The sequence below is a fragment of the Vicia villosa genome, unplaced genomic scaffold, assembly GCF_029867415.1.
Source record: "Vicia villosa cultivar HV-30 ecotype Madison, WI unplaced genomic scaffold, Vvil1.0 ctg.000067F_1_1_3, whole genome shotgun sequence".
NCBI lineage: Eukaryota > Viridiplantae > Streptophyta > Magnoliopsida > Fabales > Fabaceae > Vicia > Vicia villosa.
This window is the reverse complement of record NW_026704994.1, coordinates 20352-164530: the sequence shown is the minus strand read 5'-3', so window position 1 is coordinate 164530 and position 144179 is coordinate 20352. Positions and strand designations below refer to the sequence as shown.

General features: G+C 34.4%; 11 protein-coding genes, 1 long non-coding RNA gene and 1 pseudogene across 47 annotated transcripts; 9 read left to right on the top strand and 4 right to left on the bottom strand.

Moving 5' to 3' along the window:
• Positions 1-1070: 1070 nt before the first annotated feature.
• On the bottom strand, positions 1071-2136 carry LOC131623454 (protein S40-6-like). The gene has a single exon (XM_058894460.1). It carries the CDS (start codon positions 1953-1955, stop codon positions 1368-1370), a length of 588 nt encoding a protein of 195 aa, XP_058750443.1. The 5' UTR covers positions 1956-2136; the 3' UTR covers positions 1071-1367.
• A 40315-nt stretch (positions 2137-42451) lies between these two features.
• Positions 42452-42889, top strand: LOC131623443 (uncharacterized). Its single transcript, XM_058894450.1, has one exon. The coding sequence runs from the start codon at positions 42452-42454 to the stop codon at positions 42887-42889; it is 438 nt and encodes a 145-aa protein (XP_058750433.1).
• A 14822-nt stretch (positions 42890-57711) lies between these two features.
• Positions 57712-59470, top strand: LOC131623442 (uncharacterized). The gene is made up of 3 exons (XM_058894449.1): positions 57712-58142; positions 59132-59250; positions 59338-59470. The coding sequence occupies exons 1-3, from the start codon at positions 57723-57725 to the stop codon at positions 59468-59470; spliced, it is 672 nt and encodes a 223-aa protein (XP_058750432.1). The 5' UTR covers positions 57712-57722.
• Positions 59471-67006: 7536 nt separating this feature from the next.
• LOC131623453 (uncharacterized) lies at positions 67007-67489 on the top strand. The gene is made up of 3 exons (XR_009290203.1): positions 67007-67073; positions 67167-67262; positions 67348-67489. It is a non-coding gene; the product is annotated as an uncharacterized LOC131623453 (long non-coding RNA).
• Positions 67490-73759: 6270 nt separating this feature from the next.
• On the top strand, positions 73760-73852 carry LOC131623459 (small nucleolar RNA R71; annotated as a pseudogene).
• An 8295-nt stretch (positions 73853-82147) lies between these two features.
• Positions 82148-82922, top strand: LOC131623452 (uncharacterized). Its single transcript, XM_058894459.1, has one exon. It carries the CDS (start codon positions 82257-82259, stop codon positions 82668-82670), a length of 414 nt encoding a protein of 137 aa, XP_058750442.1. The 5' UTR covers positions 82148-82256; the 3' UTR covers positions 82671-82922.
• A 1898-nt stretch (positions 82923-84820) lies between these two features.
• Positions 84821-89617, bottom strand: LOC131623458 (uncharacterized). 7 transcript variants are annotated; one of them, XM_058894465.1, is made up of 8 exons: positions 89212-89617; positions 89087-89108; positions 88419-89006; positions 87914-88024; positions 87677-87793; positions 86169-86502; positions 85984-86054; positions 84821-85096 (listed from the first exon to the last, which is right to left on the bottom strand). In XM_058894465.1, the coding sequence occupies exons 3-8, from the start codon at positions 88473-88475 to the stop codon at positions 84974-84976; spliced, it is 813 nt and encodes a 270-aa protein (XP_058750448.1). In that variant the 5' UTR covers positions 88476-89006; positions 89087-89108; positions 89212-89617; the 3' UTR covers positions 84821-84973. The 7 variants fall into 7 exon arrangements, 6 of the variants coding, with proteins under 6 accessions (XP_058750448.1, XP_058750446.1, XP_058750450.1 ...); XR_009290233.1 differs by lacking the exon at positions 89087-89108 and adding an exon at positions 85230-85451 and having other exon boundaries at positions 84966-85096; positions 89212-89615; XM_058894463.1 differs by having other exon boundaries at positions 89087-89617.
• LOC131623441 (uncharacterized) lies at positions 88761-90380 on the bottom strand. The gene is made up of 2 exons (XM_058894448.1): positions 89958-90380; positions 88761-89006 (listed from the first exon to the last, which is right to left on the bottom strand). Exons 1-2 carry the CDS (start codon positions 90378-90380, stop codon positions 88761-88763), a joined length of 669 nt encoding a protein of 222 aa, XP_058750431.1.
• Positions 90381-92797: 2417 nt separating this feature from the next.
• On the top strand, positions 92798-93444 carry LOC131623451 (uncharacterized). The gene has a single exon (XM_058894458.1). It carries the CDS (start codon positions 92917-92919, stop codon positions 93331-93333), a length of 417 nt encoding a protein of 138 aa, XP_058750441.1. The 5' UTR covers positions 92798-92916; the 3' UTR covers positions 93334-93444.
• Positions 93445-99972: 6528 nt separating this feature from the next.
• On the top strand, positions 99973-103335 carry LOC131623450 (uncharacterized). Its single transcript, XM_058894457.1, has 2 exons — positions 99973-101155; positions 102046-103335. Exons 1-2 carry the CDS (start codon positions 100014-100016, stop codon positions 103304-103306), a joined length of 2403 nt encoding a protein of 800 aa, XP_058750440.1. The 5' UTR covers positions 99973-100013; the 3' UTR covers positions 103307-103335.
• A 497-nt stretch (positions 103336-103832) lies between these two features.
• LOC131623456 (probable pre-mRNA-splicing factor ATP-dependent RNA helicase DEAH2) lies at positions 103833-111737 on the top strand. 30 transcript variants are annotated; one of them, XR_009290227.1, is made up of 18 exons: positions 103833-104037; positions 104254-104297; positions 104389-104610; positions 104742-104790; positions 104877-104955; positions 105461-105522; positions 105610-105810; positions 105899-106014; positions 106100-106225; positions 107193-107244; positions 107716-107837; positions 108005-108084; positions 108325-108425; positions 109212-109269; positions 109766-109866; positions 110231-110487; positions 110682-110869; positions 110999-111314. XR_009290227.1 is itself a non-coding variant. In XM_058894461.1 (5 exons), the coding sequence occupies exons 3-5, from the start codon at positions 110724-110726 to the stop codon at positions 111515-111517; spliced, it is 579 nt and encodes a 192-aa protein (XP_058750444.1). In that variant the 5' UTR covers positions 109246-109269; positions 110231-110487; positions 110682-110723; the 3' UTR covers positions 111518-111737. The 30 variants fall into 30 exon arrangements, 1 of the variants encoding a protein (XP_058750444.1); XR_009290222.1 differs by having other exon boundaries at positions 108499-109269; XR_009290223.1 differs by having other exon boundaries at positions 108005-108144.
• Positions 111738-132200: 20463 nt separating this feature from the next.
• Positions 132201-132611, bottom strand: LOC131623449 (uncharacterized). Its single transcript, XM_058894456.1, has one exon. It carries the CDS (start codon positions 132609-132611, stop codon positions 132201-132203), a length of 411 nt encoding a protein of 136 aa, XP_058750439.1.
• A 10791-nt stretch (positions 132612-143402) lies between these two features.
• Positions 143403-143789, top strand: LOC131623440 (uncharacterized). The gene has a single exon (XM_058894446.1). The coding sequence runs from the start codon at positions 143403-143405 to the stop codon at positions 143787-143789; it is 387 nt and encodes a 128-aa protein (XP_058750429.1).
• Positions 143790-144179: the final 390 nt, after the last annotated feature.

Below are 144179 nucleotides of genomic sequence, written 5' to 3'. Positions count from 1 at the left end.
AAGTTTCTTCATTAGAACTTCTTTAGACTTCAGCGTGACTTTCTTTATATTGTTCATTTCAGCATTGTATGTAGTCCAATTTCTGATGATACTTGTTTTGCTTGAACTTCAGCATATGTTTAAAACTTCTTCTGAAATAAGAGATATATAATTAGAGTATCATATTTACTTATACAAAATTTATTTAATTGTTATCATCAAAACACTACGATGAGATTAGAATCAAACTATGTTCTAACATAACTTACAACTGATCTGTTCATTCTAATATCATAGGATATAATGCATAAAAAGATATACTGAAAAAAATTATAAGAAGTTGTGAAAATATATTTAATTTTATAAATCAATTTGGTAAATTTGAGTTAAATTTAACATGAGATTTTAACTCAAATAAATTAAATACAAATATAAATATAAATTTATACAAAAATCTGACATTAAGAATCTACGAAGATATTGTTCATTTTGGATTTGAAATTCTCCTGATTTTGTTAATTAAAAAAGATATCTCGTTGAAAATGAAGGTGAGTATTATATATGAACCTCTAATAGAGACTAATGAGCTTAATGGTCTAAAATCTCGAATATGCTCGTGAATTTTAATCATAAAATAGAGGCCAACGTCTTAACCGACCTCATGTGTGATGAAAGCAACATATTAATTTATGATAAAAAGATCGTTATCAAACATATTTTTTATTGTCACAAGTTTATAAACTATAAACTATGAACTAAAAAAATTTCATGTCAAAGTGAACTTTATATTTTAAAATTATTATCATTCAATTTTTAATGGGATAAATTATAGGTATTTATTTATAGAGATTAAAAGTAGTACATTGTCAGTGTAAACTAGTTTTACACCATTATTTAATAGAATTATAATAATATGTCATGTCATATCATTTTTTTTAAATTAGAAATGTGACTTAGTTGAATACGCGCCCCTGATTGATAAACAGTATAAAAATATTTTATATTGTCAATGTATTTTTTTTCTCTTATTTATATTTTATTAAGAGAAATATAAATTACTTTTTGTTTCAATTTATTCCTGATTGAGTATATTTCTATAACAAAAAATCATATATTATATAGATTTGTCCAAAACGGGATTACATTGTTCATACTAAGACCAACTTAATCCAAATTCCATCTTCTAACTGCAAACATTTACTTGCTTAATTAACCTCACTGGACACGGCATTAGATTCTTATAAACCGGGTCCAAAAAAACCCACCCATCCAATCGAAACAAAACCAAATGAAACTAATTTTTCACCCAAATTTTTCAATTGACACAAGTTCATAGCAACAAACAAGAATTAATCCGGTTGAACTGAATCATATTAAACCGGTCCATCTCAACCATCGAACCCGGTTTGGTTCCAAACAGCATCCCGAACCCTTCTCAAGTCCCGCCCCTTTAAAGTCCGACCCACGCCTTCGAAAACCGAGTTTGCCGCCATTTTCCGGCCACGCGCCAAATACTCGTGCGGCGGAACCATCTCCGACTCGCTCTCCTCAAAACCATCATCCATATCATGCAACGACTCCACCGATTCAACTCGGAGTATCTTACTCCAGTCCGGCACGTTCACCGGCGCCGACGTAGCCACGTTACGTCCCATCGACGCACGGTACTGGTGGTGCACGATCCTCGACGAAGCCGCCGTCGCAACATTACTTCCTGAATTCTCAAACGCCTGCGACAAACCACCAAAGTTCCGGTTATTCTCCTCTCTCTCCCGACTCCACGAACTCGCGCGTGAATCCCACTCGCCGGGAGAGAAATTCAATTCACGGTCACGGTCACGATCATCCACCACGGACCACACGTCTTCTTCCCTGAAATCGGTTACTTCATGAGTAACAGTAACGGAGCTCTGGATATAGTTTGTTCCTAACAAACGCTCGTTTCGATTCGCGGTGAATTTGCGACCCTTCGCCATGATTTTTAGCGACGGTTGTGGCAAAGTGAAGCAAATTAAACAGAGTTAGAAATCCAAGAAGATTATAAGAGTAACGATAATATTAAGATGAGTAAGTGCAATTCCATTTCGTTTTCTGGTTACTCCTGAGAATAAAGAACCTGGTTTGGGTTTGGCATAAACTGTGTGTATGTTGCTTCATGGGTATTTATAGCCTTTAATTTCATTTTGAATTTCATTTGCATTTGAGTTTGAGTTTCATTTTGTCTTCATATTCTATGTTGTTAGTTATCCCAATAAATAAACACTCAAGTCTTAAGTGTCTTATTCAAAACAAATACTATAAAAAAAACCGCAGCCATTCTTTATCATATTATTCTTCAATCTCATATTTTTATATAACTTTAAATAATATATATTTTATTTTTGAAACAACTTTAAAAGATTAATTATTAATTAATTTAATAATCAAAATTATTTTTTTAGCCGGGTTAAACCAATATCAAGTTTTCTCTTTTAATCAACTCTAGTTTTTTTTATCCACTAAAGACTAGTGGTTTTATGGTTAATTTTTAATCCAAGCTCTACTTTTTAAATTATTTTTCATTTGAGTAAGTGATTTTGTTTTTCTTCTTTGTGCGCGTTTGTTCCATTCAAATTAACATATTAGTTTGAACTCAGTGTATATTAAATCAATGAGTTTAACGTCGTTAACACTGCAGACTCGAACATATGGGTATTCCAAACATTCAATTTTGTCATATTTGTAAACCTTATCAAATTGGTAGCCATTTTGCCGCTATATGCTATTACCATAAATAATTTGAGTTCGAATATGCAACATCCTATTTATCTATTTTTAAACTAAATTAAGAAAAGAAAATTTTGACTATTAAATAATTTAATATAAAAAAGATGTATTTTTAAAAAATAAATAAGTAAAGTGTCGCACAAACATATGGATTCTCTATTGTCTTTAATTTAATGGACTTAACAAATTTTTAATGAAGTATTTCAATCAATTAAATAACATTATCTCATTTTTTATATACTTATTTTTAATAAAAGATGTAATGATTTATTTTGTATGATTTATATTTGATGAAATATGTTAAATTGCACCTGATCGACATAATGACGTGTAGGGCCATTTTTGGCCAATTTCATTTGATGGACCATAATGGACAAGGAGATAGACTAGACGGGAACGCAATAATGTTAATCTCTAAGTTTTTTTCTTTTTTCTTTTCTAGTATTAAATTTCCATTTTCGTTGTTGTTGTTATTATCTCTAAGTAGCGTATCAGTAATTTTATTTTCTACTTTTGGCAAATGGGTTGCTTTACTTAATTTTATTTTTTACAACTAATTTTGGAGAGGTAATGATATGCTACTAATTTTATTTTTTGGTGAATAAAGGGAGATAAAAGCCAACCTAGAACTAGGGGAAAAAACGGAAGAAATGCTAGGTACACAATAGATAGAGAAATAAACACACGAGCTAGATAAAATATTTGTGTGTCTACAATAAACACACGACCTATGAAGGGAACTCTTTGATCTTTTTGATTGAGTATATCTATTTACTATTATATTTATTTCAATTTTATTATTATGTTTCATTAACAATTAAGTCAATATAAAAAAAAAGAAGAAATGAAATTTAAAATGGGAAATGAATCGTAGCTCGAGGACTCTGTCCTACTTCAAATATAATAGGTGGTTGATAATTGCATGAAGGGTGGAAAATCGGGTATGGTATACCGCACATGTCCGTTTTGCATGAATTTTTGCGGGGCACGTCAAGGTTTTAGACTCACAATCTATAATATGTTAGCTTTCCTCCGCACCATTTTTTGCAAGATTTTGCAGGTGCGCATACTGATTAACATAAAGTTTTGTAATTTTTAAAATTTAAGCATCTCCCGCTCCGCCTAAATTTTTTTTTTCGGGACGGTCCAAGGTTTTAAGGCTCATGTCCTCATTAATGCCCGTACGCACCTGCCTCATTTTTTGTGGGTTTTTGTGAGGCAGAACTTAACGGGGCGAACATGTATGAAGCCCCCTTAATTGTATGTGAGTAAGATATGGCTGGACGTTAGATCATTTATGAGAGATGGTGCATAATAATTTCGTGAGCAAAGCTCTATCTCTCTAGAGAAAGATGGGATAACACTCATCTCTTGCCACCTCGAAGATTCGGCTATTGAGCTTATTTATTAGGCCTCACGGTCGATCCAAAATAGTTTCCCCCAAGTCATTGTCCTTGATTGGTAAAGCGAGGGTTTGTCACTTAGATTTCCATTCGACTAGGAAGCTTGCGGGTGTGGATGCTCCATATAGGATACAACGATTCCGGGGGACGGGTAAGTGGAACGTTTCTCTAGGAATTTGTATTATATCGAAGAGAGTCCTTAGGTGTTAATGTTACTTCACCTTTAGAGTCCTTAGGTGTCTCTGGATGGCTTTTCGAGGACATTTCCACTGTCGAAAGAAAGTGGTTGAATGAATGACATTTAAGTACTTAGATAGATGGTAAGGGTTTCTATGAGCATCCCTTGTTTTATAGTGAGCTATTGCAAAGAAAGTTTTTCGTTGTACCATTGAATCAAATTCAGATGATCTTGTTAGCTGATACCCTTTCTGCACGTTGAATCGGTTTCTCTTCGGAGCCTTCTATATTTTTGTGTTCTTTCATTGAGGCATAAAGATAATTCAAATTGGTTCACTCCGCTACACCTGCATCAGTTCCATTCGAGGTATAATCTATACATGGAAACAATGTCAATTTTAGGTGGTTGGGTGGGTCCCATGTATTAGGTTTTGCTTCTTCCGTTGTTTATAAAAGCGTGTTTGGTCGAGCTTCGAGAGACTTAGGTTTTGAGGTGTGTTTACCCCAAGTGAAACTGATAAGATCTGCAGCCTATATAATGGGTGTGTCATTCCTTTCCGAGAAAGCTTGCTCTCCATCATAGGTTATTGTCTTCCTTCAATGATTTTAAAATAAGTTTCTTGAATCACCTATTGATTTCTCCTTTGAAGTTGCACCCTATGAGTTTGGGTTCATCAAAATCTTTTAGTATTGGTAAAAGTATAAAGGAGGTAAGTCAACCTTAACGTTATTCTTTCATCTTTTTAGGATCCATAATAGTCTTAATTACATGAACGATTCTGACTTGTTCTTCATAAGGAAATCCATCAGGTATTTTGAGGTATATTCTAAAATCATGAAGGATATTGATGATCACTTTTATCTAGTCGCTCCTTTGATTGATGGCGCTCATGCAAAGATGTTCCATTTTGAGTCTGGTTCGTCCTCCATTTGCTGGTATATTTTTTAAAAGTATTGAACGCATAATCACTACCTGACAGGAGTTGGTTCGTATCTTTACAAGGAAGAAAAATTGTCTCTGGAGGAGTTGTATCTCAAGAGTCAGTTGGTGGCCTTTTGCAAACAGTTGAACGGTGCGAACGACGCTTTTAGGCATTGATTAAAGAAGTGTATACATAACTAATGGTGGGTAGATACTAGAACGATGTGTGAGGAATATAATCTTCGGTGAGTGGATCCAAGGTATCCCTTTTTGTTCTCATTTCCTTAAACTATTCATAACATTTATTTCTCTTACCATGTAGATATGATGAAGAATGAAGACTTTGAGCGGAAATTTAGGAAGGAAATTCGAGCAACTACTACTTTGGTTGGAATCCAGAACACCTTTTTTGTTGGGGGATCTTTCGCCCCGGGTACGCCTAACAGAACACCTTCTATTAGTGTATCTGAAGGATAGAAAAACACTTAGAAAGGGGGGGATTGAATAAGTGTGACCTTAAATCTTGGACGATAAAAATAAATTGCACAATTATTTTTATCCTGGTTCGCTGTTAACGAAGCTACTCCAGTCCACCCCCGCAGAGATGATTTACCTCAACCTGAGGATTTAATCCACTAATCGCACGGATTACAATGGTTTTCCACTTAGTCCACGACTAAGTCTTCTAGAGTATTCTGATCACAACTTGATCACTCCAGGAACAACTGCTTAGACAACTTCTAAGACTTCTCTAGAGTCTACTGATCAACCTGATCACTCTAGTTAAAAACTGCTCAGCCAACTGCTAAGACTTCCTAGAGTATACAGATCACACGATCACTCTAGTTCCTTACAACTTAATGTAATCTATTCAAGAGTTTACAAATGCTTCTAAAAAGCTATAATCACAAACTGTGATATTTCTCTTAACGTTTAAGCTTAATCTCACTAAGATATTACAACAGCAATGTAGTGAGTTGATGAAGATTCTGAGCTTTGATTGAATAGCGTTTCAGCAAGTTTGATATAAGTTGTTTTGGTGCAGAATCGTTTTTTCTTGCTTCTCATCAGAACTTCATATTTATAGGCGTTGAGAAGATGACCGTTGAGTGCATTTAATGCTTTGCGTGTTCCGTACAGCATTGCATTTAATGTTATACGCTTTTGTCAACTACCTCGAGCCTTGTTCACGCTGAGTCTACTGACGTTGCCTTTAGTAGCTTTAACGTTCCTTTTGTCAGTCAGCGTAGTCTGCCACCTGTACTTCCTTCTGATCTGATGTTTGTGAATACGACGTTTGAATATCATCAGAGTCAAACAGCTTGGTGCATAGCATCTTCTGATCTTCTGACCTTGAAGTGCTTCTGTTGCGTGATACCATCTTCTGATCTTCAGTGCTTCTGATCTCATGTTCTTCTGATGCTTCCATAGACCCATGTTCTGATTCTGCTTCGACCATCTTCTGATGTCTTGCCAGACCATGTTCTGATGTTGCATGCTGAACCATTTGAGACACATCTTCTGAGCGCTGAATTATGCGTACTCTTTATATATTTCCTGAAAGGGAAATTGCATTGGATTAGAGTACCATATTATCTTAAGCAAAATTCATATTATTGTTATCATCAAAACTAAGATAATTGATAAGAACAAATCTTGTTCTAACAATCTCCCCCTTTTTGATGATGACAAAAACATATATAAATGATATGAATTTGCGATCAGAAAGAGTAGACGGCAAAAGACAAATTACACAGCTATAGCATAAGCATATGAATATGTCTCCCCCTGAGATTAACAATCTCCCCCTGAGATAAATAATCTCCCCCTGAAATAAATACTCGAAGAACTTTGATAAAAGACTTCCCTGATTATTTCGGTAGAGACGATCATATAAGCTTCTGCCTTTAGAGAATTCATAGCTTCTGACTTCTGCTTCCATTGGACAGCTTCAGAACTTTGAATTTCTTTAGATCCTTAGAACACTCACAGCTTCTGATTCCTGCTTCCATCGTGGACAGCTTCAGAATTTGAATTTCTTTGATCTTCAGAACATTCACAGCTTCTGACTTCTGCTTCCATTCAGGACAGCTTCAGAACTTGAATTTCTTCGATCTTCAGAACATTCACAGCTTCTGATTTCTGCTTCCATTCAGGACAGCTTCAGAACTTGAGTTTTCTGGATCTTTTAGAACATTCACATCTTCTGATTTCTGCTTCCCTCGGATAGCTTCAGAACTTTGAATGTCTACCAATCATCACTTCATGCTAGATTTGTATCAGAACATTGTTGAATGTACCAGAGCATCATCAGAGCATCTCTACATCCTGAAATGTTACAGAACAAAAACTAAACGACAAAAGTCAGCATGAATGAGTTAGAACATAAAATGTATGTTTGAACACATTATATGTATCAGAGCCATATAGGCTGAAATAATGTATCAGAGCAAATAATGTATCAGAGCCATAACATTATATGTATCAGAGCAAATAGAATTTTGTCAGAACAGGATAGACAATGATATTCAAATTCTATTATCAGTGCTTCTGATCGTGCTTCTGATTCCTGAAGCTTGACAGCACTCAGCTTGCTTCAGTTTCCAAGAGCTTATTCCTTTTACAGAATAACGCTTCTTATGGTTTTGCTTTTAGTGTTTGCTTCTGAAGATTCACTTCACTTCTCTGTACCTGCAAAACACTTAAACCATATAGAACTTGCAGTTCTTGTTAGTGAATGTGTGGGAGCCTCTTTACCCAGCAACTGATAGATTTAATCAAATCATTTATCATTTATCTTCTCCCCCTTTTTGTCATAACATCAAAAAGAATATTTAAAAAAATTCAGATGTATAAAACGACAAAAGAAAACATTTACTGGAATGTAAAACACAAAGAAACTTTTCATTGATAATCAAAAGATATTACAAAAGGTTCCTATGTTTAACAAGATGAAAAACATTCCTAGCAAATACAAAGTAGAATTTCCAAAGAGGAAATGACTACAAAAATTAAAAAATACAACATTCGGTCAAGAAACTCAACATAGAAGTTGAGCATATCTTCCTACAACTCAAGAAAGTCTTCTGTCTTTGGATGAAAGTTGATAACAACATCAAAGAAGGATCTCACTTGAGAGGTATTAGAAGAGCCATCCCGAGATGCACAGAGATCTGTCGCCTTTGAGTCATGGGGCTTCAACAGGCTTAGGGTGAACGCTAGGTTTTGAGAGAAGAAATGAAAAACGAGAGAGAGGAAAAAAAAACTTTGAGAGGAAAAACAAAGAGATAGGAAAACAAAAAAAAAACATTTTGAAGAGTATTTAAAAGAAAATAAAGTGAAGCAATTTGAGAAAAACATTTAATGTTGCGTGAAAAGAGGAGAGATAATAAAGACAAATGAGGTGACTAGCACAGTTACCTATGGTCGGCGTCCCTTCAACTGCACGCGCGCTTATCTAAAAACAGTAACAACAGGTTTACCATCCCGAGATAAAGCGTTACAGCTGTTTTTCTTTAACAGAGGTTCTGAATCAACTTAGACAATGAAACGTTAGTAATAACCGAATCATAATTTCTAAAAGATTTCAATCAGAACTTCTGATTTGAAAATCACATTCATTTCAGAAGATACTCATACATAAGAACTTCTCATCTTCTCATTCTGGGCATAGATCCATACTGATGTTCTTCAGAATGAATTTAAACCTATCTTCAGCCAGGGGTTTTGTAAAGATATCAGCCCATTGATGGTCTGTATCCACAAAGTTTAAAGAAATAACACCCTTCTGAACATAGTCCCTTATGAAATGATGTTTAATCTCAATATGTTTAGCTTTTGAATGAAGAATAGGATTCTTAGATAAACATATAGCAGAAGTATTATCACAGAATATAGGAATGTTACTCTCAAATATCTGATAATCTTCTAACTGACTCTTCATCCAGAGCATCTGTGTACTACAACCAGCAGCAGCGACATATTCTGCTTCTGTTGTTGATAGAGCAATAGTTGCTTGCTTCTTGCTATACCAAGAGATCAAATGACTTCCAAGAAATTGGCAACTTCCTGAAGTACTTTTTCTTTCAATTCTGTCTCCAGCATAATCAGCATCACAGAATCCTACTAAGTTGTATTCTTTAGATTTTCTGTAAACTAAGCCAACATTAGTAGTACCTTTCAGATACCTTAGAATTCTCTTAACAGCAGTTAAATGAGATTCTCTAGGATCTGATTGGAATCTAGCACACAAACAAACACTGAACAGAATGTCAGGTCTAGAAGCAGTCAAATATAGAAGAGATCCAATCATACCTCTGTATAACTTCTGATCTACCTTCTTACTTACCTCATCCTTACCTAGGATGCATGTTGGATGCATAGGAGTTTTGGCTTCTTTGCAGTCCAGAAGATTAAACTTCTTCAGAAGTTCCTTCACATACTTGGTTTGGTGAACATACGTTCCTTCTGATGTTTGATTTATTTGTATTCCAAGGAAATACTTGAGTTCTCCCATCATGCTCATTTCAAACTCAGCCTGCATAGACTTAGCAAACTCCTTTCCAAGTGTAGCATTAGATGTTCCAAAAATAATATCATCTACATATATTTGACAGATTAAAATATCCTTTTCAAAGGTTTTACAAAAGAGAGTAGTGTCCACTTTTCCTCTAGTGAAACCATTATCTAGAAGGAAAGAACTTAAGCGTTCATACCAAGCTCTGGGAGCTTGCTTCAATCCATATAATGATTTCTTTAGTTTAAACACATGATTCGGAGACATAGAGTCTTCAAAACCAGGAGGTTGATGGACATAAACTTCTTCATCTATATAACCATTTAAGAAGGCACTCTTAACATCCATCTGATAGAGAGTGATGTTATGTTGAGTGGCAAAAGAAATTAATAGACGAATAGACTCTAACCTGGCCACTGGTGCAAAGGTTTCTGTATAGTCAATCCCTTCTTGCTGACTATAACCCTGAGCCACCAGTCTGGCTTTATTCCTTACCACTTCACCTTTCTCACTGAGCTTGTTTCTGAAGACCCATTTTGTACCAATTATATTGAATCCATCTGGTCTAGGAACAAGATCCCAAACATCATTCCTTGTAAACTGATTCAGTTCTTCTTGCATAGCAATTATCCAGTCTGGATCTTCTAGAGCATGATCAACAGAAGTTGGCTCGATCAAAGATACAAGACCTAATTGACAGTCTGCATTGTTCCTAAGGAATGCTCTTGTTCTGATTGGATCATCCTTCTTTCCAAGAATGACATCTTCTGAATGACCAGAAGTGAGTCTGGATGATCTTCTGACAGATGGTTCTTCAGAAATACTTAGATCCTCCAGAGAAGCTGATACTTGATCTTCAGATTCTTTGCTTCTGAGAAGCTCTGCTTCTGATGCATTGCTTCTTGGCTCAACAACTTCTGATATATCAATATCACAATCTGCAAAATTATCAAACTGCTTTGGTTTTTCAGAACCAAGCTTATCATCAAACCTGATATTGATTGATTCTTCCACAATCAATGTTTCAGTATTGTATACTCTGTAGCCTTTTGAGCGTTCAGAATATCCAAGAAGGAAACATTTTTGAGCTTTTGAATCAAACTTACCAAGATGATCTTTAGTGTTCAGAATAAAGCATACACATCCAAAAGGATGGAAATATGAAATGTTGGGCTTTCTATTCTTCCACAATTCATAGGGAGTCTTATTTAGAATAGGTCTGATAGAGATTCTATTCTGAATATAGCATGCAGTGTTTATTGCTTCTGCCCAGAAATGCTTAGCCATATTGGTTTCATTGATCATGGTTCTGGCCATTTCTTGCAGAGTCCTATTCTTTCGTTCTACAACCCCATTTTGCTGTGGAGTTCTAGGACAAGAGAAATCATGGGCAATACCATTTTCTTTGAAGAACTCTTCAAAGGATCTGTTCTCAAATTCACCACCATGATCACTTCTGACCTTTATGATTTTACACTCCTTTTCAGATTGAATCTGAATGCAGAAATCAAAGAACACTGAATGAGTCTCATCCTTGTGTTTCAAGAATTTTACCCATGTCCAGCGACTATAATCATCTACGATGACTAATCCATATTTCTTTCCTCTGACAGATGCTGTTTTGACAGGGCCAAACAGATCAATGTGCAAGAGTTCTAATGGCCTTGAGGTAGAAACAACATTCTTAGACTTGAATGCAGGTTTGGAGAACTTGCCCTTCTGACATGCTTCACAAAGAGCATCTGATTTGAATTTCAGATTAGGGAGTCCTCTGACAAGATTCAGTTTGTTAATCTGAGAAATCTTTCTCAAACTAGCATGACCTAATCTTCTGTGCCAGACCCACTGCTCTTCAGAAACAGACATAAGACAAGTCACCTTCTGACTCATAAGATCTTGCAGATCTGTCTTATAAATGTTATTCTTCCTCTTGCCTGTAAATAGGATTGAGCCATCCTTCTGATTTACAGCCTTGCAAGACTTTTGATTGAAGATTATATCATAACCATTGTCACTTAATTGACTGATAGATAAGAGGTTATGAGTTAATCCTTCTACAAGAAGTACATTAGAAATGGAGGGAGAGTTACCAGACTTTATAGTTCCAGAGCCAATTATCTTGCCCTTCTGATCTCCTCCAAACTTGACTACTCCTCCAGACTTAAGCACCAGGTCTTGGAACATAGACCTTCTTCCTGTCATGTGTCGCGAGCATCCAGAGTCCAGGTACCATGACATGTTGTGCTTTGTCCTTCTTGCAGCCAAGGATATCTCTTCAGAATCTGATTCTGATGTAGATTCTGATCCGTCATCTTCTGTCGCCATCAGCGCACAGTTGGCCTGCTCATCTTCTGAATCATCTTCTGACTCATCCCAGGTTGCCATAAGACCTTTCTTCTTATGAAACTTCTTCTTGGGATTCTCCTTCTGAAGATTTGGACATTCATTCCTGAAGTGTCCTGGTTCATTGCATTCATAGCACATGACCTTCTTCTTGTCATATCTTCTGTCATCAGAAGATTCTCCATGTTCAAATCTCTTTGAACTTCTGAAGCCTCTGAACTTCCTTTGTTTGCTCTTCCAGAGTTGATTTACCCTTCTGGAAATCATGGACAGTTCATCTTCTTCTTCAGATTCTGATTCTTCAGGATCTTCTTCTTTGGCCTGAAAAGCGTTAGTGCATTTCTTGATATTAGATTTTAATGCAATAGACTTACCTTTCTTTTGAGGCTCATTTGCATCCAGCTCAATCTCATGGCTTCTCAAGGCACTGATCAGCTCTTCCAGAGAGACTTCATTCAGATTCTTTGCAATCTTGAATGCAGTCACCATAGGACCCCATCTTCTGGGTAAGCTTCTGATGATCTTCTTCACATGATCAGCCTTGGTGTATCCCTTGTCAAGAACTCTCAGTCCAGCAGTAAGAGTTTGAAATCTTGAAAACATCTTTTCAATGTCTTCATCATCCTCCATCTTGAAGGCTTCATACTTCTGGATTAAAGCTAGAGCTTTGGTCTCCTTGACTTGAGCGTTTCCTTCATGAGTCATTTTCAAGGACTCATATATGTCATAGGCCGTTTCCCTGTTAGATATCTTCTCATACTCAGCATGAGAGATAGCATTCAGCAAAATAGTTCTGCATTTATGATGATTCCTGAAAATATTCTTCTAATCATCATTCATTTCTTGCCTAGACAGCTTTACGCCACTAGCATTTACTGGATGTTTGTAACCATCCATCAGAAGATCCCATAGATCACCATCTAGACCCAGAAAGTAACTTTCCAGTTTATCTTTCCAGTATTCAAAGTTTTCACCATCAAATACCGGCGGTCTAGTATAACCATTGTTACCGTTGTATTGCTCAGCAGAGCCAGATGTAGATGCAGGTGTAGGTGTAGACTTTTCACTTTCATCAACCATCTTTTACTGAAGCGTTTTTCTCTTCCTGAATCTTTTCTAAACACGGTTAAGTGCTTGCACCTTAGAACCGGCGCTCTGATGCCAATTGAAGGATAGAAAAACACTTAGAAAGGGGGGGATTGAATAAGTGTGACCTTAAATCTTGGACGATAAAAATAAATTGCACAATTATTTTTATCCTGGTTCGCTGTTAACGAAGCTACTCCAGTCCACCCCCGCAGAGATGATTTACCTCAACCTGAGGATTTAATCCACTAATCGCACGGATTACAATGGTTTTCCACTTAGTCCACGACTAAGTCTTCTAGAGTATTCTGATCACAACTTGATCACTCCAGGAACAACTGCTTAGACAACTTCTAAGACTTCTCTAGAGTCTACTGATCAACCTGATCACTCTAGTTAAAAACTGCTCAGCCAACTGCTAAGACTTCCTAGAGTATACAGATCACACGATCACTCTAGTTCCTTACAACTTAATGTAATCTATTCAAGAGTTTACAAATGCTTCTAAAAAGCTATAATCACAAACTGTGATATTTCTCTTAACGTTTAAGCTTAATCTCACTAAGATATTACAACAGCAATGTAGTGAGTTGATGAAGATTCTGAGCTTTGATTGAATAGCGTTTCAGCAAGTTTGATATAAGTTGTTTTGGTGCAGAATCGTTTTTTCTTGCTTCTCATCAGAACTTCATATTTATAGGCGTTGAGAAGATGACCGTTGAGTGCATTTAATGCTTTGCGTGTTCCGTACAGCATTGCATTTAATGTTATACGCTTTTGTCAACTACCTCGAGCCTTGTTCACGCTGAGTCTACTGACGTTGCCTTTAGTAGCTTTAACGTTCCTTTTGTCAGTCAGCGTAGTCTGCCACCTGTACTTCCTTCTGATCTGATGTTTGTGAATACGACGTTTGAATATCATCAGAGTCAAACAGCTTGGTGCATAGCATCTTCTGATCTTCTGACCTTGAAGTGCTTCTGTTGCGTGATACCATCTTCTGATCTTCAGTGCTTCTGATCTCATGTTCTTCTGATGCTTCCATAGACCCATGTTCTGATTCTGCTTCGACCATCTTCTGATGTCTTGCCAGACCATGTTCTGATGTTGCATGCTGAACCATTTGAGACACATCTTCTGAGCGCTGAATTATGCGTACTCTTTATATATTTCCTGAAAGGGAAATTGCATTGGATTAGAGTACCATATTATCTTAAGCAAAATTCATATTATTGTTATCATCAAAACTAAGATAATTGATAAGAACAAATCTTGTTCTAACAGTATCTTCCCAAGTGGATGTTTGAGGTCTCCTTGTCCGAATGAATGTTGGAAGGTTGGTTTCTACTCTAGACGTGGTGGAGATCTAGGAGATATGACCTCTTCAAAAACGTTCCGAACTGGTCTCGTAGGTGGAAATAGTTCCCCTATAGCATGTGTAAACTTGCCTTGGTTTTCAAAAATGTCTCCGATCTACTCCAGATTACACCTTTTGGTTACTCGGTTACACTAGCATAAATTTGCCTTGATTTTAAAAAATTAGCATGTGTAACCGGTTACACCTTTTGGTTAACCGGTTTCACATTTAAAATTTTGAATTTTTCAAGCAATGCTTCAGCTATAACCAATTATGATAATGTGGTAACCGGTCGGTTACCACTAAAGTAGTGGTAGTTTTCATGAAAAATCCGATTCAAATGTATTTTATTTTCTCACCATCAAACATTGCATTGATACATCGTATTATACTCTTTCAAAATGGTTTAATGCACTTATATTTGATATTTCAAAAACTCACCTCTTTCAATACAATTCATACTCTTTCGAAAAAGTCATAACCCTTACTACTAGAGTCATAACCCGTACAAGGATATAAATCCTACTAGAGTCATAATCCCTACAAGGGTATAAATCCTACGTGTCCATCTTCAACCAATGACACTGAGTCATTTGTTTTATTTTAATTGGCTTGACATTTTAATTCGTTTTGTTGCGCATTGACCAAGATCTATGGTGGAATGCGTGCATCTGACCGTTCCTTTGGCCACGTCATTTAATAAAACACGCTGGATGGCCCGGATCAGTGAGCGCATTGGTTTTTGGTGTACTTGCTTGCACCTGATCATCATTTTCATTTTATTTTTATTTTATTTCCATTTTTTTCAAACATTAATAACTTCTTCATTTTAATTCCAAAAAATACCATTGTTTTTGCTAAACTTTTCTTTTCTTTTTCTCTTTCTGATGGATATTTTTCCATATTTTTAATTTTTAATTTTGCTATTTTTAATTATTTTGCTTTGTTTCCTTGATTTTAATTAGTTAAAAAAATAGTTTTGAGCTTCTAAAAATTGCAAGACCTTTTTTCCAAAAATCTTATGTAATTTTTCTGATTTTATTATGGTCTTATTTGAAACTTATTTGGTATTATGACACTCCTTAAGTATTTCATCATTAATTTTTTTATTATTTGACCATTTTAAAATTCCTTTCATTTTCTGTTTTGTTTTGTTTTCTCCCTCCATCTATTTTCTTTTGATTAGTGGGTGTAAGTCTTGAGGTATCCATTATGTAGAGGTTATGATTTTATCATTCTTCTGATGGATCATCAAGATGAAATCCCATAAATTTCAAAAGGAATTCATTTGAATTCTTTGATTCATTCCCCTCCCTCTTCATCTTAACTCCTTCTTATTTTTATTTGTTATTTTACATGTGTTGCAAGTTGTTGGAGAATAATCTTCTATATCATTTCTAACTTGTTCTTAAACACATAAATTGTTATTAACCGGACTCATTGTAGGGTGGCTTCTATATAAGTTACTTGGCAATTGCTTAACATAACGCTAAATTTGACCCATATCAGAAAATGATCACTCGTGGCCTAAATCTATGTTTATAAGCTCAAGAATGGTTGATTACAGTTGGTTCAAGACCTTGGAAAACTTATTTTGTAGAGGTTTTGAATTTATCAGTCCTCTGATCAGTTTTCCTTAACTTTGACCTAAGTTCATTATTCAACTATTATTGATCATTAACTTTGAGAATTGACTTTTAACTACTAATTACTAACTTCTAACTTGTTATTTTATTCCACTTTATCTCTTTTATACTTTATCTTCATTATGTCTCATTAATTATCATGTTTATGCTTATGCACTTTTTCCTTTGTCCATTTAGACCTCTTATATTGTTCTTAAAATATTAATAATCAACTTGAACCATAAAAAACTTAATGTGGACTTGGACTTTGGTTAATATACCTTAAGCTTAGAGGACGGCCTATTGGACTGAGACCTTGACTATGATTGTATTCTGTTTGTATTCTGGAAATCCTTGGAGTTTACTCTAAGGCATTAGGTCGTTTCTTCTTTGTGTATGTAGGTTATTCAGTATAAAGTCCTTGAGGTTTAATTCCAAAGTATTGTAATTGGGAATTCATCTGTACACAACTGTTACTTTGCCCAATTTTTGTCTCAGGTTCTTATGATGTATTTTCAAAGCTTTGTGCAAGTTATACATATGGTAATGTTCTTATCAGATATCTTGGTATTATGCTTGTTTGGTTGGTTAATCCAAAAGGATGTGGATTTTACATTGACTTCTTTATGTCAAGTGTTGGCTTCTTGTTTGGTTAGATTGTTCTTTTTCTTAACTTTTATTTATGCTTTGGGATAGTCCCTTCATATCCTCCCATCTTCTTAAATTATCAAAATCTTCTCCCTTTTTCAAAAACCTTCTTATGTTTGCAAATTATTTTAAAAACTCTTTTGATAAAACATTGTTCTAAAATCTTTTGCCCTTTGTGGATTTTCTTTTAAAATATCTTTTCAATGTTTGGGCATGATTAATCTTCATAGTGGAGTTGTAATCCCCCAAGAGTCTTGATATTGTTTGATATGATGGATTTTTTTCCAATTGAAAGAGTTAGTGGCATACTTGTTGATTTATCCAAGTTGGAGTCTTTCTTTCATTTGTAATGCAAGGGTTCCACCTGTTCTCATGTTCAAGAATGATTGGCCGAGTTTTCTCCTCTAAGATGATAAAGTGTCTATCCATTTTTAGAAAAATATTTTGTTTCTCTTTTGAGTGGAACTACATTTGCTCTGACTTCTCCATTGTACTGAGGAGCTATGTAGGCACAAGATGTTATGTCTTTACGAACATGTTTTAAAATCAAACAAACCCTTTATTTTGCACACAATTCTTTTTTCCATTTTACACATATTTACAAAAAGTTTCTTGTGGAGTACCACAAATGTGAGGGGTGCTAATGTCTTTCCCTTGCATAATCAACACTCATACCTAAGATTTACGCTTTTTATTAGTTCTGATTTAAAAACTTCTTTGGGTTTATTTATCTCTTTTCCCTTTTCCTTTGGAAACAATAAAGAGCGGTGGCAACTTTCACTAAAATACTGAGTCAAGTCAATCAACGACTTTGGTCTCAATTTTCCCCCGCTACACCATGATATTCAAGAAGGAATGTACAAGACACTTCTCAATCATGATCTCAAAGGGATAGCGAAACAAGCTTCTAAATTAGAAGAAGAATAAAAGATGGTTGAGAATTTGAATTGTCCATGATCATGGACTCAAATCTCTTTACCATATGAGAAGGATTAGGGGAAGAGAGAAAATATATGGAACCCTTATGAATTGCACAAAGTGCACTCCCCTAATTCCAAGCAAAAAGCTATATGAATAAGTAAATGGAAGATCAAGTAGGAGGAAAAAGTATAATTACCAAGTAAAGTCAATTAATTCTCATGTTCTTTAAATAACATCTCATTAAACATATCATCCTTTGGTCAAGATCATTGGACCTCACAAGTCCTCAATGACAAGCTATGAACATAAAATAAACCAAGAAAGACCAAATTTAACCAAATTAGAGGCATCAATCAAAGAATCCACAAACAAATATCATTGATCAAATAAATTGATCAAAGTTGGTGTGATTAGAGATCCCACACAAGATCACTACATGCCCAAGATTTAGTCTCAAAAGATGATTATAAGTTGTCTAATGAAAATTAAACAAAATCATCAAGATCCAAGGGACTAGTTCACTTCAAAAATACATCAAAAATAGGTAAGATACCTATAAATTCAAGCCAATTTAAAATAAACATCCTTGAAATATTATCATGTGCAACCAGTTACCCTAAAATATATAAAAGTGTTAGATTGTGTCAATTATAATCACAATGTAGTTGGTAAAGTTATCGTATCCACATGGGATGAGAAATATATATATATATATATATATATATATATATATATATATATATATATATATATATATATATATATATATATATATATATATATATATATATATATATATATATATATATATATATATATATATAACAATTAAGATTTTAAGTAAAAAATGGTGTTATTTGAAATGTGTTTTGAACATAAAAGAAAGTAAAAAAAATTCAAATGATAGATAATGTTGGGGGTTAGGTTTCAACTATTATGGTTACATGCATATCAATGATAATGATCAAGTATACACATTTTGTCGATCAATACATATTATCACTTGTTGATCATAAATGTTATCTATGTGTGAAATAACATTGTGATGTCAATCGTATTGTTTATTTGATGACCTATCAACCTAATAAATGATATGACACCATTAAGATTCAACAATCTATGTGAATACTACGTCTAAATCTATTTCTAGACTCTAGCTCAAGAAAGATGACTACGTAGGCATAAATCTAATAACACCTCTGAACATCAACTAGATCCACATATCATGTTATAAACTATCATGTCCTTTAAGTCATAAACACAATTTATCCTTGGTCTAAAACTATGAGATCGTCTCAACACATCATAGATTCACTAACGTGATATAGGTATAACATACATTATTAAAAAAATATGTCAAATATGTTTGATTGATTAACCTACACATAACACTATGATCATATCAATTACATAGAACACATAATGATGTACAAATTTAACCCAACAAGAGAGAATTTAGCTACATGTGACAATGTAAAAACCTATTTTTCATCATTTTCGACGTTTTTTTGGGTTAATACCTCTTTTGCCCCTGTCATGTTTGCCATATTTGAAAAATTCTCCTATATTTTTTTTTGAATTTTCCTCTGCCATATAAAGATTCCTCTGATTTGACCCCTAAAAAAATCAATCATAAGAAATAAAGACATGGTATAAGAGTTTTTCAAATATCGCCAATTTGGTAAGGGACAAAATATGTAGTAATCTTTATAAACTACATGATATTTAATAGTTTATTGATGGGTAATTCTCTTGAGGAGTTGAAACAAATGAATCTTCATATGGCAACGGGGAACTTAAATATTTTTTATAGGGAGATTTTTTAAAAACCCCTAATTTGGCAAGGGCAAAAGAGATATTAACCCCAATCTTTTCACCTCATGTTTTTTAAACCAACAATATAAATTATAGTTTCGATCCCTATCTATAATGTCGATCATAATAAAATTTTATGGGATATCATATCTTTCATGAAATAAATTATATAAATATTTATTCCATATATCATTTATATCATTTTCCTAGATCAAGACTTTTCCTTCTTCATCTTTTAAACACTTCACTTGATCCAAATCTCTTGTCTTTATTTCTCTTCCCTTAGCAAACCTATATATAGATTTTTTTTTTCTCTTTGGTTCCTAAATATTAGTATAATCCATCCAAAAATTGTTTTTTTTTTCTTCATTCACTATCTTTTTTATGGTCTTTTTCATAGTTTTCTCATATGTTCTCAAATTTTGACATTTTTACACATATACCATTTTTTAAAATATTCATTTTTAGGCTCTAACTGTAACCGAACATATCCTCATGCATTGCCTCAAAATTTATTGTTGCTACGCTCCCTTCATGTTCATTTAAAAATAAAGATTATAAATAGTCCGTCCAAAGTTTTTCTTTAACGTGTTATGTTAATCCAACATGAAATACATAATCACAAATAATATTAAAAATATTTAATTCTACTTCAAATTTTAAAACTATAATTCAATTTTTTTATTCTCGTTCCACTACAAATATCAGGGATATATTCCACTAATCTTTATATTGTAATATAAACGGTAATATTATACATAACTTATAACAATGTAATCCATCCCCAGTAAAAAAGAAAAACAATATAATCCTTATTTACTCAATCCATTAAATAAAGAGAAAAAAAAATTATATCAAGACTGATTCATAAATCTAATTGGATGACAGTGTAAAAAAAGAATTATTTTATACTATCAATATACTATCTTTAACATCAAAAACGTGACTGGAGTGTATTATCTTCCATTTCTTTTACTAATGGTTATTCTAACCAATCAAATTAACGTGAAATGAAAACTGTTATAAGACGACACAACTATTTTTTTTTAACAAGACGACACAACTATTGAATCCCGTCATAAGTTCATAACACGACACAACTACATTCCCTTATTACGCATGAAAACGAAATACACAAGCAAATGAAACAGCTGATAATTGCAAACCGAAATAAAACAATTAAATAAACAAGATATGCGTATATATGATAGTATATTTTTCTTACGAAGCATGCAATTATAATTGTCGTATACATGACTAGGCCAAATGCATGCATTATTATGTTAACACTCTTCTTCTGCAACCTTTTAATACCCACCACGTGTAAGATTCTTGTACAACGTAGGACCCTTGATGTTGTCTCTATCCAGTGCCACGTGAACACACAATGACAGGTTGTAATTTTTTGCGAAAATAAGGTTGTATTGTATTTATAGATAAATAGGAAAAGGTTGAATGATAATGATGATAATGACAACACTGAATTGAACCAACAATGTAGACATATAATTGATGGTTTAGAAAGGTTGCAGTGATGATTATAGCTAAATTAAATTAATTCCACTTCATTTGACGTGAATGGAAAATGGGTTTAGAAAAAAAGCATCTTTAGAATCTAAATCCTCACATTCTTCTTCACCACATTGAGCGGTTCATAATTATGTTTGGGTGTGTGGGATCCATGGGACTGAGTAGTGAGAACTGTCGTTTTCTGAAATGAAAGAAAATGAAAATATTAATATTATTGTGAAAATAAATTATGAGTCTTTCATAATGAAGACATTGAGTCACGGGACAAAGGTTCAAGCGCAGTATAAACTGCCCAGAATGACAACAAAAATGGGAGAATTCCGATATCCTACGTCTATATTTAACATCTTTATAAGTTTTGAATAAGTTACTCCCTTCGTTTTTTTGTTTTGTAGTTATTATTATTTCCCCTTTCTACACATAATAATTGTTGTTAATTATAAAAATAAATAAATCAATAATTATTGTTATTTTTTAAACAAGATTTTTTTATAATATCCCTAATTATTTATAGGGATTCACAAGGGCGACAATGTCGTATTGAAAAACTAAAGAGTCGTCACTGAACTTTATTCTAGAGTGAAGAGGAAATATCGAGAAAACCTCAAAAAATAAAGAAAATAGTCTCACAACTAAACTCGGGCTCAGAAGTCGGTTATAGAAGAAGAAGGTATTAGCCCCTCACATCTGTTGTACTACTCAACGAGATCCACTTTGTTTGTTTTTAAGAGTGTTGTTATCTAAAAGTTATTTGATAAGAAGGAGGTAAAAGAGGTTTTAAATTAGTAAATTCGTTAGGATTTTCTGAACCCTGTGCTACGTATCTCCATAGTGCAATGAAGAAGTCAGAGCTCCGTAGTTCTTTTAGAAAATGTTTGTTTGTTTGTTGTTTTTAGTGGACGGTGTTAACGTTCACGTTCTAGCATTAGGCGTTGTTGCTCGTTGTGTGGAGACTAATGTGTTGCATGTGTTGCAGTAGAACGGAAATAACACGCCCTTTTCGAAAAAAAATTTAAAGTGAAAAAGGCCTAAGGCAAGGTGTCACGTTTGATTGGTTGAAGGTTGATTGTTAGAGGTTGTATAGCTAAATAGTCCCCTATGCAGGAGCACGTAGTTATACAAAAAATCAAGAAGAATGCACCACCAGTTCTTCGTCCATCTTTATTTGTAAAATTCTTTGCGATTCGAAACGTACTAAAATCTATGAGTAAAGTGAATTCTTTGCACGACTGGGTCAAGTGTCCTGCACACAAAAGTATAAGGTTAGGAATGTACCTTCTCGTTCTTTTCTACCGCTTAAGTCTCGTGACATATGATTTTTCTCTCAATTTTAAATATTTTTGGATTTATTTTCAAAAAGATATTTTTGTTTTCATAGGTAAAAGATAAAAGGTAATGCAAAGATGCAAATGTGGGGGAAGTTAATTGTTTTCATGCAAAGTATTGTGTATAAATGTGAGTTGTTAGTCTCACATTGCTTGGAAAAGTGGAGGTTGGACACTTTATAAGTGAAAGGACCCATATACCTATCACCTTAAGGTTTTGGGTGAATATGTGGTGTCTCTTTCGCTTGTATGTTGCTCTTGACCCAATGTAGATGCTCCTCACAATGATCCAACAATGATATCAGAGCCGGTGGTTCAATTAAGGGGCCAAGTCCTTGTATCAAAAATCTTCCTAACAATGTGGTGGTTATGTGGCGTGTCCCGTTGTGGTGCCCGCAATAGTGGTACAAGTGTATGTGGATGAAAGAGCTTCCGCTTGAGGGAGAACATATTGGATGAAATCACACTTGAGGGGGATATTGTTGTGTACAAGTGTGAGTTGTTAGTCTCACATTGCTTGGAAAATTGGAGGTTGGGCACTTTATAATTGAAAGGACCCATACACCTATCACCTTAAGATTTTGGGTGAATCTGTGATGTCCATTTCACTTGTATGTTGCTTTTGGCTCAATGTAAATGCTCTTCATGATGACCCAACACAAAGATGACGTATCTAATTTTAGGAATTTGAGTGGAGGAAATCTTAAGGAAACATGTATTGTTTTTTGTTTATAAACAAAAACACTATTTTAATTTAATTAATCGAACAAAGCTTAATTAATTAAAGTAAAAAAAATCTTAAGGGAGTATACAAACTTATATGTCAATTTATTATGTATTTTTTAGCAAGAAAAATCAAGCAAAAGGAATTAAGCACAAGCTTCGATAATCCATAAAAATCTAGATGAACCATGTGTCAAAAGTGGAGTAAAAGTCCTAATTTCAACTCTAATTTTAACTCTAGTTAATCACAAATATTCTAAAAAACATCTAAGTCTAAAGAGTATTCTTAGTCCTAAAATTAGTTTAGATAAATGGCCTAAAATGATCAAAGAAACTAAAAAATTTAAGTGAAACAAATATTAAATGTGTATGTGTGTTAGTATGAATATGTGTGTAATTGGTAAGTAATGTTAACCTTCCAAAATTGTGAGAATTGTATGTTTATATAATTTTTGTAGGTGATTATTGATCATTGGATTATGATCCAAGTATGTACTTTATCAATAGTTAGGACTTGATTAGAGGCTTAGTTGTTGTTCACTAATCTTAACTGTTGGATCAAGAAATATCAATGGTAGAGGTTTATGAAAAATTGGTTTGATTTTCTGTTAGTTTGAAAATTTTAAGGAAGTTGAAGTTAGTTAGGAGGGTTAAGGGTAAATGTATAAATGTAGAGGTTTGCGAATAAATAGGTAGTTAAAGGTAAGATATATTGGAGTTTAGCATAAGTACTAAGTCTCAATGTAAGACTAATGGTCACTTGAAATAACTTGCATTTTGCTTTGTATTTACTTTGGATTTACCTTTAAATTCCCCACTTTTGCTTTGAATTTTGGTGAATTAAACCATGCCTTTGAATGCATTATTTGAAAAGTGATGTTATTAAGGATAATCACTTTTGGTTGATAGTTGAACTCTACCTTTTGCTTGAGCCAAAATTAGGGAATGTTGCAAAAACAAACCTAAACATGCCAATTTTTTAAGTGTAAATTGCAAAATTTTCCTTGACTTTCAAGCAACTTTCGGATGACTTTGGTTCATGATACTTGATGACTATGTGATGTGTCTTTCTCTTTGTAGCTGGTTGAACAGTATGGAAAAAGGATAAACTCGAACCGATGTCGAAAAGTGGAGACAGAGGCATGGGAAGAAGGCTTGATGGAAGTTGGTTTTTGTTGAAAAATTACATGTAACATAAACAAGACATGAGTCAATTTCTCATGGATGATGATGAATGCTTGATTGAATCATTGTGGGATAGGTCTTGAAAAAATTGGGATAAAAAATCGAGTCGTTGGTGGAAAGTTGACTGAAAGGAAAGACTGGAAGAGTGTAAGATCAACGAGAGCGGGGTAATCTATTGTGTAAGATCTACGACCCAAAAGAAAAGATTGAGGAGGGTAAGATCGACGAAAGTTGGGTGACATATCATGGAGTCTACGACCCAAAAGAAAAGACTGAAAGAGAGTAAGATCGACGACAGCGGGGTAATCTATCGTGTAAGATCTATAATAAAAAAGGAAGGACAAATGATAAGATCGATGACATCGGGGTAATTTATCATGTAGGGTCTACGACTCAAAAAGAAAAATTGAAAGAGGGTAAGATCGGAGATAGCAGGTTAATCTATCATGTAGGATCTACGACAAAAAAAGGCTGAAAGAGGGTAGATCGACGATAGTGGGGAAATCTATCGTGTAAGATCTACAACCAAAAAGGAAGAACAAAGGGTAAGATCGATGACAGCGGAATAATCTATCATTTAGGATCTACAACCCAAAAAGGAGAGACTAAATAGGGTGAGATCCTCGACAACAGGGTAATCTATTGTGTAGGATCTATGACCCAAAAGGAAAGACAATGAAGAGGGTAAGATTGACGATAATGGGGTAATCTATCGTGTATGATCTACGACCCAAAAGGAAAGACAAAGAGCAATGAAAGCAAAGATCAATGACAGCGTGGTGACGTATCATGTAGGATGTACTGGAGGAAGTTGATGAAGGATGACATCAATGATAGCGCAATGACGTATGATGTAGGATCTATAACAAACAAGGTTGATTACAGCGCGATGACTGAGATGTAGGGTTTTAAATGGTGAAAGAAATGGTTATCGATAATATGATGACTAGAACGAGACCAAGACTGGGGAAATAAGTGATATAGTCCTAAAAGAGGAAAGAGCATTACAGAAAAAATGACTGTTACTAATCGATTAGATCATTTAAATATAGCAGATATGAGTTTCAAAATAGGAAAAAGTGATATATAGTCGTTGCACTGGACCCGTGAGTGTTCAAATTGCCTTGTTCATCAAGGGAGTGCTAATCTAATCGATTAACATTTGATTCTACTTGATTAGGTTCAGTAAATAATTAGTTTCTGGCTTTTTGAATGCTCTCATCCTTTTTTATGCAACTTCTATATACTTCTCAAAATTTATTCTTTTGAAAAAAATTTATAAAAAGGTTTTCAAGTGTGTGCGTGTGTGCTTATAGCCATCTACTTCTACAAAAAAAACTTTTGCTTTTACAAAAGTTTCACTCACTTACTAAATTGGGAGATTAACTCCTCTAAGCCTTGTCTGATAGATTCTCTTGTGTTAACACTTGCTTGAGATTTCTTTTGAGGGTTTTGATGTAATCTATTTGTTTGCATTTGTATAAAACTTTGTTGATCCTTATCAAACCTCATGACTTGCATCTGTAACCGCTTAAGTATATTAATTGAATTTCTCAAAAGTTACATATTTATTATGTTGAATGTCATATGTTTCGATCTTTTATAGTTGTTATCATGTTGCATCTTTATTATGTTAAATATTTGTTTTGTCTTTTATAGTTGTGATCATCAAAACAACCATGTAACAACCTTGCAGTCTCTCAAGGCAAGAGAAGTCTCACTAGCAGCTCCACAGAGAGAAATGCAGTGAAAATGCAAAATATTTTTTAAAAAAACTTACCACCTACTATTAATACTGTGTTTAATGCAGCAAAATGCACAAATTTTTGTGACAAACTAAATTTTTTTTCCCACATATTTTTTAGTGGTGCCAGTTAACTGTCTAGTAAAGGTATTTCATTAGTAAATTGTAGAATTAGTCCCTTTAAATTAGTTATCACACGGTTAAATATCAAAAAAAAAAAAATTGTGTATGAGCACCATGTAGAATTCTCTAATAATGGTTCCGGTTGGAATGTGTGGTTTGGGGCATTGTTTTCCTCTCTCGTGTATAAGTTGAATGAGGGTACTATATGTGTTTGTGTCTTGATATTAATGTCAATGACATTTACTCACAAGTTTTTACGGGCCTTAGACTGTGGAATAGCCAGAAAGTGGGTCCTGGGCCATGGGTCAAATTCTCAAACCCATCACAGAACACAAGCATCCTATGCTATGCTTTCATTCCCAACCTCAAATTCATTATTTTCTGGCTACAATCCCATCAAATCAAATGAACTTTGTACTATGTTGAACTGAATTACAAAGCACAATATTTATGTTTTATCTGAAATGAATTGTAGTGGGTAACTGGGTCTGTCTGCTTGTTTGGTCTAAATTGAGTCATTTGACCCACTATGAGAAAATAATCCCACATCTTAGGAAATCATTCATGTTATTTAGCCAAACGACATACCAGAAAAATTTGAGAGTTGATTGATTTATAAGCAGGACAGTACCAAAAAATTTGAACCACTACTATGTCGACTTATGAACAAAAACAAACACAGCGCAGATACCGCCACCATATGTGTTTATATGGATTAATCATTGATACATGCAGGTAAGAGCGGAATATCCAAGAATAAGCCGAAGTCATGTTAGGTTTTTCTTAAATAAAAATAGTTTAGACTTTTTAATTTTTATAAACTTATTTAATCGTTTTTTGAAAAATCGCTTAATTTTCGTGGTTAAGTATATTACAATGGTTAAAAAAATTGATCAAATGGTCCTATTAAATAAAATAATAAAAAAAATATAATTTATTTTTTCTTAAAAAATAGATTATTTATATGACCGTTTGATCGAGTACTATTAACGGTTGAGATTTGGTGTCAAATTAAATTTTGACATCTTGGTATCATTCGGTCCTATCCCTAAAAGCTTAACTCTCGAGGCCAACATGATTGTTCCTTTGAGATGATACTATCTCGATCTTTATCTTATCACGAGTCAAATGATATCAAATGTCTCTATAATAGTTTCCTCAATATTACACTATGCCAAATTTGTCTTTTAGCAGCACCCCTACGAAAGCGCTTTTAGGAAAAGCGCTGCTATAGGTTTCGCTAAAAACAAAATTAAAAAACACGAAAAAAAGCGCTCTTATAGGAGGGGTTACGAAAGCGCTTTCAAAAAGCGCTGGTAAAGGCATGTGTACGAAAGCGCTTTTCAAAAGCGCTCTTATAGGGGGGTTATGAAAGCGCTTTTAAAAGCGTTGCTATAGGTGGGGGCTACGAGAGCGCTTTTACACTAAAAAGCGCTGGTAAAGGCATGGGTACGAAGGCGCTTTTCAAAAGCGCTGTCATAGCCTTTTTAAAATTAAAATTTTTAAAAACAAAATTATACTAACGCGTTTCATAATCCCTAATTCCTCTTTCTCTGCCATCGCTGCCCAGAAAACTCAGAAAATCTTTCACTGCCATCGCTGCAAACTGCAAACTTCACGCATTCAACTTGCAAACTTCACGCTTTCACGCATTCAACCGCTGTCGCCCTCACTTCGAATCTGCAGAAACCACTTCGAATCACGCACAGAAGAAGTCAAGGAGAGAAGACGAAGGAGATATTGATTCTAAAGAAACGTACAGGTTCTTCCATTTCATGTCAATTCTTCATTTACGATTGTATGATGATTATGATGTAATGGGGTTATTTAGGGATTGACTGGGATTAGTTCTTGACTGGGATTAGGGATTGCGGTATTTCTATAATTCTTCATGTTTGTTGCGGTAGTTCATGTCAATTCTTCATTTACAATTATGTTAAAAGTTTGGCTTCAATTTTTTGAAGATAAGTTGGATAATGCATGTGTGATTATTTCCTTTACTAATACGTGTTTAGAAATTGGTTGTTATGGATGTATATTTTGAGTATAAAATGTTTTGTTAGTTAATGTATATTTGATATCATTCTAAGTTTGATTGCACCTCTTCGAGTACAGCCATGCTGATTTCGCAAGGTGATAATTGTTATAGAATGTAGTTTTTAGTATCACAACCCTTGTGTCACGTGTTATGCAAACTTGTATTCTTGACATCATGGAGGAAATTCTTGTTCTTTTTTGTTGTTTCATTCTCCTAACTAACTGTGGCCCTTTTAGATTTTTAAATTCCTATTGCTGTATGCGAATAGTTTATAGAATATTTTTTTATATTTGATATGCTAATACTTAGATGGTTTGAAGTTAGACTGATTTATGAAACATCTATCTTGTATGATGTTATTAATAAGATGGTTTCAAGTTAGACTAATTTTTTAAATGTCTTGATAACTCTATTTTTCTAGTTATGAAATCAGAATTAACTCTAATAGTACATTTGTGCAGTATGGAAATAAAATTTGTTTACCGATAGAACATGGACTTGAAATGCTTTATGTGGGAGGAATGTACATATGTACACACACACAAGTATCATATATAGACAAACTCACTATCTAAAGATTTTAGTTTGCTTTCTGCTTGTATGCTCAATTCATTATTTATAAATTCAAACAATAAAATTTGATTACTTACTAATTCTCTTCTTTCCTTTGAATTAGTAGTGTTTCCCGGCCTAGTTCGACGTACAACGCTCATTCTCTGCGTTTTCTTGAGTTCGGTAAAATCCGAGGTAAATTTCTTTCTCAAATTACTTGTATCTGCAACACAAAGTTCCACAAACATATACACTAATTAAGTTCAACACAACACAACACAACTAGTAATTTTTGACATATTTCTTTGTCTTCTACAGGTTCATTGGCTCTTATATAGCTCCTCTTTTGAAAGGTGAGTTATTATTGATATCTTGTATTTGCTTTGTAATTCAATTGTCCTAGATTGAGATACTTCATTAGTGTTTAAAGATAGTAAAATCAAATAGGTTAATTAACAGTTTACTTTATAAAAATATTTTTCTTATAATAGTGATGCTACTTGATAATATTTTTCTTATACATTCTTAATTTGCGTTTTGACAGAAACGTATTATACCGTTTTGTGCCTTAATAATTAGTTGTTTTTGTTTAGCTTAATTAAGACATGGATAAGACATGGATGAATTCAAACCGATTGTCGAAAGAGTACGAGAAAGGGGTATGGGAATTCGTTAAGTTTGCGGTTACGCACGCCGAAGACCCGATTCGAATGACGTGTCCTTGCTTGGGTTACTGTTATGGGGGTCAGGTTGACGGGGTGTAATACGACGTATACTTCAAACGACGATTGCACAGACACATACGATTATGATCGAGTCGAAGAGATTGCAGAAGCGCTTGAAGAAGATCTTGAGGATTGTCCCAAAATGTTCGAGAGGTTGGTAAGCGATGCAGAAAAACCGTTGTATGATGGTTGTATAAAATTCACAAGATTGTCTACGGTGTTAAAGTTGCACAACTTAAAGGCGGACAATGGATGGTCGGATAAAAGTTTCAGAGTTATTAGCCCATATGAAAGATATGCTACCAGAGGATAATGTTCTTCCCAATCGAACGTATGAGGCCAAAAAGATGTTGTCCTCTATTGGCATGAGCTATGATAAGATACATGCATGTCCAAACGATTGCGTTTTGTTTCGAAACGAGTATGCAGCGTTGAATGAGTGTCCTAAATGCGGTGCCCCTCGATAAGAAAAAGTTGTCTCCAGCAAAAGTCTTATGGTATTTTCCGATAATTCCGAGATTTAGACGCATGTATCGTAGTGAAACCGATTCAAGACACTTGACTTGACATGCAGATAAAAGAATTATTGATGGAAAGTTGCGACATCCGGCAGACTCACCAGAGTGGATGAAAGTTGATAATGATTATCCTGAATTTGGAAAAGAAGCAAGAAACCTTCGCTTGTCATTGTCTACTGATGGAATGAACCCGTGTAACACCCGTATAATTTTAATATTAATTTAATTTGGATATTGGATTAATAACTAGAATTATTATGGATTTTATGAAAATAATGGAAAAGAGGATGGTTTGTGGCATTTGGGCCATGTGGGAGATTAGTAAAAGAAAGGGGTGTGTTGTAGTAAAGTCTTTACTAATTTTATTATTATTTTTCATAAAATAATTAGAATTGGGGAAAGAAAGGAGAGAACGTGGAAAAGAGAGTCTGAAGGTTGGAACACGAAGAACTGAAGGAGAACTGAAGAAGGAGAGACCAAAACTCAAGAACTCTTGACTAAGGTAATGGGGGACTCTCCATTTAATCTCTATTATTGTGTTGTGGATGATGATGTTGATTAGGAGTATTGTTTAGATCAATAGGTTCTATGTTCTGATTTTACTGTTTGTGTTCATCATTTGGGTTGAAATTTATGACTGTTAATCCCTAAAAACTGAGTAGATTTAGGTTGTGATGAGTAAAATCGAATATAGAGTCATATACTATTGATGTTGAATGAATCTTATGTTGTTTAGAATGTGGAATTTCTGGTTTTAGACCCAAATCGCAGGCTGAAACGAATGGATTCGCGAAGAAGACGAATGGGTAAGTTTCAAGTTTTTGGAGCTGCTGTCCATTCGCGTATGGTACACGTATGATACACGTATGGGGGGGGGGGTGGGGGTGGTACGCGTATGGTACGCTCCCCAATTGTGCATCAGAATGCACCTTCTGCTGGTACGCGTATGGTGACTGGCTGGTACGCGTATGGCTAGCTGGTACGCATACGTGTGTGTTTGTGTGGAAAACAGATTCTACTCATACGTGTATGATACGCGTATGGTGCGTGTGTTGTGGATTTTTGGCCCTGTTGGTACGCGTATGGCCAGCGTAAGATGCAGATTTTTGCTGTTTTGTGAATTTTGAAAGTTTGACGACGTGAACTTTTGAACTGATAAATCTGTATGAATTATTGTTATATGATTTATTGAATGATGTTAATGTATATACGAACATGCTTGTTAATAATGATAATGATGATGATGAAGTGAGTATAAGATGATGTTACTCATAGTATGATGATGATGAAAGTATGTTGTATATATGTTTGCATGCATTCATGATCATTGATGAGGGCTGAATCCTAATGATGAGAGGATTCAGTGAAGGGAAAGATTCCCACTGTGTGGAATCTGTGCTGGCAGGGCCGTATCTGGATGATGTTAGATCGGTCGGTGGGTGATTCCCATTGATGATGTTTGGTACCACATGCCTAGTGTCAGTTTCATACATATGCATAACTTTTATAACATGAAATAATGTATTATGTGTTATGACTTGATAATTGATGAAGATGTATATGACGGAATGTCTGAATATGAAACGATTGGGTGAATGATATAACTATGATATATTGTTATTTATGATGCAATAACATTGGTTAACTGTGATGAGACTCACCCTTACTCGTTGTCATTTTCAGATTGAGGATAGCGGCTGACTTGGTGAGGATTAGCTCATAAGTCGATTTAGTAGTTAGCGTCAGGTGTAATGCTCTGGTAGATGTAACACTGGGAACGCGATTTTTTGAGTTCTAGATGATAACTCTATTTGTTTTAATTTATTTTGAAGTCTGATACATTAATAATGTGATGATGACTTAACGATTTATTTCCGCTGTGTAAACATGATAATTTGAATTATGAGTTATGTTAGATGTTTCTTGGTGAATGCATGACATATGACCAAACGAGGTTTATTTTATTTTGAACTGTGACACCTTTCTACATGTTACTCTGATTTAATTTCGTTAATTGCTGTAGGTTATTAGAGGGGTGTTACAACCCACATGGTATTCAAAGTATCTCGCATAGCACCTGGCCTGTGATTCTTATGATCTATAACCTACCTCCGTGGCTATGTATGAAGCGTAAGTACATGATGTTATCTATGTTAATTTCTGGGCCTAAACAACCAGAGAATGACATAGACGTATACTTGGCACCCTTAATCGAAGATTTAAAGTTTTTGTGGGAGAACGGTGTGGAGGTTTACGATGGGTATAGGAAAGAAAGTTTCAACTTGAGGGCAATGTTGTTTGGAACAATTAATGATTTTCCAGCATACGGAAATCTATCAGGGTACAACAATAAAGGTAAAAAAGCGTGTCCTGTTTGTGAAGATGAAACCGATAAGACACGATTGGATCTTTGTCAGAAGAATGTCTTTCTCGGTCATCGTATATTCTTAAATTATAATCATCACTACCGTGGGTGGAGAAAAGCATTCAATGGAAAGGCCGAACAACGTACAACCTCGACTTTTTTGACAGGTGATCAAATTTTTGAAAAGGTGAAAGATGTGAGCACTCAGTTTGGCAAGCCTTTTGCACATTTACTTGTCAAGGGTGGGTGGAAGAAGAGGTCAATTTTTTTTGAACTTCCATTTTGGAAGTCGCTGTACGTAAGACATTTCCTCGATGTTATGCACATTGAAAAAAAATGTATTTGACAGTGTTATAGGTACGTTACTCAATATACAAGGAAAGTCTAAGGATGACCTTAACATAAGGAAGGACATGGTAAACATGGGAATGAGAATTGAATTGGGACTCGTGACGAAAGGAAGACGAACATATCTGCCACCTGCTATTTACACTCTATGTAGAAAGGAGAAGAAAACATTGTGTAAGTTCCTCAGTGAAGTTAAAGTTTCAGAAGGCTACTCATCAGATATTAGAAGACTTGTGTCCATGAAAGACCTCAAGTTAAAGAGTTTAAAGACGCATGGTTGCCATGTTATAATGGAACATTTTCTACCAATAGGTATACGTTCTATTCTGCCAGAAAAAGTAAGAAGCGCAATAACTAAACTGTGTTTTTTCTTCAGGTCAATTTGCAGTAAGGTGATCGATCCTGCGATCTTACCAACATTGCAAAAAGAGATAGTTGTTACTTTTATGTGATCTTGAAATGTATTTTCCTCCTTCGTTTTTTGACATAATGGTTCATCTAGTCGTTCATCTTGTGAAAGAGACACAGTTGTGCGGACCAGCTTATATGAGATGGATGTACCCTGCTGAACGTTATATGAAAATATTAAAAGGGTACGTGAAAAATAGAAGTCGACCGGAGGGTTGTATTGCCGAACGATACATTGTTGAAGAAGCGGTTGAGTTTTGTACTGAATATCTGTCAAATGTTCAATCAATTGGACTCCCAAAATCTCATATTGTTGAAAAAAAAGAAGGAAAAAGGCTAATTGGAAATAAAGTTGTGACAATATCAATGGTCGAGCGGGATCAAGTGCATTTGTATGTTCTACACAATGAGATTGAGGTTGAGCCGTATGTTGAAATGCACAAGGTTGTTCTCCGAGGTTTAAATCCGAATAGAAATGAGAATTGGATAGTACGAGAGCACGATCGAAGTTTCATACCGTGGTTTAGGGAACATATTTATTCAAAGTATCGTTCAGATCCTGCTTCAGTAACAGAAAGGTTGAGATGTTTAGCATATGGTCCAAGTATAGTTGTGTTTTCTTATAGCGCATACACAATTAATGGATACATATTTTATACCAAAGAACAGGATGATAAAAGTACTATACAAAATAGTGGTGTTACCTTGGTAGCTGAATCAATGCACATATCAAGTGCGAATGACTTAAATCTGAAATTTGCAAATTTTTCATATTTTGGGGTTATCGAGCGCATTTTGGTGTTTGATTACGTGAAGTTTCAGATCCCTGTATTTGGTTGCAAGTGGGTTAAAAATAATAATGGCATACGAATGGATAAGTCAGGATTTTTGCAAGTGGATCTCAATAGGTTGGGGTACAAAGATGAGCCTTTCATTCTAGCCTCTCAAGCTAAACAAGTGTTCTATGTCAATTATCCGACAAGTACGAAATGGTCTATAGTGCTTTTATCTAACAAAATAATTGATGAAAACATTGGAGATCAAGGTGATATTGGTGTTGGCACTGAATCTTGTACAAGAAACGATCAAAATGAGAATGAATCTTGTACTAGAAATGATCATAATGAGGGTATTTGGATCAATCCAACCGTCCGCGTTGTTAAGAGACGCGTAGAACATAATCCTACCAAGAAAAGAAAGAGACGTTAGTGAAAAAGGTAATAGTATACATATTCCGACAACTTTCTTTTTTTGACACAAGTACTAATGTGCTTTATTCAATTTGTACCGATTGTTATATATTCAATTTGTATAGTTTTTTTTTAATTTGTATTTCGATTGTTACAATACTTATTCAATTTTGGTGCATATTTTCGTTTTGTACATAACTTTTGAACCATGTATCCGTTTGTCGACTTCTTTACATGTAACTATACTATTTTGACGATTCCGGAGCTGCTCATGCACTTATCTTTGCATTTTGGGACTATTTTTTTATCGGTTTTGCTTCTGCCCGTAATCAAAAGTAGGGCTTAGGGTCTGAATTTCAGAAAACCGACTTCATTTTTGAGTCCGTGAGGACGTTTTACCATAGCCATGTAAATTTCGTTCAATTCTGACAACTTTCTTTTTTTGACACTTATTCCGATTTCACCGATTTCGATTCCGATTTACTTGTACATGGTTACTTTGACATCCATTTGACTTATATAGATTGTTAACTTATTAATAGTGTACTAATGTGCTTTAGTTTGTTTGATACAGGTCAAATGGCTAGTAATCAAGAAAACTCACAAGATAGAGATGCTCCGGATACAAATCCTCCACCTGATACATCATCAACAGAAGTTGCACGAGGCATCACCATTATGAAGGGAATCATTTGAGATAGAGACAAAGGATTAATATATATTTTAGAATGGAATTCTGATAAACAAGCAATTGGTTCTAATGCTGCAAAGTTGACAAGCTACATTGGTACACTTGTTCGTTTGCATATTCCAATCTCCGTATCTAAATGGAATTTGAAAAGCAAACCATTGGACGAGAAAAAAGATATGATTTGGTTTGAGCTTAAGGTATCATATATGGTTGTTGTTATTATCTTGACGATGATTTGTTTAAATTACTTATACTAACACACTCTATGCATATGTTTTTTCGCAGAGGTCTTTTAACATACCAGATGGGCGTAAACACTACATACTTAGTTTGGCCGAAAAAAGATATAGAGGGTGAAAAGCTTTTTTAACAAACACCTATCTTAAGGATAAAGAAGGAAACTTTCTTGAAGAGGCACCGCGACGTCCAAAAAAATATGAGCTCTTCATTAAAGAAGAAGATTGGGCTGAGTTTTTAAATCAAAGAGATGAAGCTTTCCGGAAAAGGAGTGCCACAAATAGGGCGAGAGCATCAAAACCCGCGTATCCATACAAAAAAGGGCGTTTGGGATATGCACGCTTAGAGGAAAAAATTGTAAGTAAATAGAAATGCTACGTTCTTATTAATTGTTTAAATGTGTTTTAATTGACGATTTTATCATTTGTGTCAATGCATAGTTAGAGGAGACGAAACGTGAGGAAACCTCACTTCCAGTACATGTGTTGTGGAAGGAAGCTCGTGTGGGCAAGAATCGAGCTCTTGATCCCGATGTTCAAAAAGTTTATGATGAATGTGTAAGTATAACACTGTGTCTTTAATTAAATCAAATGTTTATTAATATATAATTGATTTTTTATCTCCACTAATAATTATTGAAATGTAAATGAATTACAGGAGACCATGTCGCAATCGGTATTCACCGGTGAGGACCAGGATAAGTGTACTTAGTAGAGCACTAGATGTTTCTGAGTATCCCGGTCGGGTGAGGGGTAAAGGTCATGGTGTGACTCCAGCCTCTTTCTACAAGCATTCTAGGAGAAGAAATCCTACCAATGAAGAAGTGTTGCAAAAATTGCAGGAATTACAAGCACAAGTCTCTGAATTGCAAAGAGATAAAGAGATGTATATGAGAGAAAAGTGCAATACTTCATCGGTGAAAGAAACTAGTGATAAAGCTAGTATCAACTGTCAAAGAAAATTTCCCGAGGTAATTATAAATTATTTTTCTTACAATTGTTCTATTTTATTAATGATAATGACTCTATATTTATTATTGGTTTAGGGCATTTTATCTTGCCAACTATACTTATCGTCACCGAATTATCGCCTAGTTGGCAAGGGAAAAGTGCACAACACTTTGGGAGATTTACTTCACCATAGACCGCTCCCGGATGGACACCTGAAAGTATCAGTTGATGTTGTATTAGATCATGATGTGATGCTACCGGTACCTGACATGGTCTCAGAGACAACATTGCTGCGAGATGCAATAGGGTCATTTGTTGCATGGCCCTCGGAGCTCATTATCATTGGTGATGAGGTATGTTGAAAACCATTATGAATCATTTAGTTTTTGAAATTGCATCACTAAAAGAGGTACATTTAAAGTGTTAATATATAATCTAAATCTGAAATTGCATGATTTTATAATTTACCTAAGTTATATGATTTTTAGGTATCTGCTCGGGGGTCACAACAAGTGACGCAGCAAGTTCGTAGCGTACCACCCAAGGAAAAGGGTCCTCCAAAGCCAGGGGCAAAAAGAGGTGGTGCTTTTGTGCCTCGATACCGGCAGACGCTCGGAACACTTGTTGATATGTTAGATTTGACGAATGGTGCTTTCCGTGAAATTAATATGGATGAAGCTGTCTTTGGTATTGAATTCCTCGAAAATATTACACTAGATGACATGCATGAGATTTTTTCGCATGACCAACTAGGCGTCGGTAATGTTCACTCATCTATCCGGTAATCCGATGAATATATTATTTAATTAGTTGAACAATTTATTTACACATTTCAATGAAAATAATCTAATGTTTATTATGTTTTTATTTAAGGTTGTTGTATGACAAAGTGTTGCGCGGGACTGAATTGTCAAACATATTCCATTTCGTGTCTTCCGCCCATTGTAGCGGACAGACAATTGCTATAGAACCGGAATCAGTTAGACAGCGCTTAGTCGATAGATTCCTGACCAGCGATAATACAGAAAGTCTGTTTCTTTGGGCGTATAATACCCAACCAGTAGGATTAGTTTCTGATTTTTGGTTCATCTAATCTTTGTTTCTTTTGCGTAGCAAAATTTTCATATAAACTTTTGTTTTAATTTATAGAGCACACTGGTTGTTGCTTGCTATCAACCCTATAAGAGAAGTGGTATATTTTCTGAATTCGGTAGATGGTGAGTGGACCAATTATCCGGCTATGAAGTCAATGATTGATACGTAAGTGGGATCGTTCTAAATATTCGTGTATATTTATATATTTAATTATTTGTGAGATTGATCTAAATATATGCTTTTATATTTTTGTTAGATCAATACAAGTGTTCCGAAGTCAAAGAGACGCACAGGTATCCCGGACTAAATCAAACAACATTACTTGGATCAAAGTGCAGGTACATTAATTTTCACAATTTTGCTTATAATAGTTATGCTACTTGAAAAAACAAGACAACTATAAAATCTTATTTGTTTTTCTATGTAGTGACCGCAACAGCGAAACAATTATGATTGCGAATACCTTGTTTTGAGGTTTATGAAAGAAATCATTCAAACGAATATATTAGAGATTCCAATCACGGTATGGATTTATAACTTAAGATAATTTCTTATACTTTATTACATTTAACTAAATCATTCATATTATGTTTTTGTTATGTAGTACTTTGATGACTTCTATGCTGTTTCTTACAAGAGACTTAAGTTGGAAGAAATCAAAGAGGAATTGTGTCAATTTTATATTCAGCAACTATTCATATAGGTATGAATACATTATTATGTGAAAAGTTTTATGAATACATTATTTTGATAATGACTTTGTGTTTGAGTTTCTTTGGTGGATGTTGGTTCATTTTGCTTAATATTAGTTGACGATGATGACGTTGTTATATGAATCAAGTTTGTTTTTGTTGTTGTTAAGTGGTGCTGATAGTTTGATTTGAGACTGGATTGATGACACATTACATTGGTGGATTGAGTTGCAAATCACATGAAATTGTTGCTAATAATATTGTTGATGTTACTGAATGACAATTTGTTTTCTTGGAAAATTTGAAGTATAGATGTTGGAGCCTTTAATTGACTGTGTTGTTCTGTTCATACTTTGCAGGAACAGGATCGTGCGCTCGTCGGATTTTTTTTACATTTTGGGTTTATATTCTGATTTAGTTATTGTTAGAGATGAGTTAGTTATATGTATCTGATTTAGTTTGTTTGACATGAGTTAGTTACATGTGAATTGAACTACAATGGTGTATATATATATATATATATATATATATATATATATATTATTTTGGATTATAATGGTATTATATTAGTATATATATTGTCCTACCTATGGTTGAAAATATATTACAGGTCGAAAAGAAATATAGGTTGAAAATATTACAGGTTGAAAATATATTACAGGTCGAAAATATTACAGGTTGAAAATAAATATAAATTACAGGTCGAACTGGGAGGCTTAAATTACAGGTTGCACTTTAAAATACTGCGTTTAGCAACGACAGCGCTTTCAAAAACGCTCTTAAAGGGCTACCTACGAAAGCGCTTTATAACTAAAAAGCGCTGCCTAAGATAAAAAAAACATAAAAGATAAAAAAAAGCGCAACCTACGAAAGCGCTTCTGGAAAAAGCGCTGCTATAGGGGGGCTACGAGAGCGCTTTTCTGGATAAAAGCGCTGCTATAGGGGAGGCTACGAGAGCGCTTTTCTGGAAAAAGCACTGCTATAGGGGAGGCTACGAGAGCGCTTTTCTAGAAAAAGCGCTGCTATATGGGGGGGCTACGAGAGCGCTTTTGGAGTTTCAAAAGTGTTGTCGTTACCTACGGCAGCGCTGGCTTTGGCAGCGCTTTTTAAGCGCTCTAAAAGCCCAAAAAAGCGCTCTAGAAGCCCTTGTACGGCGTAGTGTTACTAGTATCTAGAGTAGGAACCTACCCCTCAAATTGAGTCTTCTCAGTCATAATTTCTACAAGTTTCATCCTCGGGTATTTACTCTTCATCCCATGACATGATTCACTAAAAGTAATATATTTGTGATTAATGAACTTTGATCCTCCAAGTTCCACTTCCAACAACTTATAACCCTTCCTACCTCTTAGATAACCATCAAAGAAAGAATCCACAACTTTATCATCAAGCTGAATTAGCTTGATTTGTACAATATGTAAAACTTAAACGACCTTTAAAATAGAGTAGGTTACAATTTTCTCATTCCAAACCTCCATAAGTGTTTGGAGATTTATTCTTGTAAGTGAATACCTGCCAACTAGGTAAAGTTGCTCTGACATCAGCCTTATTGTAGAAACTCAATGAAAACTCAATAGTCACATGCATTTTTATCCCTTCTTTTTTGCAAAACTCGTTAAAGTGCTATGAAACAAAATTCAAGCACCCATCATACTTTGACCTCAAATGCCACAATTTGTTTTTTTCATGAAAGTCTTCACTAGCTAATGATGAATGAACAACAATGTTGAAATATTTTAAAATACACCACGTATTTTTTAATGATCTCTAGAATATACCTCATGTTCCAGAACTCATAATCATTGGAAATTTAAGTTTGAGTGTACTAATACCATGAATCTTGCAAGACTTATTGTTGCCAAGTAGAGTACTTCACCTTGCTCTTGCTTCAAAGTTTCAAAGTACTCTTTTCTTGGACACATGTGATAAGAGCAATTTAAGTCCATAATATAACCTTCTATAGTTCCAAACTCGAACCCACTAACGCACAAACACTATCATAATTATCCTCATCAAAGGAAATTACAATCTGAATTGAATCATCACTGCCCCTTTTCCCCTGGACAAGCTTTAATATAGTGACAAATTTTCAGACAAATGTCAAATCTCTTTAATTTGGACATCCATATATGCTCACTTCCTCCTATTGATACTCTCAAGTATTCACTACTATCGTCAATATTCAAATATTTCACATTTGATTAAAATAAAAAAATTATGTTAAAAATATATTTGAACACAACTAAAATAAACAAGCAGTAGAAATAAAGAGATATAAGGGATAAGAATATTGCACTAGAAATTTATATAGGTTCGAGTAACCACTTGACCTACGTCCTCTCTCTAAGAATTTCTTCTTTAGAATTTCACTAAATGAGTGAGCTTTTCATAGGTTATGCATACAAACCCTCTTACAATAAAACTTGGAGTTTTACACATACTAGCCTAAAAAAATACGAGATTTTGTACCAGAATACTCTCGAATCAAATGAAAGCTTTCATACCATGATTAGCTAATGAATCAAATGGATATTTTGTCGAACATCTCACAAACCAATGAGAGCTTTATAATAGGCAAAGCTCACAAATCAAACGTGAGATTTTGACAAACAACCTCATAAACCAAACAAGAATTTTTTAACTTGGTTGAGCTCATAACCAAACGAAAAAAATCTCACAAGAGATATTACAAAGATGCCCTAACACCAGAACCAAACATCTCACAAGTAAATTTCACTCTTAAAGCACTAAAATTAAAATGAAGAAATAAAGAGAGAGTATAGAGTGGAGAGTGAGAACGAGTATTCAAGATAAGTTTTATGGTGTGTAAGAAATTAAAAATGAGGTCTCTATAAATAGGACAAAGTATGACTCAAAAATAGAAATAATCTATGGGCTTTTTATGTTGTTGTCTTCTTCCTGACAATGACTACGACGTTAGTGTTAGGGTTGTTTAACAACGATTTTACAAAAGAACCGTAGAGATATCCGTATTATTTTTTATTGAAATATAAATAAAAATTAAAATGTGCGCATTAACGTAAAAAGAATAAATTATTTAAGACTATGTTTGAATACAATAAAAAGAACGGAGCGGAATGGAACAGAGCAGGATAGAATGAGGCGGAACAGAGCATAATGGAATAGATACGTCTTTCCATTGTTTGGGAACTTCACGATGGAATAAAGTAATTTTTTCATTCCGTCCAAATCAGAGGGTACAAAAAATGGTGGAAAGTGATGGAATGCATTCCATCTGATACCACTCCATTCCATCCGTTTTTAATCAATCCAAACGATGGAACATAAATTTATTTCATTCCATTCCGCTCCCTTCCATCTTATTCCATCAATCGAAACATACCCTTAAAAGCTTGATTGTATTACAACAGTTATGGAAATAACCGTAATTATATCCTTAAAATTTTTAATTAAAAATAATAAAAAATGTTAGCACATGAATTTTAAAATGTCACTACGATTTTGGGAAGAACCGCGGTGACTTTGGCATTTTTGTATACGCGTTTTGTAGTAATGTAGCGTCAAATGAAATTACAGTTTAATTGTTTAAAGAGTTATTTATTTTAGGGTCTTGCTAACGAGTGTCATCAGGACACTCTTTAAGCATATTAAATAAAGAAAATATTCTTTATAAAAGTCATGATTTCAATTTCCAATGCATTGAATGCATTCATTTTTAAAAAAATTTACCACTTTAATCACTTAAAATGTGTCCCAAGAACACTGGTTAACATTTCCCTTTATTTTATATGTCATTGTTATTTGTTCTCATATATAATTTTTTTTAATATAATTAAATCTTTCAATTTTATAATAATATTGATTCCGACATGACATCTATGATTGTAATGCGCAAACAGTGATAGACAAATCATTTTATTTTAAACTCTACATAAGTTCACTACTTAATATGATTTGACTGCTATTTTTTTTCCCATAGTAAACACGTGTAAAATAGTCTCATATTAACTATGCATATAAACTAAACTTTTAACTATCCGACAAGATTCAAATAGATGTGAGAGTGCTATTTTGAAGAAAATATAACTCATTCACATTCACTTGACCGAGAGGTACAATGGGAACTTTACAGATAAGATAAAATTTTATGATTTGTCAAAAAAGTAAATAAGGTTACCTAAGCCAATTCTCACATACACGCCCTTTACGACTGCCATGCACACCAACCAACGACCATGAGATGAGATGAGACCCAATCTACATGTCCTCACGACCAAATAATAAACTAATCATATGTTTATTATTTAATCCATTTCTCTCGCATTGCATCACCTCTATAAATACATTTATCAAGTAATCAAGCTTTCATCATTAATTCTTCTAAAACTTTATAATATATACCAACATATATAAACAGACAGTCATTGAGTTTTCGTGGAAAATAATATTTGAAACTAATTATTCTTGTGTAAAAAATGGGAAACTCTTGCATGGCAGCATCGTCAATGGAATGGGACGGAGAGGACTGGGAATCTTTGGAGCAGCCAAAGCCATGTTCATCATCATCATCATCATCATCATCAAGTAAGGTGTTAGACGAAGCTGCTTATCTTGATCATCGTCAGAATAAGGAGAATAATATATTAGGAAAGCTTAGAGCTTCTTGTGATGCAAATGGTAAAGTTACGTTGAAGATTTCAAAGTGCGAATTAGCCGAATTATTGGGAGCGATACTACAGAATAATAATAAAAATCATCAACAGCCGCAACTGGTGATGAAGAAGAAGAAGGAATTAGCTTCTGCAGAACAAATTCTGTTTCGGTTAATGAAAGCTAGAAATCATGAAATTGAAAAAAAGCATCACGGTAGTGGTCAATGGAAACCAATGCTTGAGACTATTCCTGAATGTTAATTAGTAATTAGTAAACATTACTTGGGTTAGTTTAGTTGTTTAGTATTACTTAGATAAGCTACTTATGGCCATGTACATTTTAGTGACTTGTGTGATCTTCTCTTCAATTATATAAGCGGAGATATGGTTAGAAAATTAATTATAAATTAAATGAATTGAGGATATCATCGTATAAGAAATTACTTTTTTTTTTTAAATATTTCAAATTGTCTTAAAGTTAACGCGCAGAAATATTCAGGATAATATTTCGAATTTGCATTAGACCAATGAAAATTTGAATGTGGGAAAGATGAAAGTTGAGATTTGTAGAGAAGATAATCTTCATATATTTTTTCTGAATTTGAAATTATGAATTTATATGCTAAGTGGTGTTATTTCACAAGGTTACAACCATTTTCTTGATGAAGCACATCCTTTCAGCAACACTTTTTTTGCTGAGTGTTGTAACTTTTTGCCTACAACACTTCAAAAGCGTTGTCTATTTTGACTGCATATTTTGCACCTATTCATGAAGCATTGCCTATGTTAGAATTCAAAATACAAACTGCCTATTGCAACAGTTCACAAAGCGTTGCTAATTTCCGGATTCAAAACACTACAACGCGCAAGGCTTTTAAAAGCGCTTTTTTTGGCCTTTAACAGCGCTTTAAAGCGCTGCCAAAGCCAGCGCTGGCATAGGCTACGAAAGCGCTTTTAAAAGCGCTCTGGTAGGCCCCCCTATAAGAGCGCTTTTCTGGAAAAAGCGCTCTTGTAGGCCCCCCTTTAAGAGCGCTTTTCAGGAAAAAGCGCTCTGGTAGGCACCCCTATAAGAGCGCTTTTTTCAAAAGCGCTTTCGTATGTTGCGTTTTTTTTTTTTATGCTTTTTATTATTTCTAAACCTGCACTTTTGGCAGCAATATTTTAGAACCTGTAATTTACTATTTTTTGGCAGTATTTTTTCATGAACCTATAATTTATCATTTCAAATCGATATATACCATTATAATCGATATCGATTATATACAAAAAAAGTATTATATTATATACCATTAATGTAAATCAAAATACATATATACATATTTCTAAACCAAAACAACTAAACCAATTCACATATTTCTAAACCAAAACAACTAAATGGGAAACAACTTCCGAGTTCTTATGCAACCAATGTACGCTTCCTGTATTATCTGGAGCTATGTTGTATTGATGCTTTAGTGGAGAACCAGTAGTCACCTGAGCTATGTTGTATTGTGTCACAGAATATGAATCAAATAACTGTACCCCGAAGGATCCTTCCACAGAAGACTTCGGGGTACAATTACTTGATTCATATTCTATGGAACATAATCGGCAGGGGCACATTGTGTTCTATCCTTTACCAGTCCATCCACTGTTTGAAGCTCAACCTACAATAGAAAAACGTGATTATTACTAACTACATATAGAAAATCTTGAATCATGTAAAAGTTGATGAAACCTGCCTACAGTTGTTAGTCCTTCCGAGCTTAAAATGAATATATCCAGCATCACCAAGTCTCTTCTCATACAGATTGACAAGCTCTTCATTTCCAACCCAAAATTCCTGCACAATTCCAATTTCCAACATAAAAAAAAATTCATAACAAGAAAAATCAAAAGATTTCATACGAAGTAAACATAAAAATCAACACAAGGATCAAACTCTGAACAAGCAACATAAAACAAATTTTTTTTTATAATATGTAACAAACAAGTCCTGTATATGAAATGTTTATAATAAGAGAGCTAAACAAAATAAGCTTAAAACAACTAATGAAAATGTCATAAGTTCTTTTCGCATTGTCTTCCATAACAAGTGCATACTTCAGTCAACAGATAAGCTAAAATAACTTCACCTAAACATGCCCTTAACATGAAAAGTAAAGACTTATGCAGTTGAATGCTCACTAATACTCACAAGTGAATTTATACAACTACTAGAAAAACACGAATTACCTGCAAAAAAAATATTCGAAAGGTATAGCTGCGGATTTTTTTGGGAAATTATAAATAAAAATTTGTTTCCTGCAGCCCAGGAATGATTCACTTTACCCTTTTCCTCTTTTTATTCAATGTTTCACTTCTACTACTTATTTTTCTTTTAATACTTTTATATTGCTTAATCTCCAATTAAATACTCACTTTTCATTCCAATCAAAACATAAACAACAACAATCCATTTCAAAAAATGCACAACGATGTTAAACAATCCATTTCAATTGTTGATTCTGGAGGAAAAAATGAAAGATTTGATGAAAAAGGAGAAGAAACCTGCCTACAGTCATGGCGGAGGTTGCGAACAAGAAGACTGGTGACGGCGACGGGGACTTGGACTGCGACCTCCTCCTCCGCCTCCTCTTCGGCTGTAACGGGGTGGAGGCGATGGAGTGTAGCTTCTTCCTCTTTCTCTCTCTCTCTCTCTCTCTCTCTCTCTCTCTCTCTCTCTCTTATATGCTAGGGTTTCGCGTGTTTTGGATCTGAAACAAAACGCGTGTGTTTGTAAAATATATAATTTTTTAAATGGGCTACCAGAGCGCTTTTCAAAAGCGCTTTAATAACACCCCCTACCAGAGCGCTTTTATCCCAAAAGCGCTTTCGTAGCACCCACCCTATAAGAGCGCTTTTAAAAGCGCTTTCATAACCCCCCTACCAGAGCGCTTTTTAAAAGCGCTCTCATACCCCCCCTACCAGAGCGCTTTTTGAAAGCGCTCTCATACCCCCCCCTACCAGAGCGCTTTTTTTGCATCATTTTCCCTTGTTTATTAATTTTGTTTTTAGCGAACCCTACGAGAGCGCTTTTGCTAAAAGCGCTTTAGTAGCTGCGCTTTAGTAGCTTAAATTTGGCGTAGTGAAAACATGTTGCCTACTCTTCACTAGTGTTGTCTATTTTTGAAGGGGACAACTTCTCTCCCCATCACAAAAAGATGGGTAGTGTACCTTCAATCAATCACATAACACCATTTAACTTTTACATATTTAATTATTTATTAAATTGTACATTTGTTTGTTGTTTTCAAGACATTTTACATTAAGGGTAACCTTACCCAACATTTTGAGTTGGGTAAATAAGAATTCACCATTTTTGAATTCATAAAACAAACTTCACTTGTATATCTTCTTATCATTTTGGAAAACACTTATGGTAATTAATTATTACTAATTACAACAATCCCCACTTGTTCTAATAATGGCAAAGTCAATTCTAGAAAAAGTGAAACAAAGAATGTTAATACGGTTGTATATCTTTTGATTTGAACTTAACCTTAGTAAGGACAACACAAAGTCTAATATGAGTTTTAGGTACCAATGCTTTGAAATTGTTATTCCTTGTGATTAGATCGGTGTTATCTTACACAGACACTTTAATGGTTATTCGCCTACATCTCTCACCTATCACTATTTATGGCCATGTGTTTTTTCTGTTTCGTGAATTTTTAGTGAAAGAAATTTCATTTCTCGCTTTGAAATGACACCATAGGTGAAGTTCATATTGTATCTATTGCTATTGAGATACTATTCTCGATATAGAACTTCACTAAGAGTTTGATAAACTCAATCTTTAATATGCAATAGTCAATATTATTACATAATATCGCATCAGATCAACAACTTGTTGTTACTCATTGAAAATCTTAAGGTTAATGTTCTATTAACGTTAAATTGGTTGTCACCATTGTTGGAACTCTTAATCAAGGAGTTTCAATACCATACCTCTTGATATAGTCTTTACTAATTTAGTTGGTCCAATAAAGGGACCAACTAAATTATAACTCGATTGTATATTTGTGAGTGAGTTCAATCGTTAATAAATTTTCTCACAAAAGAGTACTGTATAAGACCTGTGTGACTGGACTTTCTATTATACACTTCGCTGAATGCTCTAGCTAAAGTAGATTAACTGTCGCATTGTATCAAAACCTTTGAAATATTGTCTTCAGAGCCAAGGGAACTTCCAATAGAAGGTCCCTCAACCATTTACCTTCTTGACCTGCGGAAGTGAGAGACATAAACTATGATTCCAGGCTCGAAAGAGTAATAAATGTTTGTTTCTTTCTCTTCAAAGAAATTGCACCTCCAACTAGAGTAAATATCCACTCAGTTGTAAATTTATGATATATATATCACTGATCAACACATTTTGATGCAGATTCTTCTACGATTGTACTTAGACATTTCTATAGTTTGTTTTATTAATTTTAGTATATTGTGTTTTTAGATTTAAGTTTATTTTTTCCCTTAATTTATTTTTGTATTTTATTTATGACATTAGCGGTTATTTGATACTTGTTCACTGTTGAGACCATAAGATGATTTGCAGGATGCCGTTTTGCTTGTTCTAGTTTGAGTTGGAAAGCTAAGAGAAAGAGCTACAAGTTTTGTGTTGAAATCCAAAGCGGATTCAGAGTGCAAAATTATCAAATAATTCATTGAAGTTCCAGACTTAAAAATTATTTAGTTTTGGGCCATTTGGGGCTGGTTTTATGCAGGGCCGGTCCTTTGAATTTGAGTTCCTTGGGAGAATGAAAAGAGAGGTGCCCCTATAATTTTTTAACAATAAATATATAAGGATAAGAGAAATGATTGGATAAAAAACACATTTTTATTTGACACTGTGCAAAAAGAATAGAAATATAGATCTTTGAATCAATGTTTATACTACATCAAAACATGAAACACTATAAAAAGACTTAATATTCTTCTTCTTGATCTGGTCTTTTTTCCTATAAAAAAATTGACCAAACCTTTAACATTATTTAAATATCATCCTCTTAACATTTTTTGTTGCAAAATCGTTAATAATTTGTTCATAATCAAGGTTCTTTAGAAAATTACTTTCAATTGAACCAACGCAAGACTATTTAATCTATCTTGTGACATAGTAGATCTCAAATAAGATTTTTAATAATTTTAATTTAGAAAAACTTCTTTCAACATATGCAACACTGATAGAAATAGTCAATATTACTCCATAATCTATGCATGCATTAGGAAAACAATTAAAAGTCTTTGAAGAACTCAATATCATATAGCTTGATTTTGATTCAACTGTTAAAACTTCTCTAATAACTTTCAATTCTTCAAATAAAATTTTACCATCAAGATCAAGAGAATCGTCATATTTTAAACAAGTTTCAAGATGTTTACAACATGATTTCAAGTTCCTAAATAATGATCTAAGCCTTTCAATACTAAACAAGAATCCAAAAATATTTTCATATGTGCTATACTGCTCAAATCTTCTATCAAGTTAGCTAATTGTTTGATCTACAATACATAAGAAATAATGATTTCGAAAAGACTCTTTAGTAGACTCAAGATTCAGTTGAGTGGGTTGATATGGATTTTCATCATAGTGTTGTTTTCTACTAAGTTGAGGTTTTTGAATAAACACACATTCAATCTCTATTTCATTCTCAATCTTTTCAGCACTAGCCTTAGCATTTACAAATCCATATTCTCTTTAGCAAGTATTTTTGTAATAGAAAATTCTCTTTTAATATATATATATATATATATATATATATATATATATATATATATATATATATATATATATATATATATATATATATATATATATATATATATATATATGGATAAAATAAATTTTTGGTGCCCCTAAAATTATGGGGCCCTGGACTCCCGCCCCGCGAGCCCGTGCTCAGGGCCACTCATGGTTTTATGTTTTCCGACCCTATTTGAATTAGAATTGCGAATCCTTATTTTATTTAAGAGAATTCAACCGCGATACTGTTGATTATTCGCTATTCAAGAGAAAATAATTTTGTTTGAACGATTTTAATGGAGAACTGATTCTCTCACGGTTGATCTACTGTAATTGCGCCTCCATCATACTTTGAGGTTCTTATATTTCCCAATTAATCTAATCTCCTTTTAATTCTTCTCTTGATATCTTATTTGCTTAATTCGAATTGTCTCAGAGTTGATTGATTTATTTCGATGATTGTATGTTCCTATACTTTAATGTCGTTTGCTTAATCCACGTTTGTTTTATCATGTTTACTTAATTCATGATTGTTATATCTGGTTCATCTACTTAATTCGGAAATTAGGAATATCTATCGTGTAGTATCAATTGCGCTTGCTTGATTGATATTTTAATCGAAAAAGGGAATAGAGTCCGTTAGGGATTGGAAATTATTTGGATCGATGATAAGTGGGAGATAGAATGCTGTAGATTAATCTATTAGTTGTAATTGTTGTTAAACTCGTGTTATTTCTTCTGTTTGGAATAATAAAAAATCAAACCCCCTATTGTTTCAATCAGTTGGTTAATTCATACAAGAATCCTTGTGATATAACTCGAGCCATTGTCGCTAAGTACAATTTTTAAAATTACTCGTTTTAATGATCTCCATCACTCGATATCTAGCTCGCATCAAAGTATCCTTCTAATATGACTTGAAACTCACCATAAGGAAATTCGAGATTTTTAGTTTTCAAAAGAAAATAAAAAATCCTTATATGGCCATCCAATGCTCACCATTTAGATTGCTAGTAAACCTACTCATTTTACCAACTAAAAATGCTATGTCAGATCTAGTACATTGTATCAAATACTTTAGATAATCAGTTGCAATTGCATATTTCAATTGAGCCACGACTCTTCCATTTTTCTTTGAATTTTGACACTACGATCAAATGTAGTACTTACTTACTTGAAACTTAAGTGTTTGAAATTTTCAAGTACTTTCTCGACATAATGTGTTTGACTAAGCTCATTACCCCCACTGTTTCTCTTTACTTTAATCCCTAAAAGAGCATCAACTAGTCCTAGATCTTTTATCTTGAATGTGGGAGTTAGAAACCTCTTTATTACTAAAATTTCATTCATCTCGTTGCTAATGATAAATCATGTAATCAACATGTAGACAGAGGTATATCACAGTGTTCTCGCACAACTTTGTGTATAAATGCTTTTCACAAGAATTAGATGAAGAAGGTTTTTAGATTGATCATTTTCTAGTTTGATAATATTTGTCTTCATAAAAAATGAATAAGATATAAGATGTATCCTTCACAATCTCCCCCTTTTGATGATGACAAACTATTTGAATTCGTGTTTTGTTGATGATTGGAAAGTTTCCCCCTAAGTTGTGTGTCTCAACCTTAATTGGCGAATCTTGCAATGACAAATTCAAACTTTTAATATCATTGTTCCAGTGCTTGTTTTAATCCATACAAGAATTTGATAAACTTGCACACCTTTTGTTCATTATCAAGAAGAACGTAACCTTCCAGTTGCTTCACATAAATAGCCTCATTGAGATCTCTATTTAAGAATGTTGTTTTGACATCCATTTGATGGCTATATGGTCATGCAAGGAAGCTAATGAAACAAAACTCTAATTTTTAATGTGCTTGCTACTAGTGCATATGTGTCGAAACAATCAACACCTTCCTTTTGTCTAAAACTCTCGATTATTAATCTATCCTTGTAGGAGTTTATTGTACCATCATTATGATTACTTCTAAACACCCATTTGCATTCATTGGGTCTTGGTCATTTAGGTAGAACTACAAATTCCTAAGTACGGTTTGAAATAGGAGTCGTTTGAAGCTACTGCTTTCGTATAAGTCTTAGGATCATCTTCCACACGAAGAATAATAGGATCCTTACAAACAAAATTTTCATTATTTCCTTATACCAGATAAAAGGATATAAGTCAATAATCGAATTTGTTCAGTTCCAGATCCTTAGCCTTGCGGACTTTTGCTTATCCTTAGTTCAAGTTGTGTTTCAACATTCCATGAAGAATCTTCCTTATGAGGTTCTTCATTAGTGGAAACCTAAAATTCCTTATCCTTCATTATGAGAATATTTTTTCAAATAACCAAAATTTTCAATTTTAATACTAAACTAAACAAGCATTCACCATAAATTTCAAACTAACAATATTTCAAACAAAAAATTGGATTAAACAGGAGACACCACTTGAATTGACGCCTCCTATATTTTATACAATTACTTGTGTATTTACCTGCGAATTTGTTGTTACTTACAAATTTATTTGCGAATTTACCTACAGACAAAACTTTGCAGGTAAATCTGCAGTGGCAACAAGTCCGCAGGTAACTGAAAAAGTTAATAAAATTATAGGAGGCGCCAATTCAAGGGGCGCCCCGTCTTAATTTTTTTTTGTTTGAAAATTAAGGTGAAAGGTTGGTATTAAAATTGAAAATTTTTGTTATCTTAAAAAAAAAATTCTCATTACAAGTTTCTAAAAGAATTTCAACTCAATAATTTCATTAAACTTAAAATTTAGAAGTCTTCATGCTTAAGGTGTATAACCTACAAAAACCTATTTGAATAAAATGATACTAAATGAACATGCTTTAATAAAAGTAACAGAAATGTTAAGTGTACACTTAAACTTACAACAACACCGTATATAAATGCGGTTGAATATACCTTTTTTTTTTAATAATTGTTGGGGGTTGCTATGTGTACACCATAATCTTACACCATAGGTGTACACCTTAGCAAATATAACATGCCCATGTGATTATTTGTGTATTAGAACAAACAAAAATTAAATATTAAATATTTTAAAAAGGCTTAATTATAATTTTGGTTCTCCTATTATCCATTTTTTAATTTTGGCCCCCCTATTTTAAAATTCAAAATTTTAGTCCCTTTATTTTAGTTTTTTTTAGGATTTTGGTCCCCTTGCAAATCCAAAGACAATTTTTAATGAAATCACTACGCCAAACAAGGAAAAAGACGGCGCTTTTTTTTTGCTTTAGGCAGCGCTTTAAAGCGTTGTCTATTCCTCCGCTGCCGTAGGTAAAGCCAGCGCTTTTTTTCACCTTGAAAGCGCTGCTAAAGGCACCCTTTAGCCAACACTTTTACCTATAAAGCGCTGTTAAAGGCCCTCTTTTGACAGCGCTTTTATATTAAAAGCGCTGCTAACGGCCCCCTTTAGACAACCTTTTCTGAATTTTTTTTTAAGAAAAAGCCTCTTAAAAGCGCTGTTAAAGGCCCCCTTTAGGCAGCGCTGTTCCCACAAGCGCTGCTAAAGGTCCACTTTAGCCAGCGCTTTTTTCTTAAAAGCGCTGTTAAAGGCCCCCTTTAGGCAGCGCTTTTTTAAACAAATTTTTTAAAGAGCTTTTAGGCAGCGCTTCTCTTTTAAAGCGCTGTCTAATGTTCATGAAATTTTTAGATGCATCTATTTAAAAAAGGCTTCCCCAGGTTTTCACCACATTTTGCACCTGTATATACCATTACAAATTTCACATATAAACCAAAAAAAAACTCTATTTTTCAGAGCTAAGATGCTAAATATATATATATATATATATATATATATATATATATATATATATATATATATATATATATACACGAATAAACTTTGTGTTTTTTATATGCTAAGATGCTAACAATATATTAATAAACAACAACAAAATTACATCCAATTCAATGAAAACAATTGCATCATCCAAAATATTGTTATTTTTTACACAAGTCAAAAGGATGCTAAATATCTACTTTTTCTTCTTGCCAGCAACTGTAACCTTTTTACCCTTCAATATCCTGCAATTGCATCAAACCATTACAATCACAAAACAGAATAACAGAAAACCAAAAACAAAATAATATAAAGGTGAAAAACATTCTACATTAGTGTCCATAAAACTATTCTACATTTGCCACGAATGTATTTCAAACGACCTACATATCACTAAATAATATATGTAGATAGATCAAATATTGCAACATGCACTTGGCTATACTCAAAATTCTCATCAATTATTGTAAGATTTCAATATACCTATACAACTTTCAACTCAATCATGAATTGACACCAATCCTCCTTAAGTTCATCCAACTTAGATCTTGAGTAAGTAGCACACTTGAAGTCATCAAAGTACTACAAAATAATATAACATGGTATGTTTAAGTTAAAACTATTTCATTATATGAGAAATATGTGTTAAATATTAAAATAACTCATAAGGGTTTTTCAATGATTCAGAACTGAGGTTTATTATTTGGGAGAAGAAACGGCGAAATCAATGGGGGAACCATTGAAAGGGATTTTCGTTTTGGGAGAAGATGAAGAACAAAAATGCTTTCTCAGCAGATTTTTGGTTGTAGAGAAGGGGTTTCGTTTTGGGAGAAAGGGTTTTTCGTTTTGGAAGAAAGGGTTTCGTTTTAGGAGAATAGAGAAAGAACGAGAAAGGGTTTCGTTTCTGAGAATATAATTTTCAATTTCAATTTTAAAAAACCTAGGGCAGCGCTTTTTTAGTAAGCGCTTTCTAATGTTACACTAAGGTAACGCTTTTCAAAAGCACTTTTTAAGGTGAACCTAAGGCAGCGCTTTCAAATTATTATTTTTTAATTTATTTGAATTTACACAGCGCTTACATAAAAAGCACTGGCTAATGTTACCCTTTTAGCAGCGCTGTCTAAAGTCGACCTATACCAGCGCTTTTTTCATACAGTTTCCGTGTTTTTTTATTTAACATATAACAACGCTTTTGTACAAAAGCGCTGTCTAAGGTGCGCTGTCTAAAATGCTTTTTGGCGTAGTGAATGAAAATCACATACATGAAATGTTCAACATAAATCATAAATAAAATTAGATTTTTTAAACATTTCACTACTGAACTAGCACTGACACATCATCAATGTGAGCATCATTTCATTTAAAATTGCGTTCAGATTTGCAGTGGACCAAAATCCTCAAAAAACTAAAATATAGGGACTAAAATTTCGAATTTCAAAATAGGGGGACCAAAACAAAAAAAAAAAGAATAATAGAGGGACCAAAATTGTAATTAAGCCTTTTAAAATAAGAAAACCGTATCGTATAAGTTATACGGGGTGGGTGTTATTTTGAGTGTAAAGATAACATTTTCCATAATTGTTTGCATCGAAAATTTTACGGTGTAAATACAATGTAAACATAGCACCCCACTCTAAAATTGTAAAAGTAATCATGCTCATAACACATCCCTATATGTTAATAATACTTTAATTTACCTAATTTTAAATTAGGATATATCTTTATATGATCTATAATATAATAATAAATATTATTTAACATAGACATACATTTATTCATAAAGTATCAAATCCAAATTTATATTCATAATTTAAAATTATAATCTTTAATGAATTTATCACTTTAAGAATTAATAAATTTTTAATATAATAATTTTAAAACAAATAATTATATATAAATATAAAAAAAATTTATAATATCAAATTAATGACATGTAAAAACAATACAATGATTATATAGAAACATATTTTATATTTTTGCATAATCAATTGGTATTATAGTTACAAGATGATATCATTTTGTATTATAATATGATTATTGTATTTTTCTTTTACATATCATTAATTTGATATTATAGTTATAATACAAATTATAGTCATGAGAATAATTATATTATAATACAAATTGATATCATCTTATAATTATAATACCAATTGATTATGCAAATATATAAAATATGATTTTATAATTAGAGTAAATATTATAATTATATAGCATACCGCAACAAATAACATAATTATAATAATTATTCATAATTATGATCAAACTGATATTATCTCATAATTATAATACCAATATATTATCTCATAATACTAATATATTAGCATATTGGTATATTGGTATATAATATTATGTATAGTGTACCACAACAAATAACATAATTATAATATAGTCAAATTCTTTCGAATTATTATGAAAGACTCTTAGTACATATATGTAAAACACAAATATCATACAGTATAATTCATTGCACTACAAAAGCTTAATTAACTCATAGCAACAACGAAAAGGAATTTCTCATTACACTCATATAAGTCGGAAAACACCTTTGAAAACTCCAAAATATTTTCCGGCTATGCATTTTCGAAGGCATCATTTTCTCATTTTTAAATATTTTGGATATGCATATCCGAAAACACCCATATTTGAACTACTTTTAAATATTTCGGATATGTATGTCTTAAAATACCATGAAGCAGTTTCGGATATGCATATCTGAAATAAAATCTGATTCTTGAGTTTTAAAAACAACAAAATTAATACCTTCTATTATCCGACAAATATTTAATGAAAATAAAAAATACGTAGATTATAGATAAAAAAGCAATATCATAATATATAAATAGTTGTTCGGATAAGTACAAAACGTCAAAATATTACAACACCATAAAAAGTCATAAACAATACATAAATAGGCGAATACTACTGAGTATGTCTAATGTGAACTCCCTGTGACCTCCTCTGCCTCCTATACGTCGATGCACCGGACGCCTCATTGGCCATCCTCTGTACTATGGCAACCGCCTCTAAACCCCCATGCTCAATGATACATCTCTCCAATACCTCCTACCCAATCGAGTGCATCCACGGCATATTAGCAAGAGATCCGTGGCATGGTCATCCTCATCCCGGTGGTTCTCTAAGAGCTCCTCGTGCACTGACCTAGATGGACATCCCGGTGCATCAGGTGTCATGATAGGATGTGACACCTGATAAAACCATGTCACGTACCCATCTACACAATGCCAACCCTGATTGGCCCGTCAAGAAAGTGGAAAGACGAGGTCTCCTTGTGCTACCTTTCAGTAAATGCCCCCTGCATGTCGTGGCTTATGATACTATATTCGGTCATGCATAACACTAAGTCCGAAACCAACTACAACATCATTATACCACTGAGCATGCGGTTAAAACAGATAAAATATTTTTCGTAAATGGTTCACGGATTTTATGGTAGGTCGTTCTTGTGACAACAAAAAAACAACAATGTTAGTTAAACCGTATAAATTCATTTGAACTATTTGTAATTAAAACGGTTGAATTAGATAGTGCAAAAAAATAACAACCTTGTCGTCCCAAATACTTTGAGCAGCATGGTCATGGTAGTAAATTATGAGGAATGTGTCAAAAGGCTCTCTCGGGAAGCCCCCTCCTCTACGTCCTGAGCATCGTCGCGCTCAGGGTGAACCTCAGGTACCTCCTCGTCCTCGACAACATCCCTTTCCTCCTCCAACTCCTAACTAACCTCATGAGAGGAAGACACCCGAGACAGCTGACTCCTTGGTGCAGTTGATGGTCCTTAAGCTGACTCATCCATTTGGACTTGGACTCGGGCTCGACCCAGTCCCCGTCTCGTAGTCACTCCTTTTTGCGCGGATCTCTCGCACCAAGCCGATGCTGTCTGTGCCTGCCTCCCCTGTCTAAGTCGGGCGGTCGATACTTGATTATCTGTCATTTTCCTTAAAACAAAATTTCGTAAGATTATGAAGAAAACAAAATTGAAACTTAAAAAAAACAAATCCTACCAAATTTCGGAAGTGCATATCTGAAACTAGTAAGAGATAATTTCAGAAATGCACTTCCGAAATTAGATGCGAACATCCATTTTTGGTTAAGTTTCATTTCTTGCCCTAACTCAACCAAAATCCCATATTTTACATCTAAATAGTATCATTTAACTACAACATCATTCAACCTACAATAATATCTTAATTTCTAACAACAAAAACAACATTTTAAATCTATAGTTAGAGATTGTTGAAACTTACACTTTATTGAAGTTTTTAGTGTAAAGACAATATATGGAGCTTTAAGACTTGAATGGAAGTTGAGTTGAAGTTGTAGGCTATGAAATGCGTCCTCTTCTACACTTGAAAATGGGTTTGAAGTTGAATTTTGAGTATTCTAAAAACTGAAGGGGTGGCTGTTTGCGTTTGTTGATAAACACCAAAATATTTTGGAGATGCGTCTCCGAAATAACTTTTTTTAATTATAAGGAGAAATTCCCACAACGAAAACCAAAATGTATATAACACCAACAATGGTTGGCAAACTTTGATTTCAATATGGCATCGTGACATCAAACTTTAAATTATGATGTGGTCGTTGCAATATTTTAAAGCGATTATCTAATGCGATTAAATGTGTTAAAGATGAAAAAAAGATAGACCAAATAATTTTTTTAAACAATGCATAATCTGTTCATGCCTAATGCGATATTATGATGTGATCGTTACAACACTGTAAAGTAATTTTAGTGTATTTTAGGATCACACCACAATTGCAGTATAGTGTGGATCTGGACACAACCGCAACTACAATATTACACAATATTACTGTTCCACCATTTGATGTGGTAGACTAAATCAGAGCCATCGGGTCCCGAAACTCGGCAAAATTACTTTTTTTTTTATTTTATTGTAAACACATGTAAAATAGCTCTCCACTATTTGTGCATATAAATTAATCCAACAGGATTTAAATAACAATAAGATATGGTGCCATTTTAAATAAATTGCACAACGAGCACGTTCTTAAGAAAAATATCACCAGTACTAGTCACTCACGTGGTGGTAATTATAATATTTTAATTCAATCTATGACAAGTCAACTAAATTAAATCCCCCTTCAATGATTTTATCTGACTGAGCGGTATACTATTGTGTACTTGGAAGTATTAGGCTACCATTCCACACAATCAACCAAAAGATTCATCGTATTCTATACATTGGTATTTGGTTCAATGGTCAAACAGATTACACCCTTTACGACTGCCATGCACACGAACGAACGAACGACCATATGACATAAGACCCAATCTAGTTGCCGTGGCGATCAAATAATAAACTAATCATAATGTTTATTATCTAATCCATTTCTCTCTATAAATACATTTATCTAAACCTCTCTTTCTCTTAGTACTACAAACTTTCATCATTTATTCTTTTAAAACTTAATTAAATATACATTCACTGAATTTTCGTTGAAAATAATATTTTAAACTAATTATTCTTGTGTAAAAAATGGGAAACTCTTGCATGGCAGCATCGTCAATGGAATGGGATGGAGAGGACTGGGAAGAATCTTTGAAGCAGCCAAAGCAATGTTCATCATCATCATCATCATCATCATCATCATCATCAAGTAAGGTGTTAGACCAAACTTCTCATTTTGATTACCATCAGAATAAGGAGAATGATGTTTTAGAAAAGCTTAGAGATTCCTGTAATGTAAATGGGAAAATCACGTTGAAGATTTCGAAGAGTGAGCTAGCTGAATTATTGGGAGCGATACAACAGAATAATAATAATCAACAGCCGCAGAAGCAGATGAAGATGAAAAAGAATGAATTAGGTTCAGCAGAAGAAGTTCTGTTTCGGTTAATAAACGCTAGAGAGCATGAAACTGCAAATAAGCATCACTGGAGTAGTCACTGGAAACCGGTTTTAGAGACTATATATGAATGTTAATTGATTACTAAATTACTAAGATTAGTTTAGTTGTTCAGTATAATTTATAAGCTACCTATAGCCATGTACATTTTGGAGACTATTCCTCTTTAATTATATAAGTGAAGATATACCGTTCCTAAAATTTTTATATGTTATCCAAATTTTTACATGTTGGAACACTACTTAATTAATTTGATGAAAGTAATTAAGTGAAAATAATATAGTAATCGAATGGATTTTGATAAATATGATTTGATATCAACCTAAAAGTTACTTTAAAGTATGATGTTATCTTCACATATTTATATAATAAAGTGCAATCTAAGTAACGTAAGACTTCAAACAAATTTTAACACCGACCCTCACATATAGCGTAAGTCTGGATCAAATGCCAACATTGTAATTCTTAACCAAATTCTAATATCATGTTAAATATGTTTGGATCTCAACTCCAAAATTTAGCTCACACTACGCCAAATTTAAGTTTTAGCAGCACACCTACTAAAGCGCTTCTAGTAAAAAGCGCTGTTATAGGTTGCACTAAAAACAAAATAAAAAAACACGCTAAAAAAGCGCTCTTAAAGGGGGGGGGGGGGGTAATGAAAGCGCTTTTCAAAAGCGCTCTTATAGGGGGGGCTATGAAAGCGCTTTCTAAAAGCGCTCTTAAAGGGGGGGTATGACAGCGCTTTTCAAAAGCGCTCTTATAGGGGTCTTATAGTGGGGGATATGAAAGCGCTTTTGAAAGCGCTCTTAAAGGGGGGGGGGGGGGGTTACAAAAGCGCTTTTTAAGAGAAAGCGCTGGCATAGGTGGCCCTTCTAAAGCGCTTTTCAGAAGCGCCCTCGTAGGTGTTTTAAAATAAAACAAATTAAACTTGCCCCAATTAATTTCAGAAGCGCTTCTCAGTATCTTTCTCTTCTTCTCCTCGCGAACAAACACCCAGAATCCCTAAATCTCAGATTCTTCCCTAAATCAATTTCAGTTCCTCCGTCCTCCGTCTCCGCCGCCGTTTCCGCCTCCGTCTCCGCCTCCGTTCGCCGTTTCCGCCTCCGTCCGTTCTCCGTTCTCCCTCCGTTCTCCGTTCTCCCTGCATCCCTTTAGGTAATTTCTAAGTTTTTGAATATGCTGTATGTGGGTTGCTATATGTTCTTATTCATACTGCTATATGTTTTTGAATATGCTTATGAGAATTTGTTTGGAATTTTATATGGAACATTTAGAATCTTTAGAACTGACATTTAGAACAACACTGACATTTGGAACAACACTGAGTTTTGGTGGAAAGATTGAGGAAATTCTGAAATTCTGGGGAGTTTCATAGTTATGGTGAATTAATGAAATTGGATGATCATGTTTTGTGTTGTTGTTTGGATAATCATGGTAGAATTATGATTTAGTAAATCTTACATGTATGATTATGAGTTTTGAATCTTCCTTATTAGTTTTATGAGAGTTTAGGTGGTTTGAGTTGTGACATAAAACTAAGATTCAATGATGAATTGGAGTAAAATTAGAAGATGGAAATATGGTGTTTTGATAGTTAAAACATGTGTATAACTTGTTCCATGAATGGTGATAGATCAAAATTAGGAAATAATTAGGGGTCATTCTTATGCCATAATATTGGCGTAGCTTTTTGTTTGTTGGTTGTTGTGGTTTGTTGAATTGGAGTAAAATTAGAAGATGGAAATATGGTTGTTGTATCATTAAAAAAACCACTTTTAATGATACAAAGAAATTTATAAAAAAAAACAAAAGCTATAACAAACGGTTGCTATAGTAATAGAAATTAAGAGTTGCATTTTAAACTTTTTGCTTCTTAAGAGAAATAACACCCTCTTATTTTCCAGAAATACTTGAATTCATCCTTTTAAAATGTTAAAACTTGACACTTTTTGTTTTCTTTAAAAATGAATAATTTTATTGCATGCACTTTAGTTCATTTTAATAAAAAATATGTATACATGTGTTTCTCTATTTTTTTTTTTTGGTTACATGTGTTTCTCTATTTTTATTTATAATATAAGGAACATGTGTTTCTCTATTTTTTAGTTCAAATTTGCTTTCATAAAAAATGTTTGAATTTTAATATAAAAAGAAATTTCACTTTTTAAATTTATAGTTTGTTATAGTTTGTTATTTTCTTCTTTTTAAATTTTAATATCAATTTAGTGCCTCTCAACCAATTTTTTGGTTTGTGGACTTATATTACCTTGAAATAAGGTAATGTCTTCTTTAAGAAATCAGGTATTCTGATTAGGTATTCTATTATGATGATAGCTATTTATTATCTTGACAGAATTCCTTAGTACCTGATAGAGAAACCAAGAAGCATTTGTTTAGCTTAATTAAGTCATGGATAAGACATGGATGAGATCAAACCGATTGTCGAAAGAGTACGAGAAAGGGGTATGGGAATTCGTTGAGTTTGCGGTTAAGCACTCCGAAGACCCGCTTCGAATGCCGTGTCCTTGCTTGGGTTGCTGTTATGGGGATAAGGTTGACGGGAAACAGTTGGGATCCCATTTACTACGGTTTGGAATTGATAGAAGTTATACATGTTGGACAATGCATGGTGAGAAAAGTAACGGGAATGCTGGGTCGAGTTGTAATAGGAAGTATGCTTCAAACGACGATTGCACAGACACATATGATTGCGATCGAGTCGAAGAGATTGCAGAAGCGCTTGAAGAAGATCTTGCGGATTGTCCCAAAATGTTTGAGAGGTTGGTAAGCGATGCAGAGAAACCGTTGTATGATGGTTGTTCAAAATTCACAAGATTGTCTGCGGTGTTAAAGTTGTACAACTTAAAGGCGGACAATGGATGGTCGGATAAAAGTTTCACAGAGTTATTAGCCCTTATGAAAGATATGCTACCAGAGGATAATGTTCTTCCCAATCGAACGTATGAAGCCAAAAAGATGTTGTCCTCTATTGGCATGAGCTATGATAAGATACATGCATGTCCAAACGATTGCGTTTTGTTTCGAAACGAGTATGCAGTGTTGAATGAGTGTCCTAAATGTGGTGCCCCTCGATATAAGAAAAAGTTGTCTCCTGCTAAAGTCTTATGGTATTTTCCTATAATTCCGAGATTTAGACGCATGTATCGTAGTGAGACCGATTCAAGACACTTGACTTGGCATGCAGATGAAAGAATTATTGATGGAAAGTTGCGACATCCGGCAGACTCACCACAATGGATGAAAGTTGATACTGATTATCCTGAATTTGGAAAAGAAGCAAGAAACCTTCGGTTGTCATTGTCTACTGATGGAATGAACCCGCATGGTATTCAAAGTATCTCGCATAGCACATGGCCTGTGATTCTTATGATCTATAACCTACCTCCGTGGCTATGTATGAAGCGTAAGTACATGATGTTATCAATGCTAATTTCTGGGCCTAAACAACCAGGGAATGACATAGACGTATACTTGGCACCGTTAATCGAAGATTTAAAGTTTTTGTGGGACAACGGTGTGGAGGTTTACGATGGGTATAGGAAGGAAAGTTTCAACTTGAGGGCGATGTTGTTTGGAACAATTAATGATTTTCCAGCATACGGAAATCTATCCGGGTACAGCAATAAAGGTCAAAAGGCGTGTCCCGTTTGTGAAGATGAAACCGATACGACACGATTGGATCTTTGTCAGAAGAATGTCTTTCTCGGTCATCGTAGATTCTTAAATTCTAATCATCACTACCGTGGGTGGAGAAAAGCATTCAACGGAAAGGCCGAACATGGTACAGCCCCGCCTTTTTTGTCAGGTGATCAAATTTTTGAAAAGGTGAAAGATGTGAGCACTCAGTTTGGCAAGCCTTTTGCACATTCACTTGTCAAGGGTGGGTGGAAGAAGAAGTCCATTTTTTTTGAACTTCCATATTGGAAGTCGTTGTACGTAAGACATTTCCTGGATGTTATGCATATTGAAAAAAATGTATTTGACAGCGTTATAGGTACGTTACTCAATATACCAGGAAAGTCTAAGGATGGCGTTAACATAAGGAATGACATGGTAAACATGGGGATGAGAACTGAATTGAGACCCGTGACGAAAGGAAGACGAACATATCTGCCACCTGCTGTTTACACTCTATCTAGAAAGGAGAAGAAAACATTGTGTAAGTTCCTCAGTGAAGTTAAAGTTCCAGAAGGCTACTCTTCAGATATTAGAAGACTTGTGTCCATGAAAGACCTCAAGTTAAAGAGTTTGAAGACGCATGATTGTCATGTTATAATGGAACATTTTTTACCAATAGGTATACGTTCTATTCTGCCAGAAAAAGTAAGAAGCGCAATAACTAAGCTGTGTTTCTTCTTCAGGTCAATTTGCAGTAAGGTGGTCGATCCCGCGATCTTACCAACATTGCAAAAAGAGATAGTTGTTACTTTATGTGATCTTGAAATGTATTTTCCTCCCTCGTTTTTTGACATAATGGTTCATCTAGTCGTTCATCTTGTGAAAGAGACACAATTGTGCGGACCAGCTTATATGAGATGGATGTACCCTGCTGAACGTTATATGAAAATATTAAAAGGGTACGTGAAAAACAGAAGTCGACCGGAGGGTTGTATTGCCGAACGATACGTTGTTGAAGAAGCGGTTGAGTTTTGTACTGAATATCTGTCAAATGTTCAATCAATTGGACTCCCCAAATCTCATATTGTCGAAAAAAAAAGAAGGAAAAAGGCTAATTGGAAATAAAGTTGTGACAGTATCAATGGTCGAACGGGATCAAGCGCACTTGTATGTTCTGCACAATGAGATTGAGGTTGAGCCGTATGTTGAAATGCACAAGGTTGTTCTCCGAGATTTAAATCCAAATAGAAATGAGAACTGGATAGTACGAGAGCACAATCGAAGTTTCATACCGTGGTTTAGGGATCATATTTATTCAAAGTATCGTTCAGATCCTGCTTCAGTAACAGAAAGGTTGAGATGTTTAGCCTATGGTCCAACTGTAATTGTGCTTTCTTATAGCGCATACGCTATTAATGGATACACATTTTATACCAAAGAACAGGATGATAAAAGTACTATGCAAAATAGTGGTGTTACCTTGGTAGCTGAAGCAATGCACATATCAAGTGCGAATGACTTAAATCCGAAATTTGCAAATTTGTCATATTTTGGGGTTATCGAGCGCATTTTGGTGTTTGATTACGCGAAGTTTCAGATTCCTGTATTTGGTTGCAAGTGGGTTGAAAATAATAGTGGCATACGAATGGATAAGTCAGGATTTTTGCAAGTGGATCTCAATAGGGTAGGGTACAAAGATGAGCCTTTCATTTTAGCCTCTCAAGCTAAACAAGTGTTCTATGTCAATGATCCGACAAGTACGAAATGGTCTATAGTGCTTTTATCTAACAAAATAGTAGATGAAAACATTGAAGATCAAGGTGATATTGGTGTTGGCATTGAATCTTGTACAAGAAACGATCAAAATGAGAATGAATCTTGTACTAGAAATGATCATAATGAGGGTATTTGGATCAATCCAACCGTCCGCGTTGTTAAGAGACGCGTAGAACACAATCCTACCAAGAAAAGAAAGAGACGTTAGTGATAAAGGTAATAGTATACATATTCCGACTAATTTGTTTTATTCAATTTGTACCGATTGTTTTAATCAATAGTATAGTACTTATTCAATTTTGGTGCATATTCTCGTTTTGTACATAACTTTTGAACCATGTATCCGTTTGTCGACTTCTTTACATGTAACTATACTATTTTGACGATTCCGGAGCTGCTCATGCACTTATATGTTCATTTCGGGACTGTTTTTTTATCGGTTTTGCTTCTGCCCGTAATCAAAAGTCGGGCTTAGGGTCTGAATTTCGGAAAACCGACTTTATTTTTGAGTCCGTGGGGACGTTTTACCATAGCCATGTAAATTTCGTTCAATTCCGACAACTTTATTTTTTGACGCTTATTTTGATTTGTACCAATTTCGTTTTCGATTTACTTGTACATGCATGGTTTGACTTCCATTTTACTTGTATAGATTGTTAGCTTATTAATAGTGTACTAATGTGCTTTAGTTTGTTTGATACAGGTTAAATGGCTCCGGATAGAGATGCTCCACCTGAAAACTCACAAGAAAGAGATGCTCAAGAAAGAGATGCCACGGATACAAATGCTCCACCTGATACTGAAGCAAAAGAAGTTGCACGAGGCATCACTATCATGAAGGGAATCGTTCGACATAGAGACCAAGGATTAGTATACCGATTGGAATGGAATTCTGATAAACAAGCAATTGGTCCTAATTCTGCAAAGTTGACAAGTTATATTGGTACACTTGTTCGTATGCATATTCCGGTCTCCGTAGCTAAATGGAATCTGAAAAGCGAAGACTTGGATGCGAAAAAAAAAGCGATTTGGGACGAGCTTCAGGTATATATCATATATGGTTAATTGTTGTTATTATCTTGACGATAAATTGTTTAAATTACTTATACTAACACACTATGAGTATGTTTTTTTGCAGAGGACTTTTGAGATACCAGATGATCGTAGACGCTACATACTTGGTTTGGCCGGCAAAAGATATAGAGGGTGGAAAGCTTTTTTGACAAACACTTATCTTAAGGATAAAGATGGAAACTTTCTTGAAGAGGCACCGGGACGGCCAAAAAAGTATGAGATCTTCATTGGTGAAGAAGATTGGGCTAAGTTTGTAGAGCAAAGAGATGAAGATTTTCGGAAAAGGAGTGCCAAGAATAGTGCGAGAGCATCCAAACCCGCATATCCATACAAAAAAGGGCGTTTGGGATATGCACGCTTGGAGGATAAAATTGTAAGTAAATAGAAATGCGTTTTAATTAATTGTCTAAATGTGTTTTATTTGACGATTTTATCATTTGTGTCAATGCATAGTTAGAGGAGACTAAAAGTGAGGAAACCTCACTTCCTGAACATGTGTTGTGGAGGGAAGCTCGTGTGGGCAAGGATCATGCTGTCGATCCCGAAGTTCAGAGAGTTTTTACTGAATGTGTAAGTATAATACTGTGTCTTTAATTAAATCAAATGTTTTTTAATATATAAATGATTTTTTAATGTAAATGAATTACAGGAGACCTTGTCGCAATCGGCATCCACCGGTGAGGGGAGCGTACTTAGTAGAGCACTAGATGCTCCTGAGTATCCCGGTCGGGTGAGGGGTAAGGGTCATGGTGTGACTCCAACCTCTTTTTACAAGAGTCCTAGGAGAAGAAATCCTTCAAATGAAGAAGTGTTGCAAAAGTTGGCGGAATTGCAAGCACAAGTCTCTGAATTGCAAAGAGATAAAGAGGCGTATATGAGAGAAAAGTGCAACACTTCATCGGTGAAAGAAACTAGTGATAAGGCTAGTATCAACTATCAAAGGAAATTTCCCGAGGTAATTATAATTTTTTTTCCTTTTAAATTGTTCTATTTTATTAATGATAATGACTTTATATTTACTATTGGTTTAGGGCATTTCATCTTGCCAACTATACTTATCGGAACCGAGTTATCGACTAGTTGGCAAGGGAAAAGTGCACAACACTTTGGGAGATTTACTTCACCATAGACCGCTCCTGGATGGACACCTGAAAGTATCGGTGGATGTTGTAGTAGATCATGATGCGATGCTACCGGTACCTGACATGGTCTCAGAGACGACATTGCTGCGAGATGCAATAGGATCATTTGTTGCATGGCCCTCGGAGCTCATTACCATTAGTGATGAGGTATATTGAAAACGATTATGAATCATTTAGTTTTCGAATGTCAATTCTAAACCGTTTATTAATTATTTTTTACATTTTAATTTTAGACTGCTCCTATAAAACCCACAGTTAAGGGTAAAGGGATTTTACAGGAGGAGGAGTCCGTTGCATCACTAAAAGAGGTACATTTAAAGTGTTAATAATTAATCTGAATCTAAATCTGCATGATTTTATATTTTACCTAACTTATATGATTTTTAGGCATCCGCTCGAGAGTCACAACAAGTGACGCAGCAAGTTCGTACCGTACCACCCACTGGTCCTCCGAAGCCAGCGGGAAAAAAAGGCGGTGCTTTTGTGCCTCGGTACCGGTCGACGCTCGCAACAATGGTTGATATGTCCGATTTGAAGGATGGTGCTTTACGTGAAATCGTTATGGATGAGAGTGTCTTCGGTATTGAATTCAAGTCACTTATTACACTTGATGACTTGGAGGAGATTTTTAAGCATGATCAACTAGGCGTCAATAACATGCACTCATACATCCGGTAATATTCCCTCATCCGATATATTATTTAATTAGTCCCACAATATAATTTATTTACACATTTCAATGAAAATAATCTAATGTTTATTATGTTTTTATTTAAGGTTGTTGTATGACAGAGTGTTGCGCGGGACTCCGTTGTCTAACAGATTCCGTTTCGTGTCTTCCGCCCACTGCAGCGGAATGGCAATTGCTTCGGAACGGGAATCAGTTAGACAGCGATTAGTCGATAGATTCATGTCCACCGGCAATACAGAATGTCTGCATCTTTGGGCGTATAATACCCGACCAGTAGGGTTAGTTTCTCATTCTTTGTTCATCTAATCTCTGTTTCTTTTGTGTATAGCAAAATTTTCATATAACCTATTGTTTTTATTTATAGAGCACACTGGTTGCTGCTTGCTATCAACCCTATAAGGGAAGTCGTGTATTATCTGAATTCGGTAAATGGTGAATGGACTAATTATCCGGCCATGAAGGACATCGTTGATTTGTAAGTGGGATCGTTCTAAATATATATTCGTGTATATTTATATATATACTTATTTGTGGGATTGATCTAAACATATGCTTTTATATATTTGTTAATTAGATCAATACAAGTGTTCCGAAGTCAACGGGACGCACAGGTATCCCGAACTAAATCTAGCAACATTACTTGGATCCAAGTGCAGGTACATTATTTTTCACAATGTTGCTTATAATATATTTATGCTACTTGATAAAACAATGCACAACTATAGAATCTTATTTGTTTTTCTATGTAGTGTCCGCAACAGAAAAACAGTTACGATTGCGGATACTTTGTATTGAGGTTTATGAAAGAAATCCTTCAGGCAAATCAATTAGAGATTCCGCTCACGGTATGAATTTATAACTTAAGATAATTTCATATAATTTATTACATTTAACTAAATGTATCATTCATATTTTGTTTTTGTTTTGTAGTACCTTGACGAATTCCGTGCCGCTGGATACCCGAAACTTAAGTTGGAAGAAATAAAAGAGGATTTGTGTCATTTTTATATTAAGCGCTTTTTCATGTAGGATTTGTGTCGAATTGAAGTACTATAATATTATTGATGTTGTAATGATGTATATATATAATTTTGGATATTATAATGGTATTATATTAGTATATATATATATATATATATATATATTGTCTTACTGATGGCTGAAATAATATCGTCGAAAATAAATTACAGGTCGAAAATATTACAGGCTGAAAACATATTACAGGTCGAAAATATTACAGGTCGACTGGGAGGATTAAATTACAGGCTGCACATTAAAATACCTCATTTAGCTACTAAAGCGCTTTTTAAAAAGCGCTCTTAAAGGCCCACATACTAAAGCGCTTCTTTTTAAAAGCGCTGCCAAAGATTAATAAAAAAGCAAAAAAAAAAAAAAGCAACATACTAAAGCGCTTTTGTAAAAGCGCTCTTATAGGGGGGGCTATCAGAGCGCTTTTTCTGGAAAAAGCGCTCTTAAAGCCCACCCTATAAGAGCGCTTTTACAAAAGCGCTTTAGTATGTTGCGTTTTTTTTTTATTTTTTACTCTCACAGGGGGGCCTATCACAGCGCTTTTCTGGAAAAAGCGCACTTAAAGGGGGGCCTACCAGAGCGCTTTTTCCTGAAAAGCGCTCTTAAAGGGGGGCCTACAAGAGAGCTTTTTCCAGAAAAGCGCTCTTATAGGGGGGGCCTACCAGAGCGCTTTTAAAAGCGCTTTCGTAGCCTATGCCAGCGCTGGCTTTGGCAGCGCTTTAAAGCGCTGTTAAAGGCCAAAAAAAGCGCTTTAAAAGCCCTTCCTCGTTGTAGTGTCAAGGACGAGGTTTCCCTCGCATATTTATATATTCAATAGTACAGGAACATAAGCAATGTGAAACTTCACTAACACATAATCATATTTAACACTCACCCTCATGCTTAGCACGGGCTTGAGTCAAATGTCTACATTGCGGACATTAACCCAATTATGATATCATGTTAAATATGCTTGGATCTCAACCACAAAAATTAATCTAAAGGGCGAGGTTGCCTTCATATATTTATCCAATCAACATCTCAAAAATCTAGGTAATGTGAGACTTCAAACAAACTCCAACATCAAAACTACCAACTTCCTTAGTTTTGAGAAGGAGTTAATAAATAATGAAAATAAAAAATATTTATTCTCAAAAAAAGATTGCAACCTACATGAGTAATAATGATAGGTCTTACATTATATATACTACTTTAGATCTAAGTTGCATAAGAGATGAAACACAAAAACAACTTTCTTCGTATCATAATATGAATTAGAACTTACAATATATAGTAGGGTTAGTCCTAATCAAATGAGCCATTTAATTTAAAAACATAAACATAATTGGGTCACAAGTCTAAAGACACCTCTAACCATTAATAAAGTTATTTAATAGTATATATGTCTCTTTTTTCTATTGGGCCTTTTTGTTAGCTTATAAATGCTTAACTCCCCAATAGGAACCTTGTCCTCAAGGTTCATAGGAAAACGGCATGTTGACAAAGTAACAGGTTGTGGGTCGGATGATGGGCTAGTGGATGATGGGCTATCTGTCATGGGTTAGTAGTGGTTTGGATTATGAAAAGTGGGTGGGAAACGTGTGGGAGCTAGCTGGTTAGAGAAAGGAAAAGATTCCTTTCATGAATCCTGGGGCAGTGGGACGGTATGGGGAAAAGGTGAGTGTAAGCTGTGTAAATCTTGGGAAGTGGGGAGTAATAAAGGTGGAGTGAATTGAGGAGATAGAAGTCGTAAGGAAGGGACAGGTAGGGCCACGTGTGGTTGTGGTGCATCTGCCAAGGGACACGCGCCCCGCAAGGATTGGACCGCGGTTTGACTTTTGGGTACATGCATTGGGTTGACTGATGGAAAGGGAGAGAGTTCCTCATTTCTTCTAAATGCCACTTGCACTTTTCCGTCATTTCTTCCTTCACATTTTTTGTTAAACACTTCTTTTCTCACTTGTTCAGTATCTCTTAAACTTAATTCTTTTCTCTCAGAGTTTGTCAAACCAACTTTTTTTTTCTTAGAGCATTTGGATTCTGAGTGATGCAAAGATTCATGGTTTTTATTCTTTAAAGTTCCAGTTCCCTAAGTTTTTGTGGCTTGTTGGTGAGGAAGGATGAATTTCTTCAAGGTTTGTTGCATGTTGGTAGGGATCTCCAACGAAAGGGAAACATCCACAACCGGGTGGGTGCAAGATGATGACGGTAGATATAACAGGTAAGCAACTTCTCCTACCCATTTAACAACCTTGAACGAACCAAAGAAGCGTTTTGTGAGTTTTTCTGATGTTCTTTTTATGACAGATTGTTGACAGTAAGGTTGAAGTTTGAGTAGCACAAGATCGCCAGTATTGAATGTAAACTCTATTATCTTATTATTAGCTTGCTTTTCCATCTGAAGTTTACTTTTCTTTAAGTTTTCCTTTAACTAGTGAATAACAACTTGTCTTTGTTGTAGCGCAACATCCAATGGTTCAAGAGGTGTAGATTCTTCCAGATTGTCAGTGAGACTAGGTGGATCCGACCATAGAGAGCCTTATATGGTGTCATCTTGATGCCTGAGTGAAAGAAGGTACTGTACCATAGTTTTGCCAAATGTAAAAACTTAAACCACTGACGCGGTTGGTCCCTGGAAAAGTACCTAATGTATGTTTGTACTAATCGATTTACTACTTCTACCTCCTCCTCCGCCTGTTCCGCACATCATTGTGTAACTCGGAAAATATGGTCTGCACGAGGGTCATGCCGGGGAGAACCATCCTCAAAGAGTCTTGCATTTATGGCTCTTATACCCATCTACGTAACACCACGACATACCATTGTCACGCTCTCTTCCTGCTCATTCCAAACCTTATGTACCTCCAAGTTAGCCTGCCTAGGTGGTTCCCTAGAGATACTCTGAATGAATCCATAGAACCATTCCATTTTATGGAACAAAAGCAGATGCACGAGCCTAGTCCTCATTCTAGTGATCCAGTAATCTCCCCCTAATAAGAAGATGCAGCGGGCATGAGACATCATCTAAAGTGATGGTCATCTCACCTAGAGGTAGGTGGAAAGATGACGTCTCTGAGTGCCACTACTTTGTAAAAGCCCCGGCATGGCATGGTTTATTTCAATGTATGTAGATGAACATAAACTGGCAAGACCAAAATAACGAATAATATCTCCAAACCAATGATTAAAGGGTTATGGCAACTGCAGTATCTTCTTGTTATGGTTAATCATTTTCAAACAATCACGCTCCTGAAAAATAAAGTTTAATCAGTGTAGATTTATTTAGTTGACAACATATTGCAAAAGAAAAGAAATATATCTCTTCATTTCAGACATGTCTAGCAACATGGTGTGCATAATTATAATGTAAGGAGGTGTCATATGGCTCACCTAGATAACTCTCCAATGAGACCTCCTCCATGGCTTCCTCCTCACCTAAATTGCATCAATTTTTCTTCCACACACACACACAAATATATATATATATATATATATATATATATATATATATATATATATATATATATATATATATATATATATATATATATATATATATATATATATATATATATATATATATAGCCTAACCACTGTCACCATATTTGTGATGGAGGAACTTCATAAAGAACTAATTCTCAACATTTTGCAGCTGATTGTATGGTTGTCCATCTCTAATATCAGTATCGTCTATCTTCAAAATCGTTGAAAGAAAAGCGTATAATGTAAGGGTACTTCCCCATACAGAATATAACGAAACTAGTAGTTAGGTATTATAGAATAAATTATATAATACATAATTGTTTTGAAGGGAAAAAGAGAATTGAGTTATAGTTATTTTCAATAAATTGAATTCCGTTAAAAAATATATATTTACTATATATATATATATATATATATATATATATATATATATATATATATATATATATATATATATATATATAGTGTTTATGTGATGTGGATGAATCTTTGTTTGCTTGTGATTGTTATTATTTGTGTGGTTGTGATGTGAGTCGATTACTCTTGAAAATGGGTGATTAAGTAAATTTTAAGATGATGTACTTGATGATGCGATATTATATGGTTGTATGATTGCCTAAGTGGCGGGATTTGCCAAAGTGGCAAGATTTGCATTTGCATCATCATTTTATAGCATATGCATTGTTTGCCTTTGTGGCGGATTGCCTTAGTGGCGGGTTATCTTCCCCATTGTTGTGGGATGAATTTTGTATGGTATCTTCTCCATTTCATATCAGGTTTTTAAATGAATTTGTAATTTTGTAAGAAAGATGGTTGGTTTTGAACTTATAATTTTGTTTGTACGAACATTTGTTTATTAGTAAAATTCTAGAGACAATTTATTTTCAAAAGTTTTATTTAATTATTATCATGAGTTAGTACTTCGTAAAAAAATACTCATATTTTTTTTTTAAATGAGAATTTTAAATTAATGTCTTTATTAAAATCTGGGATGTTACAGAAATCACAGTGAGATGAGAGTTAGGTTGAGTATTGTTGTATTTGATGTATTTTTTCTTATCTTTTTAACTGAAGCTGGGAGCAGATATGATGATCAGGTAATAAAAATGTCTTAAAAGGTATGCTCATTAGTTATAGTTAGCATGTTATTTTTCTGTTGAAATTGTATTTGCATGCAATTTATTTAAGGAAAGACAACATATTAAATTTGGGGTTGTGATGACACTCTGTCATTACTTTTTTTTCACGAGTATTTGGGGTGATTTCAATAAAATATTAAGTCAAAGAGAAGCTAAAATTCCAAATAATAGCCAAGAATGACCAAGTGAAGAAATTTTGGGGACTTAGTGAAAAAAGGTACAAAAACACAAGATTGCTTATGCTTTTATCGCGACCGTGATGCTTTACATTATGGGCAGATTGAAGGTGCATCACAGTCACAAGAGGATATAGTGGTCGCAATGGGCCAACTTATAGGCTTTTTCTAACACGTTATGACGCATTGTTTCTCTGGTACAGAATTAGGGGCTTTGCATTTTTTACTTTAATGTGACGGTAATGAGTCCCAAAAAGGCAGTTTTGAGGCATTAAAAGCCATTGAAGGCCAAACTATTCAAGTATTTCACATGCAATCATCTTCTCAATTCTTGGTATTTTATTGTATTACTATGAGTAGCTAAATTACTCTAGATTAGGTTTTTCTTGATGAACTTGTTTTAAATCTATTAGGTTATATATTTAGTTTGATGTTTTATGAATAATAGAAGTTATATTTTCTATTTAATTATCCTTGTTCTTAATGCTTATTATTTGTGGACGCACTAATAATATGAACTTAGATAAGTAGGGATTACCGACTCTAAGCCTATGAATCTGAATAAGGATAATTAATCTACTATCACCAATTGAATAGTGATAGGATACCATTAGTATTGGATTTTGAATTAACGCACTGTAATAACACCTAATTATACTTTTGTCGACCGTATAGGAATAGGAAGTAACTGTAGAAATTAGTTAACTATACACCAAGGGATGGGGTATAGTGGCTTTGTTAATTTGCCGTAAAAATATAACGACTTTAACCTTCATCTAATGAACTAAACATGAACAAGGGATTCAAGACAAAACATAGCCGCTTTTCGCATATTAAATTCAGAACAAAAATGTACTCTTTGTAAAATAACTCGAACACCCCCAAATTTTACTTTTTAATTTGCACAATCATAGTTTTTAAAAATATGAATCTCTTTATTCACTTCCCTTCAATTTCTTTTCAAAACAAGACATATTAAACCAAAATTAGATCAAAACATATCCAAATGTTTAATAAAATTATATGATGACAACATTTATCAGTACCTAAAGTTAAAATATGATTTCTCTTTACAATATCTAATTTAGATGATTTCTCCATCCAGGATTATATGTGTTTAAATAGGGATTTCCTTGCGCATAATTAACCTGGTATGAGCTAGGCTCGGTTAATAACTAACAATCAGCAGTGACATGTCCCTAGCTAGACTCCACAAATCTCACAGCTAGGAGTTAGTGCAACTACGGTAACTGGAGGGGTAGTAGTCAAGCTATCGATCTTTGGGGTAAGTGAGTATACTTTCGCGTTCATGTGATCGAAACTGCTTATTTCGTATATACTACATTTAGGTTGTGTCTTTTTGACGAGGCATACTTGGTTCGCCATTGATAGTAATTTTGAGCCATATTCTCTATGAGTTGATAGGCTTCATTGAAGAGCTTATCCACCAAGGCTTCTCTTGCTGCAACATCAACAGTCATTCTCGTGTTATAGAGAATATCGTTGTAGAAATTATGGGTTATTAGCCACTTATCTAGACCATGATGGGGACAGAGTTTCATCAAGTCCTTGTATCTTTCCCATGCTTCAAAAAGTGACTCGCCATCAGTTTATCTAGTTTCTCAGAACCACTATTTAACTTGACGGGAAATACCTTGCCTAGAACACTTTCTTTAGCTCATTCCATGTCGTTATGGAATTTTATAGTAGGAACTATAGCCAATTATTCCAGGGAGAAAGGAAATAGACGCAGCCAAATGGCTTCAGGGTCTACGTCATTACTTTTTAACGTGTCAGCGTATTGCATGAACATAGAGAGGTGTAACTTTGGGTCCTCCGTAAGGTTACCGAAGATTTGGTTCTGCTGCACGATTTACATCAAAGAGGGTTTCAAATGAAAGTTGTTAGACTGTATCGCAAGATTAACAATGCTTGAGAGGGGCTTGTCCTGAGATGGAACGACAAAGTCCTTAAGAGGACAAACATTGTTTTAAGCTATTTCTTGTCGAATTTGCTGAAGTTGGCGCCTAGTACATAAGTAGCGCTCAATTTCGTTGATAGGTTCGGCTAAGATCCTGGTTTTGCGGGTTCTTCGCATACAATTGATACGAGGGGAAACTAAAATAAATGTCTTTGTCTAGATGGTGTAACAACAAAGTAAGATATTGACAATATTGGTCCCCGGCAACGACGTCAACATTTTGATAGTGTAACAACAAAGTACGATATTGGTCCCGGACAACGGCGCCAAAAACATGATAGCTTCACAAGTGCACAAAAATATTGGTTTAGTATAAAAGATTATCGATCCCACAGAGACCAATGTCAGTTACCGTTCTCTACTATTACTATGTTTATCTAAGGCAACAAAAATGATTATTGATTGATAAAAAGCGGGAAATAAATTTGTTTTGTTTAAATTATGAAACGAGATCGAAATGTAGTTCGCGTTGAACGTTACAAAGTTGTGTCTTTTAGTTTATAACATGAAAATATTTTCTCGAAAAAAGGATAATTAAATTAAATGTGCCACCCGCTTTCGGGTGTACGACACTAGATTTCGAATCTGTAATCTATTCAACCGCATTCGCGCATGCGTATTACAACTCTGAAATCCCTTTTGAAAATAATTGCTTCTTGTTAACTAAAAAGTTGCTTTTAGTAGGAAATTTAATTTAAATGTACTGCCCGCTTTTGCGTAAATAGTACCATATTTTTACCTATAAACGCCATCTTTCGCTTGTACGTTATCAATAAAAATTCACCGTTTAAAAATCAAATAAATCTAAATTAATTAAAAAGCGTTTTTACTGTAATTTATAATTAAATTTTGAAATTCTAACAGTCAGATACATGTTTCATTCTTTCGAATTGAAACCGATATCGCTATGTTACTACTTTCGCAATGAACTTTAATCATGAAAATATAATTTTATCAGACATAAAAATAATTTCTTTATAAAATTTAATTCACAATTCGTCAGAGTAACATTGGTACATCGGTTCTTGCAATCCGGACCCAACAGATTTAAGCTAGCATGGTAAGATTACTAAATTTACATAATTGTTTTTTCTTCAACATAAAATAATAATAATTTAAATAAACATGCACTAACAATACTTGATATAAAATTAAAAAAGGAATATAAATATGAATATAATAAACTATGAATATAATATTAATCTGCTCTAACCGGAGATTTTAATATGGTACAGGAAAATTTGAAATAAATTTGCAGAGAAATTATGCCGGCAAGATTAAAACAGCTTGTTCACAATTATAAAAAAATTGCTCCAAACTTAAAACTAAAATTGTAATAACCATTTGATGTGAGAAATTATTTTTTTTACATGATAAATTTATGGCTCAACGTAGAGCTTGGATCCTATCGTCTGAACCTAAAAAATCCTATTTGTAAAACAACAAAACGTGCTAGGAGTTGTTGAATCATGGGTAAAGTAGTGGAGAAAAATATGGGAAGTAACACTGCCTCTTTTGCAACGTAGCTTTTTTTTGGATTTGACCCTCATGACGCTCGTCATGAGGGTGACAACTGGGACCATCATAAATGAGTGGACCATGACGGTTGTCATGGGTGTGACGACCAGACCGTCATGAGTTCAAACTTTTCTTTCTTCGGTTTTCATTGACCTTTCTAGTGATGGGCTTGAATTTTCAGATGATGAAGACCGTCATGACCTGGTGGCGACCGTCATGACAGTACAGAGGTTGTCATGACAGCAGAATGTAAGTAATTTGCTCTCGTTTTCATATTTTTCTTCTATTTTGATGTGCAGAGACTTCCAATTGATAGTTACCTGAAATCCAGACACAACACCAGCATAACATAGAAAAAAGACACTAAAATGCATGTGAATCAAGTCAAAAAGTATAGTATATTTCTGAGTTATCATGCCCCCATGGATGGGTTACTTGACAATTGAATGCTTGTAAACTGGTGCCCAAGTAGGGTGATAAACTTACCCTCATTAAGCCCGACTTCTCAAAGGTTTGGTGTACATCATGAGACATGAGCATTTTGGCCATAAGTACCAACGAAAACACCTAATTGGGAATGTGACCTACCTTTTCATTGTCTTTACACCTTAAGAAGGGCCTTTCGTTTTTAAAAATCCCCTACCTTTTGTTGCCTTCAATTTTGTGGTTTGTCCCTTCTAGATCCCTCCAATATGAGATAACCCACCCCCGCCCCCATGATAAAAGAAGTGAGCGTTTGCTCTTCTTACAATAGGTGAAGTGAGAGGGTAGCCATGTTGGGGATGGTTCTTATATAACTATGTCACAATATCCATAGCAGAGTTACGATCAAGTTATTGATGTTCGTAACAAGTTTGTTTGAACCTTGTGCCCCAAATGTTACTTGGAGTTGCTAGGGGTTTTATAACATGCTAGATTCTAAAAACCGTAGTTCCGATAATGAAAATAACGATAGAACTTAAAAAGTAACTAGATCTGGAACATCTACTTTAGCTATAAGGGACGGTTCTTCTGACGTGATGGAGGCGGTTGATGCGGAGGCGTTGCAACGAGTAGTAAGTCGAGTCTCTTTGAGTGATACCATTGTTGATGATTATAGAAGTTAATTGTGATCGGGCTGGTTAATAAAAACGATTGTGGAGACGCATGGAAAGAAATCTAAGAAGTCTGAAGTGGAATTTGTTGGAATCAAGAAATCATTCTGACATATGGCGCCACTAATCCAATATTGAGCATGAAATTGGTAGTATGTGGGTAAATTCCCCCATAAAAGGTATCTGATACGGTGGTGGATGTCTCTGAAAGACAGAAAGGGGGTGTATCTACAAGGTTAAAACTCAAATGCACAAGCCATTGAAATTAGAGAGGAGGAACTTGCAAGTGTGCAATGAGTTGAACATTGGTGTGAGTGATGCAAAGGCATACTTATATATGAACGACTGTTAGAACCTCTCCCGATAAACTTAGTTTCATGTGCACTAAAAACTCATACATATAATCGTGAAAGACATGATTCAAACCTTAATATTAACATTAAACCTAACAATATTTGTTTCTGTTGGTGGAACTAGGATTTACGCGTACCCAAAAACTTTAATTTGATGAGCCACTACAACAAATAACCTCATTTCACCTCGGATGTGAAGTGAATATAATCTCAGTTAAACAAGCGAGGTAACGAAGGGCGACATGACAACTTGCCACTTTACCACTCGCTTTTTTAATAACTGAGGGGAAAATAGCACTGGTCATGGATTCGATCCCTAACAACTACATTTTTTGGATTTTCAAAACTGCGCTATTTTTTACCTCGATTTTTAACAATAACCGAGGGGTAAAGTCCTGTTAACAACAAAAATAAAATTAACCTATTTTTTTCGTTTTAATCTTCAAAGCATCAAATTTGTTGACAAATTCTAAATCTTCCCTATCATCAACAACAACCAAAACAAAATCAATAGAATCCTTAAACATTAAATCTCAACAATAACAACAACAACAACAACAAATAAACAAAATCAATAGAATTGTTAGATACTAAATTTCAACAACAACAACAACAATAGTAATCATTTTACTTGATACAACTACAACTAACATTAATAAGCTACTTTCATGTTCTCCTAACTAGAGAAAAGATTAAACATTAAGAAACCAACCTTGAAGTTTTTTCATGTTCCTGCTTTCATTATCATTGTTTTTAATATCTTAAGTTTAAATTTCAGCACTTTAAATCCAAGATGAATAGTTGTAGCATTCATGTTTTGATTGGCTAATGAGAGTTTCACGCGGATCACTAATATTTCACGTGCATTGATGAATTGACAATGTCTTGACCGTTGTTACTTTATAAATGAACGACAAATATTCATTACTTAATTTTTTCACCAAATTGGTCATAAATAAATAAATAAATACGCAACTTTACCCTTAATTTTCAGTAAAACTGAAGCAATTAAAAAAATTTAAAAAAGTTTAAAGAGAATATAATATAATTGTTTGGATTCGAAGGTGTGTTCTCTAGCTGGTTTTCAACAAAACCAAGATAATATGTCATAATATTTTTAAAAAAAAATTAAAAAAGTGATAAAAATAGTTGTTTGTATTCAAAGACGTGTTATCTAAATATTTTATCTCTCGGTTTTCAGCAAAACTAAGGTAATAAGTCATAAAAAAATTTAAAAAATTAAAGGTGTTAAAATGTAGTTACTGAAATTTGAATGCGTATTACTAAATATTTTACCCCCGATTTTTAGCTCAACCTAAAAAATATAATAAAATGTGACGTGTCTACTATTTAGGTGAAATTCCGTGTATTAATTATACTACTGAGCATAATATATTTTTCTTTTGAGGCGTATCAAAAAAAAAAAGATTTACATATAACACATATCATTATATATATTTTCACATATAACACATTGTTGCACTGACTGATATTCGAATTGCGCGCTGCTTATAGAACTCACCATGTGCGTAACGTTTTTCAGAAATCAATTCTTAAACATCATAAAGGCTTTAAAAGAAGTATGAAAGTAAATATCAACCTGCACAAATCTCCCTTTAGCTATTTGTCGTTTTCTTAACTTTTCTTTCTGTATTGCTTTGCTTTTCTTTCGCTTATAAACAAACATAAATTTTACAATATGATCATTCTTTGTCTTTTTTTCATGGAGTCGCACGTGATTCACATGATTCTCCAAAACCTACCGGATATGTGAAGATCGTTAATTCATATTTTATAAAGTAATTTATAGATTGCTAAAGATTACATGTTTTTATGGGTCAAAAAGATACTCTGGACATCCTTCTTACTAAATTCCATAACACCTCCACCAAACCATCCTTAATAATCTAACATGACAAAATAAACATAAAAAAAAAAATAAAGGAACATAAAGTACAAATTATTAACACAAGGTGCTTACAAAAAAAAAATTTATAATGTGAAAATTATAAATTGGAGAAAATATCATCGTCACTATTAAATATTAATTTAATGATAATATGATGTGAAAATTGTTATAACACATATTATTAATTTTAATCATTCAAATTTCATATATATCCATAATTTTTAAAGTAAATATTTGACTACTCTTACAACATTCTAACACAAGAGTGTAAAAATAGAAAAAAAAAGTTAAATATAAATAAAAAAATGTGTATTTTGTAATTGTTTAGGACCGACCATATGCATTTTTGTAATTATTTTGGACCGGTCAAACAATCTAATAACGAATGTCTAATCCAGAATACTCTCAGTGAGGAGTGACAAAATGGAAAACCCTCTTCATAGGACCCCGCATTAGATCGGGACTATTTGCCGATCATCGGTTGTTGGTTTTAATCGACTATCATATAAAAGCTCTTCTACGCATCTTAAGAGGTACTTTATTAATCACTCTTGCAAAGTTACTCCTCAATGACATCATTAGACATTTGAGTGTTAATCTTGTAGGTACACCCACTCCACCACATCAGAGGTCCATTTCACCGTACCAAAAGAGCTCTAGGTGTACACGTCACCAATCTTCTATTTCTTGCCAAAACAGCGGCGCCGTCTATGGGAATCATCCTTTGATTCCTGCAAATTTACACGAAAAATCAAGTAAATCTTACCTATTACGCCACTATAACTGTTATTTCTCCAGACCTAATCTTCGTCACTCTCCATGGGGAGTTGTAACTTCCAAGTCAGCTCTGATAGTTGCGCAATGTAATGTCGGCATTGTGGTTGAAGTCGTCACACCCACGGAGAAGGTACCATCTCCTCCTATAGAGGAAACTAATCCAAATCTTGTAACTTTTCCAACCATCTCATCTCCCCAGGCTAAATTCACGCCTCTTGTCGGCCAAGACATTTTCCTGATTTTTCTGAACTTCTAACCTTTCTAATAGTTATTTCAAGGCATACCTCACAGCGACCAAAATCGCAAACACAAACTCCCAAATAAAAAATGTTTCAGAGCCTCCAACAACTTTAAACCCACTATTGAAATGCAATGAGAAAATGAACTAATTAGTAGCATTTTAAATTTGTCACAACTACGTATACCTCATAGCTAAAAGACTCCTAAGAATAAAAAAAATCAACAAGTTGCTTTGTATTGGAGGTCACACATAGCGGGAGGTAACACCGCGTGATAACTTTAAACACACACCTCGGGCGGTTCTTGGCAACACTTCCTCACATAGCCAAGGGGTCCCCAAACCACTAGAGCACCTTATCCTTAGGCTCAACAATCTCCTCATCATGATTCCAAAGGTGGAGAGGCCATTCGCACGTCACATGAGCATCTCCGTCTTGAGAAATCTCCATCGCGCCACTCTTGTAGAAGACACAAACAAGGTATCAAAACGCATGCCCTCTCTAATGGCAAGAAGAACACATGCTCTAAACATGTCCTTGATAATAAGATTCCTTAATCTCTTGAAAAACTACCAAAGCTGGAGAGTTATGATGGGACCGAGAATACAGATGAGCATGTTGAAGGGCTTAACAAGCGATGATAGCCTAAAGAACAATATTTCCTCTCTCCAACCTTTTTATATTAGCAATAAATAACCCTATAAGATCAGCGACCAAAGATCGAGGAAAACAAACAATCATAATAATAGTCCAGATTTGGCCTCAACTTGATCTCCATATTCGAGCACTCTAAAAAAGTATCACCTTTCCCCTTAAAGCCTTAGGCTATGTAAAGAGGTTATAAACTACAAATATTTCAAATACAAGAAAAAAATTTAATGCGCGTGTTTCCGAGATCACCTACTCCCACTCAGCACATCTTCATTCCCTATTCCAAGGTGAGAATCCTCACTGGTGCGTTAAGGTGGGTAAGAAAATCGGTCTAGCAAATAGGATTCATAGCAATTACATTTTTTCTATATGTATACAGTTGGTTCATTTGTAGTCATTAGATCAAGATCAAATGGTTCTGATTTAATATAAAATTTAACTTTGTTAAAAATTAAAATACTCACAATTTTTTTTTTTTTTTTGGTTTATAACCACCGGTTTAGTCCGGTTCGGGGGAACAGCTCTGGCATCAAGTGGGTCAAGCCCCCTCCCGATCGCAGTTGCGGGGGATCGAACCGTGGTTCTCCCTACCAAGTCCAGCGCCAATCACCACTGGACCAACTAACGATTGGTAAATACTCACAATTTAAATCTGAATTATCCTACCAAAATCCAACAATCACAAATGCATTGAATGCGTAAATGTGTCAAAAATTGACCCAAGGATATAATGGTGTCCCGATCTCGAAAATTTCACCACACTCCTAACTTCATACTCCTTCCGTCCCACAATGAGTGACCCAACACACAATTTCACATAATTTAAGGAAAGTGTATAAAAGTAAGAGAGATGATATTGTATAGTACCCTTATCATATATTGGAAATAGTGAAATTTTTATTAATTAGAGGGTATAATTGAAAAAAGTGCATTGAAAATTAAAATAAATCATTCATTTTATGATATTATTTTATTTCAAATAAATCACTTATTGTAGGACGGAGGATTTACATAATTTAAAGAGTAATGACTTATGTCAAGGTTCCACTTTAATAAATATGATTATATGTGCATTCACATTCCCCTGCTAGTAGTAATAGTAAGTACCATGGTAGTATTAATCAGGTGCTATTAATTACTTCTTCCTTAAGTTCACACACATTGGCAACAAAGATCGTACACGGTTACGTCATTTTATATGGTCAACAAAATGAAACCCTCACAAACACCCTTTACGGCTGCCATGCACACCAATCACTCTAATAATACGCTAATCATATACTATTATTAAATTGACCAATTGCTATTAACAACATTATTGTCAAATTTCGCTTTCATCACCATTTTTCACATTATCACCCCTATATATACATGTATATATTTATATCAAAATAAACTTCTCTCACTTCAAAAAAATTTCGTCATTCTTCTCAGGATCCAATACATATATTTAAGATCCGGTAAAATAATCTTCATCCAAATAATCGGTTAATCATTTTGTGTAAGAAAATATGGGAAACTGTTGCAAAGCAGCTTCATCAATGGAGTGGGGTGGAGAAGACTGGGAATCTTTGAAGCAGCTAAAGCCATGTTCATCATCATCAAGTAAGGTATTTGACGAAGCTGCTTATCTTGATCATCATAAGAATAAGGAGACTGATGTATTAGGAAAGCTTAGAGCTTCTTGTGATGCAAATGGTAAAGTCACGTTGAAGATTTCAAAGTGCGAATTAGCTCAATTATTGGGAGCTATACAACAGAATAGTAATCAGCGGACTCAGAAGCAGAGGAAGAAAACGAAGGAATCAGCTTCAGCAGAAGAAGTTCTGTTTCGGTTAATAAAAGCTAGAGAGCATGAAACTGCAAATAAGCATCACTGCAGTAGTCACTGGAAACCGCTGTTAGACACTATTTCAGAATGTTAATTACTATAGCTATGTTTATTGTTTAGCTATTCCTATAGGCTATAGCCATGAACACTTTAGTTCCTTCTGTAATCTCCTCTATAATTATCTAAGTCAACAGATAATTAGTTTTTATAACAAATTTCATTGAATTATTTTTTTTTTATGCTCAATTGTGTTGACCTACCATTAGCAAGATGTTTCAAATGCAAAATTTTCTTATTATTATTGGTTATATACCGGTAGAAGTTAAAGATTGGCTGGTTTAGAAAACAGGGTTTGATGGGAGAAGTATGCTAGGGCGTTATCTTAATGTCAGGTGGATTAGGAGTTAAAGACGGATGATAAGACTTCCTCTTTTTGGGCTAAGTATGCTAGGGCGTTATCTTAATGTCGGTGGATTAGGAGTTAAAGACGGACGATAAGACTTCCTCTTTTTGGACTAAGTATGCTAGGGCGTTATCTTAATGTCGGTGGATTAGGAGTTAAAGACGGATGATAAGACTTCCTCTTTTTGGACTAAGTATGCTAGGGCGTTATCTTAATGTCGGTGGATTAGGAGTTAAAGACGGATGATAAGACTTCCTCTTTTTGGGCTAGTACCCGCCCCGCCCTAGAAAAGTTGCCCTATGAGCAACTCCAATTGTTTAATTTATTTTTGGGTCTTTTGTGAGACTCATTAAACCACATCTTGAAGCAACTCACTCAATTTTCACTCTAATAATGTAACTATTAAGAACTCATATTAGGTCTCACATCCTTACTTTATATATTAATATTTTATTCATATTAAATTTTATTTAATTTTAAATTAATATAAAATAAATAAAATTAAAATTGAACATAAAATTTAAAATGGTAATTAAAATTAATCTCAAATACATGACATATAATTAAAAATAATAAAAATAAATAACATAACAGAATTACTCAAATTTAATTTTCATCATTCTCTTGTCCAAAATGTTCCTAAATATGCTCGACTAGATCTCCTTGAAGTTGACGATGAACTTGTTTTTCACGAAGACTTACTCTTCTTTGTAGTCTTGTTGCAAGATTCGGATGAAGACCGTTAAATGTTTTAGTTGTTGAGTAAGTGTTATCTACATTATCATAAGAGTAATCAAAATCACCTCCATATGTGTGTCGTTCATCTTCAATAATCATGTTGTGCAATATGATGCAAGCATATATGGTATGCTTCAGAGTTTCCATATGTCAGGCACGCGCTGGGCCACATATAATTGCAAATTGAGATTGGAGCACTCCAAATGCCCGCTCCACATCCTTTCTAGCTAATTCTTGATGTTGAGCAAATAGTTTTCTCTTTTCTCCTTGCGTCATTGAAATGGTCTTGACAAATGTAGTCCACTCATGATATATACCATATGCTAAATAATACCCCATATTATATGATGTTCCATTGATTGTATAGTTCATAGTGGGAGCATGTCCTTCCAAAATATCGTTAAACACATTGGATTGGTTTAACACATTAATGTCATTGTTTGAACCTGCAATACCAAAAAATGCATGCCAAATTCATAAGTCTAGTGATGTCACTGCTTCAAGCATGATCGTGGGCTTACCATGATCACCTCGACAAAATTGTCATTTTCATGCAACAGGACAATTTTTCCGTTCCCAATGCATACAATCAATGGAACCCAACATACACTACGCCAAACAAGACCTTAGACAGTGCTTTTTTTGGCTTTAGACAGCGCTTTAAAGCGCTGTCTATTCCAGCGCTGCTGTAGGTAAAGACAGCGCTTTTTATTTTAAAGTGAAAGCGCTGCTAAAGGCCCCCTAAGCCAGCGCTTTTAGTTTACAAGCGCTGCTAAAGGCCCCTCTAAGCCAGCGCTTTTAGTTTAAAAGCGCTGCTAAAGGCCCCCCTAAGCCAGCGCTTTTAGTTTAGAAGCGCTGCTAAAGACCCCCCTAAGGCAGCGCTTTTAGTAAACCAAAAATTAAAAAAAAAGCTTCTTTAGGCAGCGCTTTTAGTGTAGAGCGCTATCTAAGCTATACAATTTTTTTTATATAATTTACTTAAAATAGCACTTTTTTAATTATATATTTTATATGCACCTATTTTTTACACAAAATAATAATAATAATAATAATAATAATAATAATAATAATATCATTGTTTGGAAATATGATACAAATGAAAATTCAAAACCACCTCAGTAAAAAAATTAATGATGAAATGATAATATACAATCAACAGTTAACCTATTTACATTCTTTGATAATATACAATCAACTGTTAACCTATTTACATTCTTCCTAACATAGTATATTCTACCGATACAACACCGACTAACTTAGCGCCGAATGATAATGTCATTCATACCGTAAGCAAGTGCTTCATTATCGTCAGGTCCTCCGAAGAATATTCGAATCTCATACCAAAGCTTATAACCACAACTTGACAACCATCGGTTAACCTGCATAATTTAGTGCACATCAGTACTGGAGTTAACATCCTAAAGAAGAGAGATGAGTTAAATAACTGGAAAGACATAACCAGCTGTCCAACTTGTGTCTTCCAAACTTAACAGCAATGTTGTTTGTTCTTACCAAATTCCATAGCTCCTATCCTAAATTTCCCCTTCCATCTCTTCAATTTCAATTTCTCTCATACTGCCCGAAATTGAAAAGAATGGGCTATGTGTACAGGGAACTCTTTGAACATGCTTCTGGGGTCGGTAGTTCGCAAAAGAGAAGTGTCAAAGATAAGGCAACTCAAGCAGTATAGAATATGGATTGTTTTTTCTTCGCCGGGACATGGCACACACACCACTTAGGTAACACATGGCAAAATAAAAGGTTACCTCCACAATCATCAATGGTAATATTAATGGTCCAAAAATATTTATCACAGACCAATGCAGTCACATAAAACAACAAATTGGGCATGATTTATATATTTAAGATTAAGATAAAATACAATCTAAAACAAGTCTACAGCAACATGTACTAATTGTCATTAGGCAAATATCATACAATTTTTACAGATATAAAAGGTCCAACTCAATCATGGTCATTGAACATGTTGCAGTGCAGGGTAACAAATAATTTGGGCTCTGTTTATGTACATACTTACTAAATTCACTAAAGTTGAAATATTTAAATATGAATCTTTAGGTCTTCATCTTACAATTCCAATATTATGACTGTAGTAACTATGACATATTTGAAAACAGAGAATCCAAATCCTTAACTAACAAATTTGAAAGAAACACAAGAACCATAGGCTATAGCCTAATGTCGACTGTAAACTAAATAGGAAACATGTTTAATTGAGCACTTTAGAGGAACTAAAGAAGAATACCAGATGCCCGAGAAGAAGTATGGGAATAATGAACGTGAGAGCTCCAGCTTCTAGCTTGCCGTAGCAGAGTCCTGTTTAAAGAATACAAGAAAAATATCAAGACAATTGATACTTATTTTTTTCTTCTCTATCCCACTAATACGAAATGGTAAAATAAAAAGTATATCCATCTAATTGAACATCACCTTCCTTGAAAACAAGTCCTGTCAAAGCAGCGAAAAGAGGACCAACAAGCCAGACAGCTGAGGGGTTATCAACAACATATTGTATTAGAGTTTTATTAGTCGGTTGAGCAAGATAGATGTAGGTTGCAGCTGATCCAAGAACCCCGAGGCCCCATAATGCTTGTAGAGTGCGCTTGATTTCAGTCACATAGATATGAATCAAGAATAATGATAAACCCAATCCACCTGAACCAATGACATAAAAGAAATCTTGGTTATCGGGCAAATAGGCAGCCGATGCGGCAATGACAAACGATGCGGCGGCTGTCACCAATCCTGATCTGTACGAAATAACCTGCCACGGACATAGCTAATGTTATATGCATAGCATAAGCCAAAAGCTTTCAAGCTGCAATTGTATATGTAACATACATAGACTACAATGTTTGTTGCTGCTGTGTTTTCCACTATACAACAAAATTATTTGAGAATTTTGAAATATGGGGTTGAATTAAAAAGCGTGTAATTGAGTCTGGAAGTTGCAAATAATTTGTAATTGGGTCCCTACCCTACATTCGAGGAACTAGTTACAAACGACTAAAACACTTAAAAGTTCATGAATCAGATAGAAAACTACTTTTATATTAGAAGATTATAGAATAAAAATAAAACAATTGTTATTCCATATGGGTAAAGGAACTAAAATGATGGTAATATAAGTGTTGAGTGTGATGAAACTAATCTAACACTTGATAAGGTAACAATTTCATAAGTTTATAATAGTAACAGTTTTTTTTTTAACTTAGTATCCGGGGCCTTAGTTTTTTTTTTAACAATTCTCTAATTCCTCTATTTATTCTACTGCAAAGAGCTGCTTTGGGGATAGGTAAGGCCTTGGTATCGAACACTTGGGGCAAATTGGCTTTCTAGTTGAAAATAGCAGAACCATTGCTGAAGTTTCTATTAATATTATAACCCCTTGCCATAAGCATTCCTTGTGAGCACTTCACTTTGCGTTTGAATTCACAAGTATTTTTTATAATAATTATTGATAATCTTAATGCTTTAAACAGGCATACAATAGAAGAAAAGTCCTAGTTAAATTAGGTTAGTAACTACTTTTCCCTAAATTTACTATCATTTAAATTTAAATGATAATAATCCTTTTTAATAGGAAAATTCTGTTCTAACTCCTAAATCTTATGCTAAAAGTATTGAAATTCAAAGTTAAAAATTTTGTTATGCTAACTTATTAAAAGTAAATTAAATAATAAATCCTAATCATCATAATGAATCCTAATCATCATAATTAATCCTATTCAGCAAAATTAAATGTCCATATTACTATCCTCTTTTCTGTTATAGATTTTCCCTCTACCATGTCATCTTAACATGAACACAGGATTAGATGATTGACAACATCATTTAAATCAATCACATTTCACAAACTAAATTTCCTTAGAAACGAAGAAGTATCAAGGATATTTAGTGTCCATTTATGACAAGTATGATAACAAAATTGACCTTACCTTGGCATCATGATACTGAAGGAGGTTTGTCAAAAGAGGAACAGCTTCCATCACAAAGTCAGCCGCATCAGAAGGAAGCTTCTTGCACATATTAGCAGCAGTCGACAATGCCACCCTCTGAAGCATATAATTATGTCAGTGTAGATTTACTGAATAAGGTTAGTAATTGCAAAATGGATTGTTGCAGCTGAAAATAATAACCATCCTCTAGATATAGGGATTTCATTGATGAGCTACCTGAACTCCCGTAGAGAAGAAGTCCAAATAAGAAAGTACAGCCATCAGAGCACCAGCTCGAAGACAAGCAGTTGGGTGCTCCTGAGAAATATTCTTTAATGCTTGAAGAGACTGTAAATATCAATAATCACATGGATTAGAGTCTAAGACCAAGCAAGCAGAGAAAACCATAAGGTATGCCAAGTAATTAACTTTCAAGGAAGATTAATCATTATTAAACTCATTTACTAGCAAAACAAATGCACACTCTTTGACAACAAAAACTAACACAGTAAAATAAAAAACAAATTAAGAACAAAAGTTGATTGATTGGGAAACTAACAACCTGCTCGGCCAAGTCCATATACTCTATAGTAAGCAATCTTGCACAGAAGATTGGCACCGCACCATAATGCAAAACAGCGGTACAATGCCGCACTTATAATTTATAACATGCTCATGATACAATAGTTTCGGCGTCATCAATGGAGTATGTGAAGGTCAAAATCAAATAAGTCAAACTAACCCAGCGAATTTCCTCAGGTTTATAAGTTGATCTCCACTTGAGTGATTCCTCCAGCATTTTCTTGGCTTTATCAGCATTCCAATTTCGAGCTTCTAAATATCTCCGTAAACATGTGGAAAGACATTAAGATGAAAAATCGGTATAGCTATAAATTTTCTAATGTTAATATGTTACATTGAAACCATTGTTAATATAGCTATAACAAATGATCTTCTTCAAAGTTGAAAATGAAACTGAACAATTGAAGAAGGCAATGGATTGTATATACACTCTTCACAAGAACAATATACCAGATACAAATCATTCAAAAACCTCACACCAACAACAACAATAAGAACTAATCTATTGATGCAATTTTTGGAACCCTCTTGAACCTCTAGACTGGTAAAGCTCCAGCCTACTCTTGGACTCCTGCAATAACATCGTGACGGTTTCATCTTGAGTCACGTTAAGTTGCTTGGATGCCCATTCAAGAACTCCAAGAACCTCAACTCGAGCAAGTTCTTCACTGTCTGGCACGTGCAATGCAATATAGGATAGCAGAACCAAGGCTGAATATTGAACGGGCGGCTCCCCAAGATACACAAGCTGAACCAAGTACAAGAGTTTAGAAGATGAGTACAAATTACGAGACAGTATTATCCAAATGAAAGTGTTGAAACTATTACCGATACGATTTTGATTTCAAATCTGACATGAGACGAAGATTGAGTCAAGACAGAGATATGAAATCGCTACAGAGGTAAGCGACGATCTAAAACGAACGATGACGAAAGGAAGATTGAGTCAAAACCTGATTTCGTGGCGGATCGGAGCGGAGTTGAGGACAAAGCCGTGCGTTGAAGTCGCGCCGTTCTAAGAGCTTCACTGTTAAGACGGAGCTTCACGGTTGAGATGAGGTGAACAGAGATGCGATCGAGATCGAAACAGAGATAACATCGGAGGAGAATCTGAGATGATGCGCCATTGGTGCATCGAGGTTGAAGGTTGAAACACGAAGCCGTAGTTTGAAAGGAAGATGGAGGTCGCAACATCACAAACAGAGTGTGGCGATTAGCGGAGAAGAAGAAACTAGACGGAGGGAGTTCGCCGCACCGTTTTGATAAGAAGGAGAAGATGATTTCGTGTGAAGCTAAGGACAACTTCAACCCTATCCTTTTGGTCATCAACGTCCTTGTTTTGTTAATTTCCCTTTTGTTTCAGTTTTGTTTTGTTTTTACTGATAATTAGTAAATGATTTAAATATTAAAAAAATCTTAGACTGCTGGCTAATATAGGCCTTAGACAGCGTTTTTGGAATTATTTTTTTTTTTAAATTATCTGATTTAAGACAGCGCTTCTTGGAAAAAGTGCTGTCTAAGGTAGACCTTTTCAAAAACGCTATCTAAGGTATGTCTTGTAACAGCGCTTTTCAAAAGCGCTGTCTAAAGTAGGTCTTTTAGTTTATTTTTTATTTTACTTATAGCAGCGCTTTTGTATAAAAGCGCTCTCTAAGGTGCGCTGTCTAAGGTGCTTTCTCAAATACTCTGCCTCAAATACAACATTCACACCCCGAACGAATCTTTCTAAGCATTCAATTGAAGTGCTTTCACCGATTCGAACATATTCGTCTACACTATCAGCGGGAGACCCATATGCCAACATACGAATAGTACATGTGCATTTCTGCAATGGTGAAAGACCCATTTTACCAGTTGCATCAACCCTCATTTGGAAATATTCATCATGATTTCCAAGGACGACTACAATTCGAAGAAACACATGCCTATGCATTCTGAACCTTCTTCGAAATTGAACATCTATATATACTGGATTTTTCGAGAAGTAGTCATTAAATAAATGATTGTGCCATTCTTCACGACTTTGATCTATCACTGTTCTTCTCTTTTCCCTAGAGGAACTTCCATATTGATGTTCCTTCTTGAGCATTGACTTTAGTAGCTCTTCATCAGTGTTATCCATACATTATTATTCAATCAAGTCCTAAAAGAGATCATCTGAATCCATTAAAGAGAGTGAAGAGAAGAATGAGAAATTAATGAGAGAAGAATGAGAAAATAATGAGAGTAGAATGAGAAAATAATGAGAAGAATGGTCATTTATATAGTGATATATGAATAACGGCTAGTATGAATAACTGCTAGTATGAATAACGGCTAGTTTGAATAACGACTAGTTTTGTTAACGACTAGTTTTGTTAACGACTAGTTTTGTTAACGACTAGTTTGAATAACGGCTAGTTTGAATAAAAACATAATATTTATTATAAATTAAATTGGTACTAATGACCATTTTACATAGGTGTTGATACATAACAAGTACTAAAACTTTTCATCATGACTAAAGTCCATATTTTTTTCCAACTTATTACAATATTTTTCATGTATATCTCGTTGACTATCATTCATCATAGAAGTGTCTTTCGAGAGTAATTGCATTTCCTTAAACCCCATCTCGCCCTCCTTACATTGAGTTAGTCTTTCCATTGCTGCTAATCTTTTATTCCATGTATCTTGCACAACATTAGAAGGTGATTCAGATGCATTCAAATGTATTTTCCTTTGCCTTACTCTTTCTTTTTGCTGCTTGTTGTCCCATTGGACGCTCCATTGGTGATGATGAGTTAAACTCATAACTTGAAGGTGTTTCGAGGTTAGACGATGATGAGTGTGCCCCACTAGTAGAATTTTGTTCTTTTTGAAGAATTTTCGGTCGATGCTCCCATCCATTTAGGTTCATCCTTTAACAATCGTCATGTAGGGGTGTGCAAAAAAACTGGTTACCCATAACCAAATACTAAAATTTGGATTTGGTGACCCATTTTATTAATGTTGGTAAACCGGTACCCATAAGTTTGGTTATTGGGTACCCACTTTTGTTTTCCATTGAATTTTTATGCTTTCTTAGAAAAATAAGCTTTGCATATTTCCATAAATATTGAAACACTGATTAACACTTCATTTTAAATAAATCTAATAAAAAAGATGTTTAATTATAGTAAAAGAAATAATTGTATAAATATTCACAAAATTGGTATCGCTTTAAAAATATTCAAACTGTAGTACAGATTGACAATAAATCATGGGGGAAAAAAATATAAACCGCATTTTTCTCTGGGCGACGGAAGGTTAATCCCTTTTTAGAGTGTGAAATGGTTGTCGGAGGGAATTTTAAAGGTGTTATTTCCTGCTCTTTACGCTGTCAGTATGGAAAAGGGAGGTTTTGTAGAGAGCATGGGTGTGTGGAGTAGCTCTGGATGGGGGTGGGGTAATTTCAGAATCGTTTCTACCAATCTGGTCCTTCAGCAAGATTTGTTGTTGTTACGAAATTTGTTGCTGATTGTGGTGCCCTCTCATTGTGATTCGGATTCCATTGTTTGGCTGAAGGATAAACAGGAGGGATATACAACTAAGAGCGGCTATAAGGAGCTATTTGGCCTTCGTTAGTTTTCGACAGTTCCGGTATTGATCAAGGATAGTTTGCTGGAGGTTTGGAAGTCGAAAGTTCCTTTTAAAACTAAGGCCTTCGGGTGGAGATGTATAATGGATAGATTACCTTCTAAAGTGTCGTTGGTGTATCGAGTTGTTAACGTGGATATAAGCTGCGTGTTGTGTACAGAGGTAGATGAAGATTTGTTCCATTTGTTTTTTGGCTGCGGTTTCATAAGATTTACATGGCAGGAGGTTAGTAGTTGGTTAGGAATGCAATGTAGAATAGGAACTGATATTTTAGGTTGTTTGGCTTGCTGGAAACAAGAATGCAGCAAGGTCGGGGTTCTGAAAGACAAATCGACGGGTATTTGCCTAACGGTGATTTGGTGTATTTGGAGGTATATAAACGATATAGTTTTCAATGGTATTAAACCGTGCAGTTCGGATTTGGGGTGGAATATTAACTTGAAGGTTTGGAAGTGGTTCTGCTTAAGTAATATTTTTTTATCCAAATTTAACTTTTATGATTTTTGTAAAAATCTGGTGGGAAGCCTAGGATAAGTTTCAATTGGTGAAAAATTTTATTTTCAAGCTTAATTTCTCATCTTTTGTAAGCGGGTTCGAATACCCCTAATACTCGCTTTTATTGAATCTTCCTTATAAAAAAAATTAATTACTTCATCCTTAAGTTCACACACATTGGCAACAAAGATCGTACACGGTTAAGTCATTTTATGTGGTCAACAAAATGAAACCCTCACAAACACCCTTTACGGCTGCCATGCACACCAATCACTCTAATAATACACTAATCATATACTATTAATTAATTGACCAATTGCTATTAAAAACATTATTGTCAAATTTCGCTTTCATCTCATTTTTTCCATTATCACCCCTATATATACATGTATATATTTATATCAAATTAAACTTCTCTCACTTCAAAAAAATTCGACATTCTTCTCAGGATCCAATACATATATTTAAGATCCGGTAAAATATTCTTCATCCAAATAATCTGTTAATAATTATATTTCAAACAAATTATTCTTGTGTAAGAAAATATGGGAAACTGTTGCAAAGCAGCTTCATCAATGGAGTGGGGTGGAGAGGACTGGGAATCTTTGAAGCAGCCAAAGCCATGTTCATCATCCTCATCAAGTAAGGTGTTTGACGAAGCTGCTTATCTTGATCATCGTCACAATAAGCAGAACGATGTATTAGAAAAGCTTAGAGCTTCTTGTGATGCAAATGGTAAAGTCACGTTGAAGATTTCAAAGTGCGAATTAGCTCAATTATTGGGAGCGATACAACAGAGTAGTAATCAACAGCCGCAGAAGCAGATGAACAAGAAGAAGGAATTAGGTTCAGCAGAACAAGTTCTGTTTCGGTTGATAAAAGCTAGAGACCATGAAATTGCAAATAAACATCACTGCAGTAGTCACTGGAGACCGATGCTAGACACTATTCCTGAATGTTAATTACTATAATTATGTTTATTGTTTAGCTATAGCCATGAACATTTTGGTTCCTTGTGTAATCTCCTCTTTAATTATCTAAGTGAAGATGCATATATTTGATCGTTGGAAATAAATGTGATATTTAATCTTTTTATCAAAATTTTCATTGAATTTTTTCTTTTATGCTCGCGTAAAAAAAATCTAAGGTAAGGGTTTATTTCTCTAATTGGACTTTGTGGCAATCCAAGAAGCTAAACTTTGAGAGATATCAATCCCCCTAGTTTATTATTTATGGGGAACTCTTTTTATGAGCGGAGCTTTACTTCGAAAGTTGCTAATAGTAGAGGTCTTCGAAAGTTGAATAGGAGAGTTGTTGGAGGCAACTCGGGAGGGGGTCAACGAGGGAGCACTTTATACTTAGGATATACTTTGTGAGGGACACACCACTTGTCTACCTAAAACTTTAAGGTGATTGGTGTGTAGGTTCTCTCACTTATAAAGTGTTCATTCTTTCCTTTTCTAACCAATGTGAGACTTCTTCCTCACACTTGATTCTCAACAAGAGTGCCTTAAGTCTCACGTGTGATGTCTTATATATGAATGAGGGTTATGGACGTTCTCTGCCATTTCAACATAGAATATGGGAGACCGTCATTTGATATTTAACAGTAAGCATCAAGCCTTATGATGGATCCAATAGGGAGCTCTAGAGATGAGTTACACTATACCTTCGTTGCTTTAATAGAGTGGCAAAGACTAATGATTAGATTTCCTCTTTTTAGACCAATATATAAAGGTTACTTCTCCTTAAGGCACGCTTCCACTCTTTGTGCAAATTGTAAGTCTTTATTCTATTAGTAATCTTGATTGCTTTCCCATGAGCTCCAGTCATTCATGTTTTATTTATCTTTCTTTTCATCTTTAGAACCTATATTTTATCGACTAATTGCACCTAGAATTGTTCATTGCTTTAATCGTTTTTTCAAGCTTAAATTTTATCTAGTACTATTTATCGCTTTGTTTACTGCTTGTTATTTTTTCCCTTCCTTGTTATAGTCATGGTCAATATGGGGGACACCCTGCAAATGTTCTTAACATCTCTAGTCTGGGAGACAAATGCATCCGGCCTGTCAAACATATTCGTTTTACTTGTACTTTTCACAGGAGTGGGTCAAAGTTATAAGTTGTCACTCTTTAATATTGAGATTGTAATCCCTTGTGTCGAAGCAGTATTTTGCTCGACAAAACAAGGGTGTATCTAAATAGTTTAATTTATGTCGAGTTGTATTAAATGTCGAAGTGTCGAAGCAGATTGCTTCACACAAGATTTCGACTTAGACCAAAATATGTACTTTAGGCTTTTGTAGTTTTAGACTTTGGCATATAGAGAAAGTTAATCTAAAACTATAAATAGAGGGAGTAACTCCTATTTTAAATGTATTGTATTCACAAAATTTTGCAGTTGCAAAATGAATAAGATTTTTCACGGTTTGTGAGCAGAGAGTTACTCTACATAAATTGTCATCTTCTTCCTTTATTTTGTCAAACCTTAATTTTCTTTCTTCCTCAATTTTTCTTTTCTCCATTGTCATTAATCTTATTTATCAAAATTGATAGAAATTCTCCATAAATTTAAATGGATTCCCAACATCTAATATGTCCGTCTATCTCCTGAAGTTGTTTCATAGCGGGAATTGCGTTTATTAAACATAGTTTCATTGATAAAAACACAATATTAACATAGTTTTAAATTGCAGACCGCATCATCTGATGCGGCCGCAATATTGCGGTTGCGGTAGTGTCTGCATCCGCATCATCCTGCAATTGCGGTGTGATTGCAAATCACAATAAAAACCGCATCATAACACCGCATCGACCGCATCATAACACCACATCAGCCGCATCAGACCGCATCAGGCCGCAAGAGATTATTTAATGCTCGCAAAAATTATTTGATCTACCTTTTTTTTAATTATATAATAGATTTAAGATATATTATAAAAGAATTAGTGATATTCAAAAGGTTGACGAATTGTTAATGTGACATCTAAGAAAATTTAGAGAGGAAATGAAAGAAATGTGAAATCGAAAATAAATAATATAATATTTTATGTTCATAAATATGAATTCACGCTGCAACGACAGTATTCCGCATCGCAACAACCGCGACCGCAGTAACCGCAACGAGCAATTTAAAACCATGAATATTTATTAGGGGACAACTTCTCTACCCATCATAAAAAGTTGGGTAGTGTACCTTCAACCAATCACAAGATTCCATTTAATTTTAACACATTTAATTAATTATAAAATAGTACAATTTTTTTGTTGTTTCCAAGAAATTTTACAACTTTACCCAACTTTTTGAGTTGGGTAGATAAGAATTCACCTATTTATTAATTTTATGCATGAGTATATGTTTTTTTAAGGATGTTTAAGATTTACATATTAATTAATCCACGAGTCATACACGGACTTTAATGACAATTTTTTGTTCTGATTAGGGATCAATTCTCTTTAGCTGCTTGTCGGTATCTAAACTTTAGTCTCTGCAATGCTTTGTCGACAAAGAAAAGATGGTTCTTCTTTTGTGGACAAGGTTTTAGTGATTTTAAAAAATTGTAACTTTAGTAATTTTAGTTATCAATTTATTATTTCACATCAATACAATTTAAATTAATTATTTTTTCAACTAAAGTTATAAAGTTGTGAAACTTTAGGACTTTTTAATATATCCCTCACGCCCATCACTCTTTTGGGTTGGTGCGTGGATATTAACGGTGGACAGCACTTTTTTAGTCTTGGTACGTGAATACTAACGGTGGACAGTCCATGACACTCTTTTGGGCTTGGTGCATGGATATTAACAGTGGAACACCCATAGTTCGATCGATAGGCTCTGATACTATATTAGAGTTTGACCAAACTCATCCTTACAAAAACTGGTTTAATAAGGTGAGGAGTGTCTTCTATATAAACTCTTTCAATGTTCCATCTCCAACTAATGTGAGACTTTAGGATCTTCCTAATACAAATGATTCTCCTAGGCTATGTTTGGGAGTTTGAATGGGAGGGGAGGAGAAGGGTTCCAAAAACGAAATTTTTAAAAAATATAGGAAAATATTTGACATTTTCTAAAAAAATGATTTTGTTTAGAATGATAAAAGAGTCATTATCATTACTAAATTTTTAATTTTCAAAATACTATAACAACCTAAAAGATACTTGGGAAATTTATGCAAGCCCTTCAAAACCCTCATTCAATACAATTTTTGAGTTCCCTATTTTATGGGGTTTTGGTGTTATAAATAAACTCAAACCCTCCAAAATCTTCCTATCTTAAATCTCCAATTCATCCGTCATATGTTCCGACCCCGGTTACCACTTCCAAAAACTAACATGATAAATCCAATACAAATACACTGTGCGATACAATCCGAAATCAGAACAAAACAAAACAAAAACATGTTATTCTGCCCGACGAGCGTTACAAAATACACATCAAACCAAAAAAAACACGTTATTCTTCCCGACGAGCGAACTCCTCCGAATGAAGATAATTATACCAATCCTCATCCCACTCAGTCTCAGAACCATCAGCGTTGATCACGACTCTCACGCCTGAAGACTGAGCTTGAGCATCCGGGACCCGGGCCCCCTGGGAACGAGAAGTAGAGCCGGTCGAAACCTTCTTCTTCTCCTTCACCTCCTTCACCTCCTTCACCTCCTTCACCTCTTTCACCTCTTTCTTTGAAGAATCCTTTCTTCCCTTAGCGCCTTCTCTAGAAGACATGTTCCTGTAAACAATTGAAATCGATTAATATGCGAGACAAAATAAAAAACAAAAAAATTTGAACTTCTGATATATTTCGAAAGTTCATTTCCGAAAACTGGGATGGAGGTGTTTTCGGAAATGAACTTCCGAAACACCCCTGCGATGCAATTTCCTGCAACTTCCATGGCAGACCCCTAAATCAACCTTCAAATCAAATCAAAATGCTTCTAAACAACCTAAATACTACTAACAACCTAGCCATATATCATTTATGCAATTAAAACCCTAAATAACATGCATTTGAATAATATATCTAAAAATTTCAAAACTTACAAACTGTTAGGATTGAGGGCTTTTGAATGTTGTTTAGCAGTGTGATTGGAGCCTTGATGCAGCTTTGGAATTCTGTTTGCACAAATTTTCGCCTCTGCCACTTTTTGTTTTGATTTAGGGTAAATGATTGGGGGAGGGGGAGTGTTTTGATAAATCTGCAGAAATCGCAGTATTTCGGAAGTGAACTTCCGAAATAATTGTTTCGGAAATGAACTTCCGAAGTAAGTCAATTTTTTTAAAAAAACACGCTTTCGGAAATGAACTTCCGAAAACCCCACTTTACCCCTGCTTCGGAAATGCATTTACGAAGTTTTTTTTCTAAATTTTTCCAGACTTCGGAAGTGCATTTCCGAAAAAATCCCAAAAATTAGGATTTTGATTAATTCGGAGATGCATCTCCGAAAAACAAAAAAAAAAATCTAAAAATCCCAAAAATTAATTTTAGGATATTAATTAATTCATATATCATAAATTTGATATAATTTATGAGTAATGAATAATAATAATTATATATTTCGATATAATTTATGAGTTATGAATAATAATTATTATATATTTCTATTCTGATTCATATTTTAAAATTTAAAATAATTTTAATTAAAAAAATAAAATAATTTCACTTACAAAATGAGTTATAATTTTTATTTATATATTTATATATTTATATATTTATAATAATTATTATGTATTTACAAAAAAAAATAAAAAAATGAGTGTTTTAATTTATATATTTTTATAATAATTATAATTATTATTATATATTTAAAAAAATTATTATATATTTATATATTTATATAATAATTATAAAAATTTAAAAAATGAGTGTTTTAATTTATAATAATTATTATATATTTATATATTTATATATTAATTATTATATGTTTATATATTATATATTTATATATTTCACTTACATATTTTATTTAGTTTAAAAAAATTACTTATGGAATTATAATGTTTTTGATTTATATAAGTTAAAAATAATTTACTTATGGAATTAAAATGTTTTTGATTTATATAAGTTAAAAATAATTTTGAACTTTAAAATTGTTTAGGAAATTTTGATTCACATTGATTTTATTGATTCACCTTCATTTTATTGATTCACCTTGATCTTATACCTATTAATTGTATTGATTCACCTTGATTTTAATTTTTTAATAATTATTAAATTCTTTCGGAAGTGTATATCCGAAAGATTCCAAGACCAATTTGGTCTTGGAATATTTCGGATATGCATCTCCGAAGACACCTCCTCCAAAAAAAAAAAGGTGTTTTCGGAAATGCATCTCCGAAAACCCAAAAAAGGGGTATTTTCGGAAATGCATCTCCGAAAACACCTTTTTTTCGTGTTTTCGGAAGTGCATTTCCGAAATAAGACAAATTTAAAAAAAAAAAACGTTTCGGAAATGCATTTTCGAAGTGAGGGTATTTTGGGTTTTTCACCAGAGGTGGCCAAGAAAAGAGGGAGGTAGAGAAAGAAATTTCCAACTCTCAAACATAGCCTTTATAGTATATGTTAAGATTGCTAATTATTTTGTAATTGTTATAACTAGCTTGCTTAGGAGTTTTATGTTTTCATTGGTAAAAAGAGAACAATGAAGTTTCCAGTATTTTTCCAACTGCTTCAAATACAATATTGATTAGCTTATAAAAAATATACACCTATAATTCATTATGGTCCGACATATGACACGCAAATGATAATCTTTTTACAAATTAACACGCATATGAAATTATTATTGATCAATACTATCTTAATTTGTACACTTTCTCACTATGAAATATTGATGCATGACAAGACTTTGATTCATTCATGATGTATTTGTTTTTTGATTAATTTTTTTTAGCAGTGGAACGAGAATATATCACTAGCACAAAAAGGACAATATAATTTTAAAATTTATACCCGATATTTTAAAAACGGGTGTAAATGAAAAATGCAATGGCAATTTTGTAAATAAAGTGTCATTTAAAATATTATTATGTGAAAATATACCCCCTATTTTCTAAAAACGGGTTTATATTAAAAATATTATTATAATCAAATCTCAATTACTCCCATTAAACTAAAAAAAATGTAAATTTTATTAGACCAAGTGCAATGGGTAGTTTAATTAAAGTCAACATGGGGAAAAGATGTGCAATGGGGAGTTGAATGTGGTGTTGAGTGTGTGTTGGAGGAGAGAGGTGTTGAGAAAACTCAACACCAATTAATCTGTCCCAGAAGCTGACGTGGCAGCATCTTAGTGGTGCAACGCAGGCGCGTGTGGCACACTTGCTGGGAGTGAGAGTGGGCGAGTTTGCACGCGGAGAGAGAATGGAAAAGGAGATAAGTGCAGCCACGTGGCTGTTTCTGATTGGCTGGCCAGATTTTTATCCATTTAATACTTTGAACTCAATTATTTCGCTGCAAATTAATTTTATTTTTTTTTTTTTTATACCAAAATTCATGATTTTTTTTTCTCTATAAATAGAGACTTGGTTCATTTGATTTGGACACAGAAAAAAAATCCAAGTTTTTCACTATCTTTCTCTATTATTATCTTTCTATTAGTGTTTTTTTTTAAGTTAAGTGTCTTTTTTTAGTGAAATGGATCCCAATAATCATTTTAACACTCAAAATTCTGCTAATTTTCCATTTAACCAAAATCCCAACAATTTTCAAAATCCCAACAATTATCAAAATCCCAACTATTATCAAAATCCAAATCAATTTTCCAACCAACATCCTCAAAACATACCTAGTTTTGGTTTTCCACCAAATTTCAACCAGTCATCCTCTGTTCCAAACTTTCAACCATATTATGGATCTATGCCGAGAAATCCATCTCAAACACCCCCGTTTAATGGTTATGTGACAATGGCGAATGCAAATTTTCCAAGTGGTGGTGTACCTGAATTTCCCGAGTTTTCAACACAACTAACTATTGGTGGCATGATAGTTTCTAATGAAGTCGCTCCAAATTCAGAGGATTCAACTCCTAAGAGCAGGAAAACTCAGCAACCAGCATGGAACACTGAACAAAATTTGGTGCTAATTAGTGGGTGGATTAAATTTGGAACAAGCAGTGTTGTCGGGAGAAACCAGAAAGGTGAAACATATTGGGGTAAAATTGCTGAGTATTGTAATGAGCATTGCTCATTCGATCCTCCGCGTGATGGACCTGCATGCCGAAACCGTTTTAATTATATGAACAAAGTGTTGGGTAAATGGATTGGCGCTTATGATGGCGCTAAGCGTATGCAAGGAAGTGGTTGGTCGGAGAATGATGTTTTGGCAAAAGCGCAGGAATTATATGCATGTGGGAAGAATGTTAGATTCACTTTAATGGAAGAATGGCACGCTCTCCGTGATCAACCACGTTATGTTAGTCAAGTAGGAGGAAATATTGGCTCAGGAAGTAGTGGATCTAAGAGATCTCGCGAGAGTGATGCATGTGGCTCAAACACTGTAGAATCCAGTGCTCGTCCTATAGGAAGGGAGGCAGCTAAAAAAAAGGGTAAAAAGAAAAGCAAGGAATATGCCTCGGAGGTGGTGGACAAAGAATGGGCTGAATACAAAGAATTCAAGACGAAAGAGCTTGAACGATTGGACAACATAGCCTTGATGCAACAGCAGGCTAACAATATAGCCTTGGAAAAGACTAAAACCAAGAAAATGAAGATGTATCTAAAGCTAACTTCCGAAGAGCATCTAGATGACCGGAAGAACCAGCTGTTGAAAAAGTTGGAGGCAGAACTGTTTGATAATTAATTTCAATGAAGTATTTGTCAGTGTAGTGTTTGCTTTAATTATTGTTGTTTCAATATGTCAGTGTAGTGTTTGCTTTAATTATTGTTGTTTCAATATGTCAGTGTAGTGTTTGCTTTAATTATTGTTGTTTCAATATGTCAGTGTAGTGTTTGCTTTAATTATTGTTGTTTCAATATGCCAGTGTAGTGTTTGCTTTAATTATTGTTGTTTCAATATGCCAGTGTAGTGTTTCCTTATCTGATAATTAACTCTATACAATAAATTATTTCAAATCCGTCAGTGGTCCACCACCCACATCCAATATATTCCTTATCTGATAATTAACTCTATACAATAAATTATTTCAAATCCGTCAGTGGTCCACCACCCACATCCAATATATTCCTTATCTGATAATTAACTCTATACAATAAATTATTTCAAATCCGTCAGTGGTCCACCACCCACATCCAATATATTCCTTATCTGATAATTAACTCTATACAATAAATTATTTCAAATCCGTCAGTGGTCCACCACCCACATCCAATATATTCCTTATCTGATAATTAACTCTATACAATAAATTATTTCAAATCCGTCAGTGGTCCACCACCCACATCCAATATATTCCTTATCTGATAATTAACTCTATACAATAAATTATTTCAAATCCGTCAGTGGTCCACCACCCACATCCAATATATTCCTTATCTGATAATTAACTCTATACAATAAATTATTTCAAATCCGTCAGTGGTCCACCACCCACATCCATTTATATATAGGGACTCATACATCCATTTATGTACCAATATCCCAAATCCCATCCAATCTACCTCCAATATCACAAAAAAATGGATCCATCACAATATCATTTTGATATCGCAGCCTACAATCAAAATCGTGAAATTGAAGAAAATTATATAGTCAATCGATTTAGAGAGCGTAGAAACAAAATATCGGAAGATAATGCACCTCGTAGTAGAAAATATCTCAATAGAGATCATGCAGCGGCAAACCAAAGACTAATTGACGACTACTTTGCCAATGAGCCTACATATGGCGATGCAATGTTTCGTCGTCGGTACCGGATGAAAAAAAATGTTTTCCTTCGAATCGTTGGGGACCTTTCAAGTAGTGATAACTACTTCACCCAGCGAGTTGATGCAGCCAATAAAGAAGGTATATCACCCTTAGCAAAATGTACCACAGCAATGCGAATGTTAGCATATGGTGTTGCAGCAGATGCGGTCGATGAGTACATCAAAATAGGAGGTACTACAGCATTGGAGTGCTTACGTAGATTCTGTAAAGGAATCATACGCTTGTACGAGCAAGTGTATCTGAGAGCACCAACCCAAGATGACCTGCAAAGAATACTGCATGTTAGTGAAATGCGGGGGTTCCCAGGGATGATTGGGAGTATTGACTGCATGCACTGGGAGTGGAAAAATTGTCCTAAAGCATGGGAAGGACAGTTTACTAGAGGGGATAAGGGAACCACCACAGTTATTCTTGAAGCAGTTGCATCTCATGACCTATGGATCTGGCATGCCTTTTTTGGATGTCCGGGAACGTTGAACGATATAAACGTTCTAGACCGGTCACCAGTGTTTGATGACGTGGAACAGGGAAAGGCTCCAAGTGTGAATTTCTTTGTGAATCAACGTCCATATAATATGGCATACTATCTAGCTGATGGTATCTACCCTTCTTATCCAACTTTCGTCAAATCGATTAGACTTCCTCAAAGTGAACCCGATAAATTATTTGCAAAATTTCAGGAGGGATGTCGGAAGGACATCGAACGTGCATTTGGAGTGCTCCAAGCTCGATTTAAAATCATCCGTGAACCAGCTCGCTTGTGGGACATAGCTGATTTGGGTATCATCATGAGGTCATGCATCATATTACATAATATGATTGTTGAGGATGAACGAGATTCATATTCTCAACGTTGGACCGATTTTGAGCAATCTGAGGAAAGTGGATCTAGTGCACCACAACCATACTCGACCGAGGTGTTACCCGCTTTTGCAAATCATGTGCGTGCTAGATCAGAGTTCCGTGATCCAAATGTTCATCAAGAATTGCAAGCTGATCTAGTGAAGCACATATGGACAAAGTTTGGAATGTTCCGTGATTGAATTATTTGTGTGTTGTATTGCATTTTAAATTATTTGTATCGTACTAATTACGTTACTTGTGTGTTGTATTGCATTTTAAATTATTTGAAACGTACTAATTACGTTAATTGTGTGTTGTATTTTAAATTAATTTAAGATGATTTGTATCGTATCCAATTATTTAAATAAATTTTGTTTTTATTACAAAAAATTAAAAAATAAATTATTAAGTATTTATTATTTTAATTTAATTTTAATCGATAATTGTAATTTTATGTAATCATAAAAATAAAAATAAAATTTAAATAAGAATATGAAAATAAAAAGTGGTGGGGTAAGGTGTTGAATGAAAAACCATTGGAGAGGGTAAAAGTTGAATGGGTGTTGAGTTATTAGGTGGAAGAAAGAGAAAATGATGTGGAGTGTTGGGAGTTGAAAAAGAGGGTGTTGAGTTTTTTAACCATTGTAAATGGTCTTAGGTGAAATTTATTAGAGTGAATAAAATAATCTAATTTAAACAAATAATCTAAATTCATAAACCCAGTTTATTAGGTGAACAAAACTAAATCCAGTTTTCAACAAAACTCTCGTTCATCGCATTTCACCGAAATTTCTGAGTTCTTCTCAAAGAGAATCCAAACCCAGTTTCATCGTACTTCACCGAAACCCTTTTCACCATCCCAGTGACGACAACGAAGCTCAAGAATTTTGAGAGTTCACCATCGCCCATTTCATAGTGACGACATGCATTGGTAAAACGAAAGTAGGGTTTTATACTTTGAGCGACATGCATTGGTAGCTGAAGAAATTAGGGTTTTATACTCTTGAAAATGGTCTCTCGGTTCAAAAATTAGTTCCTATTGTTTGAATGTCTTGTGTTGTGTAGGATTATTTTAGTAAATTTAGGCATTACTAGTTATTCAGGAAGTGAAATTGTTCATGATTGTGTGAATTAATTTTTGTTGCAGCTTCAAAACAGTTGATAGATCACTTGAGGAATGAGTATGATAAGGTTCTTGAACACAACAATGACTTGGTAAATGAATTGATTTCTATTAGGTATGTATGTATGTAAATGAATTGATTCCTCTTTTTGTGCGTAGATTTTTGGTGAATTGAGGCAGAGGAATGTGAATAGTAGTTCTGAGGATTTAGTTGCTTCTCTGGTGGGCGATGAAGGTGAAATTGGGAAGGGCGATGATAGTGTGAAGGCGAGTTCGGTCGAGCTCGAGACACCGAGAAAATAAACTGAAAGGAGTGTCTACAAAATCGAAAACGGTGGAATCGGCTGACTGGAAGTGGATAATGGAAGAAGATCCAAATTTGTGAGTAACACACTTTCTTTGCTCTGCTATGCATATTACTTTGGCACTTGAAATACATTTTAACTTAAGTATATGTTAAAAATATAAAAAACAGTTTGGTATAGATGTTAATGTGTTTTTTTATTTTGTAGGAATAGTTTAAAGACATCGATGACATTGAATTCTTCGATGCATGAAAAGGTGGTAAATGCAAGATCTTAAATAATTTACCCCTGCAGCGTGTGTTTGTGTAACTATATCAACTAACTACTGCCTTTTTCATTCAGGATCACAAGGAGAGGGTACTCCTTTGGTTTGTGGTTTCCCTCTCGCTATTGGTAGTCGGATATATTCTGGAGATTTTAGGTACTATAATTTAGATTTCTCAAGATTAAGATACATTTAATTCTCCTACTAACAACTGTAAGGTTTTTCAGGAATTCCTGTATCAAAAGCACTGTGAGATTCTAATTTAATTTAATAATCGAAATATCGTGTAACTATTAAGCACCATGAGTTGTTCCATTCCATTGAATTAAGCTATCCAAATAATGAATGCAACCAACTAACTACTCTTTCATAGCTTCTTTATTTGCTTAGTCAAATTGTCTTTCTGATTGAAAATCTCCAACAAGATGGAACAAGGTTTTTTTTCTCTTCATATTTTCCCACACTACATAAATATAAATATTATGTTTGTATAATAACGTGAATAAACTACAACTTCAACATATACTATTTTTCAGATGGTTATGGCAAAGCCCTCTATGTCAAATTGGTTGATGAGTTTGAAAGATGCATTCTCAGTTACTTTGCATTTCGTGTTTAGTGTTGTTAAGTACTGAGTTTTTCTTTCTTATCTAAATTATAGGTATTGAATACTCAGTCTCAGCACAAAACAAAACTGAAAGGAATTCTATTGGCAGCTACAAGGTAATTTTCTCTTTTATGATTCCTTAAAATAGTTTCAAATTTGTTATAGTAAAGTGAGAATGACACTAAGTGATGTACATTTGACAGGAAGCAGAGATTTGAGAGAGTAACCAAGAACCTGAAGTTGACAAGAGTGTTTTCTACTTTGGTAGCAGAGATGAGAGTAATCGATGACGGCGTTAAGGGAGTCATGGTCCCGAAGGAACTCAGTGAGAGGAGTCCAGTGCTACTATTCATGAGTGGCGGCATGGGAGCCGGAAAAGTATCGTTCTTAAAGACATTCTAAGAGTAAGTATTACCATCCATTCTATTTATACTCTCGCTGGATTATCATTGTGCGATAAATAAAATGACTTTGGCAGATCATTTTGGTTAGGAGCATCTTCAAAGGCTGTGGTTGTTGAGGCAGATGCCTTTAAGGAGAGAGATGTTACATATAAAACCCTTAATTCTAGAGGTCACCATGATGACATGCTTCAAACTTCTGGATTGGTATATGCTTCTATGTCAACACTTTCCTGTCATGTTACTATGGTCAATATATCTGTAGGATCTAAACAAGTGAGAATCTGAATAGGTACATCAATCTCCCACTGATGCTGCTTCGTCTCTACTCGTGACATGCTGTGTGTTTGTGCCAAACAAGAGAATGAGATGGGCCTGTGAATGTGATTCTTTGAGACTTATTTAAGGATATGCTCAGGTCAACATTGTTTCCTGTTTCGGTTATATGGTGTTTACTGTTTGCATATAATTTTTTTTGAAAAGCAAAAAAAAGGTATTAATAATATCAACCACCAAACATAAGGCATGCTGTGGGAATACACCAAACTAGTTACACATATTGATGAAACAAACAACCCCTAACAATTAATCGAAACAAACCTTGCCTAAATGTTTAGGTGGAATACGACTTAGGATTGTTTAGGTGGAATACGGCCTAGGTTTATCTTGGTAGAACTGGTATATGTATATGGGTTGGGATGGGTATAATATTAGTATGAAGTAACAGATGTATCTATTCAAGTTATATATTGTACAAGTTTATAACATATGTATATATAGCAATTGTAGTAATTAAAATAGACTAGGAAAATGGGCAACAGAATAATTAGGAATAAAGAGACATATCAGCCCAATATATAATATTTTAATCAAGAGCTGATGCTGGAATAAAGGGGGTGGAGTTAAAATCACGGAGCAACACTTGATATGCCAATATGCAAGATCGAGGAGTGGTCAATGACTCCAATCTTGGAGACAAGGAGTTCATAGGAAGTTGTGTGCACTGTGAAATGAAGTAGAAGCTTTATTGAGCTTGCATACATGATTAGGGAATGCTAGATGAATAAATCCCTTAATTGACGCATGTAAACATCTTTAGAGATCGCACCATGAAACAATGTGTTATTAACGTCCATTTGAGTTTGAGACCACCAATCTTTGGAGCCGCCACAAGTGAATGTATGAGTTTCTTTTGAAACTTGGTGAAGGTCGATTCGTAAAATGATTCGTAAAATACTCACAAAGGCAAAGCATGTTATTTCTGTGTCATTCATGTATATATTTACAACTTTATCATGCTGATGTAAGTAAGTTTCTGCACCGCTTCTGCTTGTGGCATCCTTTTATCATATAACTGAACTTCATAAGCTCCAATATTTTCTCAGGTGGATGCAAGCAACACTAGTTGACTTTTATATCAATGTTGTGGCCCTAGCAGTAAGTCTACATTTTATTAATCTTAGTAGCTCTAAATTTATTTCACTGACTTGGCAGATTAATATTCAAGAAGTTCTGTTTGTACACAAATAGATTTTAAGACACTCTGTTGACATTATTATTTTTTGTGCTTATAACAGAAAGACTTATTCTATGAAATTGTCAATACTCCTCTCCCTGAACTTGACAATTGCAATGAGAGAACAAATAACTGAATTCCCTTAATGCAAATAACTTCTCACTTAGCTATGTAGTATTAGATAGATACATATTACTCTATTAGAAGGTATGAAATGTAAATGATTTCCATCAATAGAAAAAAACTGCTGTTTGGTTTATTTTAAGTTTTCATTTTCAGTTGATGATAAGTTTTCACATAATAAGAAAAATGGCACGGATTATGCTTTTAAATTTTATGGATCTATTTATATACCCTGCCATTTTTTTTAAGCTGATTCAATTTTTAACCAGGGAAACTTGTTTTTGCTGAGCCTGTTCCCAAGGATAACGAAGCTGCAACTTGGAGAGACAAGTTAGATCAGCTTTATAAGAGTTCATCACAAAGTTTTAGAGTTGTTGTTCACGGATCAAAAGTATGCACTTCTTTTCTTTATGTTTTTTGTACTGTCAATTTTTTTATCACCTCTCTTTTACATACATATGAACATGCTCTTACGATAGGAATTAATCTTGACCAACTACCATAAATATTAATTCTAAAGCAAAACAGATCTCAACCATTGATTTCTCTGTGGTCCAGATTAGCTCCTCAATTCTCTCACGCTCGCTTGATACGCTACTTGTTTATATGATATTTGGAGCATGTCCTTCAGAAATGAGGTGGAAATGAGACAAAGTTTGCTGTGTAATATATTTTACATTGAAGACAGTGCATTAGAAGTTAAGTAGAAGTGAAAATGAATTAAATTGATAGTTTGAGAGAGAATTCTCTAAACCGTATCTGAATTTCATGCATGTGAATGAGTAACAACAATCAGTTGAAATTAGTTAAATTCTCCTAACTGGTAATTGTTTCACTTTATTATAACTAACTGACTAAAGAGTATAAGTCTATAACAGAGTTTAAAAGGGCTGAAAATAGCAGCTAGAAATTTGTCTTCAAGTGGACTCACAGGAGAGTTAGTATATTCCATATGGAAGCTCACTATGCTACAGTATTTGTGAGTATCTTTTTTTCTCTATATTCATTGAATATTCAAAATTGTAACTCTGCATATAAATTGTTCATTTCAGGAATTTTTCAAACAATAGCTTAACCGGACCTTTGCCCGAAAGTCTTATACAACCACTAGTGCTATTGTCATGGATTTGGTCTCTGATTGCTTTGGCATGAATTTAGTGTGCCTTTATAGTTCTTCTTAAACATAATAATTATGAATTGTTTGGTAAAACTTGGTGCTGACATTTGATAATAGTAAAGATAGTGGTTATGGTTTTAGATAGATTAATTGAAGACCCAGTCATTATTATTAGATTAATTGATAATGTGATACGGTGGTGACGTCATAAGGCAAACTTGAATGGTTATCTCTCCTATCAAACTGGCCAAAGCTTAGATAAGATAATTGTTTTCTTGGTTCTAGTTTTTTTGGGCCATAAAGTTTGAAAAGAATTAGTGAATTTCTACTTTTAATTGAACAATGATTACATTGTTAAACTGGAATCAAATGGATGGTCTCTGCAACTTCTATCATTTGCATGTTTATCTTTAGCAGCAAATATGGAGGAACCCCTTGTTCCTTCTCTCTTGGACCTTCAGGTATAAACTAATAAATGATTAGAATTTAGAACCCATGTTCATTTGGCACTTAACAGCCTAGAACTGAAACTACAATTATTATGAAGGACGGTTTTGAAATTACTACTCAATATTTGTTATATTTTCCATGTAGTCCACCTCTCAATTTGATTCTTTACTATTAACAATCTCTGCATTTTAATTTTAGGTTTCAACGTGGTTTGAACAGCAAGCCTAATGCACTCATCAAGAAGCTCCGCAAGGCGGTGAGTTTTCTATTTATTCACGTATTGTTTCATTTCGTTTGTTAATTCTTTTTGATACTTGATTTCAACTTAGAGGTTGGAGTTGGAATAAATTTGAAAATAGGAGGATTTTGACCAACCATCACAGTGAACCGACTGCGTTACTACGTCAAATACCTGAAGTCAACGTTGGTCCTTTTAATAAACATGGCCAACACATAGCCCTAAAACATTTCAGAGATAACAATCTCAGCTATTGCCCTATTTGTTAGATCAAATACTTATTGGATTTTGGTCTGATTGCTTACTATTCTATCTCAAGTGAATCTCTCTTATATATGAAGCTATATCATTTTAACTTATGCACGTATCAAGACTGTAATTTACATTCTAACATCCACCAAATACAGGACTCTGATGAGCTAATGATAGATAGAAGCTGATATCACGTGCACAATACTAAAAAGCTGATTTTGGTCTGATTGTTTATTCTCTTAGCCTTTGTTACACCATGTAGGCATCAATACTATCACTTCCCAACAGTCTGTCAATCACTTCATTTTTTGCTTCTTAAGATGTATCCTGTTGCTTACAATAGAAGGATCAATCAAACTCTTGGTATGTATCTTTCTCTAACTGTATGCATAAGCATATTTAGACTATGAAGCACATACACATATACCGACACTGGACATGACACCGACACTGATGCTAACATCAGTAATAATTTGAAAAAATGAATAAACCTTCATATTTGTTGCAAAGCATTAGCGTGTTAAAATGCACATCTGAGCTATATACCAAATTATGTTTTTTAAAAGACTATCCAAGTGTTTCAATGGTTACCTCGTGTAGTCAATGGTTACCTCGTATCTTTTACATACCCAATGCACAATCATATATTATAAGATTATCCGCATTTCATGCAATAAAACATAGCAAAATCGAAGCTCCTTCATTATTAGGGTTTTGATGGGTACAGAACGGAAGAGAAAGGTGAGTTTGTTCGACGTCGTCGACGCCGCCACCGCTAAGATGATGAAAACCAACAGCGGCTTAATCAGCAACAGCCTCATTAACCACTGGAACGGAAATCCGTACTCTCAAAGGTACTATGAGATTTTGGAGAAGAGGAAAACGCTTCCTGTTTGGCACCAGAAAGAGGATTTCTTGCAGGTTTTGAAGGATAACTAGACTTTGATTCTCGTTGGTGAAACTGGTAGTGGTAAAACAACGCAGGTTTGGTTTTTTTATTCTAACTATCTCTTTCAAATGAGTTCTATTTTGTTTTTTTTAGGTTTAGATCATAATTAATTTTGTTCTGGGATGGAGACATGAAGTTAATAATGCTAGATGTGATAGTGTTATGGGATAAAATTGGTTTTTTTTAAGTGTGTAGGATGTTAATTTTGTTGTGTATTTTTGGGAGACAGATTCCTCAATTTGATTTAGAGACCCCAGATAAACGCAAGAAGATGATGATTGCATGTAGTCAGCCTCGTAGAGTGGCTGCTATGTCTGTTTCACGACGTGTGGCTGAAGAGATGGATGTTACTATTGGGGAAGAGGTCGGTTATAGCATCCGATTTGAAGATTGTAGTAGTGCAAGGACAGTTTTGAAGTATGTATTATTTTTCATTTGAAATTATGTTATGTAATCGATATGAAGCTTGTTATACTATTTTGATAAGAAATTGTTTTCGCCATCTTTTTTGTTCACAAATATAATGTTTTTTCGTCGTTTCTGCAGGTATTTAACAGATGGTATGCTTTTGAGAGAGGCAATGACGAATCCTCTTTTGGAACGATACAAAGTAATTATTCTTGATGAGGCACATGAAAGGACTTTGGCTACAGATGTGTTATTTGGCCTTCTTAAGGAAGTTCTTAAAAACAGACCTGACTTGAAGTTGGTTGTTATGAGTGCTACACTTGAAGCTGAAAAGTTTCAGGGATATTTTTTTGGAGCCCCTCTAATGAAAGTTCCTGGAAGGCTACATCCAGTTGAAATTTTTTATACTCAAGAACCATTTTTTTTTTCATTTTTTACACTCGTCAAAACTGCGGTATGGTTACCATTGATACATGTGACTCTTTATTGTAATAACACTTTCTTGTAATAATTTCTTGTGTCTTGTTTTTTTGCATACAGAAAACAATTGCTTCTCCAGGGCGTGGTATTTTGGCCATGGATGAATCCAATGCTACATGTGGAAAGCGGTTGGATTCAATTGAACTAGAGAACACCGAAACTAACCGTCAAGCATGACGTAAAATTATATATGAAAGAAAGTGTTATGACTTAGTTAAAATATAATTTTTATGTGTATGATTTTATAATACTTGAAATATTATGACTTTACATGATTTTGTATATTTTTTTGGTTAATATGAAAAATATTTTGACTTAGTTAAAATATGATTTTTATGTGTATAACTTTTATAGTATTTGCAATATTATGACTGAAAATGAAATATAACTAAATGGTGTATATGAAATAGGGTGTAAATAGATATAATTGTTCATTCATAAATGGTGTATTTACACCCGATTTTTATTAAAATAGGGTGTAATTAAGAACATATTTACACCTGATTTTTATTAAAATAGGGTGTAATTAAAATGTAATTACGCCCAAATACACCCGATTTTTATTAAAATGGGTGTAATTAAAATGTAATTACGCCCAATTACACCCGATTTTTATTAAAACAGGGTGTAATTAAAACGTAATTACGCCAAATTACACCCGATTTTTATTAAAATAGGGTGTAATTAAAAACGTAATTAAGCCCAATTACACCCGATTTTTTTTTAAAACAGGGTGTAATTAAAAACGTAATTACGCCCAATTACACCCGATTTTTATTAAGACAGGGTGTAATTAAAAATGTAATTACGCCCAATTACACCCGATATTTTTAAAATAAAACGGGTGTAAATTCATTAGACATTTCTCACCCTATGGATATACACCCGATTTTTATTAAAAATAATGGGTGTAAATTTAATAAAAAAACGGGTGTAAATTAACATTTTTGTACTAGTGTATACATATATAAGAAGTTTTAAATTTTTGTAAAAGATAAATTTTAAATTCAAATAGTTACACAGAAAAACACAACACTGTAACACTGTTAGTGTTATGCATGAACTTTTTGAATTGTTTGTAAAAGAGGCATTGTTTTTAGTGCTATGAAACAAAAAAAAATGTCAAATGCAAATGATATAGAAACATGTTGAAGTCATAACACGATTTTTCATGTTTGTCCACGTAGATTGAAGCGGCTTGGAGGGATGTTTGATACACAGTAAAACCCCCGGTCCTCAATCAACAAGTGGGGAACTCGATATCAAGTCCACACATGCATATTTCACTTATAGTCACCCGTAAGTCAGAACATTTGTTTGCCTAAGTGTCAATTTTCTCTCTTGTGAGTCAGTCAAGGAGTTCACAAATTCCTTTTTCTTCATAAATACTCTTGTCCGCCACAATACATAAAAAAGAATGCCACCGACAAAATATTGCTTGCATTTGAAGTCCATCAGTCCCTTTAAAGAACTACATGCTCCCAAAAGATATCCAAGAATGTCTTACAAAAAATAGAAAAAACCTCATCAATACGGAATAGTGGAATCATGAAACGATACTTGAGGAAAGTACGGTAATCTATTGTTAGCATATTTGGGCCTAAACCTTCAATAGATATAGCTAGAAGAAAATCATGAGCATGTGTTGCTTGCGAACACTAAAAATAACTTTAAGTCTTATGACTATGTTAAACATCACTTACATGTCTTGAACAGTACTTTTACTAAAATGGGAACACACCAAACTGTAATGGGTTTTAGAGGGAATGCTAACATTTCAAGTCAAACTACCAAGGTCAAAATCTAGAATCTCACTATAAAGGCTATCCAAAAGTTTGTCAAAATCAAAGTCCATATCACATATATATCTTAGTGTTTTTCAATATATGATGATCATGTAAAATCTGAAATTGAGCACTGGAATCCACAAATACATATGAGGCAACCTCTATTGTCAAATACAAACCCAACTCTTAATGTTAATAGGTAAACAATACAACCACATATATCTCTAGTGCATGCTTTTCAAAGGCCAAGAAACAGAATAATCTGTTGGTGCACAATGAATAAAGATGGTGACAAAGAGAATAAAGGAATAACGGCGCAAAAAGGGATGAGAGAATAAATATTGTATTCTATATTAATGATAGCTACTACAAGGCTATTTATAAGAAAAGAAAATCTTGCCACATAAGCCCTAAAACAGTAAATTTAGTAAACAAGTCTAAGGTACAAACAGTACAGTACTACAAAATACTAAAGTACCCTTACTACTAAACAGCTAAGCTAATGGGACCCAGATAACATCTTCTGGTTAATACTATCTTCTGAGTAACCATCAGAAGATCAGTCCATCTTCTGAATATTGAATTACTCTTCAATACCATCCCTTAATTCATATTCTTCAATCAAAACTGACAACGCCAATTCCATCCCTCAAGAGCAGAAATTGATCCGTCTTGATCGCCTTCGTCAGAACATCAGCCATCTGCTTCTGGGTGCTACAATGCACAACTTCTAATGTTCCATTCTGGACTTGGCTTCTCAAGAAATGATACTTAGTCTCAATATGCTTGCTTCTTCCGTGTAACACCGGATTCTTGGCAAGATTGATTGCAGACTTGTTATCAATCATCAGCTTCAAAGGCTTCTTCACTCTAATCTTCAGATCTTCTAATAGATTCAGAAGCCACACAGCTTGACATGCAGCTACAGCGCCTGCGATGTACTCAGCTTCACAGGTTGATAGAGCAACAACAGGTTGCTTCTTGGAACTCCAAGAGATAGGGCCTCCCAGAAACATGAACAAATATCCAGAAGTACTCCTTCTATCAACTCTGTCTCCACACCAATCAGAATAACTCAATAACTCTGATTCTTCTTTTCTACCAGAAGGAAACAATATGCCAAACTTCAGAGTTCCCTTGACATATCTCAAGACTCTGACAGCAGCTTGGTAATGGGACCACTTAGGTTTACTCATGAACCTACTAACCAATCCAACTGCGTAGCATATATCAGGCCTGGTATTACACAAATACCTTAGAGAACCAACCAGCTGTTTGAATACCGTAGCATCAACATCTTCACCTTCAGAATCAGAGTCCAACTTTTGATTCACTTCTGACGGTGTAACAGCAGCTTTGCAATTCTCCAGCTTGAATTTCTTCAGAAGTTCTAACTCATACTTCAACTGATGCAGAATGATACCATCTTCTGAGTACAGAATCTCCATCCCTAGAAAATATGACATTTTCCCAAGGTCTGTAATCTCAAACTCATTCATCAGCACCTTCTTGAACTTCATCAGATCTTCTGGACAACTCCCCGTAAGCAATATGTCATCAACATAAAGACACAACAGAATCATATTGCTTCCAGAATGTTGCACATAAACTCCATATTCCATTTCACACTTCTGAAACCCTTGCTTCTTGAAAAATGAATCAATTTTCAAATTCCAAGCTCTGGGCGCTTGCTTCAATCCATACAGAGCTTTGTGTAATTTGTACACCATCCCTTCCTTATTCTTTTTCACAAAGCCAGGGGGTTGTGACACATATACCTCCTCTTGTAATGGACCGTTCAGAAATGCAGACTTTACATCCAGATGCATCAAGGACCATCCTCTGTTCGCAGCTAACGCAATAGCCAGTCTGATTGTTTCATGTCTAGCTACAGGAGCAAACACCTCAAAGTAATCTAGTCCAGGTTTCTGAAGAAAACCTCTAGCCACTAGCCTCGCTTTGTGTTTACCAACTGATCCATCTGGCTTCAGCTTTACCTTGAAAACCCATCTGACGCTGATGGCTTTCTTCTTCTTTGGAAGTTCTGTCAGCTTCCAAGTTTTGTTTCTTTCTATAGCCTCAAGTTCTTCTTTCATGGCATTCAGCCAGACCTTCTTCTTGAGCGCTTCTTCTATACTCACTGGTTCAGAATCTACTAACATGGCGCACTGAATGACCTCTCCTTCTGAGTCAACTTCTGTGTCTTGCAACATGTCAAAATCTGCAAACCTTCTTGGTATAGTTCTGACTCTTTGTGGTCGCTGAGCTACTTCAGGGTCAGCTACTCCAGAGTCACCACCTCCATGATCATCTCCAGAAGCTTGTCCTCCAGACCCTATGTCTTCAGAGTTTTCCCTTCCAGAATCATGACTACCACCAGAATCTGGATCAGAATCAGATTCTCCTTCTGACTCATCTTCAGAAGATGCTTCATCTTCTGACTCGTCTTCAGAAGATTCATCTTCTGACTCGTCTTCAGAAGATTCATCTTCTGACTCTAACTTTTCTTCAAAAGTTATCTCTACATCAGAAGTTGGTTGAGACTCTCTCCAATCCCAAACTTCTGATTCCTTCACAATGACGTCTCTGCTGACTTCAACTTTGTTAGTCTCTGGACAATAGAGCTTGTATGCACCTGTACTGTGGTACCCTACAAATAACATCACTTTGCTTCTATCATCCAGCTTCTTCCTTCTAGCATCTGGAACGTGTTTGTAACACACAAAACCAAAAACCTTCAGATGACTAACACTTTGCTTCTCTTTAGTCCACTTCTCTAAAGGAACAATTTCCTTCAGCCTCTTCGTTGGACACCTGTTGAGCACATATGCTGCAGTAGCAACAGCTTCTCCCCATAGATTATGAGGAAGCTTCTTCTCTTTAAGCATACTTCTCGTCATATCAAGCAAAGTACGGTTTCTACGTTCAGCAAGACCATTGTGTTGAGGAGTATAAGGAGCAGTAACTTCATGCTCAATTCCATTATCATCACAGAACTTCTGGAATTCTGTAGAGTTATACTCGCCTCCACCATCCGTTCTGAGAATCTTTATCTTCTGACCACTCTGCTTCTCAGCCTTCACCTTGAACTTCTGGAATTCTGTAAGCACCTCATTCTTAAACTTAATGAGAGTTACCCACGTCATTCTTGTGAACTCATCCACAAAAGACACAAAATACCTATTTCCTCCAAGTGAAGGTTCTGGAAATGGTCCACACACATCAGAGTGCACTACTCCCAGAGCATGCTTTGCTCTTGGAGCAACTTCTGATACAAATGGCAATTTGGGTTGTTTGCCTTTCATGCATACCTCACATGACTTCTCAGGCTTTACAATCTTAGGAATGCCACGTACGAGCTTCTTAGAACTTAGATGCCCCAGACTTCTATAGTTCAAGTGCCCCAACCTCTTGTGCCACAACTTACTATCACCTTCTGAGCCTTCAGCACTCAGACACTCTGTTTCAGTTGTTTCTACATTCACCTTGAATGTTCTGTTGATTCCCTGTTCAGATTGCATAATCAACTTCTGATTGGAATCATACAACTTCAAGAGGTTGTTCTTCATAACAACTGAGAAACCTTTCTCAATGAGCTGACCTACACTCATCAGATTGCTTCTGATTCCAGGAACATACCAAACATCCTTGATCAGAACAGTCTTTCCATTCTTCACTTTGGCTTTGACATTTCCCATACCTTCTGCATATAGGTACTTATCATCAGCACATCTGATCTTTGTCCTCCTTTCAGAGTCAAAGTCTATCAGCCATTGTTTGTTTCCAGTCAAGTGATTTGAACACCCAGTGTCCATATACCACCATTCTGACGAACATCTTTTGTTCGACTCTGAAGCCATCAATAGCACAGGTTCATCATCTGATCCTCCTCTGGCTATATTTGCTTCTTCTGATCTCCTTCCTTTGTTTGCCAAACAGTCTCTAGCAAAATGGCCAAACTGTTTGCAACAGTAACATTGAACTTTCTTCTTATCCTTTCCCTTCTGATATCTCTTCTCATCAGAAGTTGAGGCTTCCTTCTGGAATCTATCAGCACGTCTATGCTTCTGGTCCTTCTTGACAAAAGAAGCCTTCAGAGCTTGCTCAACCTCTCTCTCAGAAGTTCTCTCAGTCAGACGCAACTCTTGTGCTTCTAAACTGCTTTGCAACTCTTCTATTCTCATGGTTTCCAGATCTTTAGAATGTTCAATGGATACAACAATATAATCAAATTGAGGAGTAAGTGACCTCAATATCTTCTCTATGATCACTTGTTCAGAAAGAGTTTCTCCACAAGCCTTCATCTCATTAGTGATCACAATCACTCTAGAGATATACTCAGAGACTTTCTCATTGTTCTTCATGTTGAGATTCTCATATTGCTTTCTCAGGGATTGAAGCTTCACCTTCTTCACTGATACGTCACCACCGTAACACTTGACCAGTATATCCCACGCCTCCTTTGACGTCATAGAATCAGCAATCTTCTCAAACACATTCACATCCACACACTGATGGATGAAGAACAACGCTTTTTGGTCTCTCTTATTCGTCTCTCTCTGCGCTTCTCTTTGTTCTTCCGTTGCATCCGCTGCAACCGGAATATATCCTCTAGTGACAAGATCTAGAACATCTTGAGCACCAAATAATACACGCATTTGAATCATCCATCTATTCCAGTTTTTACCATCAAGAACTGGAAGTTTGGTATTCAAGTTGCTTCCACTCATCTTTAAACTTGTGCAGACAAAAACAGATTTCACTCACACTCACACAGTGTTTCCCAACCCACAAACAATCAAGAAAAATGTGATTCAACACAACTTTGTTTCCCAGAAACAAAATCAATCACACAGTCACACAAACTCACGTTCACTCGTGTTTCCCTGTGTTTGGAACCGGAGCTCTAGATACCAATTGTTGGTGCACAATGAATAAAGATGGTGACAAAGAGAATAAAGGAATAACGGCGCAAAAAGGGATGAGAGAATAAATATTGTATTCTATATTAATGATAGCTACTACAAGGCTATTTATAAGAAAAGAAAATCTTGCCACATAAGCCCTAAAACAGTAAACTTAGTGAACAAGTCTAAGGTACAAACAGTACAGTACTACAAAATACTAAAGTACCCTTACTACTAAACAGCTAAGCTAATGGGACCCAGATAACATCTTCTGGTCAATACTATCTTCTGAGTAACCATCAGAAGATCAGTCCATCTTCTGAATATTGAATTACTCTTCAATATAATCGAGCCATATCAAATTTTCTAACATTGGCTAAAAGTTCCTTATCAGTCTGTACAAAAAACTAGAGTAAATAACAAAGGCAATATGATTGACTCAAACAAGACTGAGGGCAACTGTAACAACAAATATCCTTCTTATTCGATTATTAGATGGAAGGAAACCCATTATTTACCAACTCTAGAATATCACCTGCAACAATATTTCTTCCCTTTTGCCAATGTTATTTAATTCACCACACACCAACTTCATACAACTTAGCATTACAAATCAAGATGATGACTATTTGGTTGTCTCAATCTTAATGATACAACTCTACCACAAATCTAAATAAAGATAATAATTATAATGTGATAGTTAAAATTCTCTCATAATGCTTACTAAAGATAATGGTGGTTACAAAACATTAGTTTAACATTCCTTCTTAATGTGTTACTCTTTAACTCCCATTGCTTCTCTAAGTTGCTAAAATCTTCCTCTTGGTAGTGTTTTAGTAAAAATGTCGGCAAATTGCTCTTGTGAACTGCAGAAAGCTAAATGCACATATCCTTCTTTAATCACACTTCAAAAGAAGTGATGCTTTATGTTAATGTGTTTGCTCCGACTATGAAAAACAGGATTCTTTGCCTTGGCAATAGCTGATTTTTTGTCACAATGCAGTTGTAGGCTTCCCTTTTTCTTCTCTTCAATATCTTCTAATGTTCTTCTCAACCAAATTTATTGTTGTGTGTTGCACCCCAAAATTTTCCCTCTCCATCAGTACATAATTCCAAGTTACGGAAGTCATTTATTTTGTCGTTCAACGCAATTAAAGAGTTTCTGTTGTTTCGAGACAGTTCAGATCAAAAGTTTGTCCTTACGGTGCAAATGCAAAATTTGTAACTTCCAATCGGAAGGTCGAGATAGTTCAGATCAATAGTCTGTTTTTCCATTCTCTACATCTTTCGTGTTCGGGCCGGAAGCCAATTCTTTGAGAAAGATACTCAAAAGTGCAAATTACCTGAAATTTGGATTTGCTGTTCAACTGCTTTTCGGATGTTCGAAAATTTGTAACTTCTGTCTGCTAAGTCATTTTGATAAGATTCTTGAGCCAAAAGAAATGTCTTGATCTCTACTACATTTCATATGTTTGGGTCGAGAATTGATTCTTTGAAGAAGATCTTCGAATTTGCAATTAACCTGAGTTGTACAGTGAAAGTGGTGTGTTGAACCGCCGTCTTTTGGATATTCAAAAAATCATAACATTTGACTGGAAAATCGTTTTTGAGCGGTTCTTTTTGCTAAAATGTCGCCTTGACGTCCTCTTCAGTTTGTCTGTTTGGGTCGAGAGCAAATTATTCACCAAAAATTTCAGATTTGCATAACTTAGTGGAATCCGCATTCGGAACCGGATTTTGGTCTACCATATTCTCAATCTTGCAAAAATCATAACTCGGTCGATTTTTATCGTATGTGGCTGATATTTTGACACAAGGTCACATGTTATTATATACAAGTTCACTCGCAAGCCCGAGTTCGAACGGTGCTCCAAAGACCTTCGCTTCTAGTTTATTTTACAGAACGGATGAGCTGAACCAAAAAAGGAAATTCAGATTTAATTGTCGTTTCACCGGATAATTCATATCTCGGTCGTTTTTCATCGTATCACGCTCATTTTTTGACACGACGACCCTGACTCTGAGGTCTACAACTTTGTTGGCAAAGTCGAGACTAGATTCCGCATCGAAGGGCATCGCGCCCGAAATTAAGCCCAAAACTCCGATTTTTGCACTTGCTTATATATTCTATTTCATCCAAAATTCTCATAACTTTAATTCATTTCCCACAAACACTAAAACCATTCTCTCACTCTCTCTCAAAGATCAAAATCACAAATATCCAAATTCTCTCAATTGTTCTTCAATCTTCATCAAGTTCATCATAACTTCAACAATCGGCAACAACTTTCTTCAAGAAAATTCAAAGAATCTCAAGATCCTTTCTCTCTCTCCCAATCTCGCGCGACTTCTTTCCCCTCCATTTTCTGCTCTGATCGCAAATCTTTCTTCGGATTCATCTTCCGATCAAGCCTCCTCTTCATTCAATCGGTAACATCTATTACTTGATTATGTGAATTGTTGATATTTGTGATGTGAATTCTTGAACATTTTTCTTGTAGGCTAAATGTTTGATAAAATGATTAAATGAGTTTTTGAGCATAATTTGAATTGTTAAGAATTGTTGTTGATGAATCTTGTCCTGATATCAATTGTTGATGATGTTTGGATCCAAATTTGGTTGATATAATTGTTTATCACGTGGATCTTGAATTTTGGTATAATTGTTGATAATTTCATGTGTTGATGCAAAACCTGATATCCATAAATTGTCGAAGTTTGAGATAGTTTTGAATCCGGATTTTAATTGTGAATTCTTGATGCTAATATGTATGAGAATTTGAATTGATAATTGTGGAATTAATTGTGATGCACCTGGTAACAACATTACTTGAATAGGTAAGCTCTTTTGGTGACATCTGTGTGGTTTTTGTGTGTTTTCGGTTCGTTTCGACACTATTTTTCAACTTGTTTCAGTTCTTCCAGGGTACGGAAGTGGCACTTTGCTTAGAATTTAACCGAACCATATAGTTTTTTAGTCCGTTGGCACGTTTTCAAGCAACCATGTGATTTTCATAAGTTTCTGAGACGTATTTTTTTAGCATTTTGCTACTGCCCCGCGCACGGAAGTCATACTTCCACTTTGATTTAATTTGAATCATTTGAATTTTTGAATTTGTTTGCACGTTAGTAGGCTACCATGCGATTTTCGTTCAAATCCGTTCTGACTTTTCCGCACTCCTATTTTTCGATTTAGCGCTTTTAGACTCCATTTTGTGTAAACTTTGCGTCTTGACTTTAATTTGACATGTGCTTATGCTTACTTGCTTGTAGATGATCATTGTGCTTGAGTTTGCTTATTTCGGATCAATTCTGTGTGCGTTTCATGTTATAGCTAGTGTCACCGCTGCCCGGATTTCTAGTTCTTGGTTCCGTTGCTTGCTCAAATTGCATTTTTGCATGTTTATACCTTGACTTGTGTTGTGAATTGAATGTTGGTCGCGACTTAATGAGTATATCAGGATACTAACTGCAAGCACACAGTCTTATCACGTAGCAAGCCAATATCACTCATCTCATATTTTTTCTTCATTTCTATTTTAAAATTTTCAACCATTTTCTTGTTGTTACCCGTATACTCCAAATCATCAACATAAAGGGAAACAAGAAGGAAATCATCTTTACCTTGATGCTTCACATACAAGGTAGACTCACTTTGACTTCTTTGAAATCCTTGTTGAATGAAGTAGCTATCAATTTCACTATACCATGCTCTAGGGACTTGTTTTAACCCATAGAGAGCTTTCTTCAACTTGTAAACTTTTTCCTGTTGGACTTTAGTCACAAAGCCTTGAGGTTGCTGCACATACACCTATTATTTTAATTCTCCATTCAATAAAGCTGACTTCACATCAAGTTGGTACAAATTATAACCTTTTTTGAGCTGCTACCGCAATGATTGCTCTCACGGTGTCCAAACGTACAAGCAGAGCAAAAGTCTCAATATAATCCATTTCTAGCTGTTGGACATAGTTTTTACTACTAATCTAGCTTTGGCTCTTTGGATTGAACCATCTGGACTATGTTTCAATTTGTATACCCACCTTACTCCAATAGCTTCTTCGTCATTTGGCTTTTCAGCTAACTTCCATGTTTTGTTCTTCTCAATTGCATTTATTTCTTCTTGCATCGCATTCCTCCAAACATCTTCTTTGATTGCCTCATCAAAATTTTCTGATTCCATAACATAATAGTTGCACCTTGCATAAATATCACTCAAGTCCTTCAATTTTATTGGAGTTGAGCTGGGAGATGATGAACTTGAAATTGGGGAACTTGGAGAGGATGAAGAACTTGGTGTACATGGGGTTGGTTGCTCATTTTCAGCTGCTGAATTTTGTTATAATAAAATTGCAAGGACTATTTTCTCCTTCATTTTGTCTTCTTCTCAATTCAAAGAAGACTTCTCATCAAATACAACATCCAGACTAATGATCCCCTTGTTTGTCATCAAGTTGTAAAGTCTATATCCCTTTGACATGGAACTATAGCAAATAAAGACACATCTTTCACTTGTTTTTTACTGCTTTATCCTCTTTTATTTGGGAATTTAAGCATAGGAAACACACCCAAAAACTTTAAGGTGGTTAACTGAAGGTGGTTTTCCACTCCAAGCTTCAAATGGAGTCTTATTCCATACAGCCTTTGTTGGACATATATTCAGTAAATACACAACAATATTAACAACTTTAAACTTCTTAAAGATCACAAAAACTTCAGATTTTTGTCTCATAAAATATACACATGTCATGCAGGTAACATCATTAATAAATAATACAAAGTACTTGTTTTTACCATGAGACAAAGTATTCATAAGGCCACTCACATCTGTGAGTACAAGTTCCAACACTTGTTTGGCTCTGCATACTCCTTCCTTTGGAAATGGTTGACGGTGGTGTTTGCCAAGCATACATCCTTCAGACACACCATATTTTTCTTCAATTATTGGCAGCCCATGCACCATCATCTTCTTTTGATAAAGCAACTTGAGACTATTGTAGTTTAAGTACCCAAGTCTCTAGTTCCATAAACAAGAGTCATTATCTTCTCTAGTCATCATGCTAAAAAAATTCTCATAATTTAGAGAAAGGGGAAAGTTTCAATTGCTGGTCATTTTTACAGCATCAACACTTCTTCTCTTTGAGTCAAAGATTTTGCACTCTCTATTTTCAAAATTTAGAGAATAGCCATGCTCTAAAATCTGTCCAATGCGTAGCAAGATCTCATCTAACTCTAGTGCATACAAAGTGTCATGGATGACTTTGCTTCCTTGCTTTGTTGTAACTCAAATGTTGTATTTTCCTTTTACATCAACATGTTCTCCATTGCTCAATTCAACTTCTGAGCCAAATGAAGAATCAATGTTGATAAAATCTTCTTTCTTTCTGGTCATATGATTTCTACAACTGCTATCCAAATGCCACACATTTTTATCTTCTTGAAATACTTTTTGATAAGAAAAGACCAAATGACCTTCATCATTTTCTCCTCCTGCAAATGAAGTATGTTGTTGATTGGCAAAATGACAATCCTTTTGAATGTGCCCGAATCTCTTGCAATTGTGACATTATGGTTTGACCTTGTTCTAGTAATCATTCTCGTCATGAGTGTTACTCTTACAAATTTTGCACCATATGTTATATGCTCCTTCATTCCATCTTCCGCCATTCACACCTATTCCTCTTCCTCGTGAGTTTCTTCCTCTACCTCTGTCTCTTCCAAATCTGCCACCTCTAGAAGACTCACCTCTACCTTGTATTGGGGACTTATTTACACCATTGTTGGACTGAATGTTGAGTTTAGATTGAAAGGTATCTCAATTGATTTTTAAGAGTGTTGCAACAACCTTTGCTCGTAGGACCTCAAAGACCCTATCAACCCTTGAACATACATAGTTGATATGTCCTTTGTTTCTTCTATAACAGCCACCATAGGGTCAAATTTTTCCGTCAAACTAACCAGAATTTTATCAACAATTTTGTGATCATCTATTATATCTCCATGTGACTTTGTTTGGTTTACCAATTTTGAGAGTCTATTAAAATATTCATTTAAACTCTCATTCTCTTCCATTCTTTATTTTCATAATCTCTCTTAAAAAATTGAAGTTTCACATTTCTCACCAAGTCTCCTTTAGAGTCTATCATTTTAGTGGTGGGATTTTTGTCGGCAAAATTACTGCAACACCAATCCACCTATTTTCCGTTCAATGTTATATCATGAACAGTATACCAAATTTTTTATTTGTTCCTTCATGATAGTGTATTAGCCTAGTCCTACATCTCCCTTTGTGGGCTAATTCTTTTTCATTATATTGATCTCCTTGGATTTATAAAAAAAAATGAAATAAACCAGTTAAATTTATAAATAAAAAATTGGAAACGATTTTAATCAGTCCTATAGCTGCTTACTTTTTCACACATTCACAACCAACATCGTGTACACGCCTAAGGTTATAGTAATTCCTGAATTAATCCTTTTCGGCAGCCATCCCACACCCAATCTTCTTGCCGAGTACTAATTAACTAATCATCTTTTACTATTAATTAATCCAATCACTATTAACCAAACGTCAAATTTTCCTATATATATACATATCTATCAAATTAAAACTCTCACTTAAAAAACCTTATCTCTTTTACAAACATTCATCATTCTTCAAAGAGTTTGATAATACATATAAAAAATAATCTGTTATTCAATAATACATATTTCAAACTAGTTATTGTTGTGTAAGAAAATATGGGAAACTGTTGCAAACCTGCATCGTCAATGGAGTGGGGTGGAGAGGACTGGGAATCTTTGAGGCCAAGGAAGGAGCCAAAGCCATGTTGTTCATCATCATCATCATCATCATCATCATCATCAAGCAATAAGTTATTTTACGAAGCTGCTCATAATAATAATAATAATCAACAGGCGGAGAAGCAAATGATGATGAAAAAAGAAGTGGCATCTGCAGAACAAGTTCTTCATCGGTTAATAAAAGCCAAAAATCATCGCTTCAATAGTCAATGGAAACTACCAGTTCTGGACACTATTCCCGAATAATAAATAGTTCCTCTAATTATACAAGTGAAGAAGATGAATATATTATGGTCATTTGAAAATATATGTAAATAATAAGGTTTTAAAAAACGGCCATGTTTCGGTCGTATTGTGACTTTCGCGATTTCGGTCTGTACAAGTATTGTGTTGCAAATAAAAGTCATTGTGGTGTGAATTTCTCACAACATTGCAGAAATTAATATTCTTATAAAAAGAGTAGAATTCTTATAAAATTAGTATATTTTCATTTTTACAATAAAATAAAATTTTACAATAAAATAAAATTTTACTTTAAAATTTCAATATTTTTATTCATGTATTTGTACTTTCAGAATAAAAAATTTCATCAATAATGGTGCGTAACCGGCTCTAACTGTATTTTGCGGGCGAAACGACATCTTATGGTAGCCGTAAAGGCGTTTCGTTTGCACTTTTTTTCTCAGTTCTAAAACGGTGAATAACTGAATCGGTTCTGATACCATTTTGTTGCGGCCGTATTCACGGTCGTGGACAATTTTTTAAAACCTTGGTAATTATGTCTTGAGAAAATAAATCATGACAACTTATGCTCATGTGTAAGCGTTGACTTGCCAAGATGTGTCATCCGCGTAAAATTTTAAAATGGACAATTAGATCATCAATTTGTTCATGCCAGAACAAAAGACTAGACCTTGGTCTGCGGTGAGTCTTGTTTACGGATTAGTGTAATTAAGATTAGGTTAAAAGTTATTTAGGTTTTGTTAGATTTTATGTTGGCAAACTACCATTAGAAATAAATAAGAAGAAGATGAAGATGGCATGATAATGATTCAACAAACAAATTTTAAAGTGTCTTTGGATGCACTAAACTTTAAATTTGATTTGCCCCTAACCAATAAAGATAAATTGGATGTAAATGAAGAAATAGGTGAATCTATTTCAAAATACTGTAAATTTTTTTACATGAATTGGACATTAATATCAAATATATCGGTGAATAATGTTTGATAGGAAAAAAATTCCATCATTTACTTAAAAATAGTTTAGCAGAAATTTTGTTCATAGAAGTTTGATGATATTTGCATCCTTTTAAGTTTGTATAGCGTTTTTGTTTATTGAAAAATTCATACCACTTGATGAGGGAAAACAACTCGTGTAAGAGAGTTGTTAGAATAGTAATGCGAATACATATTTGAGTAGAGAGAAACACAAAAAGGTTTTATTTATATAGTTCGAGCAAATTACCTATATATGTCTGCGACTATAGAGTAGCTATAGTTCTCTTTATTTATGTCTTGTGAATTGTATATGAATTATAGTGTTACAAGCCATATATATAATACCACAATTTAGTTTATCTAAAACTCTAATCCATAGTTTGCCTCAACAAACCATTATCTCAAGCCATAATTATCTCAACAATATAAGTTATACTCTTAACAACCTATAGTTATCTCAAGAACCCATAATTATCTCAACAATATGAGTTATGCTCTCAACAACCAATAGTTATCTCAACAATCCATAATTATCTCAACAATATGAGTCATATTCAACAATCTTCACCTTGGAGAATATCAAACTCCTATGAAGACTTCTTGCATAATGATTCGTCCTAGAAACTGGGGAGGTATACCTCCAGCTTAACACTGAGAAACATGTAACAAGTTCAAATAGTGTTTGAACTTGTCTATGGTGACTAACTTGGTCAAGATATCAGTTGCATTCTTTGAAGTGTGAACCTTCTGAAGAAATATCTATTTGGACGCCAACTCCCTATTATTGAAGAACCTTACACCAATATGCTTGGTCATAGCATAATACACCTAATTGTTCACCAAATAGATATCACTCTGACAATTACAATGCAGCTGAACTTTGCCTTGCCCAACACTCAACTCTTTCACAAACACTGTAAGCCATAATGCTTCATTGGCAGTTTCATGCCATGTATTGTGCCTTAGTTATAGACATAGCTATTATGAATTTAACAGATGATTTCTAGTATATAGACCCCCCACAAGAGTAAAAATATACCCAAATATATAGACCACTTATCATCCAGATCACCTACATATATAGTCAGAATCCATGTATCTCACAACTCATGGAACACCCTTCTCCATGTTGAACATAATACCATGATGCATGGTACCCTTCAAGTACCTTATGATCCACTTGACTGCTTTCCAATAGTGCTTCTGTGGCTAGGACATGAACTTGCCCACTTGACTAACAGCTTGTGCAAACTATAACATACATCAAACAACTAACTGCACTGACATAAGGAATCTTAGACATACCTTCAATCTTTGAGTATGTTTATAGACATTTTTCCAAAGAAAGCTTAAAATAATTCACCAATGGAGTACTCACAGGCTTTGCTTTTTCTCATGTCAAATATGCTCAAAACACCTTCAATATTGCTTTTTCTGAGACAACCATGATTTATTAGCTCCCCTATCCCTGTAAATTTCCATCCCAAAAATCTTCTTTGCAGCACCCAGATTCTTCATATCAAACTCCTTACCTAACTTGGTGTCAACACAATTATATTATACAAATGGTTGCAATAATCAAAATTTCATCAACATAAAGTAATAGGAAAATTATAAAATAGGAAACATCAAGGCTCCTCACATACACAAAACAACCATAATCACACCTTCTATAGTCAATTTGGAGCATGTATGAATCAAAGTGCTTGTACCACTTCCTTTGACACTATTTTAAGTCATACAAAGAGTTATTCAATTTGCAAACAAGTCTGTCATGTCTAGTATCACTAAAACCCTCTGGCTGTTCCATATAGATTTTCTACTCTATATTACCATGGAGAAAAGTTGTTTTCAAATCCATCTGCACCAAATGCATATTCCTACTGGCTACCATGACCAATACTTCTCTTATAAAAGTGTGTCTAATAAGTTGATTGCAAATCTCATCATAATCAACCCCTTTCTGTTTTGAATACCCCTTTGCAACTAGGCGAGCCATGAAATTTTCCTTTTATTTTTCTATTACTGCTTGATTTTTCTTGTACACCCACTTGAAACCAATAACTCTCTTTTCTTGTGGTAGCTGAACAAGATTCCATGTCTCATTCTTTTTCAAGCATTCCATCTCCTCCAACGTATCACCCATCCACTAATCTTTCTCCTAGCTAACCATAGCCTCTCGAAAAGTTGAAGGGTCTCCTGAGCTGGTAAGAAGAGCATTTGCTGCTAAGTCTTCAAACTCATATCTCACTAGAAGTTTAATATGACAAGGCTCCCTTTCACGCACAAGTGTATAATCTTGTACTCCATCTGAATCTTGCACTCCACCTGAATCTGAGTCATGTTCATCCTTTTGTTGGGCTACAATCTAAATTGGACTCATTGGTTGCTCCGCAATGTCCACCTAAATCTTGTTCTGATTAGAATTTTCTACCTTAATATCTGACACAACTTTCATATATGACTATTTCAATTTTCAACATCAAATGTTCATCAAATCTAACGTCTCTGCTAACAACCATCTTCCTCTCAACCGAATCCCATAATTGGTACCCCTTCAAACCTTTATTATAGTAAAAAAAGATGAATTTTTTAACTTGGGGTCAAGTTTAGATTGATCCTCAATGTCAATCAGCACATATGTTGGACACCCGAAAATCCTCAAATTATTTAGATTAATGATGTTACCTATCCACACTTCCTGCGTAACTTTGCCATCCAATAAAGCCCATGGTGATCTTTTGAATAGATAGCATGCCATATTGAGTGTTGCTTCCTAGAAACCTTTTGAAAGACCATTATTCAACCAAAGACGCCTTGCCTTCTCCGTTAGAGACATGTTCATCCTCTCTGCAACACCATTTTGTTGTGGTGTTTTCCTCACAAAATAGCGTCTCTAGATTACATTATCCTAAAATAAATGCTTTAATTTTTTGTCAGTGTATTCAGTTCTATCATTATACCGCAAATACTTTATTTTTATCCATGTGTGGTTCTCAACTTCTACCTTCCACAATTTGAACTTGGCAAAGACCTCATATTTATATTTCATAAAATAAACCTAGACTTTATGATAAAAAACATCAGTGAATGCCATAAAGTACATGAAACCTCTAACGGAGGGCTCTTTTGTAGGACCCCAGACATCATAATGGACATAGTCTAAGACTCCCTTAGTCTTGTGTTGTTTGGTCTTGAAACGAACTCTACACCATTTCCCAAGAACAAAATACTTGCACATTCCAATTGTGCAACTGCAAACACCCTTCACCAAATTCCTCTTATGTGGTTCCTTCATCCCACGTTCACTAAGATGATCCAAGCGTGTGTGCCACAATTAGGTTGCATCGTTATCATTTTCAACAAATGATACATCTCCCTGGACATTGTTATCATTTGCAACCATAAAATTATGATGTTTTTCTCTCCTTGGCCTTGAACTCTTTTTATTTCCTAAATTCACTTCCTTGTCGTTGTCTCTGCCACGGTCTTGACCTCTATTCACAAACAAATCTTCACCTGGACTTCCTCCACCCTCCTCTACACTTTAGTGACGTTGTGCGTGTTGTAAAAGGTTAGAAGAAATAGAATCCAACTTGATTGTTTTCTTCCCATATGTGAGAATGGTCCCTAACTGGTCATAAGAGCTTGGTAAAGAGCACAAAAAATAATAGGTTTATCCTCATCGTTAACCTTCACACCAAAATGTGGAAAATCAACGAGGATGTTGTTGAAAGCGTTGACATGAGCTTGCAACTTCATGTTATAGAGGCGATGCTTTACGAACAATTTGTTCGTGAGCGTCATAGACATGTATTAATTTTCCAATTTATCCCAGACATTCTTCGGAGTTGTGAGGTCTCGGATATAATTCATCACGTCATTAGAAACACAAAGTCTTATCAAACTTGCAGCCTTCTCCTTTATCTCGTTTCAATCAATGGTTGTGATGTTCGGCGGTTTTTCATCATGAAGTGCTTTCTGTAAACTTTGTTGAGTTAACAAATCATTAACTCTCCTTTGCCATAAAATGATATTTACGCATTAGACATATATGTTGATGAGTTAGGGTATAAGTCGACTCAATAAAATCAATTTCATATGGAATATTAAATTAAAAAGAGATTTAATGTCCTAATTTATTTATTTTCAAAGAAATAAGTTATGAGCATTTTTTTATTGTTCTTATAATTGTTGATTTATAAATATCAACAATTTATTTACAAGAAAATATAAATAAAAGTCGTGCAAGGAGTTTTTTTTTTTTGACCAAAAGTCGTGCAAGGAGTTAAACTCTATTAAAAGTGTTTTTTTTTCATTTATTTAGGGATAATGGTTTTGAATGATCATGTTCATATCAAACATGTTATAATTGTTGATTTATGAATGGCAATAAGAAGAAGATGGAATGGTTATGATTTGTTTTGTTTGGGAAACAAAATATAAGAAGAAAAATCAAAGAAAAATGGTATACATTTTAACTATTTAATTCCTTATTTTCTATGAGGGTGTTATCATACTAATTCTACTTAATATTTAGGTTCATCTTTGATGACCACCCTAAAAAATGAAATGAATATTTGTATTAAATTGGAAGCGAATATTTAGAAAATATTTGTAGTCGCCAAAGACAAATAGATAGTACCAATCATATGAGATTAAAAAACAAGGAAAATAAAATACGTCAAATATATTGTTTCTGATTGGATAAGAAAAATGACAGAGGCATGTTTTGATTGACTAAAATGCTAGAAAAATGAAAATGAAATGCCCGGTCTCAGACTTTGGTTTGATTGAGGCAGGGGTTTGTATTTTCTTTGTTGTAGATTTTGTACATTTGACTATATATGTTAATTTGTCTAGTAAAGACTTTAGAGATTTTGTCCTTATTTTTTTAATTTGACACCTCTCAAAATGTTTACTAAAATATCTATGAAATAAATAAAAAATTATAGTTTTGTAGATTTTTGAAGTGTTTTTATCAAGGGTGACAAAATGCTTCCGGTCGGTAGAACATTTTCGTTTTACCCGCACTTTTTTTGGGTTGACCAAAGTTTTAGCCATGCAACCTCAAAAATGTTTGTCACATTTCATTCTATTTTTTTGCGGACTTTTGCAGGCACAGACATTTAAATAAAATTTTATAATTTTAAGGTTAAGAGATACAAAGTTAGTGGACATTCTCTGTCCCACTTTCATTTTTTTCGAGACGGATTAAAGTTTTAGACACGCACCCTCAACTATGTCCGTCCCACTCTATTTTTTTACGGACTTTTGCGAGGCGTCATAAACGAAGTGGACATCTCCGTTTGTCACCTCTAATTTTTGTGATGTACTGAACATTTGGAAAACAATATCGATTTTTTAATGAAATATATCATATTTTTAAGGATGTCTTCAAGATTTATTGATTTTTTTTTTTGAAAAAAATCCGCTTAACTCAAGTGTTTCGCTTAAATATTTCCATATTTTTGTAAAAGAACATGATAATTTATCGGATTTTTTTTTGGAAAAAACTGGTTTTTTTTTAATAAGTAAATCTTGATTAAGAATACTAGGGATATTTCAATACTTATTAACTTTCTATTAGTATGACATACTATGCTTATTAACTTTCTATTAGTGTATATACTATGTTATTAATATTTAATTTTTTAATACTAATTATTAATTTAATTTATCCACTTATTTGTATTATTTTATTTAAATATTCGAACATTTTCATTTTGTAATTTTATTTTCTAATGTATATGTTTATATATTTCTTCAAAACTATTATTAATTTTATAATATTTTTAAAATATTAATATTGATAAAAAAAATTATAATTTGTAAATTGAATATCCACAAATAGATCTAAATTAAATCGTATGAAGTAAGATCGGATCGATAATTTAACTAATTATCCAAATCAAATCGCAAGTTATTTTTTCTTTAAACCGACTCTAATAGCGCTGCAAACACCCTTAAAAATATATAACGGACCCTAACGACAAACGAGTCTCCATGTATATCTAATCATTTACATGAGAGAGTAGAGGATCAAACAAATGCTCAATCGACCTTTCAGCTAGCGCCAGTACTAGTGTGTAATTCTCATTAACTTTAACAACAAGTTGACGTAAGTAGTTACTACAATTATTCACTCAGGAATAGTGTCTAGCACCGGTTTCCAGTTACTACTGCAGTGACGCTTATTTGCAATTTCATGATCTCTAGATTTCATTAACCGAATCAGAACTTCTTCTGCTGAACTTAATTCTTTCTTCTTCTTCTTCTTCCTCATTTGCTTCTGAGGCTGTTGATTATTATTATTATTATTCTGTTGTATAGCTCCTAATAATTCAGCTAGCTCGCTCTTTGAAATCTTCAACGTCACTTTCCCATTTGCATCACAAGAATCTCTAAGCTTTCCTAACACATCATTCTCATTATTCTGACGATGATCAAGATGAACAGCTTCGTCAAACACCTTGTTGTTTGATGAGTTTAAAGATCCCCAGTCTTCTCCATCCCACTCCATTGACGATGATGCCTTGCAACAGTTTCCCATTTTTTTGAAGCACAAATTATTTTGTATGAGAATTCTTTGACCGTCTCCCCCTATTGTCACAAATAATTTCTCACACATCACCCCCTATTGTCACATGATTATGTGAGGGACTAAAATTCATAATTTTACCTAATCTCTTACCATATGTTTTGTCTACTTCTATGATTAGTTTCTTCAGAAAATAGAATAGGCAAAAGTTGTTCAGTTGAGTCCCTCATTTTTAAACTACTCAAACGCACCCTTAAACTTCACAATTTTTCGCTTTACTCTCATTTTCACTATTTGAAATTTTAGAGCTTTTTCTTCACATCCTACATATTGAATTTTCCGAGTATTTTATTGTTATCTTCGGAGATATTAGTTGGTATAATTTTCAAAAAAAATTGTCTTTTCCGTATAAATTATTACGAGTGGACTTAGCACCACATTCAAGGGTGTATTCGAGAACCACATCTTCAACCTTTCAATGTAACTGTGTTGTTTTACTTTGGAAAATTCTTGGTTGATAGCCTACTCCACTTCCTGAATTCTCTTCCATATTTTTTTCACATGATTGTGTGTTTCCACAATAATTATATGATTTGGTTCGTTCACTTGTGGGCGGAAGTAATCATATTAAAGAATACATTGGTAGACGAAATAATCTCTCTTTTAAAGCTTTAAAAAATTGAACCTTTATCGCAAATAAAATGGTATCAAAATATGCCGATACCAATATCGTTATTCACTTTTTCTTATGAAGAATAAATTGTAGTTAACTCGCACTACCACGGCCACAGTCAATATCACAAAATCTCTATCAACCAAAATTGCAAAAGTTTTTACCCGATCGCGACCATTATTTAAAAACTTGATCTATTCCACTTTCTATAAATGTTTAGAGGAACCCAGATAACTATGCATAAATATTTCATAATGTGAAGGCTCTACAAATTAAAATAGTATTGATAAACTATAATTCATATGCGTGTTATAGGGATGTCAATGGGGCGGGACGGGGACGGGGGATACATTCCCATCACAATTCCCGCCCTCGAATTTATTCCCCATCTCCGCTTCGGGTCCCCGCTACGGGGGAATTTTCTCCCCCATCCCCGTCCCCGCGGATCTCCACGGGTCCCCGCGGATCCCCAAGGTTCATGGGGAGATCCATAAACATGATTTTTTATTTATTATTTTAAATCAAATTAATAGTAAAAGCTTTAAAAACTAACCATAAAAAATTTAAAAATTATTCCTTTATGATAAATATATTGCTTTAACAATATTAAATCTATAAATTGAGTGTCATGACCACAAAAATTTCAAACTAAAAAAATATTGAAATAATAATTTAGATCTCACTCTTTTACTAACAATACATATATATTTTAAATTTGTGTATAAGATTAATTATATGAAATGAAAAATAAACTTATATAATAATTTAAAATTATACATAAATTAAGGACATTATGCTATTTTAAGCGGAGCAGGGACTCCACGGGGCGGGGGATATTTACGCCACCCCCGTCCCCGAAGTGCCTTCGGAGAGACTTTGTTCTCCATCCCCGTCCCCGTGGGGAGAAAATTCCCCGTCTTTGGAGCCCCAAACGGGGAATCCCCACGGGAATCCTCACTAACAGAGGCAAGTTGACATCCCTAGCGTGTTATTTGTCTAAAAAAATATCATATCTTTATAAGCTAATGAATATTATATTTGAAGCTGCTCAAAAAAACTGGAAACTTTGCTGTTATTTTTATACCAATGAAAACATAAAATCTTTAGCAAGCTAGTTATAAGAATTCCAAAATAATGAACGATCTTAACATATAGTGTAGATTTCTGAGAGTCATGTGAATCACGTGCGACTCCATGAAAAAGCAATGCAGAAAGAAAGAAAATTTAAGATAACGACAAACAATTAAGGAAATGTGTGCAGGTTGATGATGTATAGTTTCATACTTTTAAGTTGTTTAAGAGAATTGCTCCCTGAAGACGTTAAGCAACAAATTGTAATTAAAATCCATCTATAACACGTGAATTAATTAATATATGCAAGAGAAAACATATGCCTATGTATGAAATTAAAATGATTTTTATCATTGAAATTGAAGCTTCCAGATAGTTTGAGTTGGCAGTACTCAGCTCTATGTATTGTACTTCTTTGAACAATATTGTTTGATACACACAATTCACGGTATGGAGTACAACTTCATGTTCCTCAAATTCATGTTTATTTAAAGAATGTTACTAAACAACTTTTTGATTTATTGAAAGTATTTGTGATTATCACTAAATCGGTTACTAAAACAAATCAGTCATCGATTTAAAGATCAAAATTTGGTGACTGTCTATTCGATCACGGAAAATGTTTTTATATACATTTATTTTTGGAAATAAAAATTATATATAACCAAAAAACAGAATAATACAAACGACCCACAGGGATGTGCATAAGAAAGAGGCTTTTAAATAGGCTTTCAGGCCAGGCCATGCTTTTAAAAAGGCCAGGTCAGGCTGAAAAAATGAGCCTATAGTAGGCCATAGGCCAGGCTCAAGCCTTGTAAGTTTATCGTAGGCTAGGCTCAGGCCTTATAAAGCCTAGCCTATTCTCACCCCTACCCACAGGGTCCAGCCTATGGAAATTCACCCACTCCTATTACATCAACAAAAAGGTTAGTTTTCCTCTAAGCTTAGAATTAACCCAAACTCTATTAACAACACTATCTATAATTTGTGTAACTATATCACTATCTAAACTTTCCTTTCTATACACTCTATAGTTTCCATCCTCCAAACTGCATACATAGTTTAGTTAAATCCACCTGCAAAAATTTTCATCTCCAGTTTTTACTTTTACAAATCTTTATCGCCCAGTCACGTTCCTGCATCCATCCACTAGTATAGTGTTCAATGTGGAGCCAATTCAAGACAGCCTACCAAATAGGCTTCGTACCATAACATTCAAAGAATAAGTGTTGTAGTGTTTCCTCACAGTTACACAGCTCACAACTGGTATCCTTAATCATACCAAATCTTACTAACCTGTCTTTGGTTGCAAACCTACCATGACAAGCCAACCATAAGGCAATTTTTGCCCTAGGTCTAGCATAGTTGCCATAGAGCAGCCCCCTCCATTCAACATTGTTGACCTAATCCAGAAAGTTGCAGTGTAGATTTTCTCCATTCTGAACTTTTCCTTTTGTAGCATATCATCCCAATGCCTCAGCCCTTGCATTTGTTCCCTAAGCCGGAGAATCCCCTTGAGAATCCACGAGAAATTATCCTTTATTTGTATGTCCATTCATATACATTTTAAGTCATATAAAAAAAATTAGAGACCGAAATTTTGATCACTAATATTTTTTGTTTTCATTCTTTATTTTTAATTCTCTAATGTTACTATTTTCTTTCCATTTTTTTAAAATTTTAGGTCAATCGACGTACAATATGGCTATGTCATCGAATAAAAGGGTCAAGACTCAATGGGGTTAATAACATGGAAATTTATTATAGGGTGACTTGAAAAGGCTCCGAGTTTAATCAAACAAGCGTCTCAGCGTGGATAACAATTCAGACCAATCAACTACTCAAAAAATTGTAATTTTTAAAAAAATCAGCAATTGTACAGATACTCTCAATAACGTAGAAAAAATAAAAAATAAAAAAATATATGAGCTCAAACCTTACTTGTTTAGGTCTTTGGAATTTGAGTATACATCAATTAGATATCATTCCTCTTCTTTTCCTTTCACTCCACGTTTATAAATTCCTTAACAACTTAGTGTCCTCATCATAGTTTCTGAAATCATTTTCTTTTAACTTGTTGTGGTAATCAATGATATGGAAACAAAGCTCTTAAACTAAAAAAATTTATTAAAAAAAAATCAATTTATTAATTTCAAATAACAACACAAATACTCAAAAGGAAAGAAAAACAAAACAAAAAATTAAATCACACAAATTTGTGAGTTACCTCCACGCAGTGCTTTTTTAAGGTCATTAGCTTAATTGTTTGATCCTCTATTAGAGTGTCATATATGAAACGAATAATATATCATCAATTTTCTTCCTTTTTTTGGTAATAATTTCATGATCTTGTGGTATTAATGATGTTGGTTCCATATCCTTTTAAGTTTGATAGTACCGAATAAGGCATAACTCACATCCAATATTTTATCAACTTCTTTTCTTTCATCTGTCTTGTTGCTAAAATAATTTTTAAGGACATTCTTTAGTTGATAAAAGTTAGAGACCATGAAATTGCAAAATAAGCATCATTGGAGTAGTCACTAGAAACGCATTTGAATCCTCTAACTTTCAATTCTCTACTTTTCTCTAACTTTCTCTTTATCTTTCTCAAGATTTACTTTCTCTCACATATTCTTTCCTCAAAACTCCAGTTTGGGGGTATAATAAGATTTTTTATTCTCAAATAATATCATAGGGTTTTGCCGTCATCGTGGAAATTCCACTTTTTCTACAATTAAACTCTTCCTTAGAGGAGGCAGAAATCATCAAATATTATAAAAATTTGAGATCAATTAAATTATAGTAAACGAATTAAATAGGCTATTTTTCAATTGTTTTAAAGAACGGATCGGGATACTCTAAACCCTAAAAATGGCATTCCTCCTGCTCGTAGGTGATTGGGCCAAGACTGATTGGATGGTCCGAGGAACATAAGCGGGTTGCACCATGCCTAGTCATTGGACCAGTGCAGAACAATTTTTTTTTAAAAAATAAAAAAATCAGCTACTTTAAATATTATAATAAAATACATTTCAATAAAATATAAAATAAACATTTTTTAAAAATCAATTTAAGTATAAAAACCTTTTAATTGATTTTTCTTCAATAGTTTATACGATATTATAAGGTTTTTTGTTGGTGATTTTAGTAGCATCAATGTATTTTGGTAGTAATGTGATTTACTGTAGGCCGATGCAATTATGCGTTAAGCTTGAAACGAGTTAGAGGTAGTGCAGAGTGCACGCTCGTAGAGCCAAACGTGCAATTGAATACGAATAATAGAAACATGGGTCCAAGGGGCGGAGCCCCTGGCGGGGTGCGGGGCAGCGCCCCGAGCAAAATTTCCTTTTGAATAGTTGCACCCTTTCCCAACGGACATAACAATTCGTTTGAATAGTTGCACCCGTTTCCAACAGACATAACTGTTTTTCCGAAAAGGTGTGTCTGTTCGTTTCTATTATTGGTCTCCTATATAAGGAGTCTTTTGGTCTCGATTTGGAACACGAAATTACATACTTTCTCTCTACATTCTGATCTGCTCTCTATTGTCAAAAACATATTGTTCTTCAAGAATTATCCCCACAAAGATTTCGTGAACCCGACAAGAATAGGGTCGAAATACTTTGTTCGGAAAGTGAACAAACACGATTCTTGAAGATATCCAGGATTATCATACCATTTTTCTATCAAACGAACAAAGTATTGTTTTCTGATAATCATGGCTGGAGGAGGAAGCACCGTGAAGGAGATGACTAAAAGTTTCGGAAAATTGGACATGTTTCAAGGACAAGACTTCAGGCGTTGGCAGAAGAAGATGCATTTCATGTTGACAACGTTGAAGGTGGTGCACGTCCTGTCTACACCAATTCCAGAACTTGAGGAGGATGACACGGTTGAAAATCTGAGACGCCGATCAAAGTGGGAGAACTACGACTACATATGCAGAGGGCACATTCTTAACGGTATGTCTGATCCCTTATTTGATATTTACCAAAACGTGGAATCTGCAAAGGAATTGTGGGATTGTCTCAAAGCCAAGTACATGGCAGAGGATTCATCCAGTAAAAAGTTTCTGGTGACCGACTTCAACAATTACAAAATGGTTGAGTCGAGGTCTGTCATGGAACAATTCAATGAACTCCTCCGAATCCTTGGACAGTTCACACTGCATGGATTGAAGATGGATGAAACAATATCTGTCTCAAGCATCATAGACAAGTTGCCTCCTTCATGGAAGGATTTCAAACACAATCTGAAACCTGGAAAAGACGAACTGTCTTTGATCCAACTTGGAAGTCACTTGCGCATAGAGGAATCTCTACGAGCGCATGAGGATAACAAAGGAAAAGGCAATGAAATTGCTGGACCCTCGGTTAATATGATCGAAGAGGGTAGTAAGAACGATAACAACAAAAACAAAGGAAAGAAATGTGCTTTCAATAACAAAAAGGGCAATTTCGGTGCTAACAAGAAACCGAAACTAGAATGCTGGAAGTGTGGCAGAACAGGCCACTTCAAGAAGGATTGTAGTTTCGGCAAAAAGCACGACAACGCGAACGCAAGTGGTTCAGGAAAAGGGTCTAAGGACCAATCCGAAAACCAAGGTCAGAAATCTATTAGTGATTTGAATAGTTTGATTAAACATTCGGTTTCGCTAACTTCTGAGGCATTTTATGTGTAGGATGATGCTATCGCGTGGTGGATTGATTCTGGCGCCACAACACATGTTTGCAAGGATCGTTTCTGGTTCAAGACATTTGTTTCAGTGGAAGATGGTTCTGTTCTATACATAGGAGATGATCACTTCGCTCCCGTTGAAGGCAAAGGAAACGTGGTGCTAGAATTCAGTTCTGGAAAGACTATTACTTTGTTTAATGTATTGTATGTTCCTAAGTTACGTAAGAATTTAATTTCTGGTCCTGTATTGAATAAGCTTGGATACAAGCAAGTGTGTGAATCCGATAAATATATTTTATCGAAGTCTGGTGTGTTTGTAAGATTTGGTTATTATAATAATGGAATGTTTATGATGAATTTGAATGGAGTTCCTAAAGATTCTGGTTCTATATTTATGTCTTCTTCGAATATTATCAATTTTTCGTTATGGCATGCTCGTCTAGGACATGTACATTATAAAAGAATGCATGAAATGTCTAAAAATGATTTAATTCCTGTTTTGGATGAAAATAACGAAAAGTGTAAAACTTGCATGTTAACAAAGATCACTAGACAACCTTTTAAAAGTATAACAAGGAAATCTATCATTCTTGAGTTAATACATAGTGATTTATGTGATTTGCATGCTACTCCATCATTAGGGAATAAAAAGTATTTTGTCACTTTCATTGATGATGCTTCTAGATTCTGCTATGTTTATTTGTTGCACGCTAAGGATGAAGCCTTAGATAAATTCAAAATTTATAAAACTGAAGTTGAAGTGCAACGGAATGTGTTGATTAAAACATTGCGTACTGATAGAGGTGGTGAATATTATGATCCTGTATTTTTCCAATCCGTAGGAATCATTCATGAGACTACGGCACCTTATACACCTCAACAAAATGGTGTGGCTGAAAGGAAAAATAGAGTTCTTAAAGAAATGGTAAATGCCATGTTATCTTACTCTGGTTTGAGTGAAGGGTTTTGGGGAGAAGCTATGTTAACGGCTTGTTATTTGTTAAATAGGGTTCCTAATAAAAGGAACAAGACTACCCCATATGAACTTTGGTATAAGAAAAGACCCAACTTAACATTTCTACGTGTTTGGGGTTGTAGGGCCGTGGTTAGACTCCCGGACCCAAAAAGGAAAACTTTGGGCGAAAAGGGTGTAGGTTGCATCTTTGTTGGATATGCTGAACACTCCAAGGCTTATAGGTTTTATGTTATAGAACCTAATGACTCGATTTCTATTAACACAATTATAGAATCAAGAGATGCCATATTTGATGAGAATTGTTTCTCTTCTATACCTAGACCAAAGACATCTATACCTAATTCAGAGGAATCTCTAAGGGATGATCATTCAAATGATGTACCAAGTGAGACACTTGAACCCCGTAGAAGCAAAAGAGCTAGAAAATCTAGATCTTATGGATCTGATTTTCAACTATATTTAGTTGAGGGATCAAAGGATCAGATTGAGACTCAATACTATTATTGCTATAGTATAGAGGAGGATCCAAGAACGTATGATGAAGCTGTGAAATCTCGAGATTCTGTCTTTTGGAAAGAAGCAATTGATGAAGAGATTGGTTCTATCATGAAAAATAATACTTGGGTATTATCTGATTTACCACCAGGCTGCAAACCATTGGGTTGCAAATGGATCTTCAAAAGGAAAATGAAAGTCGATGGTACAATTGACAAGTTTAAAGCTAGATTAGTTATCCAAGGCTTGAGACAAAAAGAAGGGATTGATTATTTCGATACCTATGCTCCAGTTGCCCGTATCACTACTATTAGATTGTTGATTGCGTTGGCGGCTATTCATAATCTAGTGATTCATCAAATGGATGTCAAAACAGCATTTCTGAATGGTGATTTGGAAGAAGAAGTGTATATGAAGCAACCTGAAGGATTTGTAATGCCTGGTAATGAGCACAAAGTGTGTAAGCTAGTTAAGTCGTTGTATGGGCTGAAACAAGCTCCGAAGTAGTGGCATCAAAAGTTTGATGAGGTTGTTTTGTCTAATGGTTTCATTCTAAACCAAGCTGACAAATGTGTTTATAGTAAATTTGATACATTCCAAGAAGCAAACATGTATAACTAGTTCCACAATGGAATCTGAGTTTGTAGCATTAGCTGCTGCTGGTAAAGAAGCAGAATGGCTAAGGAACTTGGTATATGAGATTCCGATATGGCCTAAACCGATATCACCAATTTCTATCTGTTGTGATAGTAGTGCCACACTGGCTAAAGCATATAGTTAAATATACAATGGAAAGTCTAGACATTTGGGTATTAGACATAGTATGATTAGGGAATTAATCATGAATAGGGTGATATCTATTGAGTTTGTTCGGTCGCAACAAAACTTAGCTGACCACTTGACGAAGGGGTTAGCAAGAGACTTAGTGAAGAAGTTGGTAATTGGGATGGGATTAAAGTCCATTTAAATCAATTAGTTATGGTATACCCAATTCCCTTCTAATACAACGTTAGAAGCAGAATTCAATGTGGAAAGATCATAGTTAAAGATTGGAGCAATTGTGTTTATCTTCCCAAGGTATGTGCTCAGACCTGCAAGTGATGGCTAGGTTGAAGTATATCTTCTTAATGGTTATTTTGAAAAATTGCTAATGCAGGTGCAAGATTAAAAGGATCACCTATGTGAGCATGAAGTTTTGTCGCTTCAAGAAGCTTGGACTTGGCTTCTTATATGCTTATTAATGGATAAGGACACATGGCTTGTAAAGTGTCAAGTATGAATAGTAGAGTATTGTAAGAAACATATGTGTACTATATCTTTAGATATTCAAATGGATTGACGGGTTCAATCATTGTGACACCCCGATTTTCGAATATTTGGAATGTGTATTTGTACTAAGATGAAAATTCAATCGCAAGACATTTTCTTCTATGCATTTGTTTGATTGTTATACTTGTAAGTAAATCAAGGATTATACTAAAATGGGGGGAGTTTGTTGGTGATTTTAGTATCATCAATGTATTTTGGTAGTAATGTGATTTACTGTAGGCCGATGCAATTATGTGTTAAGCTTGAAACGAGTTAGGGGTAGTGCAGAGTGCACGCTCGTAGAGCCAAACGTGCAATTGAATACGAATAATAGAAACGGGGTTCCAAGGGGCGGAGCCCCTGGCGGGGTGCGGGGCAGCGCCCTGCCGGGGTCCAAGGGGCAGCGCCCCGAGCAAAATTTCCTTTTGAATAGTTGCACCCTTTCCCAACGGACATAACAATTCGTTTGAATAGTTGCACCCGTTTCCAACAGACATAACTGTTTTTCCGAAAAGGTGTGTCTGTTCGTTTCTATTATTGGTTTCCTATATAAGGAGTCTTTTGGTCTCGATTTGGAACACGAAATTACATACTTCCTCTCTACATTCTGATCTGCTCTCTATTGTCAGAAACAGATTGTTCTTCAAGAATTATCTCCGCAAAGATTTCGTGAACCCGACAAGAATAAGGTCGAAATACTTTGTTCGGAAAGTGAACAAACACGATTCTTGAAGATATCCAGGATTATCATACCATTTTTCTAACATTTTTATACATAAATTAATTCTTAAAAAATGTTTGTTTTATATTTTATTAAAATATATTTTATTGTATAATTTAAAATAGTTGATATATTTTTTATTTTTTAATAAAAATATTTTTAATTTAATTTACTAAAATATAATTTTTGCATTTTATAATATAAAAGACCTCAGCTTTACTTTCGTTTTAGACCGAATAAATTGGATCGGTGTTGATTTCTTTCAAACCTTAATAGACATTTAAATTTAAATAGGATAAAAAGAAAATCTTGACGGCGATAAAAAATATAATTGAGCAGGACAACTCTCCTTCTCGTACTAAACAAAACTATGCCTATGATAGTAATATAAATACTAAAATAAAACCAGTTGGTAATTTTTTTTTTTTATATTAATGCATTGTACATTTGAATTTGTGGCTTAGATTGTAATTGAATAATTAGTTAAAAAAAATTAATTATTTAAATTGGTGAGAATTTTAATCCTTCCACAAATGCGGCTGTTGCTTCATTTCACACATAAATTCACAAGCAATATTAATTCATGGTCAGTAAATTAACCCCACATACCCTGTATGGCTGCCATGCACACGAGACCAAATCTACTTGCCGTATCGACCGAGTATTCATACATATATGTACATAACCCCTATAAATACACACTATATCAAATGAAACCTCTCACTTCAAATATCTTATCTCAGTAACAAAACATTTATTATTCTTGTCACAGTTTAATATTACATATAAGCATAAGCCAATATATTCATCTAAGATACGATCAAAGAATTCTCATACAAAATAATCTGTTTCAAACTAAATATTGTTGTGTAAGAAAATATGGGAAACTGTTGCAAACCAGCATCGTCTATGGAATGGGGTGGAGAGGATTGGGAATCTTTGAGGGAGTTTGACGAAGCTTCTCATATTGATCACCGTCGGAATAAGAAGAATGACATATTAGGAAAGCTTAGAACTTCTTCTGATAGCAATGGGAAAATCACGTTAAAGATTTCAAAGAGCGAGCTAGCTGAACTATTAGGAGCTCTACAACAGAATAATAATAGTCAACAGCCACAGAAGCAGATGAACAAGAAGAAGGAGGAAGTAGGTTCTGCAGAACAAGTTCTTTATCGGTTAATAAAAGCTAGAGATCATGAAATTGAAAGAAATCATGATTTGAGTAGTCACTGGAAACCGGTTTTAGAGACTATTCCTGAATGTTAATATAAGGTTAATTAGTTGTAATTAGTTGATTAGAAATTAGAATTTCATGGTATTGGTGATTTATTTTATCCTCAACTTTTTCATATGATTAATTAGATATATATATATATATATATATATATATATGTAGAGGTTGGTTTTGTTAGGGGTCGTGTGATTGTGTATGATATTTTTCTTTTGTAGTGTTGATTTTTCTTTCTACAATGCCCTTCTACTCTACAACATTTGGAATTGGATGGAAGTAATAATCTCCTATGAAATTGGATAAGAAGACATGCATAAACAATATTGTAACATTGTGAATAGAAGTTGAAGGCCAACATAGATTGATTTTTTAGAGAAAATTCGGGATTCAATATATAGTGGTATATTTAGAAATTATTTTAGAAT

Bases quoted from the DNA above. Each gene is read 5' to 3' on its own strand.
- LOC131623441 (XM_058894448.1), bottom strand. From the start codon at position 90,380: ATGGATAACACTGATGAAGAGCTACTAAAGTCAATGCTCAAGAAGGAA. The intron at 89,007-89,957 runs GTATTTGAGGCA...TACTTGGTTCAG, and splicing joins TCGTTCGGGGTGTGAATGTT to CTTGTGTATCTTGGGGAGCC.
- LOC131623443 (XM_058894450.1), top strand. From the start codon at position 42,452: ATGGGAAACTCTTGCATGGCAGCATCGTCAATGGAATGGGACGGAGAG.
- LOC131623451 (XM_058894458.1), top strand. From the start codon at position 92,917: ATGGGAAACTGTTGCAAAGCAGCTTCATCAATGGAGTGGGGTGGAGAG.
- LOC131623449 (XM_058894456.1), bottom strand. From the start codon at position 132,611: ATGGGAAACTGTTGCAAGGCATCATCGTCAATGGAGTGGGATGGAGAA.
- LOC131623456 (XM_058894461.1), top strand. From the start codon at position 110,724: ATGATGATTGCATGTAGTCAGCCTCGTAGAGTGGCTGCTATGTCTGTT. The intron at 110,870-110,998 runs GTATGTATTATT...TCGTTTCTGCAG, and splicing joins AGTGCAAGGACAGTTTTGAA to GTATTTAACAGATGGTATGC. The intron at 111,315-111,400 runs GTATGGTTACCA...TTTTGCATACAG, and splicing joins TTACACTCGTCAAAACTGCG to AAAACAATTGCTTCTCCAGG.
- LOC131623452 (XM_058894459.1), top strand. From the start codon at position 82,257: ATGGGAAACTGTTGCAAAGCAGCTTCATCAATGGAGTGGGGTGGAGAA.
- LOC131623440 (XM_058894446.1), top strand. From the start codon at position 143,403: ATGGGAAACTGTTGCAAACCAGCATCGTCTATGGAATGGGGTGGAGAG.
- LOC131623458 (XM_058894463.1), bottom strand. From the start codon at position 88,475: ATGCTGGAGGAATCACTCAAGTGGAGATCAACTTATAAACCTGAGGAA. The intron at 87,794-87,913 runs GTAGCTCATCAA...TATATGCTTCAG, and splicing joins TCTTCTCTACGGGAGTTCAG to AGGGTGGCATTGTCGACTGC. The intron at 86,503-87,676 runs GTAAGGTCAATT...TGTCCGTGGCAG, and splicing joins TTCAGTATCATGATGCCAAG to GTTATTTCGTACAGATCAGG.
- LOC131623442 (XM_058894449.1), top strand. From the start codon at position 57,723: ATGGGAAACTCTTGCATGGCAGCATCGTCAATGGAATGGGATGGAGAG. The intron at 58,143-59,131 runs GTTTTAGAGACT...AATCAATTTCAG, and splicing joins GGAGTAGTCACTGGAAACCG to TTCCTCCGTCCTCCGTCTCC. The intron at 59,251-59,337 runs GTAATTTCTAAG...TATGCTTATGAG, and splicing joins TTCTCCCTGCATCCCTTTAG to AATTTGTTTGGAATTTTATA.
- LOC131623450 (XM_058894457.1), top strand. From the start codon at position 100,014: ATGGATCCCAATAATCATTTTAACACTCAAAATTCTGCTAATTTTCCA. The intron at 101,156-102,045 runs GGCAGAACTGTT...TTTTGATATCGC, and splicing joins CAGCTGTTGAAAAAGTTGGA to AGCCTACAATCAAAATCGTG.
- LOC131623454 (XM_058894460.1), bottom strand. From the start codon at position 1,955: ATGGCGAAGGGTCGCAAATTCACCGCGAATCGAAACGAGCGTTTGTTA.